Consider the following 144179-nt stretch of genomic DNA (forward strand, 5'->3'; position numbering starts at 1 on the left):
ATTCTGGTTCAGACATCTTGCTTGTATCTGTGTTGGTTAAGTCCCTGGCTGTCGTTTCTTCCTGCTCTTTTTTGGGGGGTGAATTCCTTCCTTTCATCATTTTTAAGGGAGAAAATGAGGTAGAATAAATTTTTAAAATTAAAATTAAAAAAATATTAAAATTAAAAAATTAAACAGACACACAAAAAATTGAATAAATGATGATTGATCCTAGGTGTGTTTTGGTCTGTGTGTTGAAAGTGGCTTGATAGATTAGAGAAAAAAAGGGGAACGAAGAAAAAAAAAAGGAAATCATTTGAAATTTTGAAAAAATGAATACACTTGAAGTAGACTAAAATGAAATGATGGAATCAAACTAGAATTGAAAAAAATTTACACAGAAGTAAAAAATATATTAGAAAAAGAATTAAATAAAAATATTTTTAATAAAATTTAAAATTATTTTTTTCTCTTTCTGTATTCAAGAAAAAGAAATGAAAAAGAAAAAAGACAAAAAAGGAAATCGTTTGAAAATTTGAAAAAATAAATACACTGAAGTAGAGTAAAATAAAACAATGGAATTAAAATAGAATTTGAAAAAATTTACACAAAAGTAGAAAGTATCGTAAAAAAATTAAAGAAAAATATGTGTAATAAAAATTGAAAATGAAAAGAATTTTTTCTCTTTCTGTATTCATGAAAAAGAAAAGAAATGAAAAAGAGATAAAAAGAAAAAAGTAAAAAGAGGAAAGAAAATTGAATAGATGGACCTGCTAACAGACTGAAGTACAACTGAAATTACTTCATTTTCCCCTAGAAGTCAGACTATGAAGTGCTTTATAGTCCATAAACTAAGCAGGCGGAGAGACTTGTGTTCCTGAAGATCGAGGTTGGCCCAGTTGGGCAGGGCTTAGTGTAGCAGCTCCCTTCTCTACTAGATGGCGCTGCTAGCCTACTGGGATGGATTGTTGTGGTGCTTGTAGGCACACATGTGCATGCATAAAAGCAGTGAAAATGGTGTCACCCAGCTACCCAGTCTCTAGTATTGAACTCTGTTCTCCCTGATCAGCAATTGCACACCTGTCCTTTGTCTTCAGCTTTTGTCCAGTCCCCAATTTTACACTGTCCATGACCAAGCCCCAAGTAGTACCTCTTTCCCGCGTTTTGTCTCAGATGCGGCTATTTTCCCCAGCCCCTTACTTCTGAGGGACTGCAGCTTTGACCTGTTCTGCCCCTCTGTGGAGGGTCTCACTGAGTAATGGACAAATGCTGGTTGCACCCAGGAAAGTTCGCAGTACCATGCTGCTGCCAATGCCCAGAGACTGCAGCTGGGTCCCAGCGCCCCCCAGAAAAAGCTCGCAAGATAGTGCAGCAGCAGCATTTCGGGGATTATGGAAAATCACAACACATATCTGATACCAGGCTTCACCGTTAACGACCTTGTTCCAGCACCAGTGAATGTGGCCCTTCTCGGGTCTGCTGGGCCTAGGGTGCCTCACAGCCTGTACCAAATGTCCTTCCAACAGTGGAACCACTTCACCCTGTGTGGCCCAAGAACCTCCCGGACTGCACTCTGCTCCTGGGGATTTGCCCTTCCCACCAGAGCACCACCAGGTATCAAGCTTCAGAGTTGCAGACTGTGCTCCCTGTTTACAGTCTTGATGCATTTTAAACCTTCTCCTTTCTCCTTTCTCCCTTCTCCCTTTTTAGTTCAGTCCCTGTGACTGTTTCCAATTTTCCACTTTCTCTCCAGCTGTTTTTGGGGAGGGGTGCTTTTCCGTTTCCATCCTCTCTCCACACACAAAAGCACCTCCCTGCCCTCCGTGGCTTCTCTCTCCCCAAGTTCACCTCTCCACATCGCATACCTGCTGAATTCTGTGGTTCAGGTTATGCAGATTGTTGTGTTAATCCTCAGATCAGTTTTCTAGGTGTGCAGGATGGTTTAGTGTTGGTCTGGCGGTATTTCATGGACACGAGACACACAAAGAACTTCCATGCTGTTCCACCATCTTGGCTCCCTCCCTCAGACAAAATAAACTTTAAGCCAAAAACAGTAACAAGAGACAAAGATAGTCATTATATAATAAGGGAGTAAATTCATCAAGAAGACATAACATCCATAAATATATACGCACCAAACATCAAAGAACCTAAATATATTAAGCAAATACTATCAGATCTGAAGGAGCAACAGACAAAAAATACAATAATAGTAGGGGACTTCCATACCTCACTTTCAACAATGGATAGATCATCCAGACAGAAAACCAACAAGGAAACATTAAACTTGAACCATCCTATAGACCAAAGGGACCTAACAAACAGATGCAGAACATCCAACAGCAGAATACACATTATTCTCAAAATCACACTGAACACTCTCTAAGATAGATGACATAATAGGCACAAATAGGTCTTATCAAATTTAAGAAGATTAAAATCAGTCCAAGTATCTTTTCCAACCACAACAGTATAAAAGTAGAAATTAGTTAACAGGAAGAAAGCTGGAAATTCACAAATATGTAGAGATTAAACCATGCTCCTGAACAACCAATGAGTCAAAGGAGAAATCAAAAGATCAAACGAAACTAAGCTGGTTTTTGAAAACAAACAAAATACAGAAACCTTTAGCTAGACTTACAAAGAGAGAGAAGGGACTCAAATAAAATTAGAAATTAAAGAGACATTACAATTGATTTCACAGAAGTACAAAAGACCAGAATAGACTACAATGAACAATTACACACTTACAAATTGGGCAACCTGGAAGAAATGGATAAATTTCTAGAAACATTCAATTTACCAAGGCTAAATATGAAGAAATAGAAAATCTGAGCAGTCCAGTTACTAGAAAGATTACTGAGTCCGTAAAAAACTCCAAAGAAAATTCCAGAACCATATGGCTTTACTGCTGAATTCTACCAAACATCTAAAGAATACCAACCCTTCCCAAACTCTTCCAAAAAGATGAAGAGGGAACATTTCCAAAGTCATTTTACAAGGCCAGCATTACCAAAACCATAGAACACTACAAGAAAATTATAGGCCAATCTCGTGGCCATGAGATCAAGCTCTACATTGGGGTCCACATTAAGCATGGAGCCTGCTTGGGATTCTTTCTCTCTCTTTCTCTCTGCCCCTCCCCCACTTGCACTCTCTCTCAAAATAAATAAATATTGGGGTGCCTGGGTGGCTCAGTCGGGTAGGCGTCTGACTTCGGCTCAGGTCGTGACCTCGCGGTCCGTGGGTTCGAGCCCCGCGTCGGGCTCTGGGCTGACAGCTCAGGGACTGGAGCCTGTTTTGGATTCTGTGTCTCCCTCTTTCTCTGACCCTCCCCTGTTCATGCTCTCTCTCTCTCTGTCTCAAAAATAAATAAACGTGAAAAAAAAATTTTTTTTTAAAGAAAAAAAAATAAATATTAAAAAACATTAACTGAAAATGGATCAACAAACTAAATAGAAGAGCTAAAACCAAAAAGCACCTGGAAGAAAACATACGGGTAAATCTTTATGACCTTGGATTTGGCAATGGATTTATAAATAAAACATTATAGCACAAGCAACAACAAAAAGCAGATAACCTAAGCATCAAGATTAAAAACTTTTGGACAAAGACCACACGATTACACTTACATGTGGACTCTAAAACCAAACAAATGAACAAATAAAACACTCTTTAATACAGAGAACTGTTGTTGCCAGAAGAGAAGTGAGTGAATGGAAGGGCGGAACAGATAAAGGAGAGATTAAGAGGTAAAAACCTACAGTTATAAAATAAATTAGTCATGGAGATAAAAGCACAGCATAGGGAATTTAGTTAATAAATAATACCGTTATAACATTATGGTAAGAGATGGTGACTACACTTACTGTGGTGAGCACTGAGTAATGTATAGAACTGTCAAATCAATGTTGTATATCTGAAACATGACATTGTATCTTAATTATATTTCAATAAAAATTAAACAGGCATTTCATGAAAAAAAATTAAAACATGTCCATCAAGGACACTATCAAGAAAGTAAAAAGACAAAAAAAAGTAAAAAGATAATCTATACGATGAGAAGAAATATTTGCCGATCACCTATCTGATACAGGTTTAATATGCAGAAGATATAAAGAACTCCTACAACAAAAACACAACCCAGTTTGAAATGTGCAAAGGAGTTGAATGGACATTTTTCCAAAGATATGAAAATGGTTAATATGCACATGAAGATCTTCAGCATCATCAGTGGATAGGCAGATGCAAATAAAAACTACAATGAGATACCACTACTAGGATAGCTATAATAATAATAAAAAAACAGGTCCTGAAGGGAAGATGGCGGCGTAGGAGGACACTGGGCTCACCGCGCGTCCTGCTGATCACTTAGATTCCACCTACACCTGCCTAAATAACCCAGAAAACCGCCAGAGGATTAGCAGAATGGAGTCACCAGACCCAAGAGCAGACGAGAGGCCCACGGAAGAGGGTAGGAAGGGCGGCGAGGCGGTGCGCACTCCACGGACTGGCGGGAGGGAGCCGGGCGGAGGGGCGGCTCGCCGGCCAAGCAGAGCCCCTGAGTCCGGCTTGCAAAAGTGGAGGGGCCTGACGGACTGTGTTCCGACAGCAAGCGCGACTTAGCGTCTGGGAGGTCATAAGTTAACAGCTCTGCTCGGAAAGCGGGAAGGCTGGAGGACAAAGGGAGGGAGAGCTGTGGAGCCCCCGGAAGACAGAGCTCAGTTTGGTGGGGAACAAAGGCGCTCGCCAGTGCCATCTCCCCCGCCCATCCCCCAGCCAAAATCCCAAAGGGAACCGGTTCCTGCCAGGGAAATTGCTCACTCCGCGCAAACACCCAACTCTGTGCTTCTACGGAGCCAAACCTCTGGCAGCGGAACTGACTCCCTCCGGCTGCCACAGGGCCCCGCCTGAAGTGGATCACCTAAGGAGAAGCGAGCTAAGCCTGCCCCTCCTGCCCCCGTGCACCTTGCCTACCCACCCCAGCTAATACGCCAGATCCCCAGCACCACAAGCCTGGCAGTGTGCAAGTAGCCCAGACGGGCCACGCCACCCCACAGTGAATCCCGCCCCTAGGAGAGGGGAAGAGAAGGCACACACCAGTCTGACTGTGGCCCCAGCGGTGGGCTGGGGGTAGACATCAGGACTGACTGCGGCCCCGCCCACCAACTCCAGTTATACACCACAGCACAGGGGAAGTGCCCTGCAGGTCCTCACCACACCAGGGACTATCCAAAATGACCAAGCGGAAGAATTCCCCTCAGAAGAATCTCCAGGAAATAACAACAGCTAATGAGCTGATCAAAAAGGATTTAAATAATATAACAGAAAGAGAATTTAGAATAATAGTCATAAAATTAATCGCTGGGCTTGAAAACAGTATACAGGACAGCAGAGAATCTCTTGCTACAGAGATCAAGGGACTAAGGAACAGTCACGAGGAGCTGAAAAACGCTTTAAATGAAATGCAAAACAAAATGCAAACCACCACGGCTCGGATGGAAGAGGCAGAGGAGAGAATAGGTGAACTAGAAGATAAAGTTATGGAAAAAGAGGAAGCTGAGAAAAAGAGAGATAAAAAAATCCAGGAGTATGAGGGGAAAATTAGAGAACTAAGTGATACACTAAAAAGAAATAATATACGCATAATTGGTATCCCAGAGGAGGAAGAGAGAGGGAAAGGTGCTGAAGGGGTACTTGAAGAAATAATAGCTGAGAACTTCCCTGAACTGGGGAAGGAAAAAGGCATTGAAATCCAAGAGGCACAGAGAACTCCCTTCAGACGTAACTTGAATCGATCTTCTGCACGACATATCATAGTGAAACTGGCAAAATACAAGGATAAAGAGAAAATTCTGAAAGCAGCAAGGGGTAAACGTGCCCTCACACATAAAGGGAGACCTATAAGACTCGTGACTGATCTCTCTTTTGAAACTTGGCAGGCCAGAAAGAATTGGCACGAGATTTTCAGGGTGCTAGACAGAAAAAATATGCAGCCGAGAATCCTTTATCCAGCAAGTCTGTCATTTAGAATAGAAGGAGAGATAAAGGTCTTCCCAAACAAACAAAAACTGAAGGAATTTGTCACCACTAAACCAGTCCTACAAGAGATCCTAAGGGGGACCCTGTGAGACAAAGTACCAGAGACATCACTACAAGCATAAAACATGCAGACATCACAATGACTCTAAACCCGTATCTTTCTATAATAACACTGAATGTAAATGGATTAAATGCGCCAACCAAAAGACATAGGGTATCAGAATGGATAAAAAAACAAGACCCATCTATTTGCTGTCTACAAGAGACTCATTTTAGACCTGAGGACACCTTTAGATTCAGAGTGAGGGGATGGAGAACTATTTATCATGCTACTGGAAGTCAAAAGAAAGCTGGAGTAGCCATACTTATATCAGACAAACTAGACTTTAAATTAAAGGCTGTAACAAGAGATGAAGAAGGACATTATATAATAGTCACAGGGTCTATCCATCAGGAAGAGCTAACAAATATAAATGTCTATGCGCCGAATACCGGAGCCCCCAAATATATAAAACAATTACTCATAAACAGAAGCAACCTTATTGATAAGAATGTGGTAATTGCAGGGGACTTTAACACCCCACTTACAGAAATGGCTAGATCATCTAGACACACGGTCAATAAAGAAACAAGGGCCCTGAATGAGACATTGGATCAGATGGACTTGACAGATATATTTAGAACTCTGCATCCCAAAGCAACAGAATATACTTTCTTCTCGAGTGCACATGGAACATTCTCCAAGATAGATCATATACTGGGTCACAAAACAGCCCTTCATAAGTTTACAAGAATTGAAATTATACCATGCATACTTTCAGACCACAATGCTATGAAGCTTGAAATCAACCACAGGAAAAAGTCTGGAAAATCTCCAAAAGCATGGAGGTTAAAGAACACCCTACTAACGAATGAGTGGGTCAACCAGGCAATTAGAGAAGAAATTAAAAAATATATGGAAACAAACGAAAATGAAAATACAACAATCCAAATGCTTTGGGACGCAGCGAAGGCAGTCCTGAGAGGAAAATACATTGCAATCCAGGCCTATCTCAAGAAACAAGAAAAATCCCAAATACAAAATCTAACAGCACACCTAAAGGAAATAGAAGCAGAACAGCAAAGGCAGCCTAAACCCAGCAGAAGAAGAGAAATAATAAAGATCAGAGCAGAAATAAACAATATAGAATCTAAAAAAACTGTAGAGCAGATCAACGAAACCAAGAGTTGGTTTTTTGAAAAAAATAAACAAAATTGACAAACCGCTAGCCAGGCTTCTCAAAAAGAAAAGGGAGATGACCCAAATAGATAAAATCATGAATGAAAATGGAATTATTACAACCAATCCCTCAGAGATACAAACAATTATCAGGGAATACTATGAAAAATTATATGCCAACAAATTGGACAACCTGGAAGAAATGGACAAATTCCTGAACACCCACACGCTTCCAAAACTCAATCAGGAGGAAAGAGAAAGCTTGAACAGACCCATAACCAGCGAAGAAATTGAATCGGTTATCAAAAATCTCCCAACAAATAAGAGTCCAGGACCAGATGGCTTCCCAGGGGAGTTCTACCAGACGTTTAAAGCAGAGATAATACCTATCCTTCTCAAGCTATTCCAAGAAATAGAAAGGGAAGGAAAACTTCCAGACTCATTCTATGAAGCCAGTATTACTTTGATTCCTAAACCAGACAGAGACCCAGTAAAAAAAGTGAACTACAGGCCAATATCCCTGATGAATATGGATGCAAAAATTCTCAATAAGATACTAGCAAATCGAATTCAACAGCATATAAAAAGAATTATTCACCATGATCAAGTGGGATTCATTCCTGGGATGCAGGGCTGGTTCAACATTCGCAAATCAATCAACGTGATACATCACATTAACAAAAAAAAAGAGAAGAACCATATGATCCTGTCAATCGATGCAGAAAAGGCCTTTGACAAAATCCAGCACCCTTTCTTAATAAAAACCCTTGAGAAAGTCGGGATAGAAGGAACATACTTAAACATCATAAAAGCCATTTATGAAAAGCCCACAGCTAACATCATCCTCAACGGGGAAAAACTGAGAGCTTTTTCCCTGAGATCAGGAACACGATAGGGGTGCCCACTCTCACTGCTGTTGTTTCACATAGTGCTGGAAGTTCTAGCATCAGCAATCAGACAACAAAAGGAAATCAAAGGCATCAAAATTGGCAAAGATGAAGTCAAGCTTTCGCTTTTTGCAGATGACATGATATTATACATGGAAAATCCGATAGACTCCACCAAAAGTCTGCTAGAACTGATACATGAATTCAGCAAAGTTGCAGGATACAAAATCAATGTACAGAAATCAGTTGCATTCTTATACACTAACAACGAAGCCACAGAAAGACAAATAAAGAAACTGATCCCATTCACAATTGCACCAAGAAGCATAAAATACCTAGGAATAAATCTAACCAAAGATGTAAAGGATCTGTATGCTGAAAACTATAGAAAACTTATGAAGGTAATTGAAGAAGATTTAAAGAAATGGAAAGACATTCCCTGATCATGGATTGGAAAAATAAATATTGTCAAAATGTCAATACTACCCAAAGCTATCTACACATTCAATGCAATCCCAATCAAAATTGCACCAGCATTCTTCTCGAAACTAGAACAAGCAATCCTAAAATTCATATGGAACCACAAAAGGCCCCGAATAGCCAAAGGAATCTTGAAGAAGAAGACCAAAGCAGGAGGCATCACAATCCCAGACTTCAGCCTCCACTACAAAGCTGTAATCATCAAGACAGCATGGTATTGGCACAAAAACAGACACACAGACCAATGGAATAGAATAGAAACCCCAGAACTAGACCCACAAACGTATGGCCAACTCATCTTTGACAAAGCAGGAAAGAACATCCAATGGAAAAAAGACAGCCTCTTTAACAAATGGTGCTGGGAGAACTGGACAGCAACATGCAGAAGGTTGAAACTAGACCACTTTCTCACACCATTTACAAAAATAAACTCAAAATGGATAAAGGACCTGAATGTGAGACAGGAAACCATCAAAACCTTAGAGGAGAAAGCAGGAAAAGACCTCTCTGACCTCAGCCGTAGCAATCTCTTACTCGACACATCCCCAAAGGCAAGGGAATTAAAAGCAAAAGTGAATTACTGGGACCTTATGAAGATAAAAAGCTTCTGCACAGCAAAGGAAACAACCAACAAAACTAAAAGGCAACCAACGGAATGGGAAAAGATATTTGCAAATGACACATCGGACAAAGGGCTAGTATCTAAAATCTATAAAGAGCTCACCAAACTCCACACCCGAAAAACAATTAACCCAGTGAAGAAATGGGCAGAAAACATGAATAGACACTTCTCTAAAGAAGACATCCAGATGGCCAACAGGCACATGAAAAGATGTTCAGCGTCGCTCCTTATCAGGGAAATACAAATCAAAACCACACTCAGGTATCACCTCACGCCAGTCAGAGTGGCCAAAACGAACAAATCGGGAGACTATAGATGCTGGAGAGGATGTGGAGAAACGGGAACCCTCTTGCACTGTTGGTGGGAATGCAAATTGGTGCAGCCGCTCTGGAAAGCAGTGTGGAGGTTCCTCAGAAAATTAAAAATAGACCTACCCTATGACCCAGCAATAGCACTGCTAGGAATTTATCCAAGGGATACAGGAGTACTGATGCATAGGGGCACTTGTACCCCAATGTTCACAGCAGCACTGTCAACAATAGCCAAATGATGGAAAGAGCCTAAATGTCCATCAACTGATGAATGGATAAAGAAATTGTGGTTTATATACACAATGGAATACTACGTGGCAATGAGAAAAAATGAAATATGGCCTTTTGTAGCAACGTGGATGGAACTGGAGAGTGTGATGCTAAGTGAAATAAGCCATAAAGAGAAAGACAGATACCATATGGTTTCACTCTTATGTGGATCCTGAGAAACTTAACAGGAACCCATGGGGGAGGGGAAGGAAAAAAAAAAAAAAAAAGAGGTTAGAGTGGGAGAGAGCCAAAGCATAAGAGACTGTTAAAAACTGAGAACAAACTGAGGGTTGATGGGGGGTGGGAGGGAGGGGAGGGTGGGTGATGGGTATTGAGGAGGGCACCTTTTGAGATGAGCACTGGGTGTTGTATGGAAACCAATTTGTCAATAAATTTCATATATATATAAAAAAAACAAAAACAAACAAAAACAAACAAAAAAACAAGTGTTGGCAAGGATGTAGAGAAATTGCTGAATTATGTACATTGCTGGTGAGAATGTAAACTGGAAAATAGTTTACCACTATGGAAAATAGTTCCTCAAAAAGCTAAATATAAAATTACCATATGATCCAACAATTCCACCCCTAGGTTTATAACCAAAGGAACTGAAAGAGGGACTCCAACATAAACTTGTATGTCAGTGGAACCAAAGGATCTATCAACAAATGAATGGATAAATGAAAATGTAGTATACACATAAAATGGAGTATTATTCATCCATAAAAAGTAATGAAGTTTTGATATAGGATACAACATGGATGTCTTGAAAAAATCGTGCCAAGTGAAATAAGCTGGAGAAAAGAAGGACAAATATTATATGATTCCACTCATATGAAATATCTAGAATAAGCAAATTTGGAGAAAGTAGATTAAAGCTTACCATGGGCTAGGGAAAGGGGGAATGGTAAGCTATTGCCTAATAGTTACAGAGCTTTTATTTGGGGTGACAAAAGTTTTACAATGATTGCCACTGTGAATGTAGTGCCCCTAAATTGTACACTTAAAAATGGTTAAAATAGGGGTGCCTGTGTGGCTCAGTTGGTTAAGCATCTGACTCTTGACTTCAGTTTGTGTCATGATCTCACGGTTGTGAGATTGAGCTCCATGTTGGGCTCTGCAGTTAACATGCAGAACCTGCTTGATATTCTCTTTCTCTCTCTCCCTCTCTGCCCCTCCCCTGCTCTCACTCTCTCAAACATAAACTTAAAAATAGTTAAAATGGAAATTTTGTTATGCCTGTTTTGCCACAATTTCTTATCATAACATACCAAAGGTGTACTTTGGGTGAATTGTATGGTATGCGAATTTTATCTCAAAATATATTTTAAAATTATCAGGACCTCTGCATCCCTGTGGAAAGTGTTTTTATTTCCCAGCTTGAAGACCACTGCCATAGCACATACTGTCACCAAAGAGAACACTCGGATTAGAGATGCAGCATCATATAGCTACTATTTTGCAAAGCATATTGGAGGGCAACAATTCTGGCCATTACTCAAAGATTACAACTTATGAGTATGCTAACATATAAAATAACACTCTAGAATGTGAATCATGAGTTGTTATATAATAGAGACTGTAGACTGGAGAATAAGTCTTTTTACCACATTCAAAAATTACTATTTTCTTAAAGAAAAATTGGAAAGTGGTTCCTGAATCTATTATACTTTAGCTACATTTATCCACACATATGTAGTATTTCTTATTTATGGAGGGAGTCCAGTTAACTCAACATTATCTTCATAAAGTTCCAAAGTAAAGAACTCTATGAGACATAGGAAGAACTCTAAGACATATTGTAGGTAGTGACATATGATCTTGTTTGTTGTTGTTAAGAGAGAGAGCATGTACACAAGCAGGGGAGGAGAGAGAAAATCCCACGCTGGGCGTGGAGCCTGACATGGGACTTGATCTCATGACTAAGATCATAACCTGAGCTAAAACCAAGAGTCAAACACTTAATCGACTGAGCCACCCAGGTGCACCTGATCTTATTTGAACTGAAACAAAACAAAACAAAACAAAAAACAACTGTGAGGCTCCAATTCTAAGGCAAATAAGAGTAAGGATACACCTGCCTCTCCCACTGAATATAACTTTAAATCCTGGAAAGAATGCATGGAGCATATCCTGAAGACTCTGAAATATAAATGCTAGTAGCAGACAAATTAGGAAAGCAGACCCAAATTCTAAATTCCACAGAAATGGCAAAGACTTTATAATCCTCTAGTTACTGCCTAGCTTGGAGCCAAAGGCAGTCTGAATGTGAACTTCCATGGAAGTATGCACCAAATGCACACAAAAGAAGCCAACAGAAGCCCTCCCCTTCTGATCTCAAGAGTGGGAAACTCCTAAAGGTCAGAGAGGGTGGGTCATGTCTTTTTTTTCTCCCCCTTGTTTTCTCCCTTTTTCATCACTCCAGGTCCCAGATGATATACCACAGCAACCACACCTGGTAAGGCACTTAAATCTCAGAGCATTCAGAGTAAATGGATCCCTTCTCTTGCACCATGAGTTATGATCCCAAGTGTGGGTAAATCCCCATTGCTTTTCTTCCCTGCCTTGTTACCTTTTCACCACAGATGCAGTCCCCGGAAGTGTACAGCAGAAGGAAGAAACTAAAGCCTCAGCTTTTTAGATGAAAGACTGAGAAGGGAGGTTCTAATGAGCCAGAAAGTGTCAAGACTGTAAAAAATAGGAAAATGAAGAGTGTGATCCCAGAGTTGTGATTTATTGGGCTTACCTCTGAGCTGTGTATGCAATGGATCTGACCCTAAATAACACAGCACAAGTTTTGAGAAGGGAGTTACACAGTAGAACTAGGTCTGACTTGCCAGAGTAGTACACATGCAGAACTGATCTAAATAGTACTGCAATCACTTAGAAACTGAACGGATACTGGAACCAGAGGTTCCATCAAAATGTGCAGCCTGAACCACTTGGCTGACTACTGTTCTTAGTTACCCAGAGATTCATATACAGTATTTGAAATATCAAAGATAAAGTCCAATATTACTTACAACACAAAGAACTAAGAAAACTTCAACTCAAAAATCAACAGAAACCAATTATGACAGGACACAAATTTTAGAATAACTGGAGAAAAGATGTTAAGGCAGCTATTATAATCATACGCTAAAGGCGATCATTTTTTTTTTCTTTTGGGAAGAGAGTGCACGCACCAGTGCGTAGAGGGAATTCTAAGCAGGCTCCACAACGCGGGGCTCAATCTCATTACCCAGAAATCACAAACTGAGCCAAAATCAAGAGTCAGTCACTCAACTGACTGAGCCACCCAGGCGCCCCAAAGTGAACATTTTTGAAACAAATGAAAAGATAGAAAGTTTCAGAAAGGGAATATAAAATCTAAAGAAAAGCCAAATGGCAATTATAGAAATAAAAAATTACAAAAATAAAAATAAATTCACTGGATGAACTAAGCAGACTGGAGATAAAAGGGGAGTCAGTAAACTTGACTATCCAAAACTATCCAATTGGAAACTATCCAATCCAAACAGAGCAGTAAAAAATGAAAAAAATAAATGAAGGGAGCCCTTGGGATCTGTGAGACAATACCAAAAAGTCTAAAATCTTTGGAGTCTCAGTCAGAGTTTGAGAAAGGAGGTAGAACAGCAAAAATATCTGAATAGCTAAGAATTTTATGTATTTGATGAAAGATATGTACTTACACATTCAAGAAGCTCACAAAACCTCACACAGAAAATAAAAAGCCAGAAAAAGCCATACCCAGACATATCATAATCAAACTGATAAAAAGGACAAAAAGTGCTGAAAGCAGCCAAAAAATAATAATGCTTTAAAAGGATGAAAAATTATTTGAATGGCTGCATATTTCTTGTAAGCCATGGAGGCCAGAAGGAAGTGAGGGAGTTTTTAATGTGCTCTAAGAACTGTCAGCCTAGGGCACCTGGGTGGCTCAGTTGGTTAAGCGTCCAACTTTGATTCAGGTCATGATCTCACAGTTCATGAGTTTAAGCCCCGTGGTGGGCTCTGTGTTGACAGCTCAGAGCCTGGAGCCTGCTTTGGATTCTGTGTCTCCCTCTCTCTGCTCCTCCTGCACTCATGCCCTCTCTCCCTCTCTCTCTCAAAAATAAAAATAAACTTAATGGGGCGCCTAGGTGGCTCAGTCGGTTGAGTGTCCGACTTCGGCTCAGGTCATGATCTCACAGCTGGTGAGTTCGAGCACCGTGTCAGGCTCCGTGCTGACAGCTCAGAGCGTGGAGCCTGTTTCAGATTCTGTGCCTCCCTCTCTTTCTCTGCCCCAACCCACTTGCATTTTGTCTCTCTCTCTAAAATAAATAAACATTAAAAAATAAAAATAAAAATAAAAAATAAAAGTAAACTAAGAAAAAAGGAATAATAAAAAAATAATCAAAATCAATGTGACCCACTATATTAACATTCTGAAGGGAAAAATAAGTTTTCTAAAGGAAAAATCATCAGTTTACATGGAAAAAACCATCTGACAAAATTCAACAAATGTTCAAAATAAGAACTCTCAGCCAATAAGAAGGGAATTTCCTCAATTTAATAAGGGGCATTCTACAGCACAAAACCTATGGCAAACACCATACTTAATGGTGTAAGACTGAGTATGTTTTCCCCAGGACTAGAATCAAGGCAAGTATCTTCCTCTCTCACCATTCTTTTTCAATATTGTACTGAGGTCCTTGCCAGTGTAATAAGGCAAAGAAATAAAAAGCACACTGAAAAAACATTAAGGGGGAGGGGAATGACACTCTTAATGGTAAGAGGATAAAAGATTCCTTAATAATACAAAGGAAAATGTTTGTGATAAAAAGAATTATTCCAGTCTAGCATAGAGTCTATTATGTACCTCATACTTTTCGTTCCAGAGAGTTTGCTTTGTAGGTTATGATACTCATTATTATTATAGTTGTAATCCTTGAGCAATGAACACTAATAAACTAAGTGGATTAAAACAGCACAAAAGAGGGGCGCCTGGGTGGCTCAGTACCTTAACTGTCTGACTCTTGATTTCAGTTCAGGTTGTGATCTACACTGACAGCATGGACTCTGCTTGGAATTCACTCTCCCTCTCTCTACCCCTCCCCTGCTTGTGCTCCTCTCTCTCAAAATAAATAAATAAAACATTAAAAAAACCCAGCACATAAGAACGACTAGAAAAAGTAAAATAAATATATATATGTGTACATGCATATATAGATACATATACCCAAATATAAAAACAAGGCTTAGAAAAACAGGAATCAAAGATGAAAAAAAGGAAACCCAACTACATTTGTACAAAAAATTTAAAAATTCTATCCACAGCTTATTTTTGTATGCAGAATCAAACAAATTTGATTAATATTTTCATATGAAGTACATGAGAGCTTAATTTCTCCAAATTTAAAGGATAAACATATGCATGTTGAATGTAAAAATTATCAAAAAGAGGTAAAAAGTTTTGCAGTTAGAATTAGAGAATCAAATGCAATTACCATAGTTCAGAAAGTCAAACACTTTTCAATTTGAATTCTTATCTCAGAAAAAACACGTACATATTACTTTTAGCAAACACCACAAATGTCATCACATATTGAGCATTATTTTTTAAAGTACTTTTGAAGTTTCAAAAAGTATGCATTTATTCTGGCTAAACTTTTAAGTCATTTATAATTTTATATTTTATGTCATCATGATGTAAACTGTCTCAAGCTGTTTGATCATTTCCATTGATTGGTACAGAAGAAATAATTTGCAGGATTTCCTTAAATAACTTACATTAAGTACAACCGAAGGCTTCTCTGCCCATAAAAATGTAAGAAGTGTTGTTTAAAAAAAAAATTAAATCTCAAAAATTTAAGTGTCCTTCCCCCCCACCCCCCAATGAAAACACTCTGGAATACAATGGGATTGGGTGGGGGAGGTAAACATACAAATTTGTATAGTTTAACCTAACAACTCCCAAATACCTTGTATTTAATTTTGTTCACATTTAAGAATGAACATATCTTCAATGGACCTAATCTAATTATGGAATCATTTTAGGGCATTCTGAATAATCACATCACTTACAGATATTAGAGCAGAATAAATTTTGGATTATATAATTAAATTACTACAATTATGTTCTTAGGATATCTGCTGATAATAAAGGCTTCTTAAACACCAATAACAACTAATATATTCTGAGGCCATTACAACATTTTTAGACAAATTCAGCTTTATAATGAGATAGATTATAAACATATCAGAGAATACAATTTTTAGAGAAATTTTTTAAATAGGTTACATCACAAATAGGAGAAGCTTAATTTGTCCCTCTGCCAAAGAACTTTTTAAATAAGACAATGATTTAACCTTATGAGCATCTGAAATAAATTATCTCTTTACATGGCAAGTTCCAGCCTAGTCACCAGTCTCCACCCTTATTGTATACATGACTATTTTAACATGACTTTCCTCTAAGGTCTCCAGCTTTAAATGGATAGATTCTGACATCAATAATTCTTTAAAGAGATGCCTACTCCATAAGCTTTTCTCCCTTTTTCTGAGGACATACATATACTCACAAGCATTTTAGATATTATTTTTTTGGTCAAATTAAAAAGTTTTCTTATATTTCAAAGATAAAATCACATTAGCATGCTTGGGAATAAACTTTATTACTAGAGCTTTAAAATGCATACAAGATAATTGTAGTAGTACCTGCAGGTAAATAGGGGGATTGAGGGTAAAGGAATTCTTAGAAAATTCTTAGAATAATTCTGCATCCTACCTAGAGTACCTCTTAAGCTCCCTCTGCTGGCTACCATTTAAATGAAATAGGAAAAAATGTGAATCTTTTTTTCTTTTGGGAGGTGATGGGAGATGCAGGATGAAGCTGCCAATGCTACTATTGAAACTGAGAGGGAAATTCTCTTCAAGTTAAATCTGGCTGATGACTACCTTCACTAATAGGGCTTCTGGACTTCTAAACAGATTTGGCCACTGGGGTGGGAGAGGGAGGTACCTGAAATAAGGGAAGTTATGGTCAAATTTGAATGTTAAATTGATATGCAAAAATGCAAAAGCATCTAGTATAAAATAAATCAGCTATAAACAGTTATCATTTATGACTAGAAAAACTAAGAACTTAAATATAGTTCACAACTTCATAGAGCACAAACTTATACCACACTATTAATCTATTAGTTTCAATATTAAGGTTTATTTTTTTTCCAGAGTGAGGTTAAGTAACAATTTAAATAATTATCAGGATGTATAAATGAACATCCATTCAGATAAAACATTACTGCTTAAAAGTGGCTAAGAAATATTTTGTATGTAATAAATATATCTTATGTTTAGGTTAACAGGCACCATCTTGAGAGCAGAAAAGGTTTTTTTTTAAACCAATAAATAAATTACATTCAAGAAAACAAGATGTTTATATCTGAAGTATGATATATCCTTAAATGTTTTTCTTCATATAGCACCCAAACTTCCCAAATGTCTAGAAAGTATCTCCCAAAATATAACTCATACCTTAAGTCATAAAAATAAAGGCCAAGAAAAAAATCAAGACAAAATTTACAGTTTATATTCTTAATTCCCCATTCAATAAAATATCAATTGCCAATTTATTAAAAGTAAATGAACTGTATATATGCAATCTGTTAGTGCTGAAAATCTGAAATATATATTTTTAAAAGTCACTCTTTTTCCAAGTACTTAAAATATTGCATCTCTGGTGGCAAACCTGAAAACTAACAAGCGTTTTATTTCCCTAGTTTTCATTCTTCCACTCCCACCCCCTACCCCTTTACCCTTTTAACAGCCATCCATTGTTTTTGTTTGTTTTTGTTTTTGGTAAATATACTTACTTATATCCCAAACACAAAACACTGACAATACTCCTTGGTAAACAAGGAAATCCCAGAACAGTCCAAGCCTACAGCTTTGCTCCCAAAGTGTGGCACAGGCTAAATGACAAGGGGAAAAAAAACAATCAATGGCCCTTATTGATGCAGTCAGAATGCTCCTGAGAGTCCACAACTGTTTGAGAATTTGCTGATGTAATCCTGAAGAAAGTTTCAACACATTGTGCAGACAAATATCAGAGAATAAGTCTTTGATTGATAATTTTTCTATTTATTTCTGCCAAGGCGACTGAAAACACGAAAGCCTTTTCATCAGAGAGGTTAGCATAGATGTCAATTTCCTTTTCCTGTTTCTCTGTTAAAAGAAAAAGAGAAAGCTTAATATAAAGGCAGTAAATTCAGTAATTAAAAAAATACTTAAAGCTTTTAAGTATTTCTTTAGATGATAATAAACACTATAATACTAACACTGTATATTAAATGTTATATAGTATCATGCTACTAAACTGAAAATTTTTAGAAATTACACAAAGGAGTTACTGAAATGCCATGAACTAAATGGAAACTGTATATATTTCTATACACACTGTTCATGTATCTACATCATTTCTGTAAAAACCTCAAGTATTTCTTTCTCTTCACTAGGATGAGTGCTCACTGTCCCAATCAAAATAAATTTCCTCATCCTAAAGATGTTGTTCCCTTCTGAACACCAACAGTACCTTCATGAATATATTAACTTCTTCAAGAAATAAGAATAACCTACATTTAATTCTAATTTCACCCTCCTGATTACAAATGTAACCCAAGTTCATGGTAGAAAGTTGAAATAAAAATAACCTATATATTATCTCCTGAGCCAGCTAAAATCACAATAAATATCTTTGTGCACATTCTGCCAAATTCTTTTTTTGGGGTCTTCTAAGATTCTATTTTTGTCTGGTTTTTTTTTGTTTACTTGTTTTATTTTGGCTTTTTTAAGCAAAGTTAAACACATACATAAGTTTAGACTCAAATCACTTTTATAAAACTTATCACAAAAAACAGAAGTCCTCCTCCCCACATGTACATTTTTCACTCTCCAAATGCAACTATTTTTTTTCTCAGTTGTTTCTTTTTGTTTTTGCCTCTCTAAGCAACATTTTTATATGATGCTACTTCGTGGTTTTAGGCATTATTAATTGACCTTCCACCAGAGAAAGTTAGAATTCAGTTATATCACAATTTTGATGAGACCAATATTCAATGTTTATATTATTCTAACTATGTAAATGATTTCACTTTTACTGCACATTGTTTTTTTTCCCTGAAGAGATTCTCTTTTTCCATCTGGTTAATTTTCATTACTAATTGAACCCAAACTCTCTCCAAGTTGTATAGATCTTTCAGGATGTTTACACGTTAGGCATTATATCAATTTTATCTTCTTGAAGAAGTCTCTCCAAGTCTTCTGCTCCAATCTGAAATGGTTGCTTTCTGGACCTGCTACACAATTAATTATCATTGAGATCTCTCTTCAACATCATGCTGGATATAACCATCTTTCTCTCGAGTTGGACTCTGTGTCCTGGATGCCAGGACATTTTCTTGGTTTACTTCTTCCTTTTGATGCCATGTATCTTGCAGTAGCTTCCTGAGAAAGGGGAGTACAGGTAGCAAAAATTTTGAGACTCTGAATGTTAGAAATTGGCTTTAGACTACCTTCATGCTAATACATATTGTGGGCAACTAAAAAGTCATAGATTCCCTCTTAGTATGTCTTCTAATGGTGTCACTATTTTTTTTTAAAAAGCCAGTACCTTTTTGTACAGTTATTTAAAAAATTATTGCTAAATATGCATACAATGAAATACACAGATCTTAAGTGTACAATTGGATGAGTTCTAACAAAATATACACCTACATAACCCACACCCTCAATCATTAATATACAGGAAATTCCTCATGTTCCTTTCCAGTCACTGCTTCCCCCACCTCATCAGCAACTGCTGTTCCATCGTCAGAGATTCATTTGCCTGTTCTTGAACTTATATATGGCATTATACAGCATGAACTGTTTTGTGTCTAGCTTCTCTCATTCAACACATTTTTAAAATTCACTGATGCTGTTCATATGTAAGTAGTTTGTTCCTTGCTGGGTAGTACTGCATTATATTAATTCCAAATGCTATCTTGATTTCCTCTTTTTCCCTTGAGCACTTGAAGGGGTTTTCCTTTAACAAAAGAGATAGGATTTATGATAGTACGTTTCAGCATGATCTCTACTTTTAACCATCCACTGGTCTGGGAATTTGGTGGGCCATTTCAATGTGGAAACTCAATGTCCTTCAGGTGGAAAAATTTCTTGAATTATTTCATCGATGACTTCCCCCATCTTCTATGTTCTTTTTTGGAACATCAGTTATTTATTGATGCTGACCTCAAACTGGTCCTCTAAATTTATCATTCTCATTCTATTTTTTCATCTCTTTTTCTACTGCTCTAGGTTCTAGTACAATTCTTTAATTCTGCCAATAAACCTGTTAAAGTTTTTCATCTGCAAATCTTTATATGCATATTGTTTTAGATTTAAAGTTCATTTTCTAGGTACTTTTTGACACGTGCTTTTCTATTTAAATATCATCTTGTTCTTGTTTCATGACTACAATATCTCCTTTTGCCACGAACATTAATGATAGTTTTAATTTTTTCTCTTTCATGCAAAAACTTGTTTTATCCAAGCTATTGTTTTTTCCTGTTGATGTGGTCTTAGCCTTCCATATAGATGCTTTCAGAGAACACGTGTGCACACAAGCTGGGGAGAAGCAGAGAGAGGGGGAGAGAAAGAATCCCAAGCAGGCTCCCTGTTGTCAGCACAGAGCCCATCGCAGGACTCAATCTCACAAACCATGAAATCATGACCTGATCCAAAATCAAGAGTCAGACGTTTAACCAACTGAGCTATCCAGGTGCCCCAACCTGGGTAATTCTTGATAATTTGCTCATATTTATGAGTGGGATCTAAAAAGCTGATTAGCTCATATACATTGTGGAGCCTGACTCTGATCACTAATTTAGGATGATCTGAATAGGCCATTTCTTTGTGAAATCCCTAATGAAACTATCTTTATTTTAGGCTTTTTCTCTTGGGTTTTTCACATTTCCTAGAGAAGATACTACTAATCTCTTTCTTACCTGGGAGATAAAAGCCTGAGTATAGAACTCAGTATTTACCATCTCCAATTCTCACATAGTCTTCCTGATCTTAATACAGTACCCCTGCCCTCAATGACACCTGGTGTTCCCTAAATCAGAGACTCTGTTTTGTCTGACCTTTTTCAAAGGATAAATTTGGAAGGAGGGGAAAATGATGTAAACAGCCCTACCAGGCCATTAAAAAACAGACTTCCAAGCAATCTCGTTTTTAACCTCACCTTCACCTCTACACTTCCAGACCTAACTGATGGACAAATTCCTGACCTTAAGGCAGTTGTGTAATAAAAATCAGTTTCTTTCTTAGTTTTCCCCAAAGGAGCTTACAATTTAGGTTTCATGGGTCTACTAAAGCAGTGATCACTTTCCAGAATTCTACTGCTTTTCCCATTCCTTGTCCTTGTGGTATTTGGTCCTTTAAAAAAAAAAAAAGGCCCTTTACTATAATATTACTAGGAGTTGAAGATGGTGGAGAGCAAGGTGTGGTTATTCAATCTACCAACTTTAACTTGAACTCTACATTAATCTCTTATGTTCATTAATAAGATATTCAGAATTGCCCATTATATTTTAATAAAAATGTCACTCAACATTACTAATATTCAAAATAATCCTACTCCCCTCATACAAAATAAAAACTTATCTTAAACCAACCAAAAAATTTTAATGGTTTGTTTTTATGATTGTATAAAAACAGGTTGTTTTCTAGATGTCTAACAAGCTTCCCTTTCCCACTCTCTTCTTCCTATTCTTTTTCGAAATACAGAAAACACAGTCAATTAAAAATGTGTTTTTAGACATACTGTCAGGTTTTCCTTATTAAAGGTAAAGCCTGCTTCTTTTTAAGCACCCAATGAGCAAGGAATCAATAAAAATGGAATTAAATAGCTACTTAATACTAAGAAGCATATGACAGAAGTCTATTTTAAAATACACAGATATTTCAAAAGTTCATATTTCTTATCCCTATTATATTTAGGGAACATGGTCTGCCTCAAGGGTTGGTAAAATACAGTCCAAGGTCAAATCTGGCCTGCCACCTGTTTTTATAAAGTCTTAGTGGAACAGAGCCATGCCCGTTCATTTACATATTGTCTATGGCTGCTTTCCAGCTACAATGACAGGGCAGAGTAGCTGCAACAGAAGACTGTATGGCCCACAAAGTCTAAAATATTTATTATCTGGCTCTTTACAGAAAAAGTTTGCTGACCTCCTCCCCCCTCAGACCCCTGGACTACATTAAAAGATTCTACTCCTCCCCCCTCGCCCTCCTGGCCTACATTAAGATTCCAGTTTATTCTACAAAAACTGCTTTGAGCATCTTCCTGTTTGTATTAAAAATAAATCAAAAGCATATCTTACTCTAGAAATAGCTCAAGATTTTTCTACCATAAGCTGAAAATACCTGAAAAAAGAATTTATAGCTAAGTAAATTCCTTTCTCAAGTTAACATGAAATAAAAATTCAGACCTGTACATACAGAGTCCTAGCACAACTATCAATAGACTTCATTTCTCCAACTAAAAGACCATCATTATCTGTTTTCTCATCTCCTCTCACCACCAGAAGCATTCCTTTTCCATTCTTTGGGTTATATTCCCTTTACTTCAACTGAAAAGAATGTTCTGTTTTCTGGGTCAAGCAGTATTTACCTCTTTTTTTTTTTTTCCCTCCTGTTGCCTTTTCTTTACCTAGTTTCCCTTCTGAAACAGGTTTTAGCACAGATTTTCTGATCACCCCATTAAAAAATACATTCAGGGGCGCCTGGGTGGCTCAGTCAGTTAAGCGTCCAACTTCAGCTCAGGTCATGATCTCGCAGTTTGTGATTTTGAGCCCTGTGTCAGGCTCTGTGCTGACAGTTTGGAGCCTGGAGCTTGCTTTGGATTCTGTGTCTCCTCCTCTCTCTGCCCCTCCCCTGCTCATGCTCTGTCTCTCTCTGTCTCTCAATAATAAATAAACGTTAAAAAAATATTTTTTTTTAAAACACAAAAACCCCGGGGCGCCTGGGTGGCTCAGTCGGTTGAGCGTCCGACTTCAGCTCAGGTCATGATCTCGCAGTCCGTGAGTTCGAGCCCCGCGTCAGGCTCTGGGCTGATGGCTCAGAGCCTGGAGCCTGTTTCCGATTCTGTGTCTCCCTCTCTCTCTGCCCCTCCCCCGTTCATGCTCTGTCTCTCTCTGTCTCAAAAATAAATAAATGTTAAAAAAAAAATTTAAAAAACAAACAAACACAAAAACCCCCCAAAAACACATTCATGTTTAGAAAATAACTCAAACTCTCCGGAAGAGCAGCATAAGAGAAGGAAAGAGAAAATGGGAGTAAAATTACCCACAGAATTAAGGAGTATTTAAGTATACTTCAAAGAATACAAATATGATATAAACCTTATCCTTTTAGCTATACAGTGCTAAGAAACCATATATAATTTATTTTTACAGTAAATTTATTTTCCCTAACAGTAGTAACTTTATTCAAATAAAAGCATACAGAGGGCCACTTGGGTGGCTCAGTCGGTTAAGTGTCTGATCTCAGCTCATGATTTCATGGTTGGGCAGTGCAGGGCCTGCTTGGGATTCTGTCTCTTCCTCTCTCTGCCCCTCCCCCACTCATGCAAAGGAGCGCATGCCCACACGCTGTCTCTCAAAATAAACTTAAATAAAAAAGCATACAAAGCAGGGAGAAATGGTAAACAGGTAAAAAAAAAACAAAAAAAAAAAAAACTCAGATGTCTAAAACAAAACAAATTTGTGCTTATGCTTGAATACCCAAAAACGAATGCCTGAAAAAGCAAGGTATAACTCACCAGCAAGAAATTATTAATGCATTTCACTGAATATGAAATTATTTTGATACAGGTTTTTTAAGTAATTAAAAAGAGCAACTATCCCTTTTTCCATTAATTACAGGTTTGACAGTCTCAATTTCAAAAGATATTCATGGCCACATGGGGGTTCATCATCTAGTCTAGTCTCTCTACTCTTGTGTCATCTTTGAAATTTCCATGGTAAAAAGTTTTTTAGAAGATGTATAAAAAGAGAAGATGAAGTTTTAGTTAATCATAAAAACAAGTTACTGGTAGACATACTACTTATCAGAAGGAGAAGACATGTAAGGAGAAATATAAATACATTTTGGACCAAGAAGAATTTACCTAACTATCCAAAGCTGCCTCAAAGCAGGGAGGACACAATGAACAATTTAAAAATTCATACTAAAGAATACTTTCAATAGAAAAATTTTAAAACTTGTAGTATAACAGTTTGAAGTCTAATGGAACTCAGATTTATCTTTAAAAACAAATAAACAAAAAACACCCATTTTAATAGGCTTCTCTGGGTTGTCATATGAAAATTATCTCTGAACTCTTACTATCATCAGTTTTTTAAAATTTTTTTAATGTTTATTTATTTTTCAAAGAGAGAGAAAGAGAGTGTGAGCAAGGGAGGGGCAGAGAGAGAGAGAGACACAGAATTTGAAGCAGGCTCCAGGCTCTGTCAGTACAGACCCTGACACGGGGCTCAAACTCACCAACTGTGAGATCATGACCTGAGCCCAAGTTGGACCTTTAACTGACTAAGCCACCCAGGTGCCCCTCTGCTATCATCAGTTTATAGCAAGGTGAATTTTACCTAATTTAAGCCTTTAGATTTTAAAAATTAAACTCTGATTTTTTTTTTTTTAAAACAAACATCTATCCTGGAGGAAATATTTTCAAACTAAAATATGAGTTGTGGGGCACCTGGATGGCTCAGTTGGTTAAATATCCTACCCTTGATTTGGGTTCAGGTCATGATCTCACAGTTCATGAGATCAAGCCCTGCATCGGGCTCTGTGCTGTCAGTACATGGGCTGCTTGGGATTCTTGCTCCCCCTCTCTCTCTGCCCCTTCCCGCTCAGGCTCTCTCTTTCTCAAAATAAATAAACTTCTAAAAATTTTAAAAATAAAATATGAGTTGTGATTTTAAGTCTAGGAGCTCAATGCCTACCAAACACTTTCTTTACTACTATCTAATTAAGGATCTAGAAAAATTTTAATACTTGAAAAAAAAAACTGCTTGGATTTATTCATACCTCTTTCTTCCTCATGTTTTTTGGCAGATGCAGTTTTAGGTCTTCCTCTTCCTCGTCTGATATGATCTGAATGGCTGTTACTTCGAGACCTCTTTCTGTTTTCTAAATCCTTATTTACTGTAGAATTTATCTTCTCTCGCCTAACTCTCTCTGTTCGCCTCCTCTTGGCCTCATGCTTGTTTTCTGTATGGATGAATAAAAGTGATATATTTTAGGGCTTAGCAAGAACTGTTTGCCCAAGTTCTCATTGTCTTCTTTTTCTTTCTAAATAGCACTAAAGTTTGCTGTCTGGCATACTTTATAAAACTACAACTGTTACATCTATGCTCCTGACACCCACATAGGAAAAAAGAAATTCAAATTGAGATCCACATTAACTCATGAGGTAGGAGGAATTTTAATAGAAGACCAGTTTCTTTATTTGGCACGGTTATTTTCAGTCCCTACATATTCACACAGTTCCACAGAGATCTTTCTGCCTTATTCCTTCTCTCTGCTTCCAAGCTAAAAATGGTCAAGTATTACAAAAGGAAAAACAAAACATTTCGTTTCGCCCCCTAATCAAATTATAGATCGAAATATGTCAAATACACAGAAGCAAAACTGACCTTAACCATAATATATTAATTAAGGTTACCAACAAAAAGCAAACAGAAGGCATCCACAGAAAAATATAAAAAACACTAGGGAATAAGTAGTTTTCATTTTAGCCACAGATGAGGTCATTTCTGACATTCTCAGAGCATGTGGATCCCTAAATGGAATAGCAATAGGGGAACTTTACTCAATATGATGATTTAAATAATGCAAGAAGCGATCCTTCTCACTCCAAACAATTCAAAATGTTGGAGAAGACAAATTTTAAAAAACAAAAATGTGCTTTAATACATCTGAACTCAAAAGCAACAAAGAGAAGGGGCACCTGGGTGGCTCAGTCGATTAAACATCTGACTTCAGCTCAGGTCATGATCTCATGGCTTGTGAATTGCAGCCCGGTGTCTGTCTCTGTCTCTCTGCCCCTCCCAACTCGTGCTCTGTCTCTCTCAAAAATAAACATTAAAAAAAAAAAAAAAGCAACAAAGAGAATTCCCCAAATGGCTAAACCACAATGAAGGGCCAAAATAAATAAAATTCATATCCCAAGAAGTAAAGGGAATAATTTAAAAGACTGTAATATAATTATGCTTAATAGGCTAGTGTAAAATTAAAAAAAAATAGTAATGATTATTTCCAAATACCATATCTTTAGAAAATTAATTAATTCTTGGGGCGCCTGGGTGGCGCAGTCGGTTAAGCGTCCGACTTCAGCCAGGTCACGATCTCGCGGTCCGGGAGTTCGAGCCCCGCGTCAGGCTCTGGGCTGATGGCTCAGAGCCTGGAGCCTGTTTCCGATTCTGTGTCTCCCTCTCTCTCTGCCCTTCCCCCGTTCATGCTGTCTCTCTCTGTCCCAAAAATAAATAAACGTTGAAAAAAAAAAATTAAAAAAAAAAAAAAAGAAAATTAATTAATTCTAATCTCAGACAGATATCAGATGATGCAAGAACATTTAATTATTCCAGACTTCAAGTTATCAAAGACAACCAGGCTTGTTAAAGGATTCAAGGGCAACTTGAAAAGGCCTGACCACTGCAGGACAACTTGAGCATCAATAAAAATAGTAACTGTAAAGCTGAAACATCAAATATACTGAAAACTACAAGCACATGACATTAAATACAAAAACAAAAGCAAAAACTACTTGACCACGATAGGAAGACGCTAATGAACCAACTGAGTATTTTGAAAACTTAAAGAGACAGAATTCAAACTGTACCATTTACTGGATAACAAAACAACAGATAAAGAGAAGTTTCTCATTTAAGGATTATTGTGGATAAAAAATGAAGAAAGAATGATAAAATCAAAGTATACTGTTTTCAACCAGAAATGAACCAAAGGATGTAAGTACTAAACATAAACAGCTGCTAACATCAGAAAAACAGAGACAAGCAGGCTTTAATGAACCTCCTGACAGAATATCTACCTATTAAGTAATCTTGTCAAGAAAATCAAGCCTTTGAATCTAAATTACAATTTATAGGAAAAACAAGTCACTGGAGGAATGTGTGATCCTATATTCCTACACCATAAAGACCCAAACAGCACATCCAAATGTAAAAGTGACAGTATCTTTAACATATAATTTGCCAGGAAAAACAAAAAAAAAAGAAAACAATGGATAAAAAAGAGCTAAAAAAAGATATTGTCCATATGTAACATGGAATTTGGTTTTTAAAACTTTTTTTTTAAGTTTTTAAGACCATTTATGAGACACCTGAAAATTTCAACACCAGTTACGTATTTAATATTAAGGAATTGTTAATTTTAATTGTGCTTATGTTTTTAAAGGTCTGTCTTTTAGAAACATATAATGAAATATTTATAACTGAAATTACATGAGATTTGCTTAAAAATAATATGCAAGGGAAGGAGTAAATGTGGGTGTTAATGGGGACAGGTTGGCCATTTTCTCCTGTGTGCTTAGAAAACTTCTAAAAAAAATTAAGGAAATAGTGATAGGTAAAGCTTATGGTATGCCTTTTGAAGTTCAACAATGAATTTAGGTTTGTTCTTCCACCTACCCACTCATCCCTGCTAACTTCTAAATTATTAGCGGAACTTCTCAAAAAAAGAGATATCTGTACTTTCTGTCTTCAGTTTCTCAACCTCCCATTCCCTCATCAATCCATTCCAATATAGTTCCCCAATCAATGAAACTGATCATCCAGAAGGACAAACATCTGTTAACAAATCTAACAGTTTCTCTTTAATCATCTTAATACCATTCATTATCAAATCTAACAGCATCTTTCTTTAATCATCTTAATACCATCCCTCAAAAATTCAACAAAGATAGGGGTGCCTGGGTGGCTCAGTCGGTTACGCATCTGACTTCAGCTCAGGTCATGATCTTGGTTTGTGAGTTCAAGACCCATATGGGGCTGGTCTGCTGTCAGCATAGAGCCCACTTCAGATCCTCTGTCCCCCTCTCCCTGCAGTTCCTTCATGCACACACACATACTCTCTCTCCCCAAAATAAATAAACATTAAAAAGGAGGAGGAGGAGAAGTAACACACTCTCTCTCCCCAAAATAAATAAACATTAAAGAGGAGGAGAAGAAAGAAAAAAGAAGAAAGAAGAAGAAGAGGCACCTGGGTGGCTTAGTCAGTTAAGCACCCAACTTTGGCTCATGAGTTTGAGCCCCACATCAGGCTCTGCACTGATAGCACAGGGCCTGCTTGAGATTCTGTCTCCCTCTCTTTCTCTGCCCCTCTCCCGCTCTCTCAAAATAAACTTAAAAAAAAAAAAAGAAAGAAAATTCAACAAAGATGACTATACTTTTCCTTAAATTATTCTTCACTTGATTTTCAGGCTTCTGTCTTTTCCTCCACCAGGTTCTCACCTTTAATATTAAAGCCCTGGGACTCTGACCTGAGGTCTCTTCTCTTACTTACACTCTAGATAATCCATAGACCCAAACAGTTCCAAAATTTATACTTTCAACTGATATCTTTCCAAAGCTCCAACTGCCTACCTGACAGCTTCACTCTAATATCTTACAAGCATTTCAAATGTATCAAAAAAATAACTTGATTTTCCCTCCTCCAAAGCTTCCTTATATTAATAGATAGTACCACCCGGGTGCAAAAGCCAAATAATTTGTAGTTATCTGTGACTCATCTTGTTTCCTATCATCACAAAAGTCCACAGGTATTCTTTGCAAAATATATCTACAATTACTTTATCTCTTTGCCTCTATGGTCAACATCCAAACCTAATATATTTTGTAGCTGCCAAAATTATCTTTAAAATATTCAAACCATATAGCTGCCCTTCTAAAATCTTTCATTAGCTTTTCATTGTATTAAAAAAATAAAGTTAAATTTCCTTATGAGAGACTACAAGTGCCTATAAGACCTGACATTTGCCTCTCTCCAATCTTCTCATAGTGCTAGACACTTTGTTCACTACACTCCAGACATGCCTCCCTTTAATTAAAACAAGTTCCTTCCTCCCCTTAAGTCTCTGAATTTGCTAATCCTTCTGCCTAAAGCTCTTCCCAAAACTTTTAATGAAGCCACTTATTTACTTCAAATTGTCAATTTATAAGTAAGACTCTGTGTCTCACAGTCCATATTACTTTTTATAATCCACTACTACTATAATCTGTTATTTATTTATATGCTCAGGCCCCCATTAGAATATAAACTCTATGAAAGCTGGGAGGCCTTTGTCTCATTCACAGATCGAGAACATTACTTACACAGATTAAGTAGTGCTGAATAAATAAAATCAGACTGAGCACAAGCATCTACCCCCCCCTTTGTGGAAAATCCCACTGAAATGAGAATAAACATGGGTAAAAGGTAAAGGGAAAAAGGAAAATAAATCTGTAGTGCTGGAAACAAGGAAAGGATGCTATCAATCACCTGAAATTACAGAGTTTCAGCCAACTGGCGAGCTCACAGATTCTGATTAAGAAACCAGAATAGAAGAAACTATAATCTAAACTAGAAACAAAAGATGGCTCCTGTAGAAGGGAGAGCTGTTCTTCCCCAAAATACTCCCAGGACAGATCAAAAAGTACAGTAAGGGAGAGCAAGCCATGAGTAATCATCAGAATACCTACAGGACTATTGCAGAACAGTTGGGCCTAAGAACTGACATAAGGAACCTCCAAAACATAGAAGAAAGAAACAAATGGCAACTCCTCATAGAAATGAAATACTGGGGCGCCTGGGCGACTCAGTTGGTTAAGCAACAGACTTGATTCAGCTCAGGACACGATCTCATAGTTGTAAATTCAAGCCCTGAATTGGGTTTTGCGCTAATAGCTTGGGACCTACTTAGTATTGTGTCCCCCTCTCTCTCTGCCCCTCCCCCACTTGCTCTCTATTTCTCTCTCAAAATAAATAAAAATTTAAAAAATGAAGTACTATAAGGGATTTTGCATTCTCTCCCAGAATGAAGCTTTCCTTATTTTGGCAATCATGGAATTCAACAGGATCACTCAGCCCGTATAATTTACATCCAAAAGCCTGCCAATAAGCTCCTCCCAACGGTACACTAAAGAGATCTGTGGTCAAAACAGACCTTTAAAACAGTGCGTACGATAGTCATGCTAATTATTTACACTGATAAATCAAATCCTTCATTTATAAATATCAACAGGCAATTAAGGATTACCAGCAATTTAAGGAAAATGAAAAGTGTAATAGAGGAAGAACAAAATAAAATAGGAGGAAGAAAGGTAGTTCAAAAAACAAGACAAGGGGTGTCTGGGTGGCTCAGTCGGTTAAGCGTCAGACTTCGGCTCAGGTCGTGATCTCACAGTCCGTGAGTTTGAGCCCCGCGTCGGGCTCTGTGCTGACAGCTCAGAGCCTTGAGCCTGTTTCAGATTCTGTGTCTCCCTCTTTCTCGGCCCCTCCCACGTTCACGCTCTCTCTCCTTCAAAAATAAATAAACATTAAAAAAAAAAACACAAAAAACAAGACAAAACCATCTTTAAAACATTCTAATGCATACCTTTAGAGAGACCTGATTGGACTTTGTATCATTAAGAATAAGATTCTTTTACAGAAATAGAAAGCTCAATCCTAAAATTCATATGGACTCTCAAGCGATCCAAAATAGCTAAAAGAATCTTGAAAAACAATGTCAGAGGTCTCATATTTCCTGATTTCAAAACTCACTAATAAACTACAGTAATCAAAAAAGTGTGGTACTGCAGTATGACAGATATACAGACCAACAGAATAAAATAGAGAGCCCAGAAATAAATCCTTGAATATATGGTCAAAGGATTTTCAATAACAGTGCCAAGACGATTCAAGGAGAAAAAGATAATATTTTCAAGTCATACTGGGACAACTGGATATCCACATGCAAATAAATGTAATTGGACCCTTATTTTATACCATATACAAAAATTAACTCAAAATGGATTGAAGACCTAAATATAACAGCTAAAACTATAAAATGCTTAGAACAAAAAGGGAAAAGCTTCTTAACACTGGACTTGGCAATGATTTTTTGGATATGACCCCAAAAGTATAGGCAACAAAGAAAAAACAGACAACTTGGATTTCATTAAAATTTAAAACTTTTGTACATCAAAGGACACTATCAACAGAGTAAAAAGGCAACTTATGGAATGGGAGGAAATATTTGTAAATGTGTATCAGATGAAGGATTAATATCCAGAATAAAAAGAACTTACACAACTCAATAACAATCCAATTCAAAAATGAGCAAAGAACTTGAATAGACATTTCTCCAAAGATGACAGGCAAATGAAAAGATGTTCAACATCACTAATCATTAGAGAAACGCAAATCAAAACCACAAGTTATCACTTCATACTGATTACAATGGCTATTATCAAAAGCATATAAAATATGCATTGGTGGGGCGCCTGGGTGGCTCAGTCGGTTAAGCGTCCGACTTTGGCTCAAGTCATGATCTCGTGGTTCATGAGTTCAAGCCCCGTGTCGGGCTCTGTGCTGACAGCTCAGAACCTGGAGCCTGTTTCAGATTCTGTGTCTCCCTCTCTCTCTCTGATCCTCCCCCGTTCATGCTCTGTCTCTGTCTCAAAAATAAATAAACGTTAAAAAAAAAATTAAAAAAAAATACGCATTGGTGAGGATGTGGAATTGGAAACTTTGGGCACTGCTGCTGGTAACATAAAATAGTGCAGCTGCGGTGGAAAACGATATGGCATTACCATATACACAAAAATACCCTATGACCCAGCAATTCCACTTCTGGGCATATATACAAAAGAAAACAGGGAATCAAACAGATATTTGAACAACCATGTTCACAGCAGCATTATTGACAGTAGCCAAGAGGTGGAAGCAACTCAAGTGTCCATCAAGGCATGAATAAACAAAATGTAGTACATACACACAATGAAGTATTATTTAAAAAGGAAATTCTGACACATGCTACAACATGGATGATCTTTAAAGACATTAATGCTAAGTGAAAAAGCCAGACACAAAAAGGCAAATACTGTGTGATTCCAAATAGGAAATAACTACACTAGTCAAACTCACAAGTACAAAATATATATATATATTATATATATATATTGCCTGAGGCAGTGGGGAAGGGGAACAGAGAGTTACTGTTTAATGGGTATGGCCTTTCAGTTTGGGAAGATGAAAAGAGTCCTGGAGATTAATAGTGGTGATGGTTAGGTACACAATATGAATGCACTTAGTGCTTAAAATGATTAAAATACTAATTTTATGTTATGTGTAATTCACCACAATGAATAATATGAAAAAAATAAGATTCAATGAAAAAGAAATCAGAAAACAAGATGAACTATTCAAAATTAAAATGCAAAAGAGAAGCTAAATAATGGACATATCTGAAGACAAAATTATAGATCTAGAAACGGAAATCCATGAAATTTCCTGGAACACCAAAAAACAAAAAAGAGAACAGGTGAAAAGTAAGTGAAGAGAAATGAAGATCCAAGAAATCTAATATTCACCCATGACATAATTATTAATTATCTACCCAATATTCATTCTCCCCCTCTTCATTAAGAACAGAATATTCTGTTCAAGACAGCAATGGGCCCAGCTAAAATATACACATTCTAAGACTCTCCTGCAGATGAAGTGGACATAGAATTTTGTTCTGGCCATTAACAAGCATGTGGAATTGGGTGAGGTTGCCAAAAGATTTTTCTTAAGGGGGTAAGCACAGCTGGCATGTCCCTTTGTCCCTCTGCTCTTCCCTTTTCTTCCTACTTGGAATGCTTATGGGATGCGTGGAGGTACAATAGCTATCTTGTTAACAATGAAGATGAAAGCCATGTCAGGACAGAAGAAAGAGAAGAGCCCACATCCTTGATGATATCATTGAATCATTAGTCCCATAGTGCCAACTTCACCTTTCTTTACTACATAGTGGAAAAAAACCCTATTTGTCCAGTCCAGTGTTAGTCTCTGTGGATGGTAATCCTGATGTATCATACAATAAGTATGCAGTAAGTATGCCAAGAGGAAGAGAAAAACGAATGGAGAAAAAGAAATACTGGGTAAAAACTGCCCTAAACTGAAGATTTGAGCCCTCATATGGAAAGGACTGAGGAAGAATGAAGATGACATTTAAATGTGAGTACAAAGGAAAGGCCTTCCACACAATGGAAAACAGGAAATGTACCACCACATATCTTTTATAAAAAATTTTTTTTCCAGGCCTAAAACAATTTTCTGGAAAATTTATTTCAGAAATAAAAGCACATGAGTTAAAAAAAAAAAATAGTACATAAAAAGTGGAATTATCCTAAGAGTACAAAGGAAAGAAATCTCAGTATGACAGCTATGCAGCAGACCTAAAATCAGCCAGTCTTAATTAGACAAAGTCAGAAGATTCTATAAGAGCCCTAAAAATAAATACTGACATCATTATACAAACTATATGATTAAGAACCTAAATGTATAGGTACAGATATAAAGCTATGCATTCTTCCATCAAAAGGCAAAACAAAAACTTAAAGCCATGTCTCATATATGAATGTATAGCAATTTTAAGTGATTAGCATATAAGAAACAATGTTTTCTGAAATAACAAAACCAAACCTTCATTGTCAAGTAATTCAGAGTTGAGGATCACTTACTACTGAATTAATATTCAATCACTGGGTTTATAAAAGGTACTGGCAATCAATTGGCAATAATCATTTCACTTTTTTTAACTAAAAGTGAATGTTATTTATAGACTTCTTGGCTTATTTATCAGCCTCTATTAACTTATCCTAGAGAATAATTTGAAAAGTTTAATTTTTTTAATCCATTTTTTCCTTCTCAATTAAAACTGAGGAGGTTATTATTTATCTGCCTAAGCTTAACCTGAAGAAATATACAGTTTATTTATTAATGTTTATTTTTGAAGGAGAAAGAAAGAGAGTAAGTGGGGGAGGGGAAGAGAGAGAGGGGGAGATACAGAATCTGAAGCAGGCTCCAGCCTCTGAGCTGTCAGCACAGTCAACAGTCTGCTGCTTGACCAACTGAGCCACCCAGACTCCTATCTTTATAGTTTTTATAATTAAAATTTTAGAAGGAAAAAGGCACATCCATAATTATTAAATGCAAAATGGCACCCCTGATATGACAAAACACCCAGAATAACCATCAGAAAAAACAAATTTAAACATCTGGATAAAGCAGAGTTTGTTCTCACCAAAAATTGTTTCTATCAAAATTTTTGGTGACTGATCAAATATTTGAACAATATTTGGTGCTCAAGGTTTGGTCTATAGTACAGATACTCTCAATTTTAGGATATATAGTATTTCTCATTTAATCTCTTTTTATTTTTTTAAGATTTTTGTTTTTAGGTAATCTCTACACCCAATGTGGGGCTCAAATTTACAGTCCCCCAAACAAGAGTCCTAATGCTCCACCGACTGAGCCAGACAGAGACCCCTTCTTTAACCTTTTTTTAAAGAAATTGCTTCAAATCGATAGTTTAAGACTTAATCATGAAACTATTTTTTTTCTCTTTTAATTCATTTATTTTTAAATTTACATCCAAGTTAGTTAGCATATAATGCAACAATGATTTCAGGAGTAGATTCCAGTGATTCAACCCCTATGTGTAACACCCAGTGCTCATCCCAACAAGTGTCTTCCTTAATGCCCCTTACCCATTCAGCCCATTCTCCCTCCCACAACCCCTCCAGCAACCCTCTGTTTGTTCTCTAAGAGTCGCTTATGTTTTGCTCCCCTCCTTGTTTTTATATTATTTTTGCTTCCCTTCCCTTATGTTCATCTGTTTTGTATCTTAAATTCCTTATATGGGTGAAGTCATATGACATTTATCTTTTTCTGACTACTTTTGCTTAGCATAATACCCTCTAGTTCCATCCACGTAGCTGCAAATGGCAAGATTTCACCGTTTTTGATTGCTAAGTAATACTCCATTGTATATATATACCACATCTTCTTTATCCATTCATCTGTCAATGGACATTTGGGCTCTTTCCAAACTGGCTATTGTCAATAGCTATAAACATTGGGGTGCATGTGCTCCTTCGAAACAGCACACCTGTATCCTCTGGACAAATACCTAGTAGTGCAATTGCTGGGTCATAGGGTATCTCTATTTTCAATTTTTTGAGGAACCTCCATACTGTTTTCCAAAGTGGCTATACCAGTTCGTATTCCCACCAGCAGTGCAAAAGAGATCCTCCTTCTCTGCATCCTCTCCAATATCTATTTTTTAAACTCTTAGGCAACCATTCAATTTAGAAATGAAATCCTACATTAACAAGAAAGTTAATTTTTTTTAAATTTTTTTAATGTTTTTATTTATTTTTGAGACAGAGAGAGACAGGACATGAGCAGGGGAGGGGCAGAGAAAGAGGGAGACACAGAATCTGAAGCAGGCTCCAGGCTCTGAGCTGTCAGCACAGAGCCCAACGTGGGGCTCAAACTCACAGACCGTGAGATCATGACCTGAGCCGAAGTCAGACGCTTAACCGACTGTGCCACCCAGGCGTCCCAAGACAGTTAATTTTTAAAAACCTATCTCCATTTACTACTGCCCCCCTAAAAAGAATACAAGGAATAACACAGACCTAACTCATTTGGAAAGTTATCAAAGAATAATTAATTGTCTTTTGGTTCTATGCACTCATACAAAACACTGAGCATTTCTTTTTTTTTTTTAATTTTTTTAATGTTTATTTATTTTTGAGAGAGAGAGAGAGAGAGAGAGAGAGAGAGACAGTGTGAGCAGGGGAGGGGCAGGGAGAGGAGGAGACACAGAATCTGAAACAGGCTCCAGGCTCTGAGCTGTCATCACAGAGCCAAGACAGGGCTTTAACTCACAAAACTATGAGATTATGACCTGAGCTGAAGTCAGAAGCTTAACCAACTGACCTACCCAGGCACTCCATCTTAATACAGATTTATTTATAACACTCATCTTTTCCCCTTATCAAAATTAAAAAACTTGTAAAAATCCTTTAATTTCCATAATAAATTTTATTTAAATGTATTTTCAGCTAGACAAAGTTCTATGTAGGTAGTGTCCTACCTCCCTATTTCTACTGTGCTATGAAGATACACAGATAATTAGTATATTTGAAAAAATGTGAGTTTTAAGCAATTCAAGCTTAGATAAATCTATTTGACTTAGCAGCCAATTTTCCTCCTACATGTCACAAACTTACAACAGAAATTTCGGGACACCTGAGTAGCTTGGTTAAACATCCGACTTCGGCTCAGGTCATGATCTCACGGTCTGTGAGTTCGAGCCCCATGTTGGGCTCTGTGCTGACAGCTCAGAGCCTGGAGCCTGCTTCAGATTCTGCCTCTCCCTCTACCTCTCCCCTCCCCTGCTCATGCTTTGTCTCTCTCTCTCTCAAAATAAACATTTAAAAAATTAAAAAAAAAAATTCAACCCACTGAAATTTAAGATTATCTTCTACAGCTTTGATTTCATTTTTAAAATAACTGCAATCTGAACTTTACAGATGGCTTTCTTTCCTGTTTTAAATGTTTGTGTAAGTAAAAGTCTTCCTTGATTCCTCCCTTCTTATTTAGTGATCTACCCATGTAGAAATCATTTTGTGGGGTCTTAAAATTAAAAACAAATGTAAAATAGAACTACCACATGATACAGCAATTCTACTTCTGGGTATTTATCCAAAGAAAATACTAACTTGAAAAGATACATGCAGCCCATGTTCATTGCAGCATTATTTACAATAGCCAAGATTTGGAAACAATCTAAAGTGTCCACTGATGGATGAATGGATAAAGATAATGTGGAGTATTATTCGGTCATAAAACAGAATTGACAGAATAAAATCTTGCCATTTTTGGCAACATGGATGGTGATATGCTAAGTGATATGTTAGACAAAGGAAGATAAATACCATATAATCCCACTTATATGTGAAATCTTAAAAATCAAACCTAAACTCATAAATAACAGAGAACAGATTGGTGGTTGCCAGAGGTGAGACTTGGCAGGTTTGCGGGGATGGGGTGGGGTGGGGGGTGATCTGGGATGAAGAGGGTCCTACAAGCTTCCAGTTACACTATACAATATACAAAGTACAAGTTTCTAACAACAATATAAATAAGTCATGACAAGTAACATACAACATGGTGACTATAGTTAATAATACTCTATTGAATATTTGAAAATTACTAAGAGTAAATATTTAAAGTTCTCATTACAAGAAAAAAAACTTCTGTAAAAAAAGTTCATGCAAGTATCGTTTTGCACTTTTTTTTAAGTATTAAAGTTTATTTATTTTGAGAGAGACACAGCACAAGTGGGGGAGGGGCAGAAAGGGAGGGAGAAAGGGAGGGAGAGTGAAAGGGAGAGAGAGAGGAAATCCCAAGCAGTGCCTGACACAGGGCTCAAACCCACCAACTGTGAGATGATGACCTGAGCCAAAGTCGTGAGCTGGATGTTTAATTTACGGAGCCACTCAGGCACGCCCTGTACTTTTTTTCTTAAATTAACTTTTAGAGATTTTTCCATGTCAATACATAACAATTTGCACCATTCTCTCTAATTAGCATATACTATTGTTCCCTAAAAGACGTACCCTCCTTAATCACTCCCCACTGATAATATCTGGCTTCACTTTTCCTATTATAAACACTGTTGCCTGAAAATCCTAGGAAGTATTTCATTGTGTATTATAAACAACTATCTCCAGGTTACATACCTGTTGATAAAGAAGTCTAGATTCTAGGTTATGTGCATTTAAAACTTTTAACAACTACTGTCAGACTGTTCTGCAAAAAGGCTGTGGTGTTTTATAACCTCACCACTAGTATGAAAGTACTCATTCCACCATATTCATAAAAGTACTTGGAAATCCTTTACATTTTTGTCAGAATATGGGTAAAAAGAATGGTATTTTATTTCAACTGCATTTCCCTAATTATTAGTGAAATTCATTATCCTTCCAGATATATATTATGTTCTCCATTTTCATTTTTTCTTTTATAAATTCTTATTAAAACTGAAATGTTTTGGATCCCATTGACCAGTGTTCATCAAGTACTTGGTAACTGTAGACATTTTAAAAATTATACTCTTCTCAATCTCCCACATACTACAAACTAACCAAGGTAAATCTTACTTTTAAGAAATTTAATTGTAAAAATGAACATTTACTGAGTACCTATAACATACTAAACTTTGTTTACATTAGCCATTTTTATATGCACTTCATCTGCACTTCAACCCTCTACGGTTGATACTATAAATCTACCTTACATGCAAGTAAGTAGCAGCCACTCAGAGGTTAATTAACTTGTTAGAGAGTGACAAAATTGGAATCTGAATCTGAAGCCAAGGTTTCCAACTCCCATGTTTATACTATACCAACTGTTTTCTAGGCTTTGAATATTCTTAACCTTTCTCCTTAAAACCTTTTCCTCCTTTGGTTTCTACGGCACAGTCTACTTCTGATGTTCCTCCATTTTTTTAAACTATTTTTTGTTTCTTTTGCTGGTACCTCTTCCTCCTCCAGGGAATTTCTAGGCTTTATTGTCTCATCTTTACTTCAAGGTCACAAGGCCACTTTTATTAAACAACAGAACCTCAGGAAATTCCAAATGTAAAATAATAATGAACTGCCTCTTATTTATCACCATGACTTAAGTACCACCACTCTCTCTTGTTTGTTCCCCTACAGCTGACATGTACATGCGCATCTTCTCAGTTGACCTGAACTCCCTAACAACCTCCACCATTTATGACTGGAGTTTGCCAGAGTTCAGTCTCTGAACATCTTCCTTTTCCTACCCCATAGACCCTATGGCACAATCTCCTCCATTTCCATGATGACAACTACCATTCACTAATGGCTCAAAAGATTTATCTCCAGGGTCGCCAGGATGGCTCAGTCCAACGACTTCCCCTCAGGTCTTGATCTCACAGCAGGTGAGTTCCAGCCCCAAGTTGGGAGCTATGCTGTCAGCAGGCCTGGAGCCTGCTTCAGATTCTCTGTCTTCCACTCTCTCTGCCCCTCCCGTGCTCATGCTCTGCCTCTGTCTGTCAAAAATAAACAAACATTAAAAAAAAACAAAAAAAAAAAAAACAAGATTTATCTCCAGGGGCACCTGAGTAGCTCAGTCCATTAAGCATCCAACTCTTGATTTCAGCTCAGGTCAGGATCTCACATTGTGAGATGGAGCCCTGCATAGGGCTCAGGATGGGCTTGGAGCCTGCTTGGGATTCCTGCTCTCTCCCTCTAACCCTCCCCTGCTCAGGAGTGCACACGCACTCATGCGTGCACTCTCTCTCAAAATTAGTAAATAAGCATAAAAAAAGACATTTATCTCCAGTTGAGGCTATTCCCTAAGCTTCAAACTCTATGTCCAACTGGGAAAAAAATAACCCACAAGGATATTTCACAACCACATCCAAAACTAAATTCTTCATCTTTCCCTCAAAACTTGTCTTCCTTTTTATATTCCTTTTCTAACCAGTAATTCAAGTCATTGGGAGTCACTGTAAAAGTCTTCCTTCTGGTTCAAGTGATTCCAATTCCTTAATTGCAGCATCTGTCCCTTCTCTCTATCCTTGCTGGGTTTCTTCTTTATCTCATTTCTCACCTGAGTCATTGGTATACAGAAGGAGCTCAAAAATATTTGAATAAAAAAATTTAACACATTTGTCCTGCTAAGGGGCACAAACTATGTCTTACTCATTTTGGAGACCCAGAACTGAGTTGACACACCACCCAGAAATCTACTGAATGAATCATTCCAGGATTTCCATACCTGAACCAAACTCTTCAGAGAATATGACCCAGGAGAACCCATTTTTAACAAGCTCTCTGGATGACTCTTATATAACTAATCCAGCAAAGCCTTTATTTTCATAATGAATGGGAACAAACTTAAACAGAGGCAGAAATGGAATTAAATAATTTTCTTGACTCCTAGAATAAACAGACCTCTCACAGACATAAATGTAAATAATTCTTGAATCATCTGCTACTATAAGCTAACCACTCTCTTAGTATTCTCACTATTAACATACTGCAATAGCCCACTTCTGTCTTGTACACCTTTCTCTAGACAACAGCCAAAATGGTATTTCTGAAAGGCAAATCAGATCATGCTACCTTTACCTCACTCCATCCCACATCCGAGGAATAGTTTCTCCTCACATTTTAAGAACAAAATCCAAAACTTCTTACTCTGGTTTACAAAACTGTATGCAATCTGGCCCCTGCCTATGCCTCTGGCCTCATCTCCCACATTCCCCTGCTCTTACTGTCTACACTGCAACCACATTGGCCTTTTCGTTCCTAAAATACACCAAAATTTTTTCAGCCCTAAAATTTTTGCATTTGCTATTTCATCTGTCAAGAATGTTCTTCTTGATCTTATCAGGGCTAGCCCCTTGTTCCAATTCAGCCTCAGTTTAAATGTCCCTTCTCAGAGAGGCCTTCTCCAGTCACTCAATCAAAAGTAGCCTTCTAGTCACATACTAGGACAGCAATCTATTTTAATTTCCTACAAGGCATTTATCACAAGCCAGTAACTGCCCTTTTTATTTGTTCATTGTCTATCTCATGCCCACAAGAATGTAAGCTCCATGACAGCAGTGAACCTCCCTTGACAGATTTCATTCATTACTTTACGCCCAAGGCTTAGAACAATGCCTAGCATACAGCAGTCACTCAAAATTTATTTGTAATCAATTTACTTTTATTTGGAGATCATCACTCTTCTAATATCACGCAAGGATAAATAACAAAATTTCATCTTTTAAGAAATATACTCACTGAATAAATCCAATTTGTCTACATTAATGGGAAAGTAAAACTCCAACAAAATTATTTTTTAGATATTCTAAATCAGAGAATTATAAAAAATAACCAATATGTCTAAAACTTATATTCACATCAAAATCAAGTTGTATTTTTCCAGTTACTAGTTAAAAAAAAAAAACAAAAACTTGAAAGTTGTTAGAAATTTTACCAGCACTGAGGTGGTAAAACCAAATGTCCATCAACCAGTGAATAAACAACATATTGTCACATAGCCTACAAAAATTACTAGTGAGCAGTAAAAAGCAATTGATTCTTATTGATAAACACAACAATATGGCTGAATCTTAAATTATGCTCAGTGAAAGCCAGGCAAAAAAAGAGTACATACTGTATGATTCTATTTATATAAAGTTCTAAGAATAGTGACAGAAAACACATCAGTGGTTTTGTGGGGGTGAAGGTAGCAAGAAGAGAGTAACAAAGGGGAACTAGAAAACTTTTGGAAAGATGGACATTGTTCATTACCTTGATTTTGATGACAGGTGTAATCATATGATACAACCTATCAGACTGCACACTTTAAATATGTGCTATTTACTGAATATCAATGATACCTTAATTAAACTATTTAATTTGTAAAAATCAGATCAGATCACTCCCTTGTTTAAAACTCTTCTATGTCGTGGAGACATATCCTCCAATAATAAACAGATTCATCAGCATTATAAGGGAGTTAACATTTAAATGGAATGAAGGGCAAACTAATGTCATAAACTGATTTCCAACAGCTAATAAGAACCAAAGGCATACTTTAATAGGTTTTAATTTTTAACTTCAACAGAGATGTAAATACTAAATTCACAAAAATTAGTTTTACATTTCTACATCAAAAAGCTAAATATGTGGTAAACTTTCATAATTACCTGTAGAAGGTGGTGATTTTTCTGGGTGTTTTGCATTTAAAAGTTTTCTGCTAATAAATATGTAACCACAGGGACACGATTTACATGCAACAGGAACCTGTACAAAAATAAGAAAACGTGTATTATTACTATTCTTCTATTGAACTTCTCAGTGTTTATGTAGTCTCCTGAACTGAATGATAAATTATTGAAGTAGGGATCATAGATTTATTTAAACCCCACCCCCTTACAACAAATTGACACTGGTATTATGTCCTATACATCGTTACATTCTCCTAATGCTTTACAATACCATGAATATAGAAAATGCATGATAAACATGTGCTGATGAGAGTGACCCATAGAACACCATAACAGAATCAGAGCAAGGGAAAAAAATGTGGGATAAGAGGTAGTATTTTCTAAAATATATGTTTGAGCCAATATCCCTGATGAATATGGATGCAAAAATTCTCAATAAGATACTAGCAAATCGAATTCAACAGCATATAAAAAGAATTATTCACCATGATCAAGTGGGATTCATTCCTGGGATGCAGGGCTGATTCAACATTTGCAAATCAATCAACGTGATACATCACATTGATAAAAGAAAAGAACCATATGATCCTGTCAATCGATGCAGAAAAGCCATTTGACAAAATTCAGCAACCTTTCTTAATAAAAACCCTTGAGAAAGTCGGGATAGAAGGAACATACTTAAACATCATAAAAGCCATTTATGAAAAGCCCACAGCTAACATTATCCCCAATGGGGAAAAACTGAGAGCTTTTTCCCTGAGATCAGGAACACGACAGGGATGCCCACTCTCACCGCTGTTGTTTAACATAGTGTTGGAAGTTCTAGCATCAGCAATCAGACAACAAAAGGAAATCAAAGGCGTCAAAATTGGCAAAGATGACGTTAAGTTTTCACTTTTTGCAGATGACATGATATAATACATGGAAAATCCGACAGACTCCACCAGAAGTCTGCTAGAACTGATACATGAATTCAGCAAAGTTGCAGGATGCAAAATCAATGCACAGAAATCAGTTGCATTCTTATACACTAATAATGAAGCAACAGAAAGACAAATAAAGAAACTGATGCCATTCACAATTGCACCAAGAAGCATAAAATACCTAGGAATAAATCTAACCAAAGATGTAAAAGATCTGTATGCTGAAAACTATAGAAAACTTATGAAGGAAATTGCAGAAGATATAAAGAAATGGAAAAACATTCCGTGCTCATGGATTGGAAGAATAAATATTGTCAAAATGTCAATACTACCCAAAGCCATCTACACATTCAATGCAATCCCAATCAAAATTGGACCAGCATTCTTCTCAAAACTAGAACAAGCAATCCTAAAATTCATATGGAACCACAAAAGTCCCCGAATAGCCAAAGGAATCTTGAAGAAGAAGACCAAAGCGGGAGGCATCACAATCCCAGACTTTAGCCTCTACTACAAAGCTGTCATCATCAAGACAGCATGGTATTGGCACAAAAACAGACACATAGACCAATGGAATAGAATAGAAACCCCAGAACTAGACCCACAAACGTATGGCCAACTCATCTTTGACAAAGCAGGAAAGAACATCCAATGGAAAAAAGACAGTCTCTTTAACAAATGGCGCTGGGAGAACTGGACAGCAACATGCAGAAGGTTGAAACTAGACCACTTTCTCACACCATTCACAAAAATAAACTCAAAATGGATAAAGGACCTGAATGTGAGACAGGAAACCATCAAAACCCTAGAGGAGAAAGCAGGAAAAGACCTCTCTGACCTCAGCCGTAGCAATCTCTTACTCGACACATCCCCAAAGGCAAGGGAATTAAAAGCAAAAATGAACTACTGGGACCTAATGAAGATAAAAAGCTTCTGCACAGCAAAGGAAACAACCAACAAAACTAAAAGGCAACCAACGGAATGGGAAAAGATACTTGCAAATGACATATCGGACAAAGGGCTAGTATCCAAAATCCATAAAGAGCTCACCAAACTCCACACCCGAAAAACAAATAACCCAGTGAAGAAATGGGCAGAAAACATGAATAGACACTTCTCTAAAGAAGACATCCGGATGGCCAATAGGCACGTGAAAACATGCTCAACATCGCTCCTCAGCAGGGAAATACAAATCAAAACCACACTCAGATATCACCTCACGCCAGTCAGAGTGGCCAAAATGAACAAATCAGGAGACTATAGATGCTGGAGAGGATGTGGAGAAACGGGAACCCTCTTGCACTGTTGGTGGGAATGCAAACTGGTGCAGTCACTCTGGAAAACAGTGTGGAGGTTCCTCAAAAAATTCAAAATAGACCTACCCTATGACCCAGCAATAGCACTGCTAGGAATTTACCCAAGGGATACAGGAGTACCGATGCATAGGGGCACTTGTACCCCAATGTTTATAGCAGCACTCTCAACAATAGCCAAATGATGGAAAGAGCCTAAATGTCCATCAACTGATGAATGAATAAAGAAATTGTGGTTTATATACACAATGGAGTACTACGTGGCAATGGGAAAGAATGAAATATGGCCCTTTGTAGCAACATGGATGGAACTGCAGAGTGTTATGCTAAGTGAAATAAGCCATACAGAGAAAAACAGATACCATATGGTTTCACTCTTATGTGGATCCTGAGAAACTTAACAGAAACCCATGGGGGAGGGGAAGGAAAAAAAAAAAAAAGACGTTAGAGTGGAAGAGAGTCAAAGCATAAGAGACTCTTAAAAACTGAGAACTGAGGGTTGATGGGGGGTGGGAGGGAGGGGAGGGTGGGTGATGGGTATTGAGGAGGGCACCTTTTGAGATGAGCACTGGGTGTTGTATGGAAACCAATTTGACAATAAACTTCATATATTGAAAAAAAAATAAAAAATAAAAAATAAATAATAAAATAAAATACATGTTTGAAAGCAGTTTATTAGAACCAGTTAGAAAAGCGAACATGGTTAGAAAGTAATTAAAGAAATCCCAGCATAAGAATGAGGGCCCGACTGGAATACGCTAATTTGATAAGACATAGGCATCTTTATTACATAGGCATGTTTATTACAGCATTATTTACAATAGCCAAGATATCCAACCCAAGTGTCCATCCACAGATAAATGGATGAAGAAGATGTGATACACACACACATACACACAGGAGTATTACTCAGACATAAAAAGAATGAGATTTTGCCAGTTGTGACAACATAAATGGACCTTGAAAATATTATGTTGGGGCGCTTGCGTGGCTCAGTCGAGAAAGTGTCCAACTCTTGATTTTGGCTCAGGTCATGATCTCACAGTTCATGGGTTTGAGCCCCATGTCGGGCTCTGCACTGACAGCACAGAGCCTGGTTGGGATTCTTTCTCTCTTCTCTCTCTGTTCCTCTCTCTCTCTCTCTCTCTCAAAAATAAACAAACATTAAAAAAAAATATTATGCTAAGTGAAATAAGTCAGAGAAACACAAATATCATATGATTTCACTTATATGTGGAATCCAAAAAACAAATCAACAAACAAACAAAAGCAGAAACAGATGCATAAATACAGAGAACAAATTGATGGCCCCTTTGGGGTGGGGCATAGGTAGGGGTATGGGCAAAATGGGTAAAGGAGAATGGGATGTTTAGGCTTCCAATTATAGAACAAAGTAAAGTCACTGGGTTGAAAGGCACAGCACAAGGAATACAGTCAATGGTACTGGAATAGACTCCTAGGGTGACAGACGGTAGCTACATTTATGGTGAACACATCTTAACCTATACTATCAAAATATTATAATGTACACCTGACACTAATGTAACACTGCCAAATATACTTCTGTTAAAACCATTTTTTTAAAGGGAAAGTACTGAAAATGACTCGGGTTCTAAAATAAGAGGGTAAGATGCCAATTGCCACTGACAAAAGAGTAGTTCACAACAATCACTTTGAAGGGCAAAAGTATAGCACAAACAAAAGAGAATGTAGGAGTCAAGATCTAGGATCTTTTTTCTTTTAATATTTTTATTTATTTGAGAGAGAGAGAGAGAGAGAGAGCACGCTCAAGCCCGAGCGGGAGGGGCAGAGAGAGAGGGACACACAGAATCCGAAGCAGGCTCCAGGCTCTGCTCTGTCAGCACAGAGCCCAACACGGGGCCTGAACCCATGAGCCCTGAGATCATGACCCGAGCCAAAGTCAAATGCTTTACCGACTGAGCCATCCAGGCGCCCCCAACCTTCTGTTTCCAAATGTGTAAATTACTTACAAGCGGCTTTCTCGATGTCAAGTCTATAATGATTTTTCAAAAGCCAATTATTATTAAAAATCATTTTTAAAAGTTTGATTTTGCATAGTCATTTCACTAATACTAGCCTTAATGATCCTTGAAATCAAGACATGTTCACCAAAAACCAGAAAGTAATCTCAATAAAAAGTACTCAGAATAATTATGGTCAGAAAATTGTAATTTACTTTTCAAGATAAATTCCATTTGCCCATTGTTTTGCCTGTGTGAAAGCTTAGCTACAATTATAAAGCTTTTTATCCACATATATAAAAAAATGCTTCATGGTCTAAAATATAAATACTTGATCTGATTAAACTAAATTAATATTTTGATAGAATTTTTTTACATGAAAATACTAAACAAAGGATCTCTAGTTTGCAATTTCAGAAAAATCACAATGAATCCTATAAAAATAATCGAACTCCAGATAGCTCAAACAGCATGCTTTATCAAGAATATGATGAGATTCTTTCAAACCAGGACAGAAAATGTAATGTTACATTTTCTACTACTGTAAAATGTACCCAAAATAGATGTTTGTCATTTTAAAATTTCACATCTTCACAGAAATCAAACTCAAAGGTACTGACTCATTTCCTTTACACTTACACTATTAAGGTAATTCACTGTACTGTAAACTATTTTAAATTAGTGCTATCCAAAAAACACAGAAACATGATGTTCTTGTTCAAAAGGTCTTTTGCTACTCAGCAAGCATATTCTTCCAGTCACTAAAACCGAACAAATATAAATTTAAGTCTCTGTCTTATACACAAGAATAATATATCAACCCATATCCAGAATTAACAGAGGGCTGCACTTAAGTGAGACATGTACATTTGCCTTTGGGATAAAGAATGTACAAATACCAATCGATCGGTGGATTTTCATCCCTTAGTAAATGTTTTATGACTAGAAACATTCATGCGCCTGAGCTAAGTTACCCTAAAATCCCTTTTAAATGGAAAGTTGTCCTTCCCCTAATCCCAACTCTGATAAAAACACAACCAACCACCACCAAAACCCAGATCCTAGAAAAAGAATATAAAATCGGGTGGACTTCAGTAATATTGCTCTTTTATAGTACAATTTGGATTTTAAACAAAAAAATCCTAAATTTCCTTCAAATTTCAGTTGTAATGACAAAGATGATACTAACAAAAGTTCTAATGCTATACTCTCAGGATTTTAAAATAAAAAAAATAATAAAAAACCTAAAGTTTGTTTACTGATGACTTATTGTGTATCAATTTATCCCTTGTAAACTGCATTCAGATTGTTTACAAGTAAAAAAGGTAAAAATAGGGGCCCTGGGTGGCTCAGTCAGTTAAGTGTCTGACTTTGGCTCAGGTCATGATCTCGCAGTTAACAAGCTCAAGCCCCGCATTGGGTAAAAAAACAAGTGCAAAAACAAGACCCTGGTTCTATATTGTTTCATTGATTTTCAAAAGTTCAAAATAACCACACTACAGAGAACTCATTTACATTTCCTTGCTAACAGAACCAAAGTGACCTACAGTGGACACGTTTGCAACATAACACATAAAATTTCCTATAAGTGGAAAAAAAACTGCTTTATTAAAAAATTTTAAGGCAAAAACAGACACATATACAAAAGATACCAGACAACTAATAAGAATCTTGAATATTCATATATACAAGATGGTTCAATAATTTGAGCTACTTGATGTGAAACCTCTCGAAAAATGAAAAGTATTGTGGTTTAGATGTTTCAGAACTGTATTTTCAATACAGGATATAAAGGGGATGTTACAAAGCAACTGAAAATCTATGTCTTTCTTGCTTGATCTCTGTACCTGTTTTTAAACTTTTACACACACGGAAACAGAACATACGGGCTCTGCGCTGACAGCACAGAGCCTGCTTGGGATTTTCTCTCTCCTTCTCCCTCTCTGCCCCTCCCACACGCGCATACATGAACTCTCTCTCAAAATAAATAAACACTTTTTTAAAAAATGGCTTTCTAGATTATAATTTTTTTCTCATTTGTAACTATTGGAAGATTGTATTCTCCAATAATTAGAAATTTAAAATTAATTTTATTTCCTTCAATCCAGTTGCTTTTAGTAAAAGATAAATCATTTTTAAGAATCACCAAAAGGGTTTTTTTAATGTTTATTTATTTTTGAGAGAGCACAGGTGCAAGGGAAGGGCAGAGAAAGAATCCCAAGCAGGTGCCTCACTGTCAGTGCAGAGCCCAAGGCTCGAATGGAACTCACAAACCATGAAATCATGACCTGAGCCAAAATCAAGAGTGGCACCCTTAACTGACTGAGCCATCCAGGAGCCCCAAGAATCACCAAAAATTTTAATTAGTCCTCATGTATATTATATTCTCTTAAATATTTAGAATAAAAAACAAAACCAACATTTTAAATTATATAGTAGCTTGCCGTGGACTGAATAGTGTCCCTCCCAAAATTCGTAAATTGAAACGCTAACCCCTAATCTGAAGGTATTTGGAGATTAGATAATCAGGTTTAAAGTCCCGAGAGTGGGGCCCTCATGATGGCATTAGTGCCCTTCTAAAAAAAGAACAGAACCAGAAAGCTCACTCTCTTCGAGGATCTGGGACTCCCAAACTCTAGAACTGTGAAAAAATAAATTACTACTGTTTGAGCCACCTTATCTATGGTATTTTGTAATGGCAGCTTGGGGGGGGGGGGTAGTTTAGTGTGTGTGTGTCACAAAATTAATGTATGTTTACAAATAAAATGCTCATCACATTTTGCTGAACAATTAAGGGGACTCCTAACAAGTTTATTATCCTTTCCTTTTTCTTTAACCAGGATATTAAAAACAGGTTATTTTTCCCAAAAGATTCCATTATGCCAAGTAAAACAAGGTCAAGACTTGCAATAACTTGTGCCCTACAAAAACTGGAATGCATAAAGCATACCATGTAAACCTTATACTGCAGTTCATCAGAACAAATGGAAATGATTTAAATATTGATATTATCTAGCAAAGAGACTTAAATCACAAAATCCAATTTTGTCAGATTTAACAAATTTTAATGGTAAGAATAGAAGTTTAACTTTACTTCAAAAAACATGGCTAAATTGTTTTTATACTGCATACCCAATAAACTCAAAAGATCAATAAACTAATTCTCCTTACACAATCTTCCTTCCTTGAATTTCTATCACTGCTCATAAAATATACTGAAACATGTAATGTTTTCTTTTACTAGATTAGATCAACGTACGAGATTGCTCTTAAAGAATGCACTAACATCAGCATGTTATTTTTTTAAAAAGCTCTCCAGCTATTCACTGGAGCCATATTACTCCTGTTTTAAAGAAAAAAAAAAATATATATATATATATTTTTTTTTTTTTAAAGAAAAGGGGGGGAGAAAGGTAGTCATTTTGAAAAAACGACCTCAGTAGAAAAGAAAAAAATCACACCCAGATCTGCACATTGGCATGTAATAAGGGCCTTCAGATGGTTTTATTGAGAGTTTTAACTCAATAGATTGTAAGACTTAGGAACGTCCATTATTCTAGTAAACAATGAGGCATGCATAAAACTAACAAACAGTAAAATGCGATTTTAAAAATTACAGCTGTCACTATTAATTCTGTGCAGAAAGAAGTCATTTAAAATTCTTAAAACTACATACAAATTTTTTAAAAGATCTGGAAGCAGAAACGCCAAATTTTTAACAGCGGATACGAGGGCGGGTGGGGGAAGTGAGGAGAGCCCAGAAGGCAAGGGCTTCAATGGGGGCGTTATTCAATAATGTTCCACAAAAAACAATGTAAAGATTCACTTTTATTTCCCTCAAAACTATAAGGAATACATATTTAGAAGAAAAAAATTGTCCAAATTCGCCTAAACTTGAAACCATTGCATTGCGGCCCCTTTTGTCACATTAAGCCTCCGCCTAGCTCGCGGCAGAACAGTTTTGGGGGTTCACTGTATACATCTTATGTGAACAAAGCAACCCTGCGTGGCAGGAGCCGCTTTCGGAGCCACAACCCAGGAGCCTGGAGCTGGGCACATCGGGCATTCTCGTCGGGCAGAAAGGGAGCTGAAGGGGCCGTGCTCGTCCACTTGGGCCGCTGCTCCCACACTCCCGCCGCTGTCAACCGGAGCCGGCCAGGCGACTCGGAAAGGGTCCGGACAGGCTCCAGACAAACCCACGCCTCCCTCCCGCGCACACAGTCGCCTGGCTGACGCTGCCAGGTGGGCACCCGCCGGACTGCGACCCTGAGCGCCTCCCTGGCACCCCCTCGGCTCAGCCCGGCCCGTTCCGGGGTTCCACTGTAGCCCCCGAGCCCAAGGGCCGGCCCGTCCACTCGGCCTCCCGAAACCGGCGAGGCGGCCTCTCCACAGCCAACGGCCGCCCGCCCGCGCACTCGCCCGGTCCTCTGCGCCCACCTGTTGGTCGCACTCAGGGCACGATTTGGTGGCCATCTTCACTTTCTTGGCTCGAGTTGCAGACATGCTCCTCTCCGGGTGCGGAGGCAGTGGCAGCAGCGGCGGCGACGGCGACGACGGCGGCGGCGGCGGCGGCGGCGGCGGCAGCGGCAGCAGCTCGGGCTCCTCCCCTAGTATCTCATCGGCCCTGCCTCCGCCAGGCGGGTCCCTGCTGGCCAGACCAAGGGTTGGGCGGGTGCGCGCGCGCGTGCGCGAATTCGCACGGAGCCTGCGTGCCGGGGGAGGGGGGGCGGCGGCGTGCACCAGCAGCGGCCGCAGGCCTCTCGCGTCGACTCCGCGGGCCCGCGAGACGCGCTCCCACACTCACGGCACCGGTCTTCGAGCGTATCCAGATTCTCACGAGAGGAGACGGTCTCGAAGGTCCAGCGCCACAATGACCACGCCTTCTCCTGCGGAATGCGTGGGGGCGTGGCTTGGGCGTGGCTCAGCAGTAACGGGCGTCGGGATCGGCCAACGAATGCACAGATAAGGCGGGTGGTGTTGCTGGACACCCCCTCCCCCCGGGAGGAAGGAGATCGTGAGTGAAAGTGGTGGAAGAGAAAGCGCGCTTAGCACAAGTCGCGGCATTTAATACACTTCAGTGAATGTTAGCTTCTCTAATTATTGAGGAATTGTAATAGACACCTGCTGAGTCTGCTGTATGTCAAGCCTAGAATCGGCGCTAAGAGATACAAAATTCAACGTTAACTCAAATATGGAAAGCTAATTCTGCCAGCCAGACAAATGTGAATACTAGGAAGTGCCTGCCCTCAAAAAATATGCAGACTACTGTGGTACATGGCCTAATATTAGAATACAGCAGAACTGGGCGGTTGATAGGAAGAGTAAATCGGTTGACTATTTAGAACTTCATACCAAAATTTTAAAGCCACATAGCCATTGACCTAGCCTCATAATCTAGCAATTCACCCCTAATAGTGGAAAAGATATTTTCCACCTGTACTCAAATCCATTTGTGCAAAGATATTGCACTTTGCGTCTCTGCTTGTCAAAGCAAAATCAGAAACAGTCCCGGTGTACGACAACAAATTGCTTGGGCAAATTAAGGCATGCACGCAACAGAATATCGCTGCAGTTCTTTAAAGAATGAGATAGATCGGTATGAAGTGATATAATGGTCTCCAAAATACAGTGTTGGAGCACCTTAAGCATCCAACTTCGGCTTAGGTCATGATCTCAAGGTTCATGAGTTCAAGCCCTGCGTAGGGCTCTGTGCTGACAGCTCAGGGCCTGAAGTCTGCTTCGAATTCTTTGTCTCCATCTCTCTGCCCCTCTCCTGCTCGTGATTTCTCAAAAATAAATATTAAGAAAAAATTTTAAAACAAGTGTTAATTGGAAAAACAAGGTACAGAACACCTTATAAAAATAATATGAAAATGTATTTATACTTGAATATGTATTGAGAAACTGGAGAAAAGGAAATGGACAGCAGGAATAGGAAGACTTATTTTTCATTCCCTATCATTCATATATCCATTCAATTCATATTATTTGAATTTTCTACTAGATCAACCTAGTATGGCCTTTTCCCCCATAAAGGGAAAAGAATTTATAACAACTACTTAAGAGCTACTTAAGAGGTCACCTGCCCCACTGTTGAGGGAGTTAGAAGTCCTAGAAAGCTTTCTAGAAAAGTCATCTCCACAGCTGAATCCCTAAGGATGTCAAGTGGAGGTCTCAGGCAGATGGGGCAGAGAAAGTAAGCAATTTGGTGTGGGAACACCAAGTGCAGGGCAAAGTGCTGGGGAGGTGTGCTATATCCAGTTATGCAGGGTCTTCGCTACCATGGGAAGAAGTTCAGGATTCATCCTGAGGACAATGGGGCAATAAGGGTTTTAAGTTGGAGTAACACGATTCGATTCGAATTTGAGAATGATTGGTCCAGCAAAATTTAAGTTATCAGACCTGAGACAGGAGAAAAGAAAGGTCACTAAAGGAGAGGAGAGGACTAAAAAATATGAAGGCCATAATGTTAGCAAAACTTGAGAAGCCATTTTGCTGTGGCAGAGAGTTATCAGGGGTATTTCCAGAATAGCTCTGAAGTATCTATTGCAAAGGACTGGAGGACTAGAAGGAGCCATGGAAGATAGTGCTGCAGTTTTCCAAGAATGGGGTGGGACACAAATCAGAAACCTAGGCCCTGCAATCCAAGCCCTGAGGAGTTTTTTGAAAGTTTCATTTCCTTTTTCTGGAAATTTCCTCAAAAGCTCACTTGGCTGGGGTAGGTGTTAATGAAGAGGTCTTTTAATGTCTTTAACTCTATGGGGTTTCCAAAATGGTTAATGTGGCAGACACTGACAGTTGGCTGACACAAACTCCATCTAGGTCCCTGCTTCTCTCTAGATGTCTTCTAGCTAAAGTGGTCATGTGGAGTTATCTGGTCAATAAGATATAAACCAGTCTGCTGAGTGGCGTTATCTGGCCAAAAAGATATAAACCAAAGTCTGCTGACTGGGATTTGCTGGAAAGGTTCTGAGTTCCTGATAAAAATGAACAGATTCGGGGCACCTGGGTGGCTCGGTCGGCTGAGCGTCCAACTTTGGCTCAGGTCATGATCTCACCACTTGTGGGTTCCAGCCCCGCGTCAGGCTCTGTGCTGACAGCTCGGAGCTTGGAGCCTGCTTCTGATTCTGTCTCCCTCTCTCTGCCCCTCTCCTGCTTCTGCTCTGTCTTTTTCTTGCAAAAATAAATAAAGGTTAAAAATTTTTTTTAAATGAACAGATTCATGTTAAAAAAAACTCTTTGTCCTTTGCCCTTCATACTTTTTCTTACTGTCTGGGGCATGAACAAGAGACCCTGAAGGTACAAAAAGCCATCTTAGGATGAGACAATGAGGTGTCATATTAGTTACCTATTGTTACATAACAAAGTACCCCAAAACTTGGTGGCTCAGAACAACAAACATTACCTCAGTTTCTCTGGGTTAGGAATCCAGGTGTGGTTCTGCAATCCTATCTGAATGCTCAACCAAAAGGAGATCTATTTCTACGCTCACTCTTTTGATTGTTGGCAGACTGTCCCCTATCACATCATCTCTTCACAACATGGCAATTGTGAGCTGCCTCACAATATAGCAATTTGGCTTTCCCTAGAATGAGTAATCCCAAAAAGTATGAGAGAATGCTCATGACAGAAGCCACACCCTTTTTATAACTTAATCTCAGAAATGGCATCTCATTGCTTCTGCTATATTCTAGTCACTAAGCTAGTCACAAAACCCAGCCCACACTCAATGGGCTGACTACCTCATAAGCCATGCATAGAACTATAATCAAAGTCCACTAAGGATGAACAAAGTGCGTGGGTCCCCGATAGCACTGTTAAGTGCCTACTCCAGTCATAGCCTGCCTCCCTATTTTCCTTATAATGTGAAAGGGGGAAAGTAGCTCAAAATAAGATACAGCTCCACACCCACCAGAATAGATAAAAAGAGTGACATCAAATGTTAGTGAGAATGGGGGGTATAAAATAGTGTAATCACTTTGGGAAAAGGTCTAGGAAAACTAGATATATACATATGCCTATGACCCAGTATTTCCAATCTTAGATATTTATCCAAAAGATACAAAAGATACGTCCACAAAAAGACTTGTGCAAGAATATTCATAACAGCTTTATTCAAAATAGGCTCAAACTGTGAAAAAAACCCCACAAATGTCCATCAAACAGGTAAATAGATAAATTGTTATATTTGTTTCATGGAATACTAATCAGCTTTTCAAAGGAATGAAACATTGATACACACAAAATGGGTTAATGTCAAAAACATTATGCTTAGTAAACGAAGCCTTACACAAAAGAGCACATCCTGTACAATTCTATTTATGTGTAATTCTAGAACAGGCAAAACTATTCCATGGTAGAAAAAAAATCAGAGCAGTTGTTTTGCCTCTTGGGGTCTTGTAAGAGTGGGGATAAAATGAAAAGGGGTATGAGAGAACTTTCTGGGCTGATAGTAATAGTCTGTATCTTCGACAGGGATTTGTATTACACAAGCGTTTGCATTTGTCAAAACATACTGAATAGTACAATTAAGATTTGGGCATTTTATCAAATTTAAATTTATGAGAACAAGAACTTTAAACAAATATTGAATTCTAGGTAATGATATGTATGCTAAAGTATTAAGGGTGAAATGTGCTAATGCCTGCAACTTTACATTGAAAGGCATAAAAAAAAAGGATAGCTACGTGGGTAGGTAAAGTGATAAAGTATAATCATAAAGTAATGTCAATTTAGGTGGCTGGCATACAGGTGTTCACTGTAAAATTCAGGTATTTTGTTTTTATGTTTGAAAATGTTCATAAGTTACAGGAAACAAAACCTACGTATTTAAGCCACTGTTCATTAGGTTTTCAATTATGTCTTATCCACATATTCCTTACTTACACTGATACCAAAACAAGGATTTTCCATAAAGTGAATGACACTGGCCCTAATACTTATTCATTTAATAAACATTTACTAGGTACCTACCATGTGCTGGACCTTGTGCTCTTGATGGGGGTATAATCTTGTGAGGAAAAAAGTCCCTGCTGTTGTGAATCTTATAATCCAACAGAGAAGATGACAAACATATACTATCACACCAATAAACATGTAACTACTGTGATCACAGTTACGAAGGAACCATACTGGGGCTCTAAGTCCATTGACAAGGGGACCTGACCTGTAGTGGGGTGGGGTAATCAGGTAAGACATCCTGGGAGAAATGTGCATGACAGGTAGAGTTAATAAGGTGAAGAACAGTAGCAGCACGGACAAATTAGCTGAGATAAAAGGAAGTGAAAGGAGGTTCTGTGGCCAAAATACCAACAGAAAGAAGAGAGAGTCCAACCTACTGGCAGGTCCTGGAAGAGTCTACTTTCCACTGGCTTTTGATCCTATCTCCAACTTTACCCAAGACCTTTTATGCATGCTATTAAAGTAACTGTAGGTGCTCTAGTCTCACAATAAGCAATCAGACCAGGCAGGAGCTTCTTTAATAACGGTTACTACGTACTTAATAAACCAAAATGGCTATTCAGAGCCACTTTGTTTTTTTGTTTTAAGTAAACTCTACCCCCAACACAGGGCTCTAACTCACAACCCCAAGATCAAGAGTCACGTAAGTGACTCAAAGCCACTTCATATTCCCTTTTGTAATAAGGACCCAAGCCAGGGAATGGCAGGGAGGTGAGATGTAGCAGCTTCCATCTCACTCCTTTGACACTCAAACCAAAGTTTCTACCAAGGAACCTCTTAAAGCTTTTTTTTCCCCCCCTAGGAAAGGAGAATAAGATGGGATGCTTGGCAGGACTTTATGTGTATAAAATTTCTCATTTTTCTTGAAAATCTAATATAGCTTCCAGTTATAAATTTAAAGCTGTAGTTCCAGGGCACCTAGGGCAACCTAGTCAGTTGAGTGTTCAACTCTTGATTTTGGCTCAGGTCATGATTGTACAGTTTGTGAGATGGAGCCTTGTGTTGGACTCTGCACTGTTAGCTGCTTGGGATTCTCTCTCTCCCTCTCTCTCTGCCTTTCCCCCACTTGTGCTCTCACACATCTCTCTCAAAATAATCTTAAAAAAAAAAAGTTGTAGTTGCTACTTACTACAGAAAAGCCACAGGCTCAAAGTGACTGAAGAAGTCATCCCTCTTCTACAGCTGGGTACCTCTGGACAGTCCAAGCCAGGCACCGGCCTCGGTGAGCACTGAACTCACCCCAACTGGCTACCGTGGACACAGAGGGGCCTCCAGAGGTATCCCACACACCTTACTTTGTTTCTTCTGCTTTTACTTTTCATAGTATTAAATGCTACTTATTGGGCATCTACTCCATGCCTGTGCTTTACATTGTCCCTCTTGATCCCCAACCCCCGCAAGGTGGTATCATGAACTTCATTTTACAGTTTAGTAAGGCTCAGGGGAGAGTATCAGTCAGGAATCTTTCTTCTGCCAAAATAGCCCAGCTCTCCAAAACGGTTTAAGCAAAAAGGGTACTTGCCATCTCACATAACCAAAATATATTAATAGTAGTAAAGGCACAACTCAATCCAGGACCCATTTCTGCCTCTCAAGTCTACACCCCTTCTTGGAGGTGGTAAGGACGATTGCTAGGATAACTGAACATTCTATAACTGCTCCTTTCCATGTGTCATCATATTTCACTGCTTCTTTTTGGGTTGCCTACCCATCCCCAAACCACTCATTTGGGCTGAACAAGGATATCCACCAACTGTTTTAGACAAAAGTCTAGGATCCAACTCTGAAGTCTGACAAGGGGTCTGAGAATTGAGGAAAGGATGAATGGCCATAAAGCAACTACTACTCAGACTAAGTAACTATACAACACCACTTTCTTTCACATTGGGCAACCCTCTGTGACCATTTGACCTCACCCTTGTACTTGCTGCCTTTCATATAAAGTCCTTCCCATACTTCTGGTTTTAGCCTGGTTACCTTATCAGTCTGAGCTAAATCTCAGGCTTCATTCTCTCTTGAGAGTAAGCAAGAGTCCACAAAAACACTAAATAGATTCCTTGACAATCCAAGGATGGGGCAGTAAAATAAGCAGGTGACTCCAGACCAGGGCATCCAGCCAGGGAAGTAAATTAGAACTGAAAGGCACTCTGCTCACAAAGCCTCTGTCATAGCGCAGGACTGCTACCCAAAGAAAGGGACATCTTTATTTTTAATTTATAGTAATGCATCCCATGGTCTTTAATCTTTTAGCTCACAGTCAATTCTACTTTAGGTAATTTCCATTCCATCTTTCCCTCCAATTGTCTCCCTTCTTCCCTCTTTCTGTCTCTTCAAGTAAGATCCATTCCAGGATGTCCTTCTCTCACCTTTTAGCTTTTAGGATTCCCTAACTCTCCTTCATAGGATAGACACAGCAAGTTGTCAGGAGGGAGAAAGGCAGGAAGAGGACCATGTTATCTTTATGCCAACTTAATCCCTGGAAGCCACAAGGAGTAACTGCAATCTAGCTATAAAATCATAAAGAGCCCATTAATTATGGTCTCTGACAGGCCACTTACACTTTTTTAAAAATAAAGAGTAAGAATGGAAAACATATGAAAGGGATTGGCTCTGTGTGACAGTAAGTACTACCACTCAAAAGCACCACTGTGCCATGTCTATTGTGTGCATGGCTTTCGGTGTTAGAAACATGCTTTCATTTCTTTATTCAAAAAATATTTTCTCAGAGCCTGAAAGCTTCTGTTGAGGCTGCTCATCTCTCTAAAACCTTCTTTATACCAGATATTTGCATGGCTGACTCCTAAGCATCTTTCAAACATATATACACTCTGGGTTGTTCTACATTCCTCCAATGAAGAAGCCCAAAACTCAGGGGTAGCTTGTAGTTTTCCAGTGCATTAGGTACCTTTCAGTCTTCATGTTCTGCCAGGGTCTGGGAAGATATTAGGTTGAACCATATGAAACTGCCTTTATATAAAAATGAAAATGTTATATTTTTCAGAAAAAGAAAAGTTTCATTCAACCAAAATATGTGCTGCTAGCAATAACTGCTTTCCCAAAATGATAAATTTTTCCAAATACTAAATTACATATTAATAAAATTCAGCATTGTTAACATTTATTCAAATCCTTCAATTACTGTTCTCTTTTGGAGAATGTTCTGTTTCTTAGACTTCCAAATGATGAAAAAGGTGGTAATCTGTTGAAAAAAGGTCAGGTGAGTGTGATGGATATGACAAAAGTTCTTGGCCCAATTCAGTTATTTCCTATGGTGGTCCGCAATTTCAGTGGTCAAATGTTGTCATGGAAAAGTATAGGTCCATGTCTGTTAACCAATGCAGAGTGCTTTTAAATCCATTTTTATACATTAATTTCAACTTCTTGACAATAAGATGCTACTGTTAGTTTTGCCTGGGCTAAAAGTAATAAATACTCTCTTTGCAGACCACCATCATTACTAGAACCTTCATTTTGGTTGCAGCGATAGTTTTAACACGTTTGGGAACTTCATCAACATCCAACCATTGTCCAGACCACTTTCATTTTTTGTCAAAGCTTATGATCCTCTCCAGAATAGGTCTCTGCTCTTTCAAATCCTAGGGTATGAGCACATCTCTAATCATCTCCATATATGATCATCCATCAGTTGGTGTGGTACCTACCCATTTGTCCAACTTTTTCACCTTTCCTATTGCAGCCAGATGTCGAGAAATTGTTGTAGCAGAAACTCCTAAGTCTGCTGCAAGGCCTCGAATTGCCATTTTGGGGTTAGCTTCCACCATGGCTCTCAATTGATCTTCATTTAAAACAGATTTGGGTCTCCCTCGAGGCTCATTTTTCAGACTCAGATCCCCAGAACGAAATTTTTCAAACCACCACCGGATAGTCCTTTCACTAACAGAGCCTTCTCCAAAGACAGAATTGATGTTTCTACTTGCTGTGGCTGCACTATGTCCTAGTTTAAATTCATATAAAAACAGTATTCGCAAATCTTTCAAAGATATGGTACAGTCCACTTCTGTGGAAGAAATAAACAATAAAAACTCAGCCATCAAAGAAAACTGAAGACCATAATATCATTACGAATACTAAACAACACACCTGAAAACAGACCTGATACCAACTTTACCAATCATGGCCAAGTTTCAACTAGTCAAATATCAGAAATTTCATCTGGAGAACACACGTTTTTTATCACTGTGTTCTGCTGCCATCAGTTTATATCAGGCAGATGACTTTACAGTAGGAATAAAATTTCCAGTAATTTTATACGCATTACCATAAAAGAAATGATTTTGAACTAAAATAGAAGTTGTGCTTTTAAATCTAGGAACTCAATGCCACACAATTTTTTCTCTACTATCAAATTAAGATTTCAGATAAGTTTAATGCTTAGAAAAAAAATCTCCCATAATGGGCTGATAAATACCTGTTTCTTATGTTTTCTGACAGAAGTATTTTTAGGTGTTCCTCTTCCCTGTTTCACATGATCTGAATGCTACTTCACACATTCTTTTCACATTCTAAATCCTTATTTACTACGGAATTTTTCTTCTTTCGCCTCTCTGCTTCACTTTCTTTGGCTTCATACTTAATTTTGGCGTAAATGAATATAAATAGTATTTTAGGTATATGAAAGAACTGTTTGCCTAAGTTTACATTTCCCCCTGGCAGTCATGTATTTAAATGGCACTAGGGTCCACTGCCCAGTGTACTTTTTAAAACTATAACCATAACATACATGTGACCTAAACCTACCAAAGGGTTAGAGAAAGAGAGAGAGAAAGGTTCAGCAGAATTCAAATCTGGGAATATCTTGCGGTAAGAAGGGGGAAGTTTTCCTTTTCAGCAGCTTTAATTCCAGCCCTTTGTAAGTACATATTCCTCCAATACTAACTTTTCTGCCTTTTTCCTCCCCTATACTTCCAAGATGGCAAAGTGGAAAGGGAAAAGGTTTCTATTCCTTTCTACCCTCACTTAAGTTCTAAACTATTTCAAATAAGTCAATAATCTATTACAAAAGCAGAAAAAAATTCTGACCTCAACCATAAAATAGTTACCAAAAAACAAAAAAGCACCCCATATATTTAACTATATGATAAATATTAGGAAAGTGAGTAACTGTATTTTAGTCCCTAATACACTGAAAGCAGTTACCCAATTGTTCATAAATGGAACAAGAATAGGGGAGAAAGGTTTTCCATCAATATAGTAGATTTAATAAATGCAAGAAGCATAACATCCCACTTCAGACATACTAATTGAGATATAACCAAAAAACAAAACTTGTTTTAATACAGAGCTAAATCCAAAAGCAATAGAGAATTTCCCAAATGCAAAAAAGTGGGAAACATTAAAAGAGCACAGTGGGGAAGGGACACATGAATAGAATTCATACTCTTCATCTCAGAACTATATACAAATAATGGAACAATCTAAAACAGACATTTTAAGATGTTAGAATATGACATTTTGAAACATGCCTTTAATGTTCAAAGAGAAAACAAAGAAATAGATTTCATTCAGCAAGAACAGGCCATTGTGAAAGAAAAAACTCCCACATTATATTTAGTTGTCATATCTTGTTTCTTCCAATCTCTGACAATGCTACAGTCTTCCCTTATTTTTCATGATCATGACTCTTAAAGACTACTGATTGGTTTACTCTGTCAAATATATCTCATTTGGGTTTGGCTGATGACTGGACTAAGGTTATACATTTTGGCAAGAGTACACAGAAATGATGAATCCTTCCCAGTGCATCATATCATGGTTTCATGATATCAATATGTTTTATTATTGTGATGTTCACCTTGATCATTTATTAAGCGATTTATTAAGATAAATTTTAGCAGGTTTCATTCTGATAAATTTACTATCTTTCCCTTTGTGATTAATGAAGATATACTTTGGGGGACATTCTTTGAATCTATATGAATTTTACTTCTCAATTTTCACTCACTAATTTTACAATCAATTGGTGGATCTTGTCTACAATAATTATTACTGTGTTTAGCTAATATTTCTTTTCTATTTTCCTCATATCGTACATCTTTCCACAGTTTTAATTGGAATTTTACTATAAGCGAGAATTGTTCATTTTCCCCATTTTTTTTTATCTGTATCAGTATGGACTCATGGATATTTACATTATTCTATGAATTATAATCCAGTGATTTCATTATTTCTTTTGCTCAAATTGCTCCAGCTTCGGCCATTAGAACTCTTTCCGGTTGACTCCCATGTTTTTTCAACAATATCCCCCTGCCTTTTTAAAAGCATTTTGTTATTACCTGGCACACATCAAGGTGTCCCAGGCACCTTTAGTATTTTCTCTCAGTCCTAGAATCAACAACTTCTCCAAGGAGCCCTGGTTCCTTTTATTTGAGGAAATAAAATATTTACTTAGAAATAAAAAACTGGATCCTAGGTTTATTCATTACTATTGGGGTGTCATACCTTTTAGTCACTCTCAGTGGACATTGGTAGGAAACATGCATAACAACCCACACATATATTGATATCTCAGATACCAAACCAAACCCAAACCAACAGAGTTCATTTTAGCCTTCTCTTTTCTTTATTTATGAGAACCCAGTTCTTGTTATTTAAAACATTTACCTATTTGTTCAGTTTGAGTACACACATAAGGCAGTTTCAGAATTGCTGATCTATGCCCCTGTGAGAAATACATTTACTGACTAGATTACAGCATTAATGTGCAGTTCTTTTTAACATTACAGTATCCAGTGAAGATGTTATTTTCGAAAAAAACTTGGAATAAAGCTCTTTTCTTCCTCCATCCCCTTTAATGTCACTCCTTCCTCATTCCTGATACCTAGTTCCCATCACCCCACTTTTTTGCACCCCTTTCCCACCTACCCCCTATAGGTTACCAATCACTTTAGTTTCCAGTTTATCCTCCCAGTACGGATTCTATACAAATGAGCAGATGTGTATGTACTGTCTTATTATCTCCTTCTTTCTTACACAAAAGAATAGTATACTATGGATACTCCTGCGCTTTACTTTTGTCACTTAACAGCATATTATCCTGGCAACACTCCGTATCAATTGATATAGATCATTCTCATTCTTTTTTTACAGCTCCATTATTCCACTGCATGGACATACCATAGTTTAATCACTTTGCTATGTATGGGCATTTAGACTGTTTCCAACATTTTGCAATTACATTACACTACTTTGATGCAGTGAATATCTTGTATGTATGCATTTTTATATTGTTGGAGGTGTATCTTCATGGTAAAATCCCAGAAATGGTCAAAAAATTAACAAATACATATTTTTAGGTATTACCAAATTTCCCTTCCAAAGGATTGTAACAATTCACATTCTCAACAGCAATGTATAGGAGTATCCATATCTTCACAGCTTCACCAACGAAGTATATGGTCATATTTTAAAATTTTTGTCATTGATAGGTATTATTTTAATTTGCATTTCTCTAATTATGAGTGAATTTGAACTTTTTTCATATACTTTAGGCCATTACCATGTCTTACTTTTTTGAGTTGTCTCTTCATGTCTGATTCACATTTTTACAACAGGTTTTTGGAACTCTGTCCCAAACTCAAATTTTTTGTTTTATTTCAAAACCTTAAATCTCACAACCACTGTTTATTACCAAGGTGAACTCTGATCTTCACAATGGGCTTATCAATAGGATTTCTGGTAGGAAGTATGGGTACCAGAGCCTCCAAACTTTTTGGATTTGCTGCGATGGGGATCCACTACCACCAGCAGGGTGCAGTCATACTGGATGGGGATGTCTGTGAGCTCCTTCTTGGAAGCCTCATCCACATATTTCTAGTAATAAGTACACCAGGGCTTTGGAGCTGGTACTGGTGAACTGTGCAAACCTGGACCACGTAACTACCACTGTTCATGCAGACTCAGACATCCACCCCAGGAAATCATTCCTTGCCCAGAAGCACAACAGGTTCAAGTAGCTTGTACTGTAGTGTGCACTGATGGATCATCTCCAGGGACTGTCCATTCACCTGGATAAGGCCATTGCCCTGTTTGCAATGCACCAGGATGTGCAATGGCCACCTTCCTGTGTCCAAGGACCTGCATGGACTGTAGAGGGCCCTTGGACTACATAGCTACCAGTGGGGCAAGAGCTCCTCACTGCCTGGCACTGCAACCTGAAAAGCTTTTGTCCCTCAAACTTCAAAAGCTATTTAAATATAAAAAGTATTGTCCTTTTTATGGGTATATATTATGAATATTTTCCCCCAGTTTCTCTTTGAAAAACTTTTATTTACGGGATTTTTTTTTTGTTATGCAAGAATTTAACTTAGTGAAATTTATCAACCTTTTCTTTTAATGCTTCTGGATTTTAAGTCACAGTTAGCAAGCCTACATACCAACTATAGAGGAATTAACTTATGTTAATGGTAGATAACAATGGCTCTTTTAATAATAGTGCAGGGACAACTGGGTAGCCATTTGGGAAATGCTAAAAGTGGATCATTCATTGTTCCATGAAAAAAAGTAGATCATTTCCAAAAAAAGTTTCCAAAAACTTTCCAAACTTCAGCAAAGTTGTCAGATACAAGAATAAAAATCAACTCTGTTTTTATACACCAGGGATGAATAACTTCAAGAGAAAACTAAAAAAGCAATTCCAATAAAATACTTAGGAATGAATCTAACCAAGGACTTAAGATTTTATGCTGAACACACTGCTGAAAGAAATCAAGCAAGATCTAAATAAATGAAAAGACAATCATACTCATAGATAGGAAGACTTAACATCATTAAGATGTCAGTATTACCCAAGCAATCTACAAATTCACTATAATCCCCATCAAAAGTCCAACAGCCTTTTTGGCAGAAATGGAAAAGCAGATCCTTATTTTTATACAGAATCACAAGGGGCCCTGAATAACCAAAATAATCTTGTAAAGGAATAAAGTTGGAGAACCCACACTTCCCAACTTTGAAACTAACTACAAAGCCACAATAATTAAAACAATATGGGCATTACAACAAACATAAAGAACAATGTACTAGAAAGAAACCTTCACACATATGGTCAACTGATTTTTGACAAGGGTGTCAAGACCATTTAGTGGGAAAGGATGGTTTTTAAACAAATAGTACTGGGAAAACTGTATATCCACATGCAAAAGAATGAAGTTGGACCCTAACCCAGACCTTATACAAAAATTAATTCAAAAATGGATCAAAGACCTAAATGTAAAAACTAAAATTACAGAAGTCTTTAAGAGAACATTGAGGAAAATCTTCATGGCACTGGATTTGACAACAGTTTAATGGATATGACAACAAAAGTAAAAACAGGTAAACTGGACTGCATCAAAATTTAAAACTTCTGGGCAAAAGACACAGTTAACAGTGAAAAGGCAACCCACAGAATAGAATATTTGCAAATCATGAATCTGATAAGGGGTAAATATCCAGAATATATAAAGAACTTCTACAACTCAACAACAAAATACAAATAGCCTGATTAAAAAAAAATTGTTTTTAATGTTTATTTTTTTGAGACACAGAGAGAGTCAGAGCACAAGCAGGGAAGGAGGAGCAAAGAGAGGGAGACACAGAATCTGAAGCAGGCTCCAGGCTCTGAGCCGTCAGCACAGCTGACTCAACACGGGATTCAAACCCACGAACCACAAGACCGTGACCTGAGCCAAAGTCAGATGCTTAACCAACTGAGCCATCGAGGTGCCCCACAAATAGCCTGATTTTAAAATGAGCAAAGAGCACTAGAATAAATGTTTCTCAAACAAAAATATATACAAGGCCAACAAGGATTTGAAAAGATGGCCAACATCATTAATCATTAGGGAAATGCAAATCAAAACCACAATGAGGTATCAACTCACACCCAAAAGGACAGCTACTAACAAGAGAAAATAACAAATGTTAGCAAAGATACAGAGAAACTGGAACACTTGGGCACAGCTGGTGGGAACAAAAAATGGTACAAGTCTCTATGGAAAACATTCATGTTGGTTTCTCAAAAAATTAAGAACAGAATTACCATATGATCCAATAATTCCATTTCTGGGAATATATCCAAAAGAACTGAATACAGAGTCTCAAAGAGGTATTTATATACCCACAATCACAGCATCATTATTCACAATGGCCAAAAGGTGGAAACAACCCAAGTGTCTATCAACCAATAAATGGATAAAGAAAATGTGGTAATTGCATACAATGGAATATTATTCAGCCTTAAAAAGAAAGGAAGTTCTGGGGTGCCTGGATGACTCAGTAGGTTGAGTGTCTGACTCTTGATTTTGGCTCAGGTCATGATCCTAGGGTCGTGGGATCGAGCCCCATGTCAGGATCCATGCTGAGTGTGGAGCCTGCTTAAGATTCTCTCTCTCCCTCTGCTCCTCCCCCTGCCCCAAACAACAGAAAAGAGAAAGGAGATTCTGATACATCCTACACCACAGATGAACCATGAACACATGATGCTAAGTGAAATAAACCAGTCACAAAAAGACAAAAATTGTGTGATTCTACTTAAATGACATACCTAGAATAGTCATATTCTTAGAGATGGAAAGTAGAATAGAGGTTAGTGGGGACAGGGACGAGGGAAGAATGGGAGTTGTTGTTTAAGGCTATAGAGTTTCAGTTTTAGAAGATGAAAAAGTTCTGGTGATCAACAGTAAAAGATGTGAAAGTACTTAATACTACTGAACTATATACTTAAAAATAGGATGGTAAATTTTATATTTTTTGTATGTTACCACAATTAACAATAAAAATCAAAAAAAATTAGGTAAGTTGGATCTCATTAAAATTAAGAATTTTGTGCATCAAAGGACACTTAAAAAAGTGAAAAGACAACCTGCAGAATGGAAAAAAATACTTGCAAATCATACTTCTGACAAGGGATTAATACTGAAAATATATAAAGAGTTTCTATAACTTAACAAACAACCAAAACAACCTAATTAAAAATGGGTAAAGGAGTTGAATAGACATTTCTCCAAAGAAGATATACAAATGGTCAATAAGAACCAGAAAAGATGCTTAACATTGCTAGTGTTTAGGGAAATGCATATCAAAACCCAGTAAGATAACAGTTCACACCTACTAGAATGGTTATTTAAAAAAAAATTGGAAAATGACAAATGCTGGTACGAATATAGAAAAATTGGAACCCTCATGCATTGCTTGTGGGAATGTAAAATAGTGCAACCACTGTGGAAAAGAGTTTTACATTTCCTCAAAAGGTTAAACACAAAACTACCGTATGACCCAGCAATTCCACTCCTAGGTATATATCCAAAAGAACTGAAATTAGGGATTCGAACACATATCTGTACACCAATGTTCATTACAACAACCCTACTGTCTATCAGATGAATGGATTAAAAAATGTAGTATGTACATAAAATGGTAATTATTCAGCCATAAAAAGTAATGAAATTTTCATATATGCTACAACATAGACAGGCCTTGAAAACATTATGCTTAGTAAAATAAGCCAAACACAGAAGGACAAATATTATATGATTCCACTTATATATGAGATACCTGGAAAAAGCACATTTACAGAGACACAAAGGAGAGACTGCCAGGGATTTGGGGGAGGTGTGGTGGTGGAGTGGGGAGGAGGAGATTATTTAATGGGTACAGGGTTTATGTTGGGGATGATAAAAAAGTTTTAAGTATAAATAGCAATGATGACTACACAGAATTGTGAATGTTTTTAATTCCACTTAACTGTACACTTAAATGGTTAAAATGATAAATATTGTATGTATCTTACCACAATAAAAATGAGAAGAAGAAAAGGTCCATCTTTACCCTAGTAATTTGAAATACTACCTTTCTCATATACTAACTTTCCATATGAATTTGGGTCTAATTCTGCACTTTTTATTCTTTTCCACTGGTCTATTTGTCCCTGCCAATGCTACAATGTTTTAATTAATAAGGCTATTCAACCCTTATAGTTTTTTTTTAAAGTTTCTCTTTTTAAGTGTTTTCCTGGCTAAAAGTAATATTGAAGAAGAAAACCAAAGCAGGAGGCATCACAATCCCAGACTTTAGCCTCTACTACAAAGCTATAATCATCCAGACAGTATACTATTGGCACAAAAACAGACACACAGACCAATAGAATAGAATAGAGAACCCAGAACTGGACCCACAAATGTATGGCCAACTAATCTTTGACAAAGCAGGAAAGAGTATCCAGTGGAAAAAAAGACTGTCTCTTAAACAAATGGTGCTGGGAGAACTGGACAGCAACATGCTGAAGAATAAAACTAGACTACTTTCTTTTTTTTTTTTTTTTTAATTTTTTTTTTCAACGTTTATTTATTTTTGGGACAGAGAGAGACAGAGCATGAACGGGGGAGGGGCAGAGAGAGAGGGAGACACAGAATCGGAAACAGGCTCCAGGCTCTGAGCCATCAGCTCAGAGCCTGATGCGGGGCTCGAACTCCCGGACCGCGAGATCGTGAACTGGCTGAAGTCGGATGCTTAACCGACTGCGCCACCCAGGCGCCCCAAACTAGACTACTTTCTTAACACGATACACAAAAATAAACTCAAAATGGATGAAGAAACTGAATGTGACACAGGAAACCATCAAAACCCTAGAAGAGAAAGCAGGCAACAACCTTTGACCTCAGCCACAGCAATTTCTTACTCAACACATCTCCAAAGGCAAGGGAATTAAAAGCAAAAATGAACTATTGGGACCTCATCAAGATAAAAAGTTTCTGCACTGTAAAGGAAACAATCAACAAAACTAAAAGGCAACCAACAGAATGAGAAAAGATATTTGTAAATGGCATATTGGATAAAGTGCTAGAATTCAAAATCTATAAAGAACTCACCAAACTCCACACCCAAAAAACAAATAACCCAGTGAAGAAATGGGCAGAAGACATAAATAGACACTTTTCCAAAGAAAACATCCAGATGGGCAACAGACACATGAAACAATGCTCCACGCCACTCATCATCAGGGAAATACAAATCAAAGCCACATTGAGATACCACCTCACACCGGTCAGAATGGCTAAAATGAACAAATAAGGAGACTATAGATGCTGGCGTGGATGTGGAGAAACAGGAACCCTCTGGCACTATTGGTGGGAATGTAAACTGGTGCAGCCACTCTGGAAAACAGTGTGGAAGTTCCTCAAAAAATTAAAGATACAATTACCCTATGACCCAGCAATAGCACTGCTAGGAATTTACCCAAGGGATACAGGAGTGCTGATGCATAGGGGCACACATACCCCAATGTTTATGGCAGCGCTTTCAACAATAGCTAAATTATGGAAAGAGTCTAAATGTCCATCAACTGATGAATGGATGAAGATGTGGTTTATAAATACAATGGACTACTACTTGGCAATGAGAAAGAATGAAATCCTGCCATTTGCAGCAACATGGATGGAACACTGGTGGGTATTATGCTATGTGAAATAAGTCTGTCAGAGAAAGACAGATACCATATGTTTTCACTCATACATGGATCTTGAGAAACTTAACAGAAGACCATGGGGGAAGGGGGGGGAGTTACAAACAGAGGGAGGGAGAAAAACCATAAGACACTCTTAAATACAGAGAACAAACTGAGGGTTGATGGGGGGTGAGGGAGAGGGGAAAGTGGGTGATGGGTATTGAGAAGGGCACTTGTTGGGATGAGCACGGGGTGTTGTATGGAAGCCAATTTGACGATAATTTATATTTTTTTTTTAATTTTTTTTTTCAACGTTTATTTATTTTTGGGACAGAGAGAGACAGAGCATGAACGGCGGAGGGGCAGAGAGAGAGGGAGACACAGAATCGGAAACAGGCTCCAGGCTCTGAGCCATCAGCCCAGAGCCTGACGCGGGGCTCGAACTCACGGACTGCGAGATCGTGACCTGGCTGAAGTCGGACGCTTAACCGACTGCGCCACCCAGGCGCCCCTACGATAATTTATATTTTAAAAAATCTAAAAAAAAAGTGTTTTCCTGGCTATTTCTAAAATCAGTTTTATTGAGATATAATTCACATCCCATATAATTTTCCTATTTAAAATGTACAATTTGGTGATTTCTGGTACACTCACAGGGTTTTGAATCCAATTTTAGGACACTTTTCCTCTTCCAAAAGAAGCTCTGTACTAATTAACAACTGTTCCCCATTCTCCCTCTAACCCTTTCCCAGCCCTAAACCACTATTCTATTTATATATCTGTTAATATTAGTCTGTTTATATATCTGCCTATGTGAACATTTCTTATAATTGGAATCATAAAGTATGTGATCTTTTGTAACTGACTTCTCTCACATAGCACATTTTCAAATCATTCATGTTGTAGCATATATCAATACTTCCTTTCTTTTTATGTCAAATAATACTCTATTATATGGATATATCACATTTGTTGATTATCAGTTGATGGACATCAGGACTGTTTCTACTTTTTAGCTATTGTGAATAATGCTGCTAACAACATTCACAAAGGTTTTGTGTCCACTTCTGTTTTCAGTCTCTTGGGTTTATACCTAAGAATGGAATTGCTGGATCATATTATAATTGTGTATTTAACCATTTGAGGAACTGACAGATTGTTTTCAAAGTGACTGCACCATTTTACATTTCTAATAGCAATGTATGAGTGTTTCAACTTTTCCACTTCCTCACCAATACTTGTTATTTTCTGTCTTTATTATTGCATCTTAGTGGTGTCAAGTTATATCTCATGATTTTGATTTGCATTTCTCTAATGGCTAACAAAAATATTTTGGTATAGTTGTTGGTCATTTGTATATCTCCTTTGGACCAATTCTATTCAAATCTTTTGTCCATTTTTTAAATTGGATTATTTCTTTTTATTATTGAGGAATAAGAATTCTTTATACATTCAAGATATAAGTACCTTATAAGATATGTGATTTGCAAATAGTTTTTTCCATCCTTTGAGTTGTCTTTCTACTTTCTTGATATCATCTGCGGCAAAAAAAAGTTTTGAATTTTGATATCATCCTATGTATGTATGTATGTATGTATGTATGTATGTCATTTGAGCTCTGGGTGTCATATTTAAGAAAACACTGCCTAACCCAAAGTCACTGAGATGTACTGCTATGCTTTTAGTTTCATTAGCTCTTATATTTAGGTTTATGATCTATTCTGAATTAATTTTTATGTGTGGCATAAAACAGGTCCCCAACTTCATTCTTTTGCGTACTCAGCATGGTATTCCAATACTATTTATTGAAAAGACTATTATTTCCCATTTAATTTCTTTAGGACCTTTACTAAAAGTCAATTGATGATTTTCCTGGCTATTTTTGCATGTTTGTTTTTCCATATGAACCTTAAAATCAGCTTGTCTGACTCCATAAAACAACTTAATAGGATTTTTATTAACATTGCACTGATTTTATAAATTAACCAGGGAGGATTAACATTTTTATGATGTTGAATCATCTTATTCAACAACAAAGGACATTTTACCATTTGTTTAAATCTGCTTCAGTGTCTTTTAGGAGTGTTTTCAATTTTCCTTGTATAGATCTTATACCTTTCTTATTAAATTTATTCCTAAACATTTAATCCTCCATGTTGCTATTGTAAATGGGCTTTCCTCTAACATTATGTTCAGTTTAAGCTATCTGTATATATGAAAGTTGAATTTTATATGTTAATTTTAAATCCTGATCCTTCACTGAATTCTTTTATTGTAGCAGTTAGTTTATTATTGATTCTCTGGAGTACAGCTATACTATGATCTGCAAAGAGATATTGTTCTACTTGTTCTTTACCCGTTTTTATGCCTCTTACTGATTTCTCTTAATTTAATTCCCTTGGCTAATTTACCTCTAACAAAATGCTGAACAGTAGTGAAGATAGTGTGGATGCTTGTTCTTGACATTAATGGAGATGCCTGTAGTGTTTCCCCTTTTTAAATAAGATATAGTTTTAATGCTAAGATGTACACTACATCAAGTTAAAAAAGTAGTATTCAAGGGGCGCCTAGGTGGCTTAGTCGGTTAAACATCTGACTTCAGCTCAGGGTATGATCTTGCAGTTCATGGGTTCAAGCCCCTCATCGGGCTCTGTACTGACAGCTCAGAGCCTGGAGCCTGCTTCAGATTCTGTGTCCCTGTCTCTCTCTGCCCCTCCCCCACTCATGCTCTGTCACTCTCTCCTCTCAAAAATAAATAAACATTAAAAAAAAATTTTTTTAAGTAGTCTTCAATTCCTATTTTCTTGAGTGTCTCTATCATGAATGGGTACTTATTTTCGCCAAAGGTTTTCTTAGTATCTACTGAGATAACTGTATTATTTTTTCTTTATAGTTAATAACATGGTATATAACACTAATAGGTTCCCTCATATTGAACCAATCCTGCATTCCTGGAATAAATCCTGCCTTTGTTTTCCCTCTGTCTAGAATTTGCTTTCCCTGGTTTTCCTTCATCTATTCAGACCTTATAAAACATCTCCTCCTCAGAGATGCATTCCCTGGAACATTTAATCAAAAGCAGCCTTCCAATTAACCTCTAGGACAGTACCCTATTTTAATTTCTTACTCAGCACTTATTACTGATATTTTCCCCATATATCCCATATGTATATACCTCTACATATACCTTCAACCATTATGACAACACTGAACCTGTCTTGGTAGTAGATTTCTTACTGTGTGCCCAAAATATATAGTACCTGGCATACGTTAGGCACTCAATAATTGTTGATAATAAATGTATTGCCATTTTGGGTTGACTATTATTACAAATGTGATTTTATCATAGCAAAAAATAAGAGTAACAAAAACCTATCTCTCACTACACTTATGGCATAAATCCAGATTTCTAACTTTAAAGAGAAAGTTACAAACTCAAATAAAATTGAAGTCAGCAGCTCTTTAGCTAGTCTAAATCCGTGAACTGAAAAAAATAACTGGTACTAAAAAATTCTAATACTAAAATCAAGGTTTCCTTTCTTTCAGTTAATATTTTCTAATTAAAATTTCTCATTAAAATTTGTTACCAAATTTATCAGTAAAGGAGTTAACATTTAAATTGGTTGAACAAACCAATGTAAACAACTTGCTGTATCTAATAAAAACCAAAACGTACTTCAACAGATTTTAGTATTATAACTTCACCAGCAAAAAAAAAAAAAAAAAAAAATTAACTCACAAAAATTAATTTTAACTTTATATAAAAGAAACCACAAAAGACAGAAAGGTGGTAAACTCTCTCAATTACCTGTAAAAGGTGATGATTTCTCTGAGTGTTTTACTTTTAGAAGTTTCCTATTAATAAATATATAACCACAGGGACAAGATTTACATGCAACAGGAACCTGGAAGGGGAAAAAAAAGGAAAAAAATATATTACTATTTTACTTATCAAGTGTTTATGTGGTCTCTTTAACTAAACAATAAATTACTCAAAGGTAGAAATCTCATTTTTATTTAAACTCCACCTCCTCATAAAAATTACTCAAGATAGGAAATCATACCCATCCCATTCTCCTAGTCCTTTACAGTTCCATGCATATGGTGAATGTTTAATAACACTAATATGAGTGGCCACAGGAAGAATGTAAAGAAAAAAAATAAAATAAAACTATTTCCTAAAATGTCTCAGAATATTTACAACATGGATTAGATTAGAAGAAAACAACTGGTTAGGAAACTATTACATTAATCCCAGGATGAGAGGCTGTTGGCCTGTTCTACAATGCTGGCAGGGGAATGTATTTCAAAAAAAACAAAGACATTTTAAAGGGAGGAAAGAGGGGCACCTGGGTGGCTCAGTGTTGGTTTCAGTTCAGGTCATGATCTTACAGTTCGTGAGTTCAAGCCCAGCATTGGGCTCTGGACTGATAGCAGAGAGCCTGCTTGGGATTTCTCTCTCCCCCCCCCTCTCTCTCTACCCCACCCCTGCTTGTACTCTCTATCTCTCTCAAAAAAAAATTTTTTTTGTCTTTTATTTTTTGGTCCATCGGTTATTTCAGGGTATGTTGTTTAATTTCTATAAATTTATGAGTTTGTTAGTTTTTCTTTCTGTTGTTGATTTCTAACTTCACCCTGTTGTGGAAAAATACTCTGAATGATATGTCTTTAAAAAATGAACTTTGATTCTTACCTTATGCCATATAAAAATATTTCAAAATGAAACTTCTAGAAAATACTAAAAAAAAAATCTGCCTTCAAGAGTTTGAACATGAGAGAGGAAGAGGGCCAGTACCAATTACTGGAAAAGGATCATTTACAATAGCCAGTTTAAGGGAAAGAAGGTGGAAGACTACAAAAAAGATGCCAAACATAGGTTCCTCTAGTCTCTGGTTGAGGAAAAACCTTGAAGAAATTTCATAAGCCCTGCAGGTTTTCTGTTTTCTTTTCTGAAGTCTTTACTACCAGAAGTAAGTCATGATCTTTACATATCTTTATTTAATTTTTTAAAAATTATTTTTAACATTTATTTATTTTTAAGAGACAGAAAGAGACAGAGCATGAGCAGGGGAGGGGGAGATGGACACACAGAATCCGAAGCAGGCTCCAGGCTCTGAGCTGTTTGTTAGCACAGAGCCCGACGTGGGGCTTGAACTCACAAACTGCGAGACCATGACCTGAGCCGAAGTTGGACGCTCAGCCAACTGAGCCACCCAGGCACCCCTATTTATTTAAATTTTTAGAGAGAGAGAGCTGGCAGGCACACACGAGGGGGTGAGGGGAAGAGGAAGAGAGAATGGTTTTTTTCTTTAATTTTTTTAATGTTTATTTTTGAGAGAGAGAGAGACAACACAAACAGGGTAGGTGCAGAGAGAGAGACACACACAGAATCCGACGCAGTTTCCAGACTCTGAGCTGTCAGCACAAAGCCCAAAGAAGACCTCGAACTTAAGGACCACCAGATCATGACCTGAGCCAAAGTCGGGTGCTCAACTGACTGAGCCACCCAGGCACCCCCACATATTTCTAAGTGAAAAAATGATTATGTCATTTAACAGCTTTATTAAGTTATAAGAAACATGCAATAAACTATACATATTTTAAATGCACAATTAGACAAGTTTTAACAATTATATATGCCCATGAAACCATCATCACAATCAAGACAGTGAATATATCCATCATCCCCAAGTTTCATGTGCCTTTGTAATCTACCCTCCTGTCTCTCCTTAGCACCTTCAATATTCCCAAGCAACTACTGATCACCATTCTGCCACTACAGATCAATTTGAATTTTCTAGAGTCTTATATAAATGGAATCATAAGTACATGCTTTTTTTGTTTAGCTTCTTTCACTCAGCATAATTATTTTCAGATTTTTCCATGCTGTTGCATGTAACAAGTTCATATCTTTTATTGCTGAATATTATTCCATAAAGACATACCACAGTTTATCTACCTACCTTGCTGATGTACGTTTTGACTGTTTTCAGTTTTTTAGTTATTACAAATAAAGCTGCTATGAACTTTCACGCAAAGTCTTTGTATATACATACACATTTTTTTCTCTTGAATAAATAGCTAAAAGTGGAATGGCTGGATCATAAGGTAGATTTAACTTTTTAAGAAAACTACCAAACTATTTCCCAAAGTGGTTGGACCATTTTACATTCCCAACAGCAGAGTATAAGAGGTCTAGTTCCTCCTCATCAATAGTTGGTATGCTCAGTGTTTTTAACTTTAGTCATTCCAGTAGGGTTTCCTTGTGATAATATGCATATCCCTAATGCTATTGAGCATTTCTCCATGAGCTTACTTGCTATCTACTATACATCTACTCTGGTGAAGTTTCTATTCAAATTTTTGCCTATTTTTTAATTGGGTTGTTTGTTTCTTAATATTAACCTTTGAGAAACCTTTACATATTCTGGATATAAGTCTTCTATTACATACATGCTTTGCAAAGGTTTTTATCTGTTTGTGTCTCCTTTCTCTGAACAGAGATTTTCAAAGAACTAAAGTTTTAATTTTGATTAAGCCCAGTTTATCTTTTTTTCTTTTATGGGTCATGCTTTTGGTGTTGTAATTAACAAACAATTGCCTAACTTAAGTTCACAGTTTTTATAGTATTTTCTAGAAGTTCAATAGTTTAAAATTTTTCACGTAGGTCTACAATCCATCTTGAAATATTATTTGTATATGGCACAAGGTAAGGATTAAAGTTCATTTTTTAAGACAGATATTATTCAACCACAACAGGATGAAGTTAGAAATCAACGACAGAAAGGAAAACTAGCAAATTCTTAAACTTGTGGAAATTAAACAACATATTCTGAAATAATCAATGGATAAAAAAAGAAATGATAAGGAAAATGAGAAAACACAGAGATTAATGAAAACAAAAATACAACCTACCAAAACTCACGGGACACAGTGAAGGCAATGCTAAGGAGGAAAGTTATAGCTGTAGTTATAGCTGTTATGTTAAGAAAGAAGATCTCAAATCAACTACCTAACTTTACCACTTAAAGAACTAGAAAGAAAAGAGCAAACAAAACCCAAAGCCAGCATAAAAGAAGATATAATATAGATTAGAAATAAATAAAACAGAGAATAGAGAAACAATAAAGAAAATCAATGAAACAAAAGTTGGTTTCTTTGAAAAGATGAACAAAATTGACAAGCCTTTCACTAGAGACAAAAAAGAGAAGACTTAATTACAGACATACCTCATTTTATTACATTTTGTTTTACTGTACTTCACAGATACTCTTTTTTACATATTGAAGGTTTATGGCAACCCTGCAAGTCTACCAGCACCATTTTCCAATAGCATTGGCTCACTTTGTATCTTTGTCACATTGTGGTAATTCTTGAAATATTTCAAACTTTTTCATTATTATCTTTGTTATGGCAATCTGAGATCAGTGATCTTTGATGTTACTATTTGAATTGTTCTGGGATGCCCTGAAACCACACCCATGTTAGACAGCAAATTTAATTGATAAATGTGTGTGTTCTGAATGTTCCACCAAATAGCCATTCTCCCTTCTATCTCCCTCTCCTCAGGCCTCCCTATACCCTAAGACACAACAATATTGAAATCAGGTCAGTTAATAACCCTATAATGGCCTTTAAGTATTCAAGTCAAAGGAAAAGTCACATATCTCACTTTAAATCCAAAGCTAGAAATGATTAAGCTTAGTGAGAAAGGCATGTCAAAAGCCAACACAAGCCAAAAGCTAGGCCTCTTGCACCAAACAGCCAAATTAAAAATTCATTTAAAAAAATTCTTGAGGGAAATGGTTCTACTCCAGTGAACACATGAATGATAAGAAAGTGAAACAGCCCTATAGCTCATATGCAGAAAGTTTTAGTGGTGTGGATAGAAGATCAAACCAACCACAACATTCCCTTAAGCCAAAGGCTAATTCAGAGCAAGGCCCTAACTTTCTTCAATTCTATGAATGCTGAGAGAGGAAAGGAAGTTGCAGAAGTCTGAAGCTAGTAGAGGTTGGTTCATGAGGTTTAAGGAAAGAAGCCAGGTCCATAACATAACAGTACAAAGTGAAGCAGCAAGTGCTGATGGAGAAGCAGCAGTGGGTTGGTTATCTGAAAGATCTAGCTAAGATAATTAATGAAGGTGGCTACACTAAATAACAGATTTTCAGTGTAGATGAAACAGCCTTATATTGGAACAAGATGCCATCTAGGACTTTCATAGCCTCAAAAGACAGGCTGGGTTCCTTGTAGGCTAATGCATCTAGTGACTCTAAGTTGAAAACAATGCTCATTTACCATTTCAAAGATCCTAGGGCCCTTAAGAATTACACTAAATCTGCCTATGCTCTATAAATGGAAAAACCAAGCCTAGAGAGCACACCTGTTTACCACATGGTTTACTGAATAGTTTAAGCCCACTGTTAAGATCTACTGCCCAGAAAAGATTCCATTCAAAATATCACTGTTCATTGACAATGCACCTGATCATCCGAGAGCTCTGATGGAGATGTACAGTGACACTAATGTTTTCATGCCTGCTAACACAACATACATGCTGCAGCCCATGGATCAAGGAGCTATTTTGACTTTCAAGTCTTCTTATTCAAGAAATACATTTTGTAAGGCTCTAGCTCCCATAGATAGTGATTCCCCTGATGGATCTAGGAAAAATGAATTGAAAACCTTATGGAAAAAATTCACCATTCTGGATGCTATCAAGAACATTCATGATTCAGGAGTGTCTGGGCAGCTCGGTAAGCATCCGACTTTGGTTCAGGTCATAATCTCACTGTTAGTGTCAGGCTCTGTGCTAACAGTTTGGACACTAGGGACATCTGGGTGGCTCAGTTGGTTAAGTGTGCAACTCTTGGTTTCAGCTCAGGTCATAATCTCACGGTTCGTGAGGTTGAGCCCCATGCCGGGCTCCACTCTGGCAGCATGGAAACTTCCTGGGATTCTCTCTCCCTCTTTCTCTGCCCCTCCCCCTGCTTGCTCCCTCTCTCAAAATAAACTAATTAATTAAAAAAAGGACTGACTCCAATTTTGAAAGAAGTTTTACTATAGGTAAATGCTATTCACAGCATTGCATGCTACAGAGAAACTGTGAAAGGAAGAACTTCATTGTTGTCTTATTTTAAGAAACTGCCACAGTTACCTGAACCTCCAGCAATCACTACCCTGATTAATCAACAGCTATCAACATCAAGGCAAAACCTTCCACCAGCAAAAAGATCACAACTCACTGAAAGCTCAGATGACGGTTAGCATTTTTGAGCAATGAAGTACTTCTTTTTATTAAAGAGAGAGAGTGTGCAAGTAAGGGAGAAGGGCAGAAGAAGAGAGAATTTTAAGCAGGCTCCATGCTCTGAGCAGAACCCAACATGCAGGGCTTAATCCCATGACCCTGGGATCATGACTTGAGCCAAAATCAAGACTCAGATGCTCAACCAACTGAGCCACCCAGGTGCCCTAAATGAAGTATTTTTTAATTAAGGTATATACATTGTATTGTTAGACAAATGCTACTGCACACTTAATAGACTACAGTATAATATAAACATAACTTTTATATGCCTTGGGAAACCTAAAAATTCATCTGGCTTGCTTTATTGCAACATTCACTTTATTGCAGTGGTCTGGGAACTGAACCTGTAATATCTCCAAAGCATGCTTATAGTAAATCAGAAACAAAAGTGGCGGGGGCGTTACTACTGATTCTATAGAAATAAAAAGAATTATAAGACAGTACTATGAACAGTATGCTAATGAACTGGATAACATAGATGAAATAGACTAATTCCTAGAAACACAAAACCTAGCAAGACTAAATCATGAAAAAATGGAATATTTAACAGACCTACTAGTAAGGAAACTGAATCAGGAATCAAAAATCTCTAAACAAAGAAGTGTCCTGGACCTGATGGCTTCCTGGCAAATTCTACCAAACATTTAAAGAAGAACTAACACCAGTCCTTCTCAAACTTTTCCAAAACTTGCTGTAACATGAACCATTAGGGACATTTAAGTGAAATAAGCCATTTACACAAGATACACACAGTATGACTCCATTTACAGGAGGGACCTATAGCAGTTAAATTAATAGAGACAACATAGATGGGTAGGGGCACCTGGATGGCTCGGTCAGTTAAGCATCCAACTTTGGCTCAGGTCATGATCTCAGTCTGTGAGTTCGAGCTCCACGTCGGGCTCTGTGCTGACAGCTCAGAGGCTGGAGCTGCTTCGGGTTCCAGGTCTCCCTCTCTCTCTGCCCCTCCCCTGCTCACACTCTGTCTCTGTCTCTGTCTCTCTCTCTCTCTCAAAAATAAATATTTAAAAATTTTTTTTTAAAAGAAAATAGATGGGTAGTTGCCAGGGGCTGGGTGGAGGGGCCAATGGAAGTTATTGTTTAATGGGTATAGAGTTTCAGCTTTCAAGATGAAAACTATTCTGGAGATGGACAGTGGTGATTGGTGCGCAATAATATGAATGAACTTAATACCACTGAACTGTACACTTAAAGATAGTTAAGATGATAAATTTTACATCATATATCTTACCACAATAAAAAACAATTGGGAAAAAGTTTGTTTTGGGGGGGGATTTTTTACATGTGCATATCTAATTATTCTACCATCGCCTGTTGGAAAAAAAATCCTTTTTCTACTACCCTGCAGAGGCACATGGATCTCATATCCAAAATTTGGTTCAGATGTTGGCACTGATGATGCTACCCATGTACCAGGAGGGTATGAAAAGGCTTTGGTAATGAGGGTTTGGGGGAGAACAGGGAAAGATCCCAAGCAGGCCCAAAAGACTTGAGAAGTAAGGAAAGGAGGTTAGTTCCATTTTTACCGCAGTTAGGGGGAAGGATTGCTCTCCTACAGGAGAGCAGCTGTGGTTGACATGGTTTGAACGCTCTGTTGGCATGAAAGGAGGGAGTATCCAGGCTTTCTTATCAACTTGCCAAAATGTGGCCAGCAGGAGAAAGAAATGTTGGGGTTTCAAAGCCATCTGCAATCAAACTTGATCAAAATATGGGAGTCAGCCATTTTATTAAAATTTACTCCTGACGTTTACCTGATGGTTGAAATCAGCTGTTTTACTTAATTGAACATGAACCTGTTTAAGCAAACCATTATGGCAATATGTAAGGTCTCTTGTATAGCCTGAGACCAGTAAAGCAGGTGAGGATTTTGCTGAATGCATTGTGTATTTCGAGAAGTAAAAAGAGTGCCTTGGTCACTACCAATAATGTCTAGAACTACAACTGGGATAAGGAATGCCTTAGTGAGGTCTTGTACTGTGGCTTTAGTATGTGCAGAGAAATGTTTGATTTATATTTTGGGTGTCTGTGAGGTAAGAAATTCCCAAAATTCTTTACCCCAAAGGGCCAACCTTGGGTAAGGAGTTGTTGCTGCCATTGGCAAGACCAGACGGCCAGACCATTGGCAATAAAAATATAGAGTTGACTGCTGGACAGAGCATCTAATGCTAGGATAATTGCCTGAAATTTGGCCACTTGTGCTGACCCTTGAGTCCTGTCTTTTTAATTTTTTTATTAATTTTTAATGTTTATTTATTTTTGAGAAAGAGAGACAGAGCATGAGTGGGAGAGGGGCAGAGAGAAAGGGAGACACAGAATCTGAAACAGGCTCCAGGCTCTGAGCTGTCAGCACAGAGCCTGACATGGGGCTCGAACTCACAAACAGTGAGATCATGACCGGAGCCGAAGTCAGTGCTTAACCAACTGAGCCACCCAGGTGCCCCTTAATTTTTTTTTAAGTTTATTTATTTACTTTGAGAGAGACAGAGATAGCGTGAGCAAGGGAGGGGCAGAGAGAGAGGGAGAGAGAGAGAATCCCAAGCAGGCTCCGAGCTGTCAGCTGTGAAGCCTGACATGGGGCTCAAACCCACGAACTGAGATCATAACCTGAGTGGAAACCAAGAGTCACATGCATAATCATCTGAGCCACCAAGGTGCCCCAAGTCCTGTCTTTGATCAGCAACATCCCACTTAAGAAATGGACAGCAGCAGCTTTCCCATGGGCTCCAACAACTGTGATGTCATAGAAAACTGTACAAACTCCCTTTGCTGCACACTCAGTTGATCCCAAGGAGTTCCTTAAGTATCTAAGGGGTCCAGTAAAGGGGTGATGCCCTCCAGCACTGTGGCATCTGACAAAAGACTGAGAAAAAGGGAGACCAACCGTCCTACAGGTGGAATATGCCAGAGGGCTCAGGTTTGGCTATATGGTGGTTCTATTTTGGTCTTCACAAGGAGACTTTGAGGTTATATTGAGCTTACTGGTTGCTACCTCCATGACCTAAGGCATAGTGGGCAGCTGAGAAAAGAGGGTAATGGGCTCAGAGCCTCTATTTTCCAGGAAAATTAGTACGTAGCCAACAATTACTGCTAATGGTGTATACCATGGGGCCAAGAAGGGCAGTTTCTTGCATCAGAAGCTTACAGACAACTTATGGCCATAATGGACGGTCTAGAGATTCCAGGAGACATAGGAGGAGGTTGCTAACACTTCTACAGTAAAGAGGTCTTTGGGGCACTATGGGAGTGTCTGTTACATTCCAATTTCCACAAATTCTAAAACACTTTGTTGTAGAGTCTCCATTCAAGGTATCTATAAGTAACACAATAAATGGGCTTAAGAATAATTTGTAAATGAGGAATACATTGGCTTCAGAATCCAAAAGAGCCCCAAAGATATTATGCTTGTTTGAATATTGCTGAGAGGGTCAATAGTTATTCCTTGATAGTATCAGCAATAGAGCTGTTCTCAGCAAACCAAATAATTTTTCAGGTATTTAACCAAGATAACAAAGACTTCTATTATGTGTAGGGTAATGGCCCATGCCCTTTCTCTGGAATCCTTTGTAAGTATCTGTATGTCCTGAATAAGTGTGTCAAATCAATCTCCTTGGAGGAGGATATCATCACTGGGATGTCATACCTGTGCTTCTGGAGAAATGTGGTGCTTTAACATCTTGCCTGTAAAGACTGTGTGCAATGGCAAGGTTGTTGACATATCCATAGGAAGCTAGGTAAAGGTGTATTATGTTTATTTGAAGGTGAAGGCAAACTATGGTTGAGAGATTCTTGAAATAGGCACTGACCAGAACAGGTTAGCAAAATACTTATGAGACATTGATTGGATGTAGTCAGTAATTTCAATAATATTGATCATAGAGGCCTTAATGGGTAGAGCCACAAAATTAAGGTTGTGGTAATCCACAAAATTAAAAATCAGGTAAAATTGGGCAATGAGGTAGAGAAGCAGTGAAGATAAACACTGTTCTTTAAACAAGTCTTGTGTACCTTCAATCCATCAAGTCCCTGTTTTAATTTATATTGGGCCAATATTAACTATTTTAATGGGGGTCACAGAGCCCCACTTGGTAAAGCTAATTATAAGTGCCACAGACTAATTTTATAATTTTTGAATGTTTATTTATTTTTGAGAGAGAGCAAGTATGAGCAGGTGAGAGGCAGAGAGAGAGAGGGCTCTGTGCTGACAGCAGAGACCCCAACGCAGTGCTCGAACTCACAAACTGCAAGATCATGACCTGAGCCAAAGTTGGACGCTTAACTGACTGAGCCACCCAGACACTCCAACAGACTAATTTTAATGTATTACTTGATGGGTCTGAGCATCCGTGCCCACTCTGAGATATTTTATGGCAATATACATTATGACTATAGGGAATTTAGGCAGCAATAGTTTTGACAGTTAAGATGAGACATAACTATTTATTCTCTATATTTTGTAACTCCTTTAAAACTATAGGGATACTTTGTTTAAATTTAGTAGGATCCCAGGTATAACTGTAATTTGAGCCCCAGGATCAACTTAGGCTAAAAAGGTTTACCACTCATACCCTTCAGCAGATGTTAAAGTTAACCCAGAACCTATGCTGTACAGACACACAAAGAAATCAGCCCTTTCATCTTTTCATTGCACAAAATCTAATAGCAAATTTTGAACTTCTAATTGGGTTAAACTGTGGACATGTTTCAACCTTTTGTTTCTTAGGTCTCTCTGGACTTTTGGCTGTCTCCTCAACTGAGTCTGTGGTGCTACTCCTGAAGTATTTTTCCCTGTGCCACAGCCAGAACTTCTCTTAGGGCAGTAAGTCAGGGCAATTACATGGCTCATCTAATTTGTTTCTCAATTGTGTGAGTCACTATCCTTCATTACCTGATGTCCAATGTCCTGAAATCCATTATTTCAAACGTTTCATCTGTTTTTTATGGATGTTACAGTTAGGAGAAAAAATCTGGTCTCTGTTACTCCATCTTGGCAAAAAAATAGAAGTCTTTCATCATATCATTTTTTGGCTTTTTTGCTTTTTTGTTTACTTTTTATTTAAGGAAATTGTAAGATCAGATGCAATTACAAGAAATACTATCAAGAAACCCTTATCCACTTGCCTAGTTTCCTCCAATAGTAACACTTTGCAAAACTATTATGTATATGTATACATAATATACATGTGTAAATATGTATACGTACATATGCATATATAGATATTATATGTTGATATCATATATATATAATATATACATATATTGATATCACAAACAGGATATCAATTTGATACAATCCACTGTGGTTTTATTCAAACATTTCATATTTCAATATTTAAACCCCTGCAAAAAAGAAAAACTTATTTTTTATTATTTATTAAATATAATTTGTCAAATTGGCTTCCATACAACACCCAGTGCTCATCCCAACAAGTGCCCTCCTCAATGCCCATCACCCATTTTCCCCTCTCCTCCACCCCCCATCAACCCTCAGTTTGTTCTCTGTATTTAAGAGTCTCTTATGGTTTTCCTCCCTCCCTCTCTATAACTTTTTTTTTGAAAAACAACTTTTAAAGATATTGCTCACATGATGAGCACTCGGTGTTGAATGTAAGTGATGAATCACTGAATTCTACTCCTGAAACCAATATTGCACTATATGTTAACCAACTAGAATTTAAATAAAAATTTGAAAAGAAAAAAAAAATATTGCTCCCAAATAGTTTCACTAATGACAATCCTTTAATCGAGAATTATTCACCAAAAACCAGAAAAGATTTTCAACAAAACAGTACAAACAAGAATAAATACAATCAGGGGAGCCTGGGTGGCTCAGTCGGTTAAGTAGCTGACTCTGGCTCAGGTCACGATCTCACCGCTCATGAGTTGGAGCCCTGCATCGGGCTCTGTGCTGACAGCTCAGAGTCTGGAGCCTGCTTCGGATTCTGTGTCTCCCTCTCTCTCTACCCCTCTTCTGCTCACATTCTGTCTCTCTCTCAAAAATAAACATTAAAAAAATTTTTTTAAAAAGAAGTACATTCAGAAAACTATAATTCCATATGTAAAAATGTCCATTCTCGAGGCACCTGGGTGGCTCAGTCAGTTGAGGGCAGGACTTCAGCTCAGGTCATGATTTCACGATTCATAGGTTCGAGCCCCACACTGGGTTTTGCGCTAACAGCGCAGTCTGCTTCAAATTCGGTCTCTCTCTCTATCCCTCCCCCGCTCATGCTTGCACACTCTCTCTCAAAAATAAATAAACATTTTTTAAAAAGGTCTATTCTGTTTTTCTTGAATAAAGCTTACTAGTAGTGCTTTATACTCATGTATTTTCAAGATGTCTCATACACTAGAACATATACATTTTGTCCAATTAAATTATTTAAAATTAATTAAGCCGTCTAATTGCTGTAGCTAGATCTTCCAGTACTTTCTCGTATAAAAGTGGCGAAAGTGGACATTCTTGTCTTGCTCCTGACCTTAAGGGAAAAGCTCTCAGTTTTTCCCCATTGAGTATGACGTTCACTGAGGGTTTTTCATATAAAGCTTTTGTTATGTTGAAGTATGTTTCCTCTAGACCTACTTTGTAGGTTTTTATCATGAATGGGTGTTGTACTTTGTCAAATGCTTTTTCTGCATCTATTGAAATAATTATTTGGTTTTTATCCTGTCTCTTATGGATGTAATGTATCACACTGATTGACTTACAAATATTGAACCACCCTTGCATCCCAGGAATAAATCCTACTTGATCATGGTGAATGATTTCTTTAATGTATTGTTGGATTAGATTCACTAATATTTTGTTGAGGACGTTTATATCTGTTCATCAGAGATATCTACCTGTAGTTCTCTTTTCTTGTAGTATCTTTGTCAGATTTTTGTATCAGGAACCACAGAATGAATTTGGGAGTTTTCCTTTCTCTTCTATATTTTGGAATAGTTTGAGAATAATAGGTATTAACTCTTCTTTAAATGCTTGGTAGAATTCACCTGTCAAGGTGAAGAAGGTCTTGGACTTTTGTTTCTTGGGAGTTTTTTGATTACTAATTCTATTTCATTACTGGTAACAAGTCTATTCAAATTTTCTATTTCTTCCTGATTCCATTTTGGGAAATTATGTTTTTAGAAATTTATCCATTTCTTCTAGGTTATCCAATTTGTTGTCATATAACTTTTCATAATATACATATCCAAAATATATACCCAAAATATATAAAGAACTCATAAAATTCAACACTCCAAAAATGAAAAATCCAATTAAAAATGGGCAGACGACATGAATACACATTTTTCCAAAGACATACAGATGGCCAACAGACACATCTGAAAAGATGCTCAACATCAAGGAAATACAGATCAAAGCTGCAATGAAATACCACTTCACAACCTGTCAGAATGGCTAAAATCAACAACACAAGAAACAACAGGTGTTGGTGAGAATGTGGAGAAAGGGGAATCTTCTTGCACTGTTGGTGGGAATGGAAATTAGTACAGTCAACTCTGGAAAACAGTATGGAGGTTCCTCAAAAAGTTAAAAATAGAACTTCCCTACAATCCAGTAATTGCACTGCTAGGCATGTAACCAAACAATACAAAAATATTTACTCAAAGGGATACATGCATCCCACTGTTTATAGCAGCATTATCTACAATAGCCAAAGTATGGAGACAGTCCCAGTGTCCATCAACTGATAAACGGATCAAGTACTGGAGTATTGTGTGTGTGTGTGTTACAGAATATTTTTCTGCCATAAAAAAGAAAGAAATTTTGGCATTTGCAATGATGTGGACAGAACTAGAGAGTATAAAATGCTAAGCGAAATGAGCAGTCAGAGAAAGACAAGTACCATATAATTTCACTCGTGTGGAATTTAAGAAACAAAACAAAGGAGAAAAAGAAAGAGAGAGAGACAAACCAAGAAACAGACTCTTAACTATAGAGAACAAACTGATGGTTGCCAAGGGGGAGGTGAGTGAGGGGATGGGTGAAATAGGTGATGGATACTAAAGAGTACACTTATTGTGATGAACACTATGTATAGAATTATCGAGTCACTATATTATACACCTGAAACTAATATATGTATATGCTAACTATACTGGAATTAAAATAAAAACTTCATAAAAAATAAATTACAAAAATAAAGTGCATAAGTAAAAAAAGAAAAAAAAACTAACCTAACAAATTCTGGTAGAGATCTTTCTCTTCAGCAAAAATACTGAGAAAGCAGATCTCCAGCTTCTATTAAAGAGAAAGAACTTTAGTAACTGATTTATAAGATACAACTGTACTCTTGATATATCCAAGTCCTTTTTTTTTTCACTTTTAAAGTTCATTTATTTATTTTGAGAGAGAGAGCATGAGCAAGAGGAGGGCCAGAGAAAGAGGGATAGAGAGAGAATCCTGAGCAGGCTTCGCACTAACAGCACAGAGCCCAACACAGGGCTTGAACTCACAAACTGGGAAATCATGACCTGAGCTGAAACAAAGAGTCAGATGCTTAACCAACTGAGCCACCCAGGTGCCACCCCCAAGTCCTTATTTTACAAGTTCAAAGATATTAATTAATTTACTTAAAATAGATTACCAAGAATATCATATATGCCCACATTCAGAACTAGCAAAGACTATTCTAGTTAAATGAGACACAAATTCACATTCACTTAATAGCTTGATTTCCATTACTTAATGAAAATGTCTATTGTGACATTTTTGCAACTGAACTAATTATCACCTCTCAAGACTGATTCAGATGTCTCTGAAATACAGTCCTCCATGGAGAATGTTATAAAGAAACGGAAATTTTATAGCTCTTTCTTGTTTGTAGCATTCCTATAAATAATGGTTCTAAATGTTCTTAAGTATAATACATTCAAATAGAAATATGCCTTCAAACTAAGGATTTTATCCTTCAAAAGTGAAGGAGAAATACTTTCCACAGGCAAACAAAACTTAAGGCAATTTGTTGCCAGTAGACCTGTCCTGCATGAAATGTTAAATGAAGTTCTTTAGAGAAAAGGAAAATAATAGGATCAGAAACTTGGATGTACTATATATAAAGAAAACAAGAGCATCATGGAGGTATAAATGAGATGCATAGAAGTATACATCATAGAACTATAAATATAAGTATGAAACTTATATTTCCTAATCTAACAGTCTCTTCAGAATAACAATTATAACAATATATACAATTGCATATGCTTATATTTATTCTGTATATATATGTGTGGGTATGATTATATGTATATGTAGACATAAACACATATGATACATATGTATAAATATATACATATATACTCATGAACCATAGATAGCAATAATACAAAGGTTAGAAGAATCACTGTTATTTTGTTATGATAAGGCAATCACACTACTCATGAAACAGCAGAGTATTATTTGAAAGTGGACTTGGATTAGTTGTAAATGCTGATTTCAAACTATGAGGCAACCAATCAAAACGCGTAAGTGATATGCTTAAAGAGAGAAATGAAATTTTATATAATGTTCAATAAAAACCACACACACAAAAAGTGTAAGGCAAAAATAGAAACAAGGAATAAAAGCAATAAAAGCAGAAAACAATAACAAATAATGTATATATTAACCAAACTCTAACAATAATCACTTTGAACATCAATGGTCTCAATCTACCAATTAACAGACAAACTGAAGTGGATCAAAAACCAAAACCCGGGGCGCCTGGGTGGCGCAGTCGGTTAAGCGTCCGACTTCAGCCAGGTCACGATCTCGCGGTCCGGGAGTTCGAGCCCCGCGTCGGGCTCTGGGCTGATGGCTCAGAGCCTGGAGCCTGTTTCCGGTTCTGTGTCTCCCTCTCTCTCTCTGCCCCTCCCCCATTCGTGCTCTGTCTCTCTCTGTCCCAAAAATAAATAAACGTTGAAAAAAAAAAAAAAATTAAAAAAAAAAAAAACCAAAACCCACTGTCTACCAAGTAGACAAACCAAAATACCAAAATACACTGTCTACAAGAAACCCCTTCTAAACATAAAAATACATAGATTTACAAGTAAATGGATAGAGAAAAATTAATCACACTAACAAAAGAAAAGCAGGAGTAGCTATATTAATTTCAGATAGAGCAGACTTCAGAGCAAGTAAAGTTATCAGGGATAAAGAAGAGCATTACATAATGATAAAGAAGTAAACTTTCCAACAAGACGTAACAATCCATAATGTGTTATGTGCCTAACAACAGAGCATCAATCTACATAGGCAAAAACTGACAAATCCACTATTACAGTTGAAGATTTCACTACCCCTCCAACACAAATGGGATTTTTTGCCCTCCCACAGGCAGAAAATTAGGAAGGACACACAGTTGACTCAATGATGCCTTCAATCAACTGGATATAATGGACATCTGTCTTAGTCCACTTGAGCTGCTATAACAAAATATCACACACTGGGTACCTTAAAAATGACAGAAATGTATTCCTCACATGCCTGGAGGCTAGGAAGTCTAAGATCAAGGTAACAGCATGGTCACATTTTTATGAGAACCCACTCCCTAGCTCATAGCAGACTCCTCAGTATGTCTTCATATAGCAGAAGGTATGGGGAGTTCTATGGGATCTTCTTTATGAGAATATGAATTCCATTCATGAGGGTTCCACTCTCACAACCTATTCATCTCCCAGAGGCCCCACCTACTAATACCTTTGGGTATCAGGGTATTGGTATCAAGATTTCATCACCTTTGGAGGTTAGGATTTCAACATATGAATTCAGGACAACACAAACATTCAGACCATAACAGCTGTACATTACTTCATACAACAACAGAAGAATACTTTTCTTCCAAAGTTCACATAGAACAATCACCAAGATATATCACATTCTAGGCCATAAAACACACTTTAACAAGTTTAAGTGAATAGAAAGCATACAATGTCTGTCAGACTACAATGGAATTAGATTAGAAATCAATAACGGAATGGTAACTAGAAAATCACAAAATACATGGGGATTAAACCACACAATTTGAAATAACATATAGGTCAAAAAAGAAATCTCAAGAGAAATTTTAAATATTTTGAACTAAATGAAAATAAAAACATCAAAATTTGTGTGATGCAGCAAAATCAGTGCTTACAGGGAAACTTACAGCATTGAATGCATATATTAGAAAAGACATCTGAAATCAATAAGCTTCTCCAGAGGAAAATAGTAAATAAAAAGAGAAAAAGTTAAGCAAGCAAAAAAAGACAAACATCAGAGCAGGAATCAGTGAAACTGAAACAGGAAACCAACAGAAAATATCAATAAAACCAGAGCTGGTTCTTTGAAAAAGACATTAAGTCTGTAACCAGGCTAACTAAGAAAAAGGAGGACACAAATGACTAAAGTCAGAAATGAAAGAGGGAACATCACTATGGATGGACATTACCATGGATGTTACAAGGATAATAAAGGAATACCTATGTATAGCTCTACGCCCACAAATTTGATAACCTAGGTGAAATGGCAATTTCAAGGAAATGAAACTCCTTGAAAGACACAATCTGTCAAAACTCACACACAAAAAAATAGACAATCTGAACAGGCCTATATCTACTAAAAAAAAACCTGAATCAATAAATAATAACTTTCAAAAACAGCACCAAGCACAAAGAGGTTCACTGGTAAATTCTACCAAACATTAAAGAAAGAAATTATACTAATTCTCTGTAATCTCTTTCAGAAGATAGAAGCAGAGAAATTACATCCTAAGTCATTCTATAAGGCCAGCATCACTCTAATATCAAAACCAGACGAAGACTGAAAACTACGGACAAGAAAACTACAAACCAATATATCTCATGAACACAGATGTAAAAATTCTCAACAAAGTATTAACAAATCAAATCCAACAATGTATTAAAAAAAAAACTATATACCACAACCAAGTGGGATTTATCTGAGGTATACAAAGCTAGTTCAACACTTAAGAATTAATTTATGTAATTTACCACATCAACAACCTAAAGAAAAATCACATGATCATATCAGTAGATAAAGAAAAAGCAATTGAGCAAACCCAACTCCCATTCATGATAAAAACTTTCCATAAGCTAGGAATACAAGGGAATCCTCCACTTAATAAACACTATCTACCAAACAAACAAAAAACAAACAAAAAATACTACAGGTAACTAGAAGCTCTCCCAATAAGGTCAGGAACAAGGCAAGAAGGTCCTGTCTCACCACTCCTTTTCAACATCAAATTGGAAGTCCTAGTAATGCAATAAGACAAGAAAAGAAAATAAAAGGTATACTGATTCAGAAGGAAAAAATAAAAATAAAACTCTGTTTTCAAATGACATGTCTACGTAGAAATACAAAAGAATTGACCACAAATCTCTTCAGTGAAATAAGCTACTATTACAAGGTTATAGCATATAAGGATAATATTAAAAAGTCCATCACTTTTCCATATACCAACAATGAACTGGAATTTAATATTAAAAACATAATACCTTTACATTAGCATGCCAAAAAAATGAAAGACTTCAGTCTACATACTACAAAGTATTCATACTACAAAGTACGTATGTACAAAGTTCATATGAAGAAACTATGAGGAAAACTACGAAACTCTAATAAAAAAAAATCAAAGAACTAAATATATGGATATTCCATGTTCATGGATAAGAAAACTCAATGTGTCAAGATACCATTTTTTCCCTAAAGATTCAATACAATCCCAATCAAATTCCCAGCAAGTTATTTTGTGAATATTGATAAACTGATTCTAAACTTTATATAGAGGCAAAAGACCCAGAATAACCAACACAATGTTAAGAACAAGGACTGACACTACCCAACTTCAAGACTGACTATAAAGATACAGTAATTACAACAGTGTGGTATTGGTGAAAGAACAGACAAATAAATCAATGAAACAGAATAGAGAGCTCAAAAATAGACACACATAAATTAGTCAAGTGATCCTTGACCAAAAAGAAAGCAAAAGCAATACAATGGAGCAAAGATAACCTTTTCAACAATTGGTGCCAGAACTAGACATCCAGAGCAAAACAAACAAACAAAAACAACAAACCTAAAAATCTAAACAGACTTTACATTCTTCACAAAATAAAAAATTAACTCAAAATGGATCACAGACCTAAATGTAAAACACAAAACTATAAAACTCCTAAAAGATAACATATGAGACAATCTAGATGACTTCCACTGGTGATGACTTTTTAGATATGACACGAAGGGCACCTGGGTGGCTCAGTTGTTTGGGCGTCCAAGTCTTGACTTTGGCTCAGGTCATGATCTCACAGTTCTTCAGATCAAGCCCTGCACAGTCAACATGGAGCCTGCTTGGGATTCTCTCTTCCTCTTTCTCTGCCCCTTCCCCACTCATGCCCTTGTGCTCACCCTCTCTCTCCCTCTCTCCCTCCCCCCTCCTCTCTCTCTCTCTCTCTCTCAAAATAAATAAACATTAGATAAGACACCAAAGGCACAATCATGAAAGAACTGATAAGTTAGACATCATTAAAATTAAATTTTTCTGCTCTGCAAAAGACACTGTCAAGCAAATAAAAAGACCAGTCACAGACTGGGAGAAAATATTTGCAAGACACATATCTCATAAAGGAGTGCTACTTAAAGTATACATACAATTCTTAAAACTCAGCAATAAGGGGGGGGGGGAACCAGGCTGATTTTAAAAATGGGCCAAAGACCTTAAAAGACACCTGACTAAAGCATATACAGATGGCATATAAGCATATGAAAAGATGCTCCACATCTTATGTTATCAGGGAAATGCTAACTAAAACAACCTAAACTCTGGACATCAAATGCTAACAAGAATGTAGAGCAATAGGAATTTTCATTCATTGCTAGTGGGAACGAAAAATGCTACAGCCACTATAGAAGACAGTTTGGCAGTTTCTTACAAAACTAAACATACTCTTACCATACTATCCAGCAATCATATTTCTTGGTATTTAACTCAAAGAATTAAAAACTTATATGCACACAAAACCTGCACACATTTACAGCAGCTTAATTATTCATAATTGCCAAAACTTGCAAGCAACCAAAATGTCCCTCACTAAGTGAATGGTTAAACTGTGGTACTTTCAGATAATGGAGTATTACTCTGCACTTAAAAGAAATGAGGTAACAACCCATGAAAAGACATGCAGAAACCTTCAGTGCATATTATTAAGTAAAAGAAACCAATCTGAAAAAGGCTATACACTGTATGAGTCCAACTATATGACATTCTGAAAAAGGCAAAACTACAGAGACAGTAAAAAGATCAGTGGTTAACAGGGATTCAGGGATGGAGGAAAGAATACATGAAGCAAAAGGCAGTAAAAACATCCCATAAGATACTGTAATGGTGGATAATGTCATTATACATTTGTCCAAACCCAAAGAATGTCCAACACCAAAAAGTAAGCCATAATGTAAACTACAAACTTTGGGTGATAATGGTATGATAACAGAAGTTTATCAGTTGTAACAAATCTACCACTCTGATGGGAGATGTTGACAATGGAGAGGCTATGCATATGTGGGGGCAGAAGGCATATGGGAAATTCCTGTACCTTCCTCTCAATTTTGCTATGAACCTAAAACCACAGTGGTGGTATTTTTGCAATATGTACAAATATCAAATAATTATGTGATTTGATACATACACCTAAAACTAGTATCATGTTATTTGTCAATTATACCTCAATTTAAAAGTCTTTTCAAAAATCCTGTGAATCAATTACACACACACACACACACACACACACACACATACTGTAGTACTGGCATAAGAACAAGAACAGACATATAGATTAACAGAACAGAAGTGACAATCCAGAAATAAACCCATATGTCTATGGTAGCTTGATTTTCGACAACAGTGTCAAGGCCATTCAATGAGGAAAAAATAGTCTTCAACAAATGGGAGTTTGAACAGCTGGATATCCGCAAACAAAAGAATGAAGCTAAACCCTTACCTCACACTACATACAAAAATTAATTCAAAATGAATATTGGAAGTAAACATAACTAAAATAATAAACCCCTCAGACGATAAAAGAAGTAAATCTTCATGACCCTGGGTTTGGTGATGGTTTCTTCATTATGACACCAAAAGCACAAGCAACAAAAGAAAAAATAGGCATTCATCAAAATACAAAATGTTTGTGCATCAAAGGACACTATAAGAAAGTAAAAGACAACCCATAGTTTTTGCAAATATTTGTAAATCATATATCTGAAAAGCATCTATATCCAGAATATACAAACACTCTTACAACAACAAAAAGAAAAACCCAATTAACAAGCCAATTTAAAAATGGACAACAAACTTGAATAGATGTCTCTCTAACAAGATACATAAATGGCCAACAAGCACATGGAAAGATGTTCAATGTCCTTATTTGTTATGAAAATGCAAATCAAAGCCAAAATGATATCCTATTTCACACACACTAGGATGACTATAATTTTTATTTTTACTTTTTACAGTGTTATACTAGTTCCAGATGTATAATACAGTGATTCAACATTCCTATACATTACTCAGTGTCCACCACAAGTGTACCCTTAATCCCCTTCACCTATTTCACCCATCTCCTCAACTACCTCCCCTCTGGCAACCATCACTTTGTTCTTTATAGTTGAAGAGTCTGTTTTTTTTCTCTTTTCTTTGTTGTTTCTTAAATCCCACATGAATGAAATCATACAATATTTGTCTTACTCTGACTTATTGCATTTAGCATTATACTCTCTAGCTCCATGTTGTTGCAAACAGCTAGATTTCATTCTTTTTTATGACTGAATAATATTCTGTGTGTGTGTATGTATTTATGTATGTACATGTATACATCACTTCTTTATTCATCTGCTGATAAGCACTTGAGCTGCTTCCAGATCTTGGCTATTGTAAATATAATAAATATAGAGGTGTATATAACTTTTCTAATTAGTGTTTTCATATTCTTTGAGTAAATATCTGGTAGTGCAATTGGTAGATCCTAGAGTAGTTCTATTTTTAACTTTGTGAGGAACCTCCATGTTGTTTTCCACAGTGGCTGCACCAATTTGCACTCCAACCAACAGTGCAAGAGGGTTCTTTTTTCTCCATATCCTCGCCAACACTTGTTTCTTAAGTTTTTTTATTTTAGCCATTCTGACAGGTGTGAGGTGATATCTCACTGTAGTTTTGATTTGCATTTCTCTGATGATAAGAGACGCTGAGTATCTTTTTATGTGTATGATGGCCATCTGGGTTTCCTCTTTGGGGAAATGTCTGTTAATGTCTTCTGCCCACTTTTTAATTGGATTATTTGTTTTTTGGGTGTTGAGTTGTATCAGTTCTTTATATATTTTGCATACTAACCCTATATCAGATATATCATTTGCAAATATCTTCTGCCATTCAGTAAGTTGTCTTATAGTTTTGCTGACTGTTTCCTTTACTGTACAGAAGTTTTTTATTTTAATGTAGTCCCAATAGTTTATTTTTGCTTTTGTTTCCCTTGACTCAGGAGACATATCTAGAAAAATGTTGCTATGATCAATGTTAGAGACATTACTGCCTGTACTCCCTTCTAGGGTTTTTATGGTTTCAGGAACCACATTTATATCTTTAATCCATTATTAGTTTATTTCTGTTTATGGCATAAGAGAGTGGTCCAGTCTTCCCAACACCATATGCTGAAAAGATGGTCTCTCCCATTGTACATTCTTGCCTCCTTCATCAAACATTAATTGATCATATATTTGTGGCTTTGTTTCTGGGCTCTCTATTCTTTGTAGTATATCTTGAAATCTGGTATTGTGAAACCTCCAGTTTCATTCTTCTTCAAGATTGCTTTGGCTATTGGGGTCTTTTGTGGTTCCATACAAATTTTAGGATTATTTGTTCTAGTTCTGTGAAAAATGCTGTTGGTATTCTGATAGGGAATGATGGTGGTATTTTGATAGGGATTGCATTAAATCTGTAGATTGTTTTGGGTAGGGTAAACATTTTTATAATATTGGTTCCTCCAGTTCATGAGCATGGAATATCTTTCCATTTATTTGTGTCATCCACAATTTCTTTCATAAATTATTTTACAGTTCTCAGAGTACAGGTCTTTTACCTCCTTAAATTTATTCTAGGTATTTTGTTGTCTTGGGCCATTGTAAATGGGACTTTATTTTTTTGAAACACATGAGATTATTATAATAGACTCAAATACAGACATTATAAAAAACTGAAGCTCCTCAGAAGAAATTATTAACAGTATGATATATATCATATATATATATACATATTAACATAAACATGATAATATTATAGCAAATAAAACATAAAATACTATTGTTCCAGGACTATTTTTAAAAAACTTAATATTGACTTTACTGAGAGTTTCAAGAAAATATTGTTACAGAGAAATCAGCAGTAACCTGATTCAAGAGAATCATGATAAGATTACAAAACAGCCTTTATTATGGATTTCAAAACTCCTTTTGAGTCCAATGAAGCTGGGTTAGCAAAAACTGCATAAAAAATATCAATTAGTGCTAATGTGATCTCATAATGGTCCAGCTGTTTCACACAGGATGAAAACGCGCATTACTTTAGTAGTAATGCATCTTAGAAAAAAAATAACCACTTCTGATTTCAAACATTTGTTACTGAAGTATAATTTTCTTAAATACTTCATTGTCAAGTTAGCTAACATACTGTGTAGAGTGTGCTTTTGGTTTCAGGGGTAGATTTCTATGATTCATTGACATGCCCTCCTCAATGCCCATCCCCCCTTTTCCCCTCTCTCCCACCCTCCCATCAACCCTCAGTTTCTTCTCTGTATTTCAGGGTCTATTATGGTTTGCCTCCCTCTGTTTGAAACTATTTTTTCCCCTTCCCCCATGGTCTTGTTAAGCTTCTCAAGTTCCACATGAGTGAAAATATATGGTATATGTCTTTCTGTAACTGACTTATTTCACTTAGCATAATACCCTCCAGTTCTATCCACATTGTTGCAAATGGAAGGATTTCATTCCTTCTCATTGCCAAGAAGAATTCCATTGTATATATAAACCACATCTTCTTTATCCATTCATGTGTTGATGGACATTTGGGCTCTTCCCATGATTTGGCTATTGTTGAAAGAAATTTATAAACATTGGTGTACAAGTGCCCCTATGAATCAGCATTCCTGTATCCTTTGGATAAATTCCTAGCAGTGCTATTGCTGAGTCATAGGATAGTTCTACTTTTAATTATTTGAGGAACCTTCACACTGTTTTCTAGAGCAGCTGCACCAGTTTGCATTCCCACCAACAGTGCAGGAGGGTTCCTGATTCTCCACAACCTTGCCAACATGTTGTTTCCTGAGTTGTTAATTTTAGCCACTCTGACTGGTATGAGGTGGTATCTCAGTGTGGCTTTGATCTGTATTTCCCTGATGATGAGTGATGTTGAGCATCGCTTCATGTGTCTGTTGGCTATCTGGATGTCTTCTTTGGAAAAGTGTCTGTTCCCGTCTTCTGCGCATTTCTTCACTGAATTGTTTTTCAGCTGTTGAGTTTGGTAAGTTCTTTATAGATTTTGGATACTAACCCTTTATTCATTATGTCATTTGTAAATATCTTCTCCCATTCTGTCGGCTGCCTTTTAGTTTTGTTGTTTCCTTTGCAGTGCAGGAGCTTTTTATATTGATTAGGTCCCAAAAGTTCATTTTTACTTTTATTTCCCTTGCAAGAGAATTGCTCAAAACAAATATAAACAATATATCTGACCAAGAATTTAGAATAGTCATAAAATTAATAGCTGGGCTTGAAAAAAGCATAGAAGACAGCAGAGAATCTACTGCTGCAGAGATCAAGGATAAGAAATAGTCATGACAAATTAAGAAATGCTGCAAATGGGGCGCCTGGGTGGTTCAGTCGGTTAAACGTCCGACTTCAGCTCAGGTCACGATCTTGCGGTCCGTGAGTTCGAGCCCCGCGTCGGGCTCTGGGCTGATGGCTCAGAGCCTGGAGCCTGCTTCCGATTCTATGTCTCCCTCTCTCTCTGCCCCTCCCCCGTTCATGCTCTGTCTCTCTCTGTCTCAAAAATAAAACGTTAAAAAAAATAAAAAAAATTTAAAAAAATGCTGCAAATGATGTACAAAATGAACTAGATGCAGTGACATCAAGGATGGAGGAAGCAGAGGGGAGAATAAGTGAAACAAGATAAAATTATGGAAAATGATGAAGCTGAGAAAGAGAGAGATAAGAAAATACTAGACCATGAGGGAAGAATTAGAAAACTAAGTGATTCAATGAAACGTAGTAGTATCAAATATCATAGGAGTTCCAGAAGAAAAGAGAGACAGGCAGAAGGTTTACTTGAACAATTTATAGCAGAGAACTTCACTAATCTGGGGAAGGAGGCAGACTTCCAAATCCAGGAGGCAGAGAGAACTTCCTTCAAATTTAACAAGAATAGGTCTTCTCCATGGCATATCATAGTGAAACAGGCAAAATACAAAGATAAAGAAAAAATTCTGAAAGCAGCTATGGACAAACAGGCCTTAACCTACAAGGGTTGACACATAAGGGTAGTAGCAGACCTATCCACTGAAACTTGGCAGGCCAGAAGGGGGTGGCAGGAAATATTCAATGTGCTGAATAGGAAGAATATGCAGCCAGGAATCCTTCATCCAGCAAAGCTGTCATTCAGAATAGAAGGAGAGAAAAAAGCTTTCCCAGACAAACAAAAACTGATGGAGTTCATGACCACTAACCCATCCCTGCAAGAGATCCTAAGGGGGACTCTGTGAGTGGAACGCTGCAAACACTACAAAGGACCAGAGACATCACCACAAGCATGAAACCTACAGATAACACAATGACACTAAATCCATATCTTTCAATAATAGTTCTGAATGTAAATGGACTAAATGCCCCAAACAAAAGACACAGAGTATCAGAATGGATAAAAAGCAAGATCTATCTGTATGCTGTCTACAAGAGACTCATCAAAAAAAATTTTTTTAAGTTTATTTATTTTGAGAAGGACAGAAACATTGTGAGTGGGGGAAAGGGCAGAGAGAGGAGACAAAGAATCCCAAGCAGGCTCTGCACTGTCAGCGAGGAGGAGCCAGACATGGGGCTAGAACCCACAAAACCATGAGATCATGACCTGAGCCGAAACCAAGAGTCGGATGCTTAGCCAACCGAGCCACCCAGGCCCCCATACAAGAGACTCATTTTAGACCTGAGAACACCTTCAGATTGAAAGTGAGAGGATGGAGAACCATCTATCATGCTACAGGGAGTTAAAACAAAGCTGGAGTAGCCATACCTATATTAGACAAACTAGATTTTAACTAAAGGCTGTAACAAGAGATGAAGAAGGACATTATATCGTAATTACAGGGTCTAGCCATCAAGAAGAGCTAACAAATATAAATGTTTATGACCCCAACTTTTAAGCACCCAAATATGTAACTCAATTAATCACAAACAATCTTATTGGTAAAAATATGGTAATTGCAGAGGACTTTAATACTTCACTTATAGCAATGGACAGATCATCTAGGCAGAAAATCAATAAACAATGGACTTGAATGATACACCAGACCAGATAGACTTGACAGATATTTAGAACTTTTCATCCAAAAGCAGGAGAATACACGTTCTTCTTGAGTGCACATGGAACATTCTCCAAGATAGATCACATACTGTCACAAAACAGCCCTCAATAAATACAAAAGAATTGAGATCATACCATGCATATTTCCAGATCACAATACTATGAAACTTGAAATCAACCACAAAAAAATATTTGGAAAGCCTCCAAATGCATGGAGGTTAAAGAACATTCTACTGAAGAATGAGTAAGTCAACCTGTCAATTAAAGAAGAAATTTAAAAATATATGGAAGCAAATTAAAATCAAAACACGACAGTCCAAACCATCTGGGATGCAGCAAAGGCAGTCCTAAGGGGAAAATACATTCCAATCCAGGCCTATCTCAAGAAACAAGAAAAATCCCAAATAGAAAACCTAACTGCACACCTAAAGGAACAAGAAGCAGAACAGCAAAGAAACCCCAAAGCCAGCAGCAGAAGAGAAATAATAAAGATTAGAGCAGAAATAAATACAAATAAAAAAAAAACACAATAGAACAGATCAATGAATCTAAAAGCTGGTTTTTAGAAAGAATAAACAAAATTGATAACCCCCTAGCCAGACTTCTCAAAAAGAAAAGAGAACCCAAATAGATAAAATCACGAATGAAAGAGGAGAGATCACAACCAACACCACAGAAATACAAACAATTCTTAGAGACTACTATGAAAAATTATATGCCAACAAACTGGACAACCGGGAAGAAATGGAAAAATTCCTAAATACCCACACACTACCAAAACTGAAACAGGAAGAAACAGAAAATTAGAACAGTCCCATAACCAGTGAAGAAATGGAATTAGTTATCAAAAAATCTCCCAACATATAACAGTCCTGGGCCAGATGGCTTCCCGGAGCAATTCTACCAGACATTTAAAGCAGAGTTAATACCTATCCTTCTCAAGCTGTTCCAAAAAATAGAAATGGAAGGACAGCTTCTGGACTCATCCTATGAAGTCAGCATTACCTTGATTCCCAAACCAGACTGAGACCCCACTAAAAATGAGAATTAGAGGCCAATATCCATGATGAACATAAAGCAAAATTCTCAACAAGATACTAGCAAATCGAATTCAACAGTATTTTAAAAGAATTATTCACCATGATCAAGTGAGATTTATTCCTGGGCTGCAGGGCTGGTTCAATATTCATAAATCAATCAATGTGATACCCCACATTAATAGAAGGGTAAGAACGATACGATCCTGTCAATAGATGCAGAAAAACCATTTGACAAAATACAGCATACTTTCTTAAAAACCCTCAAGAAAGTTGGGATAGAAGGAACATACCTTAACATCATAAAAGCCATATATGAAAAGCCCACAGCTAATATCCTCAATGGAGAAAAACTGAGAGCTTTCCCCCTGAGATCAGGAACACGACAGGGATGTCCACTCTTACCACTGTTGTTTAACACAGTATTGGAAGTACTAGCCTCAGTAATCAGACAACAAAATGAAATAAAAGGCATCCAAATTGGCAAAGAAGTCAAACTTTCAATTTTTGCAGAAGACATGATACTCTACAAAACCTGAAAGACTCCACCAAAAAGCTGCTAGAACTGATACGTGAATTCAGCAAAGTCACAGGATACAAAATCAATGTACAGAAATCGGTTCCATTTCTATACACCAATAAAGAAGCAACAGAAAGGGAAATCAAGAAACCAATCCCATTTACAACTGTACCAAAAACCATAAAATACCTAGGAATAAACCTAACTAAAGAGGTAAAAGATCTGTATGCTGAAAACTATATAGAAAACTTATCAAAGAAACGGAAAAACATTCCATGCTCATGGATTGGAAGAACAAATATTATTAAAATGTCAATACTTCCCAAAGCAATCTACACATTCAATGCAATCCCAATCAAAATTGCACCGACATTCTTCTCAAAGCTAGAACAAACAGCCCTAAAATTTATATGGAACCACAAAAGACCCCAAATAGCCAAAGTAATGTTGAAAAAGAAAACCAAAGCTGGAGGCATCACAATCCCAGACTTTAGCCTCTACTACAAAGCTGTAATTATTGGCACAAAAACAGACACATAGACCAATGGAATAGAATGGAGAACCCAGAAATGGACCCCCAAAATGTGTGGCCAGCTAATCTTTGACAAAGCAGGAAAAAGTATCCAATGGAAAAAAAGACAATCTCTTTAGCAAATGGTGCTGGGAGAACTGGACCACTTTCTTACACCATACACAAAAGTAAACTCAAAATGGATGAAAGACCTAAATGCAAGACAGCAAACCATTAAAAACCTAGAGGAGAAAACAAGCAACAACCTCTTTGACCTCAGCCACAGCAACTTCTTACTCGACACATCCACGAAGGCAAGGACAATAAAAGCAAAAATGAACCAGTGGGACCTCATCGAGATAAAAAGCTTCTGCACAGCAAAGGAAACAATCAACAAAACTAAAAGGCAACCGACAGAATGGGAGAAGATATTTACAAATGACATAATGAATAAAGGGTTAGTATTCAAAATCTATAAAGAACTTATCAGACTCAACACTCAGGACTGTTTTCTTAATTTCACCGTACGTTGCTTCATTTGTAGCATATAGGAATGCTTCATTTGTAGCGTATATTGATTTTGTATTCTAGCAGTTTTTTTGGTAGAGTCTTTAGCATTTTCTATACATAGTATCATGTCAACTACAAATAGGAAAAGTTTTACTTTTCTCTTATCAATTTGGGTATCTTTTCCAGAACTATGTTGAATACAAGTGGGGAGAGTGGACATTCTTGTCTTGCTCCTGACCTTAGGGGAAAAGCTTTCAGTTTTTCCCCACTGAATATGATGTTGGCCAGGGGGTTTTCATATATGGCCTTTATATGTTGAGGTATGTTCCTTCTAGACCTACTTTGTGGAGGCTTTCTATCATGAATACATGTTGTACTTTGTTGAATGCTTTTTCTGCATCTATTAGAATAATCATATGGTTTTTATCCTTTCTCTTATGGATGTGATATATCACATTGATTGACTTATACATTGATTGAACCACACTTGCATCCTAGGAATAAATCCCACTTGATTATGGTGAATGATTTCTTTAATGTATTGATGGATTCGGTTCACTACTATTTTGTTGAGATACTGGCCTATACTTCTCTTTTTCTGTAGCATCTTTGTCTGCTTTTGGTGTCGGGGTAATGGTGGCCTCATAGACTCAATATGGAAGCTTTCCTTCCTCCTCTATTTTTTACAACAGTTTGAGAATAGGTATTAACTATTCTTTAAATGTTTGGTAGAAATTCCCCTGGGAAGCTATCTGGTCCTGGACTTTTGTTTGTTGGGAGACTTTTGATTACCGATTCCATTTCTTTGCTGGTTGCGGGTCTGTTCAAATTTTCTATTTCTTCCCATTTCTATTTTTGGCAGTTTATGTTTCTAGGAGTTTATCCATTTCTTCTAGATTGTTTAATTTGTTGGCATATAATTTTTCATAATGTTCTCTTATAATCCTTTGTATTTCTGTGGTGTTATTTCTCTCTTTTATTTCTGATCTTGTTTATTTAAGTCCTCTTTTTTTCCGGAAAAAAAAGAAAAAAGTTTATTAATGTTGTTGATGTTTTCAAAGATACTGGTTTAATGATGTTCTACTGGTTTTTATTTGGCTCTATTTTCTTTTTTTCTGCTCTAATCTTTACTATTTCCTTCTACTGGTTTTGGATTTTGTTTGTTCTTCTATTTCTAACTCCTTCTTTAGATGTAAGTTTAGGTTGAGTTTTTTCTCGCTTTTTGAGACAGGCCTGTATTGCTACAAACTGCCCTCTCAGAAAAGCTTTTGCTGCATCCTAAAGATTTTGGACCATCGTGTTCTCATGTTCAAGTGTCTCCGTATATTTTTTAATTTCCTCTTTGATTTCTCATTTGACCCATTCATTGTTTAGTAGCACGTTATTTAACCTCCATGAATTTGTGTTCTTTCCAGGTTTTTTTCTTGTGAATGACTTCTAGTTGTACAGTGTTGTGGTCAGAAAAGGTGCATAGTGGGGCCCTTGGGTGGCTGAGTTAAGCAACCAACTCTTGATTTTGGCTCAGGTCACGAGCTCACAGTTTATGGGTTTGAACCCCATGCTGGGCTCTGCACTGTGTCAACACAGCCTGCTTGGAATTCTTTCTCTCTCCCTCTCTCTGCCTCTCCCTCCCTCTCTCACTTGTGCTCTCTCTCCAAATAAATTAAGTGAAAGAAAGAAAGAAAGAAAGAAAGAAAGAAAGAAAGAAAGAAAGATACATGTGATATTTTTGAATTTGAGATCAGTTTTTTGGCCTAATAGGTGTTCTGTTCTGAAGAATATTCCACGTGCACTTTAAAAGAACATGTATCCAGGGCACCTGGCTCAGTTGGGCAAGCACCTGACTTTAGCTCAGGTCATGATCTCACAGTTCATGAGCTTGAGCCCCACATCAGGCTCTGTGTTGACAGCTTGGAACCTGGAGCCTGCTTCAGATTCTGTGTCTCTCTCTGCCCCTCCCCCTTTTGCACTCTGTCTCTCAAAAATAAACAAACATTAAAAATTTGAAAGAAAGAAAGAAAGAAAGAAAGAAAGAAAGAAAGAAAGAAAAAGAAAGAAAGAAAGAGAAAGAAAAGAATATGTGTCCTGTTGTTGTAGGATGGAATGTTCTGAATCCATCTGGTCCAATGTGTCATTCAGAGCCACTGTTCCCTTCTGATTTTCTGTTTGGATGATCTATCCACTGATGTAAGTGGGGACTGAAGTCCCTTACTATTAGTGTATTACTATCAATTAGTTCTTTTATGTTTGTTATTAACTGCTTTTAAGTATTTGAGTGTTTCTATGTTGGGTGTATAAAAATTTACAACTGTTGTGTTTTCTTGTTGAATTGTTCCCTTTAAAATTATACAGTGTCATTCTTTGTAATAATTTTTTAAAAACAAAAATGCCACTGTTGCTGAGGGTGTGGAAAAATTAGAACCCATGTACAGTGTTGGTAGGAATGTAAAATAGAGCAATGGCTATGGAAAACAGGTAAGCAGTTAAATAAGTTAAACACGGAATCACCACATAACCATGCAATTTCACTCCTGTGAATATAATAAAAGAAATAAAAACAGATATTAAAAACTTGTATGTGAATGTTCACAGAAGCCTATTCACAATAGCTATAAGGTAGAAACAAGTGAAATGACCATCAATAATAAATAACAATATGTGATATATCCATACAATGGAATATTATTTGGCCATAAAAAGAAACGAAGTACAGACATATGCTAGAATACAAACAAACTAAATGCCTAATTAACGGAATCAGATATCAAAGGGCATATATTATACAATTTCATCTATATAAGAAATATCAAGAAGAAGCAAATCCATAGATACAGAGAGCAAATTAGTGGTTGCTAGGGGCTGGAAGCAGGGTGGAATAGGGAGTGACTGCTTAATGGAAACAAGGTCTCACTTCAGAGTGATAAAAATGTTCTGGAATTAGATAATGGTGATGATTGCACAACACTGTAAATATATTAATACTACTAAAGTAGACCCTTTAACATGGTTTAAAGGGTGAATTTAATCTTTTTTACCACAATGAAAAAAATCAATTGCATTTCTATATGTGAATAATAAACATAAAACAAAAATTTTCAAACAATTCCACTCAAAATAGCACCCAAAAAGTTGAATTCATAAGGATAAATTCACAAAATATGTGCAAAACCTGTACAATGAAAACTACAACAAACTGCTGAGAGAAATTTTTAGAGGAGGCGGTAAATTTCTATTGCCAAGGGAGGCAATAGAGGGAGGTAAAAAGAGAGGTAACTATTTTGAAAAGATAGACACTTCATTTTGGCATAAAAGATGTCTTACCAATAGTTTTAATTGCAGTTTTAAATGAATTTCTACATTTTCTAGTTAAGAATAGCCAAATTTTATAGAACAAGAGAAAAAAAAACTTCATAGGATTATGACATGTTAGTAAAGTGCTCACAGAAGTCCTTCCTGAGGGGAAAAAAAAAAAAAAAATTGGGTAAGTCTAGCACTCTTGATCCTGTCAGCCTAATCGAGTAGTGTCATTAGGCAATATTGCTATGGTAAAAATGGCCCCTTAATAAGGCATCTGGACTGGAAGGTACCTGATGAGAAGCTACAGTTTTAGGCCTCCCTAAGTACCATATAATCACACCATTCCCTGCAAAATCTTGGAAGCAAAGTTCTTACTCATGGGCTAAGAAACATGAAATTTCTAAGCCATGGTAAGTCTTGCAACCACTAGAAGGGTTTTGGGGGGTTTTGTGTTTTTTTTGTTTTTGTTTGTTTGTTTGCTTCCATATCTGAGCTGTATGGAAAGGCAGAGATAGTCCTTAGTATGCTATGAGGATCCTCACTGACCACAATTCTGATGCTATTCTGATTACACGGAGTTTTTATATCTGGGCCCAGGGGCCTGGGATAAGCCTGAGTGGCTACCTGCACTAGAGCACTGGTGGTCATAAAGCCATTGCATGACCTTGTGAACTTGGTTTATAAAGCAGGTATTAAAAATTCAAGAAACCACATACAGGTAAGAATGGCAAATTCATTTTTAAAAAATTTAGACACATACTATTTTAAGAAACAGGGCTTTAACATAACTTGGTAGTTAATGGTGTTCTATTAAAAATTTAAAACAAATTAACAAATGATTATTTGGGTTATGAAAAGTATTAAGAAGAACATTAAGATCACCAAATTACTGAAATCTAAACGGAAAATGTCATTATGGCTGCGGCTCTTTTTGTCACCATATACATCTGACAGGAACAAAGCAACTCTGCGTGGCAGGAGCGGCTTTCGGAGCCAGAACCCAGGAGCCTGGAGCCGGGCACATCGGGCATTCTCGTCGGGGCAGAAGGGGACTGAAAGGGCCGTGCTCGTCCACTTGGGCCGCTGTCCCCGCGTTCCCGCCGCTGTCACCCGGAGCCGGCCAGGCGACTCGGGGAAGGTCCGGACAGGGCGCCTCGTCGGCTCTAGAGAAACCCAAGCCTCTCTCCCGCGCACACAGTCGCCCGGCTGTCGCCTGCCGGACTGCGAGCCTGAGCGCCTCCCTGGCACCCCCTCGGCTCAGCCCGGCCCGTTCCGGGCTCCCACTGTAGCCCCCGAGCCCAAGGGCCGGCCCGCCCGCTCGGCCTCCCGGACCCGGCGAGGCGGCCTCTCCACAGCCAACGGTCGCCAGCAAAGGCCGCCCGCCCGCGCACCCGCCCGGCCGGCCCTCAGCGCCCACCTGTTGGTCGCACCCGGGGCACGATTTGGTGGCCATCTTCACTTTCTTGGCCCGAGTTGCAGACATGCTCCTCTCGGGGGCGGCGGCAGTGGCGGCGACAGCAGCGACAACAGCGCCACAGCTCGGGCTCCTCCCCTCGTACCTCAGCTGCCCAGCCTCCGCCAGGCGGGTCCCCGCCGCCCAGGCCGAGGCTTGGGCAGGTGCGCGCGCGCGTGCGTGCGCGAACTCGCGCGGAGGCCGCGTGCCGGGGCAGCGGGGCGCGGCGTGCGCCAGCAGCGGTCGCGGGCCTCTCGCGCCGCGCGGGACCGCGGAATGCACTCCCACCCTCACAGCGCCGGCCTTCGAGCGCGTCCCGATTCTTACGAGAGGAGACGGTCTCGAAGGTCCAGCGCCACAATGACCACGACTTCTCCTGGTCCTGCGGAATGCGTGGGGGCGTGGTTTGGGCGGGACTCGGCAGTAACAGGCCTCGGGATCCACCAACGAATGCACAGATAAGGCGGGTCGTGGTGCTGGGCACGCCCTCTCCCCGGGGAGAAAGGGGAACGTGCGTGAAAGTGGTGGAAGGAAAAGCGCCTAGCATAGGTGAAGGCATTTAATAACTTAAAAAATGTCAGCAACTGTAATCATTGAGAGACTGTAATAGACGTCTGATTAACAGTGTGGACCTAGCGTTCAAGATTGAAAATTCATTCATTTATTTAATAAATAATTGCCTAAGGCCCACTATCAGGCGAATTTGAATAAAATGCAGTATGCTGTCTAGGAGCACACTTTAGGTATTTACACCAGTGCTACTTAGTCCAAGATGAAGGACCCGTTTTTTCTTTCTTAATCCGTCAATCACTGATACTTAACTAAATTAAGATAATAAATTACACGTAAACTGAAATGGAAAAAATTATACAAAATACAAATTCATTTTTTAAATGTGAAATTCAACAGACAAAATTACATTTCAGCAAACAATCAGGACAAACAGAAAATAATTTTAAAAACTGTACACTTTGCTTTGAGAAAATTTGCCAATCAGCATTTATTATAGTAAATGGCTATTATACTGTTTTTGTTCTACAGTTGTAACTAAAGCAAAGGTGTGAGTGAAGTTTCTCTTCTCTTAATAAATGCCTGTAAGCATACTCTGAATGAATGAATCTATTGTGTACCAATACTTAAAGCTTTCAATGTGACATATATTTTTTCTTGTGTGGTAATTTATCTAAAGTAGATTGGATTGATAAAGGCAGAGGAAATTTTATATCTAAACTATTTCTAATTTTTCATGGTAGGAAAACTGTCTCATGATGGTATGTTAATGAGAATGGAAGAACTGATTTTAAAGCAACTTCAGTAAATTCGTGGTTCATTCTTACCCTTTATCTAAAATTAACTGATGATGTTTTTTTTTCAAAATTCATATTCAGTCCTCTTAAGTGGCCAGTTCCAACAGTTTATCCCATATTGTAATTAAAATTTTAAATATCTTTCCATAAAAAGAAATGGATTCCAGATCCATGATTTTCCTATCTGGCAATCTTCTTTTGAAGGAAAGTATGGATGAAACTGTTCTATCATATTTGTAAAATATTTAATTACAATTTTCATAGGTGTGCAATGTCAAATTCATTGTTTCTTTTATTGATGTTTTTAATATATAAAAATAATATGTAAAATCTCTGTTTCCCCAACTTTCTAACTTAAATTTTTGTTTTTCTATCCTAACTGCCTTAGGTTGCATTCTTTCCTTCCATTAAAATATTAAGATCCAAATCTTGTCCACAAAATACTAGCAAACTAAACTCAGCACATGTTAAAAGATTTATAGATCAAAAACAAAACAAAACAAAACCCTTTTCTAATATGATAACATGTTTCAAAAAACAAAAAAGAGTTAGGTCATGACCAAGTGAGATTAATTCCCAGAGTGCCCGGATGGTTCTACATACAAAAACCATTTAATGTAATAAACCACAGGAGTGATAGTTTTCTAACGTCTTCCCCTCAAAGAACCCTGATTTTGACAACGCCAGCAAATGAGAGTATCCTTTGTGATACTTCCCCTTTATGGGAGTCCAGGAGTCCAGTGGAGAAGTTCTAGCACATCCTGGGAGAAAGAAAAAAACAAAAACAAAGATTGGATCCATTGAAGAAAGTAAGAGAAATAGGTTTACTTTATCTGTGTCCCCATACCCCAAGATAGCACAGCTCAGTACTAAGAAGAACCCCTTGGCCTGCAATTTCTCCCATAGCAGAAAGTGAGAGCATGTGAGTGAGTACCCAGATTCCCCAGTGTGGGCAACACGGCCAAAGATGCCCATCTCTTTCTCACCCCATCTGGAATAATGAGGTAAGCTGCACAACTGAAGGTGAGGAGAGGCTAGGAGCAGAGCAGGCAGGACTTAGAGTGCACCGCTCTAAGAGACATAGAACATACTAACTGCTTTGTGGACTTCATTACAAGGGCCACCACAAATCACTAGAGGGATCTTGCCTGCAGACTCCCCCAAATGGCCCACAGGCATCCCTAATGCTCTCTATGCCTCACCCACATAATCCCCCGCACACACATCTTGTGGCCAGTTCCCCATGTGTGCCCCTGCGAATGGCAAGTGCAAGATTGGCAGAGAGCTCATGAACACGCACAGAAAATTGGTCCAACTCTGCAAGATTCTGAGAAAGCAAACAAACTTGAATATTCACCACTGCCCTAGGAAAAGTAATGCTGAAGCTGTCAGCACTAGGTCTAGTTTTGCAGAAAGAAGGCATATAACCTTAAGAATGACACACACACACACACACACACACACACACACACAAAAGGGACAAGAAATGTGGAGCAGGCATACCTATAGGAATGGTCTGAGAAAATCTGAGAATCCCTAAACAGGCTGACAGAAATTATTTCTCTTTCAAAGACAGACAATAAAGACTGGAAGAAGTTACTACTTCAAATGCAAAGGCAGTAATCCAACACTTGAAGGAACATGAAAAATCAAGGGAAAATTAAACCAGCAAAGGAACAAATTGATTTTTTACTAACCAACCCCAAAAGAAATGGAAATCTATGATTTGAATGATAAAAAATTCAAAATAGTTGCTTTAAGGAAGCTCAGTAGCCTACAAAGAAACAAAGAAAAACATTTCAATAAAATCAGGAAAACAACACATGAACAAAATAAGAAGTTTAACAGAGAGATAGAAATCACAAAACAGAACTACACAGAAATTCTGGACCTGAAGACCGCACCAAATGAAATGAAAATTGCAGTAGAGAACACCAACTGTCTTGATAAAGGGAAAGAATCTCAACTCGAAGACAAATCACATGAAATTATTTATTTAGAGGAGATCACCAACAACAAAAAGAATGAAAAAGACTGAAGAAAGACTACTACATGGATTATGAAATTGCAGCAATTGAAACAATTTCTGTATTTTAGGAGTACTAGCAGGAAAAGAGAGGGAGAAAGGGACAGAAAGCTTATTTAAAGAAATAATGCTAGAGAGGGCACCTGGGTGGCTTAGTTGATTAAGCATCTGACTTAAGCTCAGGTCATGATCTCAAGGTTCGGGAGTTCAAGCCCCACACTGCTGTCAGTGCAGAGCCCGCTTTGGATCCTCTGCCCCCCTCTTTCTCTGCTCCCCCCTACTCTTACATGCTGTATCTCTGTTTCAAAAATAAACATTAAAAAAATGTTTTTTTAAAAAAGAAAGAATGCCTGAGAACTTCCCATTTCTGGAAAGAGATGGGCATCCAAATTCATGAAGTTCATAGGTCCCCAAATATATTCAACCCAAAGGTATCTTCTAAAATACATTATAATAAAACAGTCTCAAAACAAAGAGGAAATATTAAAAGCAAAAAAAAAAATCCCACATACAAGGTAAACTCCATAAGGCTATCAGTGTCATCCTCAACACAAACACCGTAGGCCAGGATAGAGTGAGATGAAAAATCAAAATGCTGAGAGGAAAAAAAAACTGCCAACCAAGAATACATTACCTGGCAAAGCTGTCATTCAGAAGTGAAGGAGAGATAAAGATTTTCCCTGACAAAGTCTGAGGGAGTTAATCATCACTAGACCTGCCATAGCAAATGCTGAAAGGAATTCCTTAATCTGAAATGAAAGGATGCTATTAACATGAAAACATATGAAAGAATAAAACATACTGGTAAAGGTAAGAATATAGTAAGTACTCTCACACTATAGTGTGGTGTTGTATAAATCACTTAACTCTAATGCGAAGATTAAAGGACAAAGCATTAAATAACTATTGCTACAATAGTTTATTGATAGATACACAATATAAAAAAACAGATATTGTGGAGTGCCTAGGTGACTCAGTCCCCCAGGCTTCTGACTCTTGGTTTTGGCTCAGGTCATGATCTTGCAGTTCATGGGTTTGGGCCCCATGTTGGGCTCTGCACTTACAGTGCAGAGCCTGCTTGGGATTCAATCTCTCTCTCTCTCTCTCTCTCTCTCTGTTCCTCTCTTTCTGCCCCTCCCATGAACTCTCAAAAAAAAAAAAAAAAAAAGACGGACACTGTAACATCAGAGGCAAAATGGAGTAAAAGGGTAGTTTTTGTATGCAATCAGAGTTAAGTTGTTATCACCTTAGAATACACTGTAATAACTATAAGATGCTTTATGTAAGCCTCACGTGAATGTTATTCAACCATAAGAAAAAAGGAAATCCTGCTATTTGCAACTATATGTATGAACCTCGAAGATACAATGCTCAGTGGAATAAGCCAAACAGGTAAATACAAATACCATATGATCTCTAAACATGTGGAATCTAAAACAAAAACAAACAAACAAACAAAAAACATAAAAAGTTCTAAATCACAGAAACAGATAGTAGAATGGCAGGATCTGGGGAATAGGGAAAGTGGAAAGATGCTTGTCAAAATGTACAAGCTTTCAGTTGTAAGATAAGTTTTATGGATCTAATGCACATACATCATGAATCATGATGACTATAGTTAATAATACTGTATTGTGTGCTTGAAACTTGCTAAGAGAGTAAATTTTTTTAAACAAGATTTTTTCTTTCTTTTTTTTTGAGATTTTATTGTTAAGCAATCTCCATACCCAACATGAGGGCTCATACCCACAACCCCAAGATCAAGACTCACATGCTCTACCAACTGAGCTAGTCGGGCACATCCCTAACAGAGTAAATCTTTTTTTTTTTTTTTTTTTTTTTTTAGAGAGAGAGAGAGACAGAGAGAGAGAGTGCACGTGAGAGAGCTCCACAGCCACACAGTCAGCATGGAGCCTGACATGGGATTCAATCTCAGATGGAAAGATTATGACCTGACCCAAAATCATGAGTCAGAAGCTTAACCAACTGAGCCACCCAGGCGCCCCTAAGAGAGTAGTTTGTAAGCATTCTCTCTTCTAAAACAAAAGGTAACATAAACTATGTAATATGATGGATATGTTAATTACTCTGATTGTGGTAATCATTTCACAAAGTATACATATATCAAATCACCACATTATACATGGTATACATATACAATTTTAATTGTCAATTCTATCTCAATAAATCTGGAAAAATGGAATGTACCAGATTAATAGAAAGAAGGAGGAGAAAAACACATGACAATTTGAGGCAGAAAAAGCATGTTAACAAAATCAACACCTTTTCATGATAAAAACACTCAACGAAAAACAGCAAGTGCCGGTCTGAATGGGAGAAATTGGAACCTTTATGCATTGCTGCTGGGAATATAAAATGGTGCAGCTGCCATGGAAAACAGAATTGAGCTTCCCTTAAAAACTTCAACATAGCATTACCATTTGATGCAGCAATTTCATATTTAGGTATATACACAAAAGAATTTGAAGAACGGACTCAAACATATTTTTATACTAATTTTCATAGCACCATTCATCGCAATAACCAAAAGGTGGAAATAATCCAAATGTGCATTCAATGAAAGAATGGACAAAGAAAATGTGGTATATACATACGATAGAATATTTCTTCAGTCATAAAAAGGAACGACATTTTGATATGTGCTATAACATGGATAGATCCTGAATAAATAAAAGATCATGCTTAAATAAACCAGACAGGAGCACCTGGGTGGCTCAGTCGGTTAAGCATCTGACTTTGGCTCAGGTCATGATCTCACAGTTTGTGAGTTCGAGCCCCATATCAGTCTCACTGCTATGAGCACAAAGCCTGCTTTGATTCTCTGCCCCTCCCCCACTGATTCTCTCTCTCTCTCTCTCTCTCTCTCTGTCTCTCTTTCTCTCTCAAAATAAATAAATAAACTAAAAAAGTAAGCCAAACACAAAAGCACAAATACTGTGTAACAACTCCATTTATATAAGATACCTAGATTCCTCAAATTCAAAAATATAGAAGGCAAAATGGTAGCTACTAGGGGGAGGGTGGAGAGGAAATATTTTGGTAGATTTTTTCTAGTTTTATCAAAATGTAATTGACATGTAACGTCATATAAGTTTAAGGTATACAACATAGTGATTTGATATATGTATACATGGCAAAATAATTATCACAATAAGTTTAATATCTATTACCCCACATGTTTACAATTTTTTCTTGTGATGAGAACTTTTAAAATCTACTTTCTTGGGAACTTTCAAATATACAATAAATACAGTGTTGATAATTATAGTCAACAGGAAAAAGTTGGAAGATGGCGGCTTAGGAGGATGCTGCGCTCACCGCGCATCCTGCTGATCACTTAGATTCCACCTACACCTGCCTAACTAACCCAGAAAACCACCAGAAGACTAGCAGAACGGAGTCTCCGGAGCCAAGCGCAGACGAGAGGCCCACGGAAGAGGGGCCCCTCCTGAAGTGGATCACCTAAGGAGAAGCAAGCTAAGCCTGCCCCTCCTGCCCCCATGCACCTTGCCTACCCACCCCAGCTAATATGCCAGATCCCCAGCACAACAAGCCTGGCAGTGTGCCAGTAGCCCAGAGGGGCCACACCACCCCACAGTGAATCCCGCCCCTAGGAGAGGGGAAGAGAAGGCACACACCAGTCTGACTGTGGCCCCAGTGGTTGGCTGGGGGCAGACATCAGGTCTGACTGTGGACCCTCCCACCAACGCAAGTTATTCAAGACAGCACAGGGGAAGTGCCCCTCAGTCCCGGACCACTCCAGGGACTATCCAAAATGACCACACGGAAGAATTCCCCTCAAAAGAATCTCCAGGAAATAACAACAGCCAATGAACTGATCAAAAAGAATTTAAATAATATAACAGAAAGTGAATTTAGAATAATAGTCATAAAATTAATCGCTGGGCTTGGAAACAGTATAGAGGACAGCAGAGAATCTCTTGCTACAGAGATCAAGGGACTAAGGAACAGTCACGAGGAGCTGAAAAACGCTTTAAACGAAATGCAAAACAAAATGGAAACGACGACGGCTCGGATTGAAGAGGCAGAGGAAAGAATAGGTGAACTAGAAGATAAAGTTATGGAAAAAGAGGAAGCTGAGAAAAAGAGAGATAAAAAAATCCAGGAGTATGAGGGGAAAATTAGAGAACTAAGTGATACACTAAAAAGAAATAATATACGCATAATTGGTATCCCAGAGGAGGAAGAGAGAGGGAAAGGTGCTGAAGGGGTACTTGAAGAAATAATAGCTGAGAACTTCCCTGAACTGGAGAAGGAAAAAGGCAATGAAATCCAAGAGGCACAGAGAACTCCCATCAGACGTAACTTGAATCAATCTTCTGCACGACATATCATAGTGAAACTGGCAAAATACAAGGATAAAGAGAAAATTCTGAAAGCAGCAAGGGATAAACGTGCCCTAACTTATAAAGGGAGACCTATAAGGTTCGTGACTGATCTCTGTTTTGAAACTTGGCAGGCCAGAAAGGATTGGCACGAGATCTTCAATGTATTGAACAGAAAAAATATGCAGCCAAGAATCCTTTATCCAGCAAGTCTGTCATTTAGAATAGAAGGAGAGATAAAGGTCTTCCCAAACAAACAAAAACTGAAGGAATTTGTCACCACTAAACCAGCCCTACAAGAGATCCTAAGGGGGATCCTGGGAGACAAAGTACCAGAGACATTGCTACAAGCATAAAACATACAGACATCACAATGACTCTAAACCCATATCTTTCTATAATAACACTGAATGTAAATGGATTAAATGCGCCAACCAAACGACATAGGGTATCAGAATGGATAAAAAAACAAGACCCATCTATTTGCTCTCTACAAGAGACTCATTTTAGATCTAGATCTGAGGACACCTTCAGATTGAGAGTGAGGGGATGGAGAACTATTTATCATGCTACTGGAAGCCAAAAGAAAGCTGGAGTAGCCATACTTATATCAGACAAACTAGACTTTAAATTTGGGGCGCCTGGGTGGCGCAGTCGGTTAAGCGTCCGACTTCAGCCAGGTCACGATCTCGCGGTCCGTGAGTTCGAGCCCCGCGTCGGGCTCTGGGCTGATGGCTCAGAGCCTGGAGCCTGTTTCCGATTCTGTGTCTCCCTCTCTCTCTGCCCCTCCCCCGTTCATGCTCTGTCTCTCTCTGTCCCAAAAATAAATAAATGTTGAAAAAAAAAATTAAAAAAAAAAATAAAAATAAATTAAAGGCTGTAACAAGAGAGGAAGAAGAGCATTATATAATAATTACAGGGTCTATCCATCAGGAAGAGGTAACAATTATAAATGTCTATGCGCCGAATACGGGAGCCCCCAAATATATAAAACAATTACCCACAAACATAAGCAACCTTATTGATAAGAATGTGGTAATTGCAGGGGACTTTAACACTCCACTTACAGAAATGGATAGATCAGGGGCGCCTGGGTGGCGCAGTCGGTTAGGCGTCCGACTTCAGCCAGGTCACGATCTCGCGGTCCGTGAGTTCGAGCCCCGCGTCGGGCTCTGGGCTGATGGCTCAGAGCCTGGAGCCTGTTTCTGATTCTGTGTCTCCCTCTCTCTCTGCCCCTCCCCCTTTCATGCTCTGTCTCTCTCTGTCCCAAAAATAAATAAACGTTGAAAAAAAAAATTAAAAAAAAAAAAAAAAGAAATGGATAGATCATCTAGACACATAGACACATGGTCAATAAAGAAACAAGGGCCCTGAATGATACAATAGATCAGATGGACTTGACAGATATATTTAGAACTCTGAATCCCAAAGCAACAGAATATACTTTCTTCTCGAGTGCACATGGAACATTCTCCAAGATAGATCATATACTGGGTCACAAAACAGCCCTTCATAAGTATACAAGAATTGAAATTATACCATGCATACTTTCAGACCACAATGCTATGAAGCTTGAAATCAACCACAGGAAAAAGTCTGGAAAACCTCCAAAAGCATGGAGGTTAAAGAACACCCTACTAACGAATGAGTGGGTCAACCAGGCAATTAGAGAAGAAATTTAAAAATATATGGAAACAAACGAAAATGAAAATACAACGATCCAAACGCTTTGGGACGCAGCGAAGGCAGTCCTGAGAGGAAAATACATTGCAATCCAGGCCTATCTCAAGAAACAAGAAAAATCCCAAATACAAAATCTAACAGCACACCTAAAGGAAATAGAAGCAGAACAGCAAAGGCAGCCTCAACCCAGCAGAAGAGAAATAATAAAGATCAGAGCAGAAATAAACAATATAGAATCTAAAAAAACTGTAGAGCAGATCAACGAAACCAAGAGTTGGCTTTTTGAAAAAATAAACAAAATTGACAAACCTCTAGCCAGGCTTCTCAAAAAGAAAAGGGAGATGACCCAAATAGATAAAATCATGAATGAAAATGGAATTATTACAACCAATCCCTCAGAGATACAAACAATTATCAGGGAATACTATGAAAAATTATATGCCAACAAATTGGACAACCTGGAAGAAATGGACAAATTCCTAAACACCCACACGCTTCCAAAACTCAATCAGGAGGAAAGAGAAAGCTTGAACAGACCCATAACCAGCGAAGAAATTGAATCGGTTATCAAAAATCTCCCAACAAATAAGAGTCCAGGACCAGATGGCTTCCCAGGGGAGTTCTACCAGATGTTTAAAGCAGAGATAATACCTATCCTTCTCAAGCTATTCCAAGAAATAGAAAGGGAAGGAAAACTTCCAGACTCATTCTATGAAGCCAGTATTACTTTGATTCGTAAACCAGACAGAGACCCAGTAAAAAAAGTGAACTACAGGCCAATATCCCTGATGAATATGGATGCAAAAATTCTCAATAAGATACTATAAATCGAATTCAACAGCATATAAAAAGAATTATTCACCATGATCAAGTGGGATTCATTCCTGGGATGCAGGGCTGGTTCAACATTCGCAAATCACTCAATGTGATACATCACATTAATAAAAGAAAAGATAAGAACCATATGATCCTGTCAATCAATGCAGAAAAGGCCTTTGACAAAATCCAGCACCCTTTCTTAATAAAAACCCTTGAGAAAGTTGGGATAGAAGGAACATACTTAAACATCATAAAAGCCATTTATGAAAAGCCCACAGCTAACATCATCCTCAATGGTGGAAAACTGAGAGCTTTTTCCCTGAGATCAGGAACACGACAGGGATGCCCACTCTCACTGCTGTTGTTTAACATAGTGTTGGAAGTTCTAGCATCAGCAATCAGACAACAAAAGGAAATCAAAGGCATCAAAATTGGCAAAGATGAAGTCAAGCTTTCACTTTTTGCAGATGACATGATATTATACATGGAAAATCAAAGGCATCAAAATTGGCAAAGATGAAGTCAAGCATTCGCTTTTTGCAGATGACATGATATTATACATGGAAAATCCGATAGACTCCACCAAAAGTCTGCTAGAACTGAGACATGAATTCAGCAAAGTTGCAGGATACAAAATCAATGTACAGAAATCAGTTGCATTCTTATACACTAATAATGAAGCAACAGAAAGACAAATAAAGAAACTGATGCCGTTCACAATTGCACCAAGAAGCATAAAATACCTAGGAATAAATCTAACCAAAGATGTAAAAGATCTGTATGCTGAAAACTATAGAAAGCTTATGAAGGTAATTGAAGAAGATATAAAGAAATGGAAAGACATTCCCTGCTCATGGATTGGAAGAATAAATATTGTCAAAATGTCAATACTACCCAAAGCTATCTACACATTCAATGCAATCCCAATCAAAATTGCACCAGCATTCTTCTCAAAACTAGAACAAGCAATCCTAAAATTCATATGGAACCACAAAAGGCCCCGAATAGCCAAAGTAATTTTGAAGAAGAAGACCAAAGCGGGAGGCATCACAATCCCAGACTTTAGCCTCAACTACGAAGCTGTCATCATCAAGGCAGCATGGTATTGGCACAAAAACAGACACATAGACCAATGGAATAGAATAGAAACCCCAGAACTAGACCCACAAACGTATGGCCAACTCATCTTTGACAAAGCAGGAAAGAACATCCAATGGAAAAAAGACAGTCTCTTTAACAAATGGTGCTGGGAGAAGTGGGCAGCAACATGCAGAAGGTTGAAACTAGACCACTTTCTCACACCATTCACAAAAATAAACTCAAAATGGATAAAGGACCTGAATGTGAGACAGGAAACCATCAAAACCCTAGAGGAGAAAGCAGGAAAAGACCTCTCTGACCTCAGCCGTAGCAATCTCTTACTCGACACATCCCCAAAGGCAAGGGAATTAAAAGCAAAAATGAACTACTGGGACCTTATGAAGATAAAAAGCTTCTGCACAGCAAAGGAAACCACCAACAAAACTAAAAGGCAACCAACGGAATGGGAAAAGATTTTTGCAAATGACATATCGGACAAAGGGCTAGTATCCAAAATCTATAAAGAGCTCACCAAACTCCACACCCGAAAAACAAATAACCCAGTGAAGAAATGGGCAGAAAACATGAATAGACACTTCTCTAAAGAAGACATCCGGATGGCCAACAGGCACATGAAAACATGCTCAACATCGCTCCTCAGCAGGGAAATACAAATCAAAACCACACTCAGATATCACCTCACGCCAGTCAGAGTGGCCAAAATGAACAAATCAGGAGACTATAGATGCTGGGGAGGATGTGGAGAAATGGGAACCCTCTTGCACTGTTGGTGGGAATGCAAACTGGTGCAGCCACTCTGGAAAACAGTGTGGAGGTTCCTCAAAAAATTCAAAATAGACCTACCCTATGACCCAGCAATAGCACTGCTAGGAATTTACCCAAGGGATACAGGAGTACTAATGCATAGGGGCACTTGTACCCCAATGTTTATAGCAGCACTCTCAACAATAGCCAAAATATGGAAAGAGCCTAAATGTCCATCAACTGATGAATGGATAAAGAAATTGTGGTTTATATACACAATGGAGTACTACATGGCAATGAGAAAGAACGAAATATGGCCCTTTGTAGCAACGTGGATGGAACTGGAGAGTGTGATGCTAAGTGAAATAAGCCATACAGAGAAAGACAGATACCATATGGTTTCACTCTTATGTGGATCCTGAGAAACTTAACAGAAACCCATGGGGGAGGGGAAGGAAAAAAAAAAAGAGGTTAGAGTGGGAGAGAGCCAAAGCATAAGAGACTCTTAAAAACTGAGAACAAACTGAGGGTTGATGGGGGGGTGGGAGGGAGGGGAGGGTGGGTGATGGGTATTGAGGAGGGCATCTTTTGGGATGAGCACTGGGTGTTGTATGGAAACCAATTTGACAATAAATTTCATATATTGAAAAAAATGATAGTCAATAGGCTATACATTACACCTCCAAAACTTATTTATCTTATAGCTTGAAGCTTATATCTTTCAATCTCCTTCACTCCTTCCCTCATTCCCCCCCCCCCCACCACCACCCACCATTGGTAATTACCAGTTAATTCTCTGTTTCTGTAAGATTCCACATATAAGTAAGATCATACAGTATTTGTCCATATGACCTTCTGATCCTACTTGGGCTTTGACATCTTATACTGACTCATACCTCCTCCATTCCCATTGCCTATGTGCTTCTCACCCTTCTCAGGCTCTAGCACGTCACACCAGCTGCTGCTGCTATCCCCATACACACAGTTACTCTCCTTACCCTGCCTAAACCCGAACCCTGTGCTGGCTGCTACCACTCCACTTTATGGATGCCCTCTCTAGCCAGGTAGATCTTCAACAGTCCACATTGAGTTACCATGGTTGCCTTCTTTTTCCCACTTGAAACCCAATCGCCCATGGACCCTTCTATTACATACGTCATTCTTCTCAGACTTCAACACCTTGCACCGGGCCTTCAGCACAAATGTCCCCATCCCCATTTGCAGACTCTGACATTCCACCCCTTGCTGCAGGGATGTCCTCCTACCTTTATTTGTGCAACCTCTCACTGTCTCACTCTTTTCCTCAACCCACACAGACTTAACTTGCTTAGACTCACCTGATGGTTTTGGACTGGATTGTTCAGGAAGAAAGAAAGGAAGAAAGGAGGGGGAAGGAAGGCAGGAAGGAATGAAGGATGGAAGGAAGAAGGGAAGGAAGGAAGAAAGGAAGGAAAGAAGGAAGAGTTACTTTCTGTTATAACTAACATTGATTTTTTTTTATTTATAGGATATATAGAGTATAATTTCTTTTTTTAAATAGACCATTTTTTGGAGAAATTTTAGGTTTACAAAAAAATTAAGCATCAGGTACACAGATTTTCCACACATACTCTGTCCTCCCCATCCACAGAGCCTTCCCCATGGTCAAAATCTGTCAACAGAATAACCTATTTATTATAATAGACATCACTGTCACCCAAAGTTCATAGTTCAGATTATGGTTGATTCTTGGCATTATACATTCTATAGGTTTGAACAATGTGTAATGACATATCCACCATTATAGTATCACACAGAATAATTTCACTGCCCTAAAAATCATCTATGTTTCATTCATCCCACCTCCCCCTTAACCCTTAGCACCAACTGATCATTTTACTGTCTCCTTAGTTTTGCCTTTTCCAGAAGGTCATATCGTTGGAATCATACAGTATGTACATTTCTCAGATTGGCTTCTTTCACTGAATAATATGCATTAAAGTTTTCTTCATGTCTTTTTAGGGCTTGATAGCTCATATCTTTTTAGCGCTGGATAATATTCCATCACCTAAACGTACCACAGTTTATTTATCCATTCACCCATTGAAGAACATCTTGCTTGCTTCCAAGTTTTGGCAATTATGAATTCAGCTGTTATAGGCATCCAGGTACAGGTTTTGTATGGACGTAAATTTCGAAGTCACTTGGGGAAATGCCAATGAGCTCAATTCCTGGATCATACACCAAGAGTATGTTTAGTTTTGTAAGAAACTGCCAAACTGCTTTCAAAAGTGGCTGTATAATTTTGATTTCCACCAGCAATAAGTAAGAGTTCCTGTTGCTGCATTGGGTGTTATCAGTGTTATGGATTTTAGCTATTCTAACAGACGTGTAGTGGAATTTCATTGATTTAATTTGCATTTCCCTAATGACATATGATGTGGAGCATTTTTGCATATTCTTGTTTGACATCTATATATCATCTTTGGAGAGATGTTTGTTCAGGTCTAATGTTGAGCACCTTATCATGCATGTGTTAGGCATTCATATATACTCTTTGGAAAAATATCTATTCTGGCCTTTGCCCATTTTTAGTTGGATTATTGGGGGGGGTTGCTAATGAATTACATGAATGAATTCTTTATATATTTGGCTGTTAACCCATCATTGGATATGTGGTTAGCAAATATTTTTCCCATTCCTAGATTGCCTTTTCATTTTGTTAATTGTTTGTTTTGCTGTGTATAAACTTTTTAGTTTAATGTAGTCCTACTTATTTATTATTTTGTTGCTTTTGCTTTAGGAGTCATATCCAAAAAATCATTGTGAAGACCCATGTCAACAAGTTTTTCCCTATTTTTTAATAAAGGAGATATATGGTTTCAGATCTTACATTTAAGTCTTTAATCCATTTCAGGTTAATTTTTGTGAGTAGTGTGAGATAGGGGTCTTCTGCAAGTAAATATCCAATTTTCGCAGCACCATTTGTTAAAGAGACTGTGTTTTCTCCATTGAGTATTTTTGGCTCCCTTGTCAAATATTAGTTGATTATAAATGCATGGAATTATTTCTGGGCTCTTTATTCTATTACAATGACTATATGTCTATTTTTACGCCAGTACTATACTGTTTTGATACTAGACATTTGTAATATAGTTTGAAATGGGGAAGTGTGGTGCTTCCAGCATTTCCCTTTTTTTCCCAGGATTGGCTTGCCTATTCAGGGACTTTTGTGGTTCCTCATATGAAATCTTAATAAGGATTGCTTTGAATGTTTTGGGTAGTATGGACATTTTAACAATATTAATTCTTCCAATCCATGAACACCAAATATTTTTCCATTTACTTGTGCCTTCTTTAATTTCTTTTATCAACGTCTTTTTGTTTTGCCTCTTGGTTAAATTTATTCCTAAGTATTTTGTTTTTCATGTATTGTCAATGGGATTGTTTGCTTTATTTCCTTTTCTGAAAATTCATTGATACTGTATTGAAACACCACTGATTTCTGCAACTATACTGAATTTGTTGATTAAATCTAACAGTCCTTTGGTTGAATCTCTAGGATTTTCTATATATAAAATCATCTGCAAATAGAGACAATTTTAGTTTTCCTTTCCATTTTTGGTAACTTTTATTTCTTTTTCTTGTCTGTCTGCTCTGGCTGGAACTTCCAATACTATGTTGAATAGAAGTGGTCTGAGTGGGCACCCTTGTCTTATTCCTGATCTTAGAAGAAAAGCTTTAACCTTTCACCATTGAGTATGATGGTAGCTATAGGCTTATCATATATGGTCTTTATCATGGTTAGGTAGGTTCCTTCTACACCTAATTTGTTGAGAGTTTTTTTAATCATGAATGGATATTGAATTTTTTCAAATGCTTTTTCTGTATCTACTGAGATGACCATATGATTTTTCAATCTCATACTTCTAATGCAATGTATCATATGTATTGAGTTGTATATGTTGCACCATCCTTGCATTCCAAGTATGAATTCCACTAAATCATGGTATGTGACCCTTTACTGTATTGCTTAATTTGGTTTGCTAGTATGTTGAGAATTTTTGTAAGGATCAAGGATATTGGCTTGTAGTTGTCATCAAGACTTATCTGGGTTTTTTTTTTCATTTTTTTTATGTTTATTTATTTTTGAGACAGAGAGAGACAGAGCATGAATGGGGGAGGGTCAGAGAGAGAGGGAGACACAGAATCTGAAGCAGGCTCTAGGCTCTGAGCTGTCAGCACAGAGCCCGACGCGGGGCTTGAACTCACGGACCATGAGATCATGACCTGAGCCGAAGTCGGACGCTTAACCGACTGAGCCACCCAGGAGCCCCAAGCCTTATTTGGTTTTGACATCAGAGTAATGTTTGATTCATAAGATAAGTTTGGAAGTTTTCCTTCCTCTTCAATTTTTTTGGAAGAGTTTGAGAAATATTGGTATTAATTCTTCTTTAAATGTTTAGTAGAACTCACTAGTTAAACCATTTGGTCCCGAGCTTTTCTTTGTCACAATGTTTTTGAAGTACTTACTCAATTTCCTTACTCATTGCTCAGATTTTCTGTTCTTCCTAATTCAGTTTTGGTAGATTGCATGTTTCTAGGAATTTATCCATTTCTTCTAAGTTGTCCAGTTTGTTGGCATTTAGTTGTTCATGTGTCTTATGATCCTTTGTATTTTTGTGGTATCAATTGTTATGTCTCTTCTTTCGTTCATGATTCCATTGCTTTGTGTTCTCTTCTCTTCTCTTCTCTTCTCTTCTCTTCTCTTCTGTCTCTCTCTCTCTCTCTCTCTCTCTCTCTCTCTCTCTCTCTCAATCTCTCTCGGGTAGTCTAGCTAAAGGATTGTCAATTTTGTTTACCTTTTCAAAGAACTAACTCAGTTTCATTGATCTTTTCTATTGTTTTTCCTTTATTTCATTTGTTTCTGCTCTTATCTTTGTTATCTCCTTCCTTCTGCTAACTGTGGGCTTAGTTTGTTCTTTTTCTAGTTCCTTTAGGTGTAGAATTAGGTTGTTTAATATATTTCTATTTTCTTGTTGTATGCTTATATATATAAACTTCCCTCTTAGAATTACTTTCACTGCATCCCATTAGTTCTGGTATATTGTGTTTCCATTTTATTTGTATCAAGATACTTTTTGATTTCTCTTTTAATTTCTGCTTTGATCCATTGTTTGGGAATATGTTGTTTAATTTCCATGTATTTGTGAGTTTTCCAGTTTTCCTGATATCTAGTTCCACACCATTGTGGTCAGTGAAGAAACTTGGAATGTTTTCAATTTTCTTAAATTTGCTAAGACTTAGGACGCCTGAGTGGCTCAGTCAGTTAAGTGTCCAACTCTTGATATCAGCTCAGGTCGTGATCTTATGGTGGTGGGATAGAGCCCTGCATTGGGCTCCACACTGAGCATGGAAACTGCTTGGGATTCTCTCTCTCTGCCCATCCCCCACTCATGAGCACGCTCTCTCTTTCTCTCTTTCTCTTTCTCTCACAATAAATAAATAAACATTTTCAAAATCTGCTAAGACTTGTTTTGTGGCTCAACATTTGATTTATCCTGGAAAATACTCCATGTGTGCTTGAGAAGAATATGTATTCTGTTGTTGTGGTGGTGGTGGTTGTTTTTGTCGGATGAATTGGGTTTTAGATGCCTGGTAAATCCATTTGTCCTATAGTGTTGTTCAAATACACTGTTTCCTGTGGTGCCTGGGTGGCTCAGTCGGTTGAGCGTCTGACTTCACCTCAGGTCACGATCTCACGGTCCATGAGTTCGAGCCCCCAGGCTCTGGGCTGATGGCTCAGAGCCTGGAGCCTTCCGATTCTGTGTCTCCCTCTCTCTCTGCCCCTCCCCTGTTCATGCTCTGTCTCAAAATTAAACAAATGTTAAAAAAATTTTTTTTAAATACACTGTTTCCTTATTGATTCTCTGTCTGGTTGACCTACCCATTGTTGAGAGTAGAGTATTAAAGTCCTTAACTATTGGGGCAACTGGCTTGGCTCAGTCAGTGGAACGTGCAACACTTGATCTCAGGGTTGTGAGTTCAAGCCCCATGTTGGGTTCAGAGGTTACTTACAAATGAATTTTTTAAATAAAAATTAAAAAGTAAAGTCCTCAACTATTATTATATTGTTGTGTATTTCTCTTTTCAGTTCTGTTAGTATTTGCTTTATATTTTTAGATACTCTGATAATAGACACATAAAAAGTAGCAGTTTTATGTCTTCTTAGTGGATTGACCCTTTTATCATTATATAATGACTTTTGGTCTCTTTTGACCATTTTTTGCTTAAAGTCTATTTTTACTTGCATAAGAATAGCTCCCTCGCTTTCTTTTGTTTACCACTTGCTTGAATTATCTTTCCCTATCCCTTTACTCTTAGTCTATGTGCACCTTTAGAGCTAAAGTGGATGTCTTATAGGCAATATATCATTGAATCATGTTTATTTTTTTTAACAATTCAGCCATTATGTCTTTTGATGGGATAATTTAATTCATTATTTTTAAAGTAATTATTGGTAGGTAAGTTCTTACTATTGTCATTTTGTGGGTTTTGGTTTGTTTTGCAGTACCATTGTTCCTTGTTTTTTTCTTATTGAGGTATAATTAACATATAACATTATATTAGTTTCAGATGTACAACATAATGATTTGATATTTGTGTACACTGCCAAATAATCACCACAAGTCTAGTATCTTCTTGTCACCATATAAAGTTACATAATATGCAATTCAATATTATTGGCTGTAGTTACCATACTGTACATTACATCCTCTTGATTTATTTTATAACTAGAAATTTATACGTCTGGACCACTTTCTCCCATTTTGCCCACCCCCTCACATCTCCTCCCCACTGACAACCACATCTGTTCTCTGCATCTATGAATTTTGTTTGTTTTGTTTTTTTAAGTTTTTATTTTAAATTCCAGTTAGTTAACATACAGTGTAATAGTAGTTTCAGGTATACAATGTAGTGATTCAACACTTCCATTGAACACCCAGTGCTCATCACAACAAGTACACTCCTTAATCCCCATCACCTATTTAACCCATCTCCCCCACTATCTCCCTCTGGTAACCATTAGTTTGCGGTCTATAGTTAAGAGCCTATTTCACACCACATGGGTGGCTCAGTCAGTTGGGCATCCGACTCTTGATTTCAGCTCAGGTCATGGTCCTGGGATTGTAGGATTGAGCCCCACGTTCAGCTCTACACTGAGCGTGGAGCCTGCTTGAGATTCTCTCTCTGTCTCTATCCGTTTCCCCTGCTTGCATGTGCTCTCTAAAATAAATTAAAATTTTTTTTAAATAGTCTATTTCTTGGTTTGTCTCTCTCTTTTCCCCCGTGCTCATTTGTTTTCTTTCTTAAATTCCACATATGAATGAAATCATATGGTATTTGTCTTTCTCTGACTTTTTTCCCTTAGCATTATACTCCCTAGCTCCATCCATGTCATTGCAAATGCCAAGATTTTATCTTTTTGATGACTGAGTAATATTCCATATTACTCCATATTACATATACATATATATGTATATATACATATATATACCACATCTTCTTTATCCATTCATCAGTCAATGGACACTTAGGCTGTTTCCATAATTTAGCTATTATAGATAAAGCTGCTATAAACACCAGGGTGCATATATCCCTTTGAATAAGCACTTTTGTATTCTTTGGGTAAATATCTAATAGTACAATTGCTAGATCATAAGATAGTTCTATTTTTAACTCTTTGAGGAAACTTCATTCTGTTTTCCAGAGTGGCTGCACCAGTTTGCATTCCCACCAGCAGTGCAAAAGTTGCATTTCTTGCATTCTTGCCAACACCTGTTGTTTTTTGTGTTGTTGATTTTAGCCATTCTGACAAATGTGAGGCAATATTCATTGCAGTTTTGATTTGTACTTCCCTGATGATGAGTGATGTTGAGCATCTTTTCATGTGTCTGTTGTCCATCTGTGTGTCTTCTTTGGAAAAATCTACTTGTATAATTTGCCCATTTTTAATTGGATTATTCATTTTTGGGGTGTTAAGTTTGAGAAGTTCTTTGCATATTTTGGATATGAACTTTTTATGAGATATGTCATTTGCAAATATCTTCTCCCATCCTATAGTTTGCCTTTTAGCTTTGTTGATTGTTTCCTTCACTGTGCAGAAGTTTTTATTTTGATGAAGCCCCAATAGTTTATTTTTGCTTTTGTTTCCCCTGCCTCAGTAGACATATCTAAAAAGAAGTTGTTGTGGCCAATGTTAAAAACATTACTGCCTGTGTTCGTCTCTAGGATTTTTATGATTTCAGGTCTCGCATTTAGGTCTTTAATCCATCTTGAAATTGTTTTTGTGTATGGTGTAAGAAAGTGGTCCAGTTTCATTCTTTTGCATATTTCTGTCCAGTTTTCCTTAAATCATTTGTTAAAGAGACTTTTTCCCATTGGATATTCTTTTCTGTTTTGTTGAAAATTAGCTGGCCATATAATTGTGGGTTTGTTTCTGGGTTTTCTATTCCATTCCATTGATCTATGTGTCTGTTTTTGTGACAGGACCTTACTGTTTTGTTCACTTATAACTTGAAGTCTGGAATTGTGATGCTTCCAGCTTTGCTTTGCTTTTTCTAGGTTGCTTTGGCTATTCGAAGTCTTTTGTAATTCTATACAAATTTTAGGATTGCTTATTCTAGCTCCATGAAAATGCTGTTGGTATTTGATAGGAATTGCATTAAATGTATAGATTGCTTTGGGTAGTATAGGCATTTTAACAACATTTGTTCTCCCAACACTTGAGCATGGGATATTTTTCCGTTTCTTGGCATCATCTTGAATTTCTTTCATGAATGTTTATAGTTTTCAGAATACAGGTCTTTTGCCTGTTTAGCTAGGTATTTATTCCTAGGTATCTAATTGGTTTGGGTACAATTATAAATGGGATTGATTCCTTAATTTCTCTTTCTGCTGCTTCATTATTGGTGTATAGAAATGCAACAGGTTTCTGTATGTTGATTTTGTATCTTGCACCTTTACTGAACTTGTATATCACTTCTAACAGTTCTTTGGGGTTTTCTATATAGAGTATCATGTCATCTGCAAATAGTTTTACTTCTTCCTTGCCAATATGGATGCCTTTTTTTCTCTTTATGTTGTCTGATTGCTGTGGCTATGACTTCTAGTACTATGTTGAATACAGTGGTGAGAGTGGACATCCTTATCTCATTTCTGACCATAGAAGAAAAGCTCTCAGTTTTTCCCCATTGAGGATGATATTCGCTGTGGGTTTTTCATATATGGTCTTTATTATGTTGAGGTATATTCCCTCTAAACCTACTTTGTTGATGGTTTCTATCATGAATGGATGTTACATTTTGTTATATACTTTTTCTGCATCTATTGAAATGATTATAATGTTCTTACCCTTTCATTTATTAATGTGTTGTATCACACTGATTGCCTTGTGAATATTGAATCACTGTTGCATCTCAAGAATAAATCCCACTTGATGGTGGTGAATGATTTTTTAAATGTATTGTTGGGGGACATCTGAGTGGCTCAATCAGTTGAGCATCTGACTCTTGGTTTTGGCTTGGGTTATGATCTCACATTTCATGACTTCATGCCCCATATTGGGCTCTGTGCTGACAGTGCAAAACCTGCTTGGGATTCTCTCTCTCTCTCTCTCTCTTCTCCTCCATTGCTCATGTTCTCTCTCCCTCTCTCCCTCTTTCTCTCAAACTAAATAAACTTTAAAAATAAACAAACAAGTTGTTGGAATCAGTATGCTCGTACTTTATTTAGAATTCTTTTTACCAATGTTTATCAGGGATATTGGCTTGTAGTTCTTTTTGCTGTTGTTGTTCTTTTGTTTTTATTCAATAATCATGAACTAAACTCTGCAATCCAGCTAGACTTGGAAGGGAATAAGGAAAATATGGAACCCATAGAACTGCAGTGAGAGCACAAAGATTATAGGATATTTCAAGCAGATGGGGACAAAAGGGTGCCCTCTTGAGGTACAGGAGTGGTCTGGAAGTTAAGATAAAACACAAGTCAAATTTATTAGATTTGTGCACAGTTAGCAATAGTTATCTTTTTGCTGGTCTTGCCATTCCTGGGCCCAAAGTGGTCCATGGCTTCCACAATATTCATGCACTCTTTCACCTTGCCAAAGACCACATGCTTGCCATCCAACCACTAGGTCTTGGCAGTGCAGATGAAAAACTGGAAACCATTTGTGTTGGGTCCAGCATTTGCCATGGACAAGATGCCAGGACTTGTATGCTTCAGAATGAAATTCTTATCATCAGATTTCTCCCCATAGACGGATTTGCCAGCAATGCCATTATGGCACGTGAAGGTACCACCCTGGCACATAAATGCTGGAATAATCCTGTGAAAGCAGGAACCTTTATAACCAATATTTTCTCCCCAGTGCTTACAGTACAAAAGTTTTCTGCTGTCTTTGGACCTTTGTCTGCAAACAGCTCAAAGGAGACACGGACCAAGTGCTCACTGTCTACAGCAATGTTGAAGAACAGTGAGGTTGACCATAGCTGGGAACCGCAGGTGGCTCCAGGGTGGCAGTGTCTGCAAGGCCTGTAGTTCTCTTTTCTAGTGGATTCTTTATCTGATTTTGATATGAGGCTAATGTGGCATCATAAAATGAATTTGGAAGTTTTCCTTCCTTTTCTATTATTTTGGAATAGTTCGAGAAGAAAGGTATTAACTCTTCTTTAAATGTTTGGTAGAATTCCCCCGTGAAGCCATCTGGCCCTGTACTTTTGTTTGTTGGGAGATGTTTTGATTACTGATTCAGTTTCTTTGCTGGTTATCAGTCTGTTCAAGTTTTCTATTTCTTCCTGTTTCAGTATTGGTCATTTATATGTTTCTAGGAATTCATCCATTTCTTCTAGATTGTCCAATTTGTTGGCATATAGTTTTTCATAATATTCCCTCACAATTGTTTGTATTTCTGTGGTGTTGGTTGTTATTTCTCTTCTCTCACTTGTGATTTTATTTATTTGGGTCCTTTCTCTTTTCCTTTTGATAAGTGTGGCTAAGGGTTTATCAACTATTAATTTTTTCAAAGAACCATCTCCTGATTTCATTGATCTGTTCTATTGGTTTTTTTGTTTGTTTGTTCTATATCATTTATTTTTGCTCTAATCTTTATTATTTCCTTCCTTCTGCTAGCTATAGGCTTCATTTGTTGTTCTTTTTTTTTTTTTTCTAGCTCCTTTGGGTGTAAAGTTAGGTTGTTTATATGAGATTTTTCTTGCTTCTTAAGGTAGGCCCGTATTGCTATTTACTTCTCTCTTTAGCTGCATCCCAAAGGAGTTAGACTGTGCTGTTTTCATTTTCATTTATTTCCATGTTGTTTTTTTTTAATTTCTTCTTTGATTTCCTGGTTCACCCATTCATTGTTTAGTAGCAAGTTGTTTAACCTCCATGTCTTTGTGGTCTTTCCAAATTTTTCTTCTTGCTGACTTCAAGTTTCATAGTGTTTTGGTATCTTTTTGTTTGTTGAGGCCTGATTGGTGACCTAGTATGTGATATATTTTGGAGAGTGTTCCATGTGCACTTGAAAAGAATGTGTATTCTGCTGTTTTAGGGTAGAATGTTCTCAATATATCTGTTAAGTCCATCTGGTCCAGTGTATCATTGAATGTTATTGTTTATTGATTTTCTGTTTAGATGATCTGTCTGTCCATTGCTATAAGTGGGGTGTTAAACTCCCCTACTATTATTGTATTATTATCAATTAGTTCCTTTATGTTTGTTCTAATATTTGTTTTATATTTTGTTTTATATTTGAGTGCCTTATTGTTGGGTGTATAAATATTTATAATTGTTAAATCTTCTTGTTTATTATCATCTCTTGTTACAGTTTTTGTTTTAAAGTCTAGTTCATCTGATATAAGTATTGCTACTCTGGCTTTCTTTTGACACCCATTTGCATGATTAATGTTTCTCCATTCCCTGACTTTCGATTTGCAGGTGTCTTTAGGTCTAAAATGAATCTCTTTTAGCAGCATATAAATGGCCCTTGGTTGTTTTTTTTTTTTATCTGTTCTGATACCATATGTCTTTGAATGTTTAGTCCATTTAGAATCAAAATAATTATTGATAAATATACATTTAGTGCATTTTATTACTTGTTTTGTCATTGTTTCTTGAGATTTTTCTCTGATCCTTTCTTGTCTTTCTCACTTTTGGTCTTTCCTTTCCACTCAGAATCCCCTTTAATATTTCTTGCAGAGCTGGTGTAGTGGTCACAAACTCCTTTAGTTTTTGTTTGTTTAGGAAACTATCTCTCCTTCTATTCTGAATGATAGCCTTTCTGGATAGAGTATTCTTGGCTAGAGATTTTTCTTATGCATATCATGCCACTCCCTTCTGACCTGCCAACTTTCTGTTGAGAAATCTACAGCTAGCATTATGGGTTCTCCCTTGTAAGTTAAGGAATTCTTTTGTCTTGCTGCTTTTGAGATTTTTTTCATTATCACTATATTTTGCAAATTTAATTATAATATCTTGACCATGGATGTTATAGGAGTTCTCTGTGCCTCCTGGATCTGGATGTCTGTTTCCTTTCCTACATTAGGGAAGTTTTTAACTAATAGTTAAATTTTTTTGCCTCTTTTTCTCTCTTCTTCTGGGACTCCTATAATAATCCTATAAATGTAATGTGATTACATTAGATGGAGTCACTAAGTTCTCTAAGTCTATTCTTGTGTTCCATAATTATTCTTTCTCTCTTTTGTTCAGTTTCATTATTTTCTATTATTTTGTCTTCTATGTTACTTTTTTGTTCCTTTGCTTCTTACAGTCTGCTGTTCATTGCATCAAGCCTGTTTCCAATCTCAGTTATTGTATTCTTCATTTTTGACTGATTCTTTTTTAACTTTTATCTCTGTGGTAAGGGTCTCCCTGATGTCTTCTATTCTTTTCTTAAGCCCAGCAAGTATCCTTATGATTGTTGCTTTAAATTCTCCATCAGGCATGCCACTTATATCGGTTTTGCTTAGATCTCTGGCCATGGCCTTATCTTGTTCTTCCATTTGGGATGAATTCCTCTGTTTTGACATTTTGTCTAAGTCTCTGCCTTCTTCTCTGTGTTAGAAAAGCCCATTGTGTTTCCTGCTCCTGAAGTAATGGCCTTTTGAAGAAGAGATTGTATAGTGTCCAGGGCCTGGCTCTTCCCGGATTGTCTCTGGTGTGTGCTCTGTGCACCCTGGTGTTGCGTTTTGGCTGCTCTGTCCCTCAGGTCAGTCTCCTTCAGGGGCTCTCTTTGCCTGCAGTGGGCAGTGCTTGGTCCTTGGCCAGAATGTGGCAAGTTTTAACTAGGTGTGCTCTGGCTTGCTTGTTAAATGAGACCTGATACTACTTCAACTGAACTGAGGCTTTGCACAACTCTCTGGTTAGGAGATGTGGTTTGGGCAGCAGTTCCTGCTATTCTTCTGGATGCCTTTTATTCTTTTTTTCTTATCTAATTGCTGTAGCTAGAACTTTATTTGTTCTTCTTTTTCTAGCTCCTTTAAATGTAAAGTTAAACTGTTTATTTGAGATTTTTCTTGTTCTTGAGGTGGGACCTTTATTGCTACAAAATTCCTTCTTACAACTGTTTTTGCTGCATCCCATACAGTTTGGAGTGTTGTGTTTTCATTTTCATTTGCCCCACAGTACTTTTTATTTCCTGGTTGATTTCTTCATTGACTCATTGGTTGTTTGGAAGCATGTTGTTTGGTCTTCACATGTTGGTGTTATTTTCCACTTTTCTTCTTGTAGTTGATTTCTAGTTTCATGCACTGTCGTTGAAAAAGATGCTTGATATAATTTTAATCTTCTTAATTTACTCTTCTTAAATTTATTGACACTGTTTTGTTGCCTAATATGTGATTTATCCTGGAGAATGTCCCATGTGCACTTGAGAAGAATGTGTATTCTACTGTTCCTAGAAGGACTTTTCTCTGAGAGAGATTAAGTCTATTTGTTCTAATGTGTTGTTCAAGATTAATGTTTCCTTATTAATCTTCTTTTTATTTATTTATTTATTTATTTATTTATTTACCTGTTTTATTTTTTATTTTTTTAAATTTACATCCAAATTAGTTAGCATATAGTTCAACAGTGATTTCAGGAGTAGATTCCTTAGTGCCCCTTACCCATTTAGCCCACTTAGCCCATCCCCCCTCCCACAACCCCAACCTTATTAATCTTCTGTCTGGATGATCCATCCATTGATGTTCTCTCTCAATCCATTGTACTCTTCTATCCATTGATGTTCTCAAGGTTAATGTTTCCTTATTAATCTTCTGTTTGGATGATCCATCCATTGATGTGAGTAGGGTTTTAAAGTTCCCTACTATTATCATATTACTGTCAATTTCTCTCTTTTTGTCTGTTAATATTTGCTTATATATTTAGGTGCTCCTATTGTGGGCACATAAATATTTATAAGTGTTATCTCTTCTTGTGGTTTGATCCAATCATTATATAATGCCATTCTTTGTCAATTTTTACAGCCTTTGTCTAAAGTATATTTTGTCTGATATAATTATTGTTATCCCAACTTTCTTCTCCTTTCCATTCCCATCCCTCATTCCTTCTGTGTGTGTCTTTGGATCTGAAGTGAGTCTCTTATAGGCAGCATATTTTTTATCCATTTAGCCACCTTATGTCTTTTGACTGGATTACATAACAACCTGTGTAATGTAGCAGTCTATTTTAAGTTGGTGGTCATTTAGGGGCACCTGGGTGGCTCCATCAGTTGAGCATCCAACTTCGGCTCAGGCCATGATCTCATGGTTCATGAGTTTGAGCGCCGCATCGGGCTCTGTGCTGACAGCTCAGAGCCCGGAGCTGGCTTAGGATTCTGTGTTTCCTTCTCTCTCTGTGCCTCCCCCACTCATATTCTGTGTGTGTCTTTCTCTTTCTCAAAAATGAATATGAAAAAAAATGTTTAATTTGGTGGCCATTTATGTTCAGACACATTCCGAAAACACTACACTTTTAGTGTTTTGATGTCATAATTTACATGTTTTTATTTAATGTATTTCTTATCTAATTAATGTAGATGTATTGGCTTTTACTACTTTTGTCTCTTAACTCTCATACTAGTTTTATAAGTGTTGATCCACTACCTTTTCTATATGTTTGCCTCTACCAGTTAGAATTTTTTCTTTCATTTATTTTCTTGTGTCCAGTTATGGTCTTTTCTTTCCATTTAAAGAAATCCCTTTAATGTTTCTTGTAAAGCACATTTGGTGGTGATGAAATCCTTTAGCTTTTGTTTGTCTGAGAAACTTTCTATCTCCCTTTCAATTCTGAATGATAATCTTTCTGGGTAGAATTTCCTTGGTTATAAGTTTTTTTCCTTTAAGTACTTGGGATATACTGTCCCACTTTCTTCTAGCTTGCAAAGTTTCTGCTGGAAAATCAGCTTCCCTTATATATGTTTCCCTTATATATAACTATTTGCTTTTCTTTTGCTGCTTTTAAGATTCTCTCTTCATCTTTACTTTCTGACATTTTAGTTGCAGCATGTGTCTTGGTGTGGATCTCTGCATTCATCTTGTGTGGCAGTCTCTGTGATTCCTGGTAGTTGTCTTTAAACTATCCTCATTTTTAAAGATACTTTTTTCTTTTTGCTGTTCAGTTTTGGTGATTTGCATTACCCTGTCTTCCAGATCACTGATTTGTTCTTCTGCATCATTTAATCTGCTGTTGATTCCCTCTAGTGTATTGTTTATTTCTGTTATAGTCTTCAGCTCTGACTGATACTTTCTCATATTTTCTATCTTTGTTGAAGTTTTCACTATGTTTATTCTTCTCCTGAGTTTGGTAAGCATCTTTATGGCCATTACTTTAAACTCTTTATCAGGTATATTGCTTATCCTCACTTCATTAGGTTTTTTCTAAGATTTCATCTTGTTCTTTCATTTAGAACATATTCCTCTCTTTCTTCATTTTGCCTACTTTGTATGTTTGTTTCTGTGTATTAGGTAGTACAGCTAAGTATCCCAGTCTTGAAGGAATGACCTTATATTAAAGATGTTGTGTGGGACCCGGAAGTACAATCCCTGGCCACTAGAGCCAGCTGCTCCGATTGTGTCGCCTTTGTAGTATGGCAGAGCCATAGGTGCTTTGGGTACACTGGTGGGGGGTATGGCTCCTGTCTCAGCTAACTATAAAGACCAGTTTTGACTGTTGCTGGTGCGTTGTGGGCAGAGTTATCATTCTGTCAGCTGTGAGGCCCAGCCAACACACAGGGTTGTGTGATGCTTTCAGCAAGTCATACCCCAAGGCATTAGCAATCTAGAAGGAGATTCCAACGTTTATTTATTTTTGGGACAGAGAGAGACAGAGCATGAACGGGGGAGGGGCAGAGAGAGAGGGAGACACAGAATCGGAAGCAGGCTCCAGGCTCTGAGCCATCAGCCCAGAGCCTGACGCGGGGCTCGAACTCACGGACCGCGAGATCGTGACCTGGCTGAAGTCGGACGTGTAACCGACTGCGCCACCCAGGCGCCCCTAGAAGGAGATTCCAAAATGGCAGCCATCACTGCTGGGATCAGCAGAGCAGAATGACGTAGCAAAAATGGTTGCTGCCAATTTCAATCCCCAGAGAGAGACCCAGCTGCCTCCTGCCTCCTGCCTCTCCAGCTGGTTCTCTCATTCATAAGTGGGTCTCCTTCACCTGTGATCTATGTACTTTTCCATCTGATGTTTTTGTGCTGGTTTCTAGGTCAAGTGAGTCTGCACACAAGCCCTTCAAAAGTGCTTTCCCTATAGTTCTATAGTTTTCCTTGAAGTATTCCCTGTTAGTTTTCAAAGATAGCTTTTTGCCAGATCATCTCTCTTGTGTAGAGTTAAGGTTTGGGGTGCCTGATTTGGAGCTCGAATATCTCACTCCTCAGGGAAAATTTCTGTACATTTGAGATCCCTCCTGACAGTGGAGTGCTGTACCTGGTGTGTAGTTTTTTTTCCTTAGCATAGCGACATCTCTGCCTCTTCTGCCCATCTCAGTGCCATCCCTTGCTGGGAGGGTCTGTCCATCCAGGTTCTAGGTCATCTTCAGAGGCAATTATTCTGAACGTAGGTGGAGATTTGTTGTGTCCATGGGAAGAGGTGAGATCAGGATCTTCCTAGGCTGCTATCTTGAAACCTCCCCTTATGTTTTATGTTTTAAGGACTGTCAAACTGTTTTTTTCAAAAGGGGTTGCACTATTTTTCTGTTGTCTTTTTAATCCAATAATATTTATTTTAAAAGATTATCTTGAAAAGAAAAAAAAAGATTTTGTAACTGTATGGTGACAGATATTAACTAGACTTATTGTTTAGTTGTCTTGACTTATTGTCCATGCTGCCCTGCTGCCCTGGCTCCCATGGCCTAAGAGCAAGGAGAATGCGACCTATGCTGCCTGCTGGCCACCGGCTGCCACCTTCACCCCTGCTGTGCTTGGCGCCACTCTACCCACCCTACCACCCCCTCCCCTGCCCTTGGAGCTGCTGGCATCTCAGCCACCTCCTGTATTTTTTTTTTCTGACCTGAGATAATTCTTTTTATTTTGACCAAAAAGGTGAGTCAAGTAGGGACACCCAGCCTTCCACCAACAGCCACTTCTCCAAACAAGCCGCCTGTCCAGACACCTTGGTCCCAGGCCCAGCTAGTCCAGGGGCCCTCATGGGCAGCAGGAACAGGAGAGAGGAGGACACAGCAACAGGGTCAGGGCCCCTATGGGCCACCCCCGCCCTACCCCACCCACTCTGAGCCGCCAACAGCCAAGATTCAAGCAAAACCAGGAGAGGGAGGCCTGGGGGGGGGGGGCGGGGGGGAGGAATCTCTAAAATAACCCCACCCTGGAAACAAACCAAAGTGAGCCTAAGTTCCTCCTGGGAAGGAGCCCCAGCTCTCACTGATGTATTTCTCTCAAAATAGCAGAGCCCTCAGCGGAGGTGGGGGCGGGGCGGACAGGGACCACACTGAAGACTTGCCGTGGTGATCATTTAGCAATATATACATATACAATCATTATGTTGTATACTTGAAACTCATACAATGTTATATGTCAGTTACCCCCTGATTTCTAAAAAGATTATTTTGGTTTTGAATTTATTTCTTTGTGGTTTTTAAAAATATTTATTTATGTATTTGTTTAATAATCTCTACCCCCAGCGTGGGGCCAGAACTCATGACCCCAAGATCAAAAGTCACATGTTCTACTGCCTGAGCCAGCCAGGTGCCCCTTCTTTGTGTTTTGTATGTAAAGTCATTTACATTTTTATAGTTTTATTGTTTCATTAAGTAGTATACCTCCACAAATAATATACTACAGTCTTAGCTCTTGACTGTTAACTTTGGCTTTTCTTGGCAAAACCAAACCAAAAACAGTAAAGTTTCTTTTGCCATATTAGGGTGAAAAATAAGTAAATTTTCCTTCTCTAATTTAGCTGATAATAATAAATTACATATATTTTTTAAGACTTAATTAAAACTTAAATGATTATAAATTTAGGAGCAGCTTAGCTGGGTGATTCTGGCATAGAATCTTTCATGAAGAGGTTGTAGTCAAGTTGTCAGCTAGAACCCAGCCATCTGTAGCCTTGACCAGAGCTGCAGGTTATGCCTCCTGGAAGACTCACTCCCATAGTTGTCAACAGGCAGTCCCAGTTCCCTGCTTCATGGATCTATCCACAGGGATGTTTGAGTGTCCTCATGTCAGGGAATTTCCCCCCAGATCACGTAGTCTAAGAGAGACAGCAAGGGTAAAGTTGTGATTCCTTTCATGACTAAATCTCAGAAATCACAAATCATTATGTCTGCTATATTCTATTCATTAGAAGTGAGCCAACAAGTCCAGTCACACTTAAGGAGAAAGGAATTAAGCTCCATTTCCTGAAGGGAGATGTATCAAAGAATCTGTGGACATCTTTTAAAACTACTGTCTTTTGGGGCGCCTGGGTGGCGCAGTCGGTTAAGCGTCCGACTTCAGCCAGGTCACGATCTCGCGGTCCGTGAGTTCGAGCCCCGCGTCAGGCTCTGGGCTGATGGCTCAGAGCCTGGAGCCTGTTTCCGATTCTGTGTCTCCCTCTCTCTCTGCCCCTCCCCCGTTCATGCTCTGTCTCTCTCTGTCCCAAAAATAAATAAAAAAAAAAAAAAAAACTACTGTCTTTTAATGACACAGCAGCTAAACTTCCACAGGGCAAGTGATCCAAGAGAGAACAAGAAGGATTCCACAATGTCTTTTATGGCCTAACTTCAGAAGTTATATGCTCATTTCTGCAATATCCTATTGGTCACACAGGTCAGCCTCATTCAGTGTAGGATGGTACTAAGTAAGGGCATGTAACCCAGGAAGCAGGTATCATTGGAGGCCATTCTGGATGCTGGCTACCACAGATACCAAAGGAAGCAATAATTAATTCTGCCAGGGCATGCTGGGGATGGCACCACAAGGGAAGTGACATAAAGATGGGCTTTTGTGGTCCCCCAAGCCCTAAGAAAAATGAGAAAAAACAGTCGAAATCATCTAGTCTCTCCTTGACTTGAAGACAGGAAGAAAGTAAGAACCAGAGCAGGTGCCAGAGGACTCCACTTTCCACTGGCTTTTGATGTTATCTACTTTACCCAAGAGCTGTCATGCATGCTATTAAAGTAACTGTAGGTGCTCTAGTCTCACAATAAGCAATCAGACCAGGTAGGAGCTTCTTTAATAACAGGTATTAAGTGCTCAATGAACCAAAATAGCTATTCAAAGCCACTTTTTGCTCTCTGTAATAATTAGGACATGAACTTCCCCGGGGAGATTAGGAGAAATGAGATGTAGCAGCCTCCACCTCTACTGCTGTCATTGTTTTAACATTCAGAACACAGAGTCTCTACTAAGGAGTCTTTTAAAGGTTTGAAATTTTTGGTGGGAGAAGAGAAGAAGACCAGTGGGAAGCCCAGCAGATTTTTAAAATATAAAATTTCCCATTTCTCTCAGAAAACTGAAAATAGCTCTTGGGTTATAAATTATAAGTCTCTGTTCTTTCTTGTTTTGTTGTTGTTGTTTTTCCCCAAAGCTTTGGAATCAACACAATGCTGCAAATGTGGTCACGTTTATTCTTTTTATTTTATTATAAACTTTACATACTTCCACAAAAGAACCATTTACATAGTTTACAATCAACAGTAACAAAAATAAATTCAAAGACTGTCCAGGTAAAGAAAAAGAGGATGACAATCCTCATCTTTGGCTAGAAAGAAGACTTGTTTTTACTCCTACATGGACAATAATGCACTGGGTCAGGGAACACTCATTGCAGAAAAGCCACAGGGTCACAGTGACTCAAGAGGCCAGTCCTGCTTTACAGCTGGGCCCCACTGGACAGCCCAACCAGGCACTATCCTTACTGAGTGCTGAACTCAGCCCACTGGCCTACCCTGGACACAGAGGTGCCTCCAGGGGTGTCTATACCTTGCTTTGCGCCCTTTGCTTTTTCCTCTCATAATATTAAGTGCTATTTATTGGGCATCTACTCTGTGCCTGTGCTTTACATTAATTGTCCCTCTTTCAACTCAAACCCTGCAAAGTGGTATCATGAACCTCATTTACAGTTAAGTGAAGCTCAGGGAATGTATGAATCAGGAATCTTTCTTTTGCTGAAACAGAAAACCCAAACTCAAAATGACTTAAGCAGAGTATTTATTAGTTCACATAACCAAAAAAGCCAAGCATATTATGGGTGTCAGGCACAGCTGGATCTATGTGCTCATGTGAACCACAAGGGCCACGTTTCTCTCATGTTTCTCTCTCTGCCCCTTGTACCTATACTCCTTGTGGGCAGGCTCTTCCTTCTTAGTGTTAGGAGATGGCTGAGGCAACCAAATATGCTACATTTCATTAAGTGTGGCAGCTGTGGAGGTGCTCTGTTTGGATCTCCCTTCTAAAATAAGTTGCTATTCAGCTGCAAGGAGACAGCCTCCGGTTGTGCCACCTTCAGGATCTTGCCTTTCCTAGTCAACTACCAGGCAATGACTAGACATGGCAACAAGTCACTGCTGCCCAGTGCATGACCCCTCTCATGATCAGTGTTTGCTCCAGAGTTCCCATGGGATTGGCTGACTGTCAGATATGACTGTGTTCTCAGCCTCCCCCTTTATTTTTCACAGGCATTACCTTCCTTCCCCCCAAACAATCCTTTTGTACTTCAAAACCATCTGTGTCTTCCTCCTTCAGGAGTCATCTGACATCTCACATTTCACCAGCTCCCATCCCCACATGAGACAGATGTCTTTGCTTCACCCAGATCCCTTTAGATCCCTTTGAACTGATTTTCAGTGTGTTCTTCTAACATCCAGCACCTACAGCTATGTTAAAGCAGTGTTTGCAGAGCCTCAAAACTACCCCTTCACCCTAACTGAACATTCAGAAAGTCTAGGACCTAGGTAACTCCCATGCTTCCTCTCCTCCCACCTAACTGGTGACTATCAGGTTGAGGGTTTCAATGCTAAGGCTCTCTGCCTCTAGGCAGGTCTTCTGAAACATAACCTACCCTCCAAAACTCTCCTATAGCATCAGGCTGAAACTACCCTCCAGAGGACTTTGCCTGGGATCACACTTTGCCTGGCTTTCTCACCTGTGCTGCCCTGCTTCTCACACTTCACTTCCCATCTGCCCTGGGAGTACTTCCTTAATAAATTACTTACAGATGAATCCTCTTCTTAGTGTGCTTCTCAGGAACCCAGTCAAGAACCAGCAGCTGGGACCACAGCACCTGTCAAGTGGCCTCTTCCATAGAGCAGATTCTGCTGGGTCCTCTCCCTCTTTTTGTTCCATCAGGCCTATGGGTTGTAGCTGCTTCCTACTGCCACTAACTCTAGCATGCTTCCCCAGGTCTTGATTGTTTCCCTGGGTTCCTTCTCACTCCTTTGTAAGTAGCCCTTTCATTAAACTCTCCCCAGGTACTGCTTTGGAGTGTGCTGTTTCTTGCCAGAACACTGAATCATAAATATGACCATTACAGGATTTATTTTTTTAATTACCTATCCACCCAACCATCCATCTATCCATCTATCCATTCATCCATCCATCCATCCACCCACCCACCTATCTTATCTATCTATCTAACAAATCTATCTGGTCTATCTATAAAATTCATAGTACCCTAGAGGTTTGAAATGAGACAGAAGTTTAACATTGTGAGATGATTACCCTTTTCCCCTATCCAATCAGTTAGGCTCTGGGAGTGCAAGAAGGTAAATTGGAGATAATATAGAAAATCTGATTTTGAGTTTCTTCCTGATGTAAAGACAGAGGTAGTGACCTCCTCCTTCCAACTGGCCCTCAAAAACCTTCCAGCTGGAAATAGCCAGTAAACAACTTGCAAAAAGTGACATCTGGCGCTAGATGGCGGACATGACCCACCAGTGCCATTGCTCACAGAAGCCACTGACCAACCCAGCTTGCCTGGCTCTGCAGGTCCAGCAAAAACCAGTTTGCCTGCCAGCTCTCCACTCTTAAATCATGGTTGTTCCTCATTCCTCCAACACAGAGGCAGCTTGTGGTTTTCCAGCACCTCAGGTACCGGACCACCCTGCCTTGCCAGAGCCTGGGAAGGTTTGTATTTGTATCTCCCTATAGCAGCTCTCCCTCAGTGCATCTGTTACTAGACACTAAACACTGATGCACACCCAAGGGTCTGGATCTCTGAGGAAGAGAATGTAGAATATAAAGGCTTGGGGGAATCCCTGTCAGTACAGGAAATATTAGTGTATTTCAGCTGCCTCTCCTTCTGGTTAACTGACCTCCACGATTGCTTTGGCTGGCCTCCCCCAAGCCCTTTTGGCTTTAGCAAATGAGTAACATCAGTTAAAATCATTGTATTAATAAAGACACTTTTAGTTGCAAGTCACTGAAGCCCTGTGAAAATGAGCTTAAGCCAAATAAAAAGATGGGAGGTTTAGCCAATAGCTTTGAGAGCCATATGTGAATTTAGACACAATTATTAAACTCATTAGACACATGAGTTTTAGGTATGGCTGGATCCAGGTGCTGAAAAAAAATCATCAAGAATCTACCTGTCTTCATCTATCTTTTTCCCTTTTCTTTTGAGTACAAACTCCCAAGCACTAAAAGAATAGTTTTGCTGAGACTCCCAGACTTGACTGAGGTCCAAATTCATCCCTAGACTAATCACATGATCACTAGTCAAATGCCTATTACTAAAAGAAGGCAGTGGTGAGAATGAAAATAAGGAAGGCTTAGATCCCCAAGAAGAAAAATCAGGGTAATATCACCTGGAGAAGGGACACAGGACAAGCCAAGTCAGCAGATGCCCATGATGACCAAGCAGCCTAGTTCCCTTTCCTCTCTCCCCTACTCACAATCTACTGATTCATTCAGTACACCTCAAAGTCTCCTGACAGAAAGCCCTCCTAGCTTTCCCTCTGCACTCCTACTCAGGCAAAAGTCCTGTTTATCCAACCTCTGTGTCCTCCTACCACACAGTCTCCTAATATCCTGTTCTTTTCCTTCAAAGCACTGATCAGTTCAAGATTGTATAATGACGTGTAACTATTAACCTAGTGTATATCTTTCTATGAGATTGTAATCTTCAAAGAAATAAGATCTTGTTGTCCCAAGAGCCTAGTACAGTCACTGGTACAGTAGGTACTTAGTAAATATGTGTTGATTCATCCACTGGAGATAGTAAGTCCAATCAGACACGGTCCCTGCCTGGCTTCTATGCTAGTGAAGGAGATAGCCGAGTAAATCACTGCTCACAGTCCAACTGCAATGCTTTCTCCAAGAAGGGTGGACCCAAGGGAGTCTAGGGGAGGAACATATAAATCAGAAGGATCCAGGAATGTTTTCCTGAAGAGTCATGATGTTGACCTAACTTTAGGAAAATAAGCAAGATGAATGACAGGAGGAAGATGCCCTTAGAATAATGTTAGAAAACAGGGAAATGTAACATAGCCTGATACAGTCCTGGGAGAATTGATGGCCTTGATCTCATTTCGTTAGCCACCCAGAATAGGGATAACTATATAGGAATTAGGCCTTTTAGCTAAAACTATGCCTTTTAAAAAAAGAAGAAGAAAAGAAAGGAAAGGAAAGTGAAAGAAAGAAAAGAAAAGAAAAGAAAAGAAAAGAAAAGAAAAGAAAAGAAAAGAAAAGGGGGCGGTTCTAAAGTAGAGTTTGTTGGACAGAAAAACTAGCTTAAAAGGATAGGGAGGAGCCTTCTGATTACATCAGCAACTGCCACATAGTAGGTCCTCATTAAATGTGTGAATGCCTGGATGAAAGTCATTGGAATCCAATTGTTCTGCTTAAAAGCACGAGCAAAGCCAGCCAAGGATATGGCCCATTAAGAATCCAAGCAGACTCCCAAAGGCACACAAAAGAAATAAAGGGCAAAAGAAATTACTTTAAAGCAAGAAGATTTATATAACGCTGTCTGCGTAGAATAAAAATGTGCCCAGCTTTGCATGCCATTTGCTGCCAGGATCTGAGATTGTTACTAAGAAAAGGGTGGGAGGAGGCTGTTGGGAGAAATCAAATGCCAGGCGGAGACACAGGCACAGAGAATTCAACATTGGGGATTTGAAAAGAAGGCCTGGAACACAAGCCTCTTTTGTTTTTCAGGCTTCTCTTAATTACCATGTTCAAGACCTGAGATTTATGAAAAAGGCACTATTCAAAAGGACAATTTACACTCCATTATAGAGAAAGTTCAGTCACAGTCCCCAGTTTCCCCTCTAGTTGCAACCTGAGTCATTTGTGGGATGGCTGTGTTAAGTATGGAGGAGAGCTATAAATGGTTTATAAGTCAGCATGTTGCATCACAAACTGAAGTGGTTGCTGCTCCCAAAGCTGGGAGCAGAATCATGAATCAGAGTCTAAAGTTCTAGAACAATGTTTGTGAATCAAATCTCACAATGAGTTGCTCTTAATAGCATTCTACAGTGATGCCCTCACCACCCCCCCCCCCCATCTCCTCAATGCAAACCATACCTCATCATGCATGGAACCTGCAAGCATATCTTTCCAAACTAAGATGGATGAGTTGATGAAAGGGGTCACTTCCAGTCACTTTATCTTAGCTTATCCCACCTTAGATTAAAGGAACACTACCCTTTATTGAAGACTTGCTGTATGGAATATTTCCCCTACTTTCTCCTCAGGATCATTAAATCTGTCAATAATAGCAAAGACTTTAGATCTTATCCCATGCCTTTCTCTATTCTAAGTGTTTTATGCATATATAATCAATTTTATGTCGCACAATCTTATGGGGGGTATTGCTGTCATCCCCTACTTTTCAGATGAAGAAGCTGAGGCCCAAAGAGGTTTGGTAATTTCCCAAGGTCACATAACTCTTAAATGGTTATGTCAATTTTGGAACCAAGGTCATTAGGCTCCATAGTCAACACTCCCAACTGCTATGATATGTTGCCTTGTAAGAGGGGGTGCCATCTAAGTCAGATGGAACCATTCCTTGTCACAGCCCCACTCTGTTAACCATTCCTGGTGTCCTCCTACCCACTGCTACCACTCAAGAGATGCTAAAGAAGCTGCCAACCTTGATTAGGCATGAGCCAATCAGCACATCAGTTTTCTCCTGACCTCAGTGATTGGCTCAGAGCTGGGACTGTGACCCAATCAGAGCCAGTGAATCATGATGGAATTTTTCCTGGGGCCTTTGGGAGAAAGAAGTCCTCTGTTCTCTCCTGAGAAGCAAGTGGGGAGTGTGGGGAGATGAGTTACTACAGCACTTTACTGCTATGAAGAGAGACCACTAAGAGGGAGTCAACAGAGAAAGCAGAACAAAGAGAAGACCTCCCAGCACAGGACTATGGGGGCATTGCCAAGAGTACCTAGTGTTGGGCTCATGCCATGCAATATAATGGGAGCCCCTGAAGTTGAGTAAGGCATAGTATTGCCATGACCCCATTGGGGCCCTGAATCCAGTGACTCTTGAGGTGTCAAATACCTCCACACTGTGTGGTTCCATGAACCAGTGTATCCCTTTTAATAGCCAATATGAGTACGGTTTTTTGCAACTTGAATCATAATGCACTATAATCAAAACAATCTCCACAAACCTTATGAAAGGGGAGCCCAAAAGCCCAATACTGTGGTGGAATAGTAAGAGGTGGAATACTGTGGTGGAATAGTAAGATTTGCTGATCAAAGATAGAACAATGTCTAAGGCCCTCACCATGCTATAGAACAGAGAAAGAGCAAAATTTCTTAAATTCTCAACCATTCTCAAGTTTTACATTTTTTGTACAAATGGAAAACAGCACAGATAATCCTCCCCAAATGGCTATTAGCAGGTTCATTTTCATCATTACATTTAACTTTAGTTAATGTCAAAATGACTTTAAATGCTCTGTCAGCAGGGCAGAAGGTTGTGGACCAGAAGTTTGTTGAAGATAGGGCAAAGTCAGCCAGGCATCAAAAAATAGCCAGGGGATTTGGATTGGTGAGCTGGTCAAAGAGGACTTTAGCCTTATGTACGTGTTAATCTCTTATAAAGGAATGTATTTGTAAGTCATTCATATAATTAAAAGTTAACTTTAAAATAGGGTTAAAGGACAAGTC

The 144179-nt window shown here is 37.8% G+C and overlaps 2 protein-coding genes and 2 pseudogenes across 4 annotated transcripts; all 4 read right to left on the reverse strand.

The window, feature by feature from the left end:
- Positions 1-16689: 16689 nt before the first annotated feature.
- Positions 16690-51291, reverse strand: LOC124511284 (UPF0547 protein C16orf87). Of its 3 annotated transcripts, none has more exons than XM_047078340.1 (4): positions 50345-50755; positions 41669-41765; positions 24925-25107; positions 16690-18018 (listed from the first exon to the last, which is right to left on the reverse strand). In XM_047078340.1, the coding sequence occupies exons 1-4, from the start codon at positions 50408-50410 to the stop codon at positions 17900-17902; spliced, it is 465 nt and encodes a 154-aa protein (XP_046934296.1). In that variant the 5' UTR covers positions 50411-50755; the 3' UTR covers positions 16690-17899. The 3 variants fall into 3 exon arrangements, with proteins under 3 accessions (XP_046934296.1, XP_046934298.1, XP_046934297.1); XM_047078341.1 differs by having other exon boundaries at positions 17929-19296; positions 50345-50754; XM_047078342.1 differs by lacking the exon at positions 24925-25107 and having other exon boundaries at positions 50345-51291.
- A 4642-nt stretch (positions 51292-55933) lies between these two features.
- Positions 55934-118766, reverse strand: LOC124510742 (uncharacterized). The gene is made up of 4 exons (XM_047077392.1): positions 118701-118766; positions 105524-106099; positions 72118-72214; positions 55934-58886 (listed from the first exon to the last, which is right to left on the reverse strand). The coding sequence occupies exons 1-4, from the start codon at positions 118764-118766 to the stop codon at positions 58504-58506; spliced, it is 1122 nt and encodes a 373-aa protein (XP_046933348.1). The 3' UTR covers positions 55934-58503.
- LOC124511286 (40S ribosomal protein S16-like) lies at positions 62510-62995 on the reverse strand (annotated as a pseudogene).
- An 8875-nt stretch (positions 118767-127641) lies between the features above and the next one.
- LOC124510743 (peptidyl-prolyl cis-trans isomerase A-like) overlaps positions 127642-144179 on the reverse strand; it is a 17033-nt pseudogene continuing 495 nt past the window's right edge.

The sequence above is a fragment of the Lynx rufus genome, unplaced genomic scaffold (assembly GCF_022079265.1).
Source record: "Lynx rufus isolate CCGP_SWC_20201006 ecotype Redwood Valley unplaced genomic scaffold, mLynRuf1.p SCAF_16, whole genome shotgun sequence".
NCBI classification, from domain to species: Eukaryota; Metazoa; Chordata; class Mammalia; order Carnivora; family Felidae; genus Lynx; species Lynx rufus.

Bases quoted from the DNA above. Each gene is read 5' to 3' on its own strand.
- LOC124511284 (XM_047078340.1), bottom strand. From the start codon at position 50,410: ATGTCTGCAACTCGAGCCAAGAAAGTGAAGATGGCCACCAAATCGTGC. The intron at 41,766-50,344 runs GTGGGCGCAGAG...ATTTTTGTACAG, and splicing joins GCCCTGAGTGCGACCAACAG to GTTCCTGTTGCATGTAAATC. The intron at 25,108-41,668 runs GTAATTATGAAA...TCATCCATACAG, and splicing joins AAAATCACCACCTTCTACAG to AAAACAAGCATGAGGCCAAG.
- LOC124510742 (XM_047077392.1), bottom strand. From the start codon at position 118,766: ATGACGTATGTAATAGAAGGGTCCATGGGCGATTGGGTTTCAAGTGGG. The intron at 106,100-118,700 runs GTAACTCAATGT...CACCTATGCTAG, and splicing joins GGAAAAAGAAGGCAACCATG to GCGCTTTTCCTTCCACCACT. The intron at 72,215-105,523 runs GTGGGCGCTGAG...TTCCCCTTCCAG, and splicing joins GCCCCGGGTGCGACCAACAG to GTTCCTGTTGCATGTAAATC.